Source organism: Ovis aries, chromosome 2 (assembly GCF_016772045.2).
Source record: "Ovis aries strain OAR_USU_Benz2616 breed Rambouillet chromosome 2, ARS-UI_Ramb_v3.0, whole genome shotgun sequence".
Taxonomy (NCBI): domain Eukaryota; kingdom Metazoa; phylum Chordata; class Mammalia; order Artiodactyla; family Bovidae; genus Ovis; species Ovis aries.
The window spans coordinates 118,561,527-118,683,422 of NC_056055.1; the positions used below are offsets into that span (position 1 = coordinate 118,561,527).

The 121,896-nt window shown below is 41.8% G+C and overlaps 1 protein-coding gene and 1 long non-coding RNA gene across 8 annotated transcripts; both read right to left on the bottom strand.

Annotated features, from left to right (window-relative positions):
• Nucleotides 1-20,456: 20,456 nt before the first annotated feature.
• LOC121818545 (uncharacterized) lies at nt 20,457-48,921 on the bottom strand. Its single transcript, XR_006058511.2, has 5 exons — nt 48,796-48,921; nt 47,867-48,067; nt 31,116-31,398; nt 29,318-30,746; nt 20,457-21,367 (listed from the first exon to the last, which is right to left on the bottom strand). It is a non-coding gene; the product is annotated as an uncharacterized LOC121818545 (long non-coding RNA).
• Nucleotides 48,922-63,002: 14,081 nt separating this feature from the next.
• On the bottom strand, nt 63,003-114,670 carry NAB1 (NGFI-A binding protein 1). 7 transcript variants are annotated; one of them, XM_060411082.1, is made up of 8 exons: nt 114,393-114,670; nt 101,038-101,875; nt 85,997-86,130; nt 83,389-83,440; nt 73,561-73,650; nt 71,746-71,905; nt 69,102-69,218; nt 63,003-67,545 (listed from the first exon to the last, which is right to left on the bottom strand). In XM_060411082.1, exons 2-8 carry the CDS (start codon nt 101,854-101,856, stop codon nt 67,457-67,459), a joined length of 1,461 nt encoding a protein of 486 aa, XP_060267065.1. In that variant the 5' UTR covers nt 101,857-101,875; nt 114,393-114,670; the 3' UTR covers nt 63,003-67,456. The 7 variants fall into 7 exon arrangements, with proteins under 7 accessions (XP_060267065.1, XP_014948805.1, XP_042099544.1 ...); XM_015093319.4 differs by having other exon boundaries at nt 71,746-71,908; XM_042243610.2 differs by lacking the exon at nt 114,393-114,670 and adding an exon at nt 113,672-114,272.
• Nucleotides 114,671-121,896: the final 7,226 nt, after the last annotated feature.

The following is a 121,896-nucleotide window of genomic DNA, read 5'->3' on the forward strand; positions in this document are numbered from 1 at the left end:
AACTCCACAAATTACCAGAATATAAAAAGGCCACCCCAAACGCAGCAATATAACCAAGATGAAGAGATAGAGGAATACACAGCAGGTAAAGGAACAGGAGAGTTGCCCACCAAACCAAACAAAAGAGGAAGAAGTAGGGAATCTACCAGAGAAGGAATTCCGAATGTTGATAGTGAAAATGATCCAAAATCTTGAAATCAAAATGGAATCACAGATAAATAGACTAGAGACAAAGATTGAGAAGATGCAAGAAAGGTTTAACAAGGACCTGGAAGAAATAAAAAAAGAGTCAAAATATAATGAATAATGCAATAAATGAGATCAGAAACACTCTGGAGGCAACAATTAGTAGAATAACGGAGGCAGAAGATAGGATTAGTGAAATAGAAGATAGAATGGTAGAAATAAATGAATCAGAGAGGAAACAAGAAAAACGAATTAAAAGAAATGAGGACAATCTCAGAGACCTCCAGGACAATATGAAACGCTCCAACATTCGAATTATAGGAGTCCCAGAAGAAGAAGACAGAAAGAAAGATCATGAGAAAATCCTTGAGGAAATAATAGTTGAAAACTTCCCTAAAATGGGGAAGGAAATAATCACCCAAGTCCAAGAAACACAGAGAGTCCCAAATAGGATTAACCCAAGGCGAAACACCCCAAGACACATATTAATCAAATTAACAAAGATCAAACACAAAGAACAAATATTAAAAGCAGCAAGAGAAAAACAACAAATAACACACAAGGGGATTCCCATAAGGATAACAGCTGATCTTTCAATAGAAACTCTTCAGGCCAGGAGGGAATGGCAAGACATACTTAAAGTGATGAAAGATAATAACCTACAGCCCAGATTACTGTACCCAGCAAGGATCTCATTCAAATACGAAGGAGAAATCAAAAGCTTTACAGACAAGCCAAAGCTGAGAGAATTCAGCACCACCAAACCAGCTCTCCAACAAATTCTAAAGGATATTCTCTAGAAAGGAAACACAAAAAGGGTGTATAAACCCGAACCCAAAACAATAAAGTAAATGGTAACGGGATCATACTTATCAATAATCACCTTAAACGTAAATGGGTTGAACGTCCCAACCAAAAGACAAAGACTGACCGAATGGATACAAAAACAAGACCCCTCTATATGCTGCTTACAAGAGACCCACCTCAAAACAAGGGACACATACAGACTGAAAGTGAAGGGCTGGAAAAAGATATACCACGCAAATAGAGACCAAAAGAAAGCAGGAGTGGCAATACTCATATCCGATAAAATAGACTTTAAAACAAAGGCTGTGAAAAGAGACAAAGAAGGCCACTACATAATGATCAAAGGAACAATCCAAGAGGAAGATATAACAATTATAAATATATATGCGCCCAATATAGGAGCACCGCAATATGTAAGACAAATGCTAACAAGTATGAAAGGGGAAATCAACAATAACACAATAATAGTGGGAGACTTTAATACCCCACTCACACCTATGGACAGATCAACTAAACAGAAAATTAACAAAGAAACGCAAACTTTAAATGATACATTAGATCAGTTAGACCTAATTGATATCTACAGGACATTTCACCCCAAAACAATGAATTTCACCTTTTTTCAAGTGCTCATGGAAACTTCTCCAGGATAGATCACATCCTGGGCCATAAATCTAAACTTGATAAATTCAAAAAAATCGAAATCATTCCAAGCATCTTTTCTGACCATAATGCATTAAGATTAGATCTCAATTGCAGGAGGAAAACTATTAAAAATTCCAACATATGGAGGTTGAACAACACACTTCTGAATAACCAACAAATCACAGAAGAAATCAAAAAAGAAATCAAAATATGCATAGAAAAGAATGAAAATGAAAACACAACAACCCAAAACCTGTGGGACACTATAAAAGCAGTGCTAAGAGGAAAATTCATAGCAATACAGGCATACCTCAAGAAACAAGAAAAAAGTCAAATAAACAACCTAACTCTACAACTAAAGCAACTAGAAAAGGAAGAGTTGGAGAACCCCAGAGTTAGTAGAAGGAAAGAAATCTTAAAAATTAGGGCAGAAATAAATGCAAAAGAAACAAAAGACACCACAGCAAAAATCAACAAAGCCAAAAGCTGGTTCTTTGAAAGGATAAATAAAATTGACAAACCACTAGCCAGACTCATCAAGAAGCAAAGAGAGAAAAATCAAATCAATAAAATTAGAAATGAAAATGGAGAGATCACAACAGACAACACAGAAATACAAAGGATCATAAGAGACTACTATCAGCAGTTGTATGCCAATAAAATGGACAACGTGGAAGAAATGGACAAATTCTTAGAAAAGTACAATTTTCCAAAACTGAACCAGGAAGAAATAGAAAATCTTAACAGACCTATCACAAGCACGGAAATTGAAACGGTAATCAGAAATCTTCCAGCAAACAAAAGCCCAGGTCCAGACGGCTTCACAGCTGAATTCTACCAAAAATTTCGAGAAGAGCTAACACCTATCCTCCTCAAACTCTTCCAGAAAATTGCAGAGGAAGGTAAACTTCCAAACTCATTCTATGAGGCCACCATCACCCTAATACCAAAACCTGACAAAGATGTCACAAAAAAGAAAACTACAGGCCAATATCACTGATGAACATAGATGCAAAAATCCTCAACAAAATTCTAGCAATCAGAATCCAACAACACATTAAAAAGATCATACACCATGACCAAGTGGGCTTTATCCCAGGGATGCAAGGATTCTTCAATATCCGCAAATCAATCAATGTAATTCACCACATTAACAAATTGAAAAATAAAAACCATATGATTATCTCAATAGATGCAGAGAAGGCCTTTGACAAAATTCAACATCCATTTATGATAAAAACTCTACAGAAAGCAGGAATAGAAGGAACATACCTCAACATAATAAAAGCTATATATGACAAACCCACAGCAAACATTATCCTCAATGGTGAAAAATTGAAAGCATTTCCCCTAAAGTCAGGAACAAGACAAGGGTGTCCACTTTCACCGCTACTATTCAACATAGTTCTGGAAGTTTTGGCCACAGCAATCAGAGCAGAAAAAGAAATAAAAGGAATCCAAATTGGAAAAGAAGAAGTAAAACTATCACTGTTTGCAGATGACATGATCCTCTACATGGAAAACCCTAAAGACTCCACCAGAAAATTACTAGAGCTAATCAATGAATATAGTAAAGTTGCAGGATATAAAATCAACACACAGAAATCCCTTGTATTCCTATACACGAATAATGAGAATGTAGAAAAAGAAATTAAGGAAACAATTCCATTTACCATTGCAACGAAAAGAATAAAATACTTAGGAATATATCTACCTAAAGAAACTAAAGACCTATACATAGAAAACTATAAAACACTGATGAAAGAAATCAAAGAGGACACTAATAGATGGAGAAATATACCCTGTTCATGGATCGGAAGAATCAATATAGTGAAAATGAGTATACTACCCAAAGCAATTTACAAATTCAATGCAATCCCTGTCAAGCTACCAGCCACATTTTTCACAGAACTAGAACAAATAATTTCAAGATTTGTATGGAAATACAAAAAACCTCGAATAGCCAAAGCAATCTTGAGAAAGAAGAATGGAACGGGAGGAATCAACTTGCCTGACTTCAGGCTCTACTACAAAGCCACAGTCATCAAGACAGTATGGTACTGGCACAAAGACAGACATATAGATCAATGGAACAAAATAGAAAGCCCAGAGATAAATCCACACACATATGGACACCTTATCTTTGACAAAGGAGGCAAGAATATACAATGGAGTAAAGACAATCTCTTTAACAAGTGGTGCTGGGAAAACTGGTCAACCACTTGTAAAAGAATGAAACTAGATCACTTTCTAACACCGTACACAAAAATAAACTCAAAATGGATTAAAGATCTAAATGTAAGATCAGAAACTATAAAACTCCTAGAGGAGAATATAGGCAAAACACTCTCAGACATAAATCACAGCAGGATCCTCTATGATCCACCTCCCAGAATTCTGGAAATAAAAGCAAAAATAAACAAATGGGATCTAATTAAAATTAAAAGCTTCTGCACAACAAAGGAAAATATAAGCAAGGTGAAAAGACAGCCTTCTGAATGGGAGAAAATAATAGCAAATGAAGCAACTGACAAACAACTAATCTCAAAAATATACAAGCAACTTATGCAGCTCAACTCCAGAAAAATAAACGACCCAATCAAAAAATGGGCCAAAGAACTAAATAGACATTTCTCCAAAGAAGACATACGGATGGCTAACAAACACATGAAAAGATGCTCAACATCACTCATTATTAGAGAAATGCAAATCAAAACCACAATGAGGTATCACTTCACACCAGTCAGAATGGCTGCGATCCAAAAATCTGCAAGCAATAAATGCTGGAGAGGGTGTGGAGAAAAGGGAACCCTCCTACACTGTTGGTGGGAATGCAAACTAGTACAGCCACTATGGAGAACAGTGTGGAGATTCCTTTAAAAATTGCAAATAGGACTACCTTATGACCCAGCAATCCCACTGCTGGGCATACACACCGAGGAAACCAGAATTGAAAGAGACACATGTACCCCAATGTTCATCGCAGCACTGTTTATAATAGCCAGGACATGGAAACAACCTAGATGTCCATCAGCAGATGAATGGATAAGAAAGCTGTGGTACATATACACAATGGAGTATTACTCAGCCGTTAAAAAGAATTCATTTGAATCAGTTCTGATGAGATGGATGAAACTGGAGCCGATTATACAGAGTGAAGTAAGCCAGAAAGAAAAACACCAATACAGTATACTAACACATATATATGGAATTTAGGAAGATGGCAATGACGACCCTGTATGCAAGACAGGAAAAAAGACACAGATGTGTATAATGGACTTTTGGACTCAGAGGGAGAGGGAGAGGGTGGGATGATTTGGGAGAATGGGAATTCTAACATGTATACTATCATGTAAGAATTGAATCGCCAGTCCATGTCTGACGTAGGGTGCAGCATGCTTGGGGCTGGTGCATGGGGATGACCCAGAGAGATGTTGTGGGGAGGGAGGTGGGGGGGGGGGTCATGTTTGGGAACGCATGTAAGAATTAAAGATTTTAAAATTTAAAAAAATAAATAAATAAATAAATTAAAAAAAAAAAAAAGACGCATCAGGATCACCTGGATAATCTCCATGTCTTAAGATCAACCATAGCATAGAGCAGAGCCTAATCACAGAGGGAAAGTGATATTCCCAGTTCCAGGTCAGGGCATCACTGGTAGGAAATCTGGGATGATATCTTGAATTCTGCCTACAGCGTACAGCTAAAAGATTTCTGTTTTATGGCTGCCCCTTTCCTGATCCTTTGGCTGAAAAGAGGATTTTCTTGGAGATTTTTTGTTCCTTCCCACTGGTATTTCCATGTTGCAAACTTCTCTCATACACAAACCTAGATATATACAGGGCAAGTAAAATCTCAGGAAAAGAAGAGAAGCTAAGGCAAAGGAGAAAAGCAAATGCATACCCTTTGGAATGCAGAGTTCCAAAGAATAGCAAGGAGAGATAAGAAAGTCTTCTTAAGTGATCAATGCAAAGAAACAGAGGCAAACAATAGACTGGGAAAGACTAGAGATCTCTTCAAGAAAATTAGAGATACCAAGTGAAAATTTCATGCAAAGTTGGGCTCAATAAAGGACAGAAACAGTATGGACTTGATAACCAGAAGATATTAAGAAGAGGTGGCAAGAATACATAGAAGAACTATACAAAAAAGATCTTCATGACCCAGATAACCGCAATGGTGTGATCCCTCACCTAGAGCCAGACATCCTGGAATGTGAAGTCAAGCGGGCCTTAGGAAGCATCACTACCAACAAAGCTAGTGGAGGTGATGGAATTCCAGCTGAGGTATTTCAAATACTAAGAGATGATGCTGTGAAAGTGCTGCACTCAATATGCCAGCAAATTTGGAAAACTCAGCAATGGCCACAGGACTGGAAAAGGTCAGTTTTCATTCCAAACCCAAAGAAAGGCAATGCCAAAGAATGGTCAAACTACCGCACAATTGCACTCATCTCACACACTAGTAAAGTAATGCTCAAAATTCTCTAAGCCAGGCTTGAACAGTATGTGAACTGTGAATTTCCACATGTTCAAGCTGGATTTAGAAAAAGCAGAGGAACCAGAGATCAAATTGCCAACATCCATTGGATCATAAGAAAGGCAAGAGAGTTCCAGAAAAACATCTACTTATGCTTTACTAACTACACCAAAGCCTTTGACTGTGTGGATCATGACAAACTGTGGAAAATTCTTCAAGAGCTTGAAATACTAGACCATTCTACCTGCCTCCTGAGAAGCCTGTATGCAGGTCAAGAAGCAACAGTTAAAACAGGACTTGGAACAATGAACGAACTGGTTCCAAATTGGGAAAGGAGTCCATCAAGGCTGTATATTGTCACCCTGCTTATTTAACTTCTATGCAGAGTACATCATGGGAAATGCCAGGCTGGATGAAGCACAAGCTGGAATCAGGATTGCTGGGAGAAATAACAATAACCTCAGATACGTAGATGACACCACCCTTATGTCAGAAAGTGAAAAACTAAAGAGGCTCTTGATGAAAGTGAAAGAGGAGAGTGAAAGAGTTGGCTTAAAACTCAACATTCAGAAAACGAAGATCATGGCATCTGGTCCCATCACTTCATGGCAAAGAAATGGGGAAACAATGGAAACAGTGAGAGACTTTATTTTGGGGGGCTCCAAAATCACTGCAGATGGTGACTGCAGCCATGAAATTAAAAGACGCTTGCTCCTTGGAAGAAAGCTATGACAAACCTAGATGGCATATTCAAAAGCAGAGACATTACTTTGCCAACAAAGGTCTGTCTAGTCAAAGATATGGCTTTTCCAGTAGTCCTGTATGGATGTGAGAGTTGAACCATAAAGAAAGCTGAGCACCAAAGAATTGACGCTTTTGAACTGTGGTGTTGGAGAAGATTCTTGAGACTCCCTTGGACTGCAAGGAGATCCAACCAGTCAATCCCAAAGGAAATTAGTCCTGAATATTCATTGGAAGGACTGATGCTAAAGCTGAAGCTCCAATGCTTCGGCCACCTGATGTGAAGAACTGACTCACTGGAAAAGACCCTGATCCTGGGAAAAATTGAAGGCAGGAGGAGAAAGGGACGACAGAGGATGAGATGGCTGGATGGCATCACCGACTCGATGGACATGAGTTTGAGCAAGCTCCCGGAGCTGGTGATGGACAGGGAAGCCTGGCGTGCTGCAGTCCATGAGGTCGCAAAGAGTCAGAAACGACTGAGCAACTGAACTGAACTGACTGAAAAAACGGAGGAAAGCTAATCCTCAGATCTTACATATTCTCACTAATTCATCTTTTTTTTTTTTTTTGCTTTTCAGATCTTCCGGTAGGTGTTTTGTTAAGGGTTTGTTTAATATTTCTTTGGTTGTTAAGTGTATTCAATTTACAATATCGCGTTAGTTTCAAGTGTACAGCAAAGTGATTCAGTTATGAACACACACACCCAGATTCTTTTCCAGATTCTTTCCCATTGTAGGTTACTACAAAACATTAAGTATATTCCTTGTGCTACACAGTAGGTCCTGGTTGTTAACCTATTTTACATATAGTAATGTGTATATGTTAATCCTAAGCTCCTAACTTATCTCTCCCCCCTTATTCAGGGTTTTTTTTTGCTATTATTGTTGTAGTTATTAGCAGGAGGTAGGCCCTTTTTCCATCTTGTCTGGAACAAAAGACTTCCTTTCACTTTAGTTCTGCTAGATATTAGAAAGATGAAAATCATTAATTTCCTCTTAAATTAAGAGGAAACACCTCTGAACTGAAGTCAGGAAACTTGAGTTCTGGTCCAGATTCTCCTATTGACTGGTACAGTGGTTTAATGCGTGTGTATGAGCCCCAGGAGAATGTGAGAAGTGAACATTAAAAATTTTATTTACGATCATTTTAGTTTATCCATTAGATTATTATAGTCTGATGTGTGTTTTGCGATCTGACATGCCAGTTCATATATATGTTGTTGGTGGTGGTGGTTTAGTTGCTAAGTCACGTCTGACTCTTGTGACCCCATGGACTGTAGCCTGCCAGGCTCCTCTGTCCGTGGGAATCTCCAGGCAAGAATACTGGAGTAGGCTGCCATTTCCTTCTCCAATATATGTATATTTATTTAACTATATACATGCACTTATATATGTTAGTATATACATATATAGATAAACACACATATATAGATGGTGCATGCTCTAATTGTCTTAAATATGCTTTGTTTGATTTAGGGTGAATCCCTTCAACACGGAACAGATTTTAACTATATTCATCAATTAAGAGTCTTTTATGTATCTTTAGTTGAAAATATAATTCTTAGCTCAAATAATGCTTCCTACATTCCTTAGAACCTTCATATGGAAAATGATCAAACGACTGTGAATTATACCTAGAAAATAATTCTTTGAGAATAACACCCAAGTTCATAAGAAGGTAATGTAAGATCATCAAGATGATGCTTTAAGGGACTTCCTTGGGTCCAGTGGTTAAGAGTTCCACCTTCCAATTCAGATTCGATCCCTGATTGAGAACTAAGATCCTGCTTGCTGTGGGGGAACTAAGCCTGTGCACCGTGACTACTGAGCCCAAGAGCCACAGCTAGAGAGAAACCTGAGCACCACAGCTAAAGGTCCCCCGTGGTGCAACACAGATCTGAAATTAATATCTGATGTTGCAGCTGCTGCTGCTGCTAAGTTGCTTCAGTCATGTCCGACTCTGTGCGACCCCATAGACGGCAGCCCACCAGGCTTACCCATCCCTGGGATTCTCCAGGCAAGAACACTGGAGTGGGTTGCCATTTCCTTCTCCAATGCATGACAGTGAGAAGTGAAAGTGAAGTCGCTCAGTCGTGTCTGACTCTTAGTGACCCCATGGACTGCAGCCCACCAGGCTCCTCCGTCCATGGGATTTTCCAGGCAAGAGTACTGGAGTGGGGTGCCATTGCCTTCTCCAAAGATCTGATGCAGCCTAAATAAATTAATGTTTGAAAAGAGAGTATTGTTTAAAAAGTAAATTAAAGATGGTGGTTCAAGATGGTGATATAGAAATATCCTGAACTCACCTCCTCCCATGAACACATCAATCTAAAGCTATATTTGGAACAACTTCCTCTGGAAAAAAAAGAAACAAACCCTAAAAACTAGCTGAGTGATTTCTCTCAGGCAAATGAGAGAAGACCTACATCTCAGTGGGGGTCACAATCTCACTTTAAGCCCCACCCTCAGCACAGCTATCCAGAGTATGGAGGGAACTCAAACCCAGAGCTTGAGAAGCAACTCTGAGAAGCAGAAAGTTTGTATCGCTCATCAACACCCCAACTTTTAAGATCTGTGTCCAAGAGACAGCCCCCAAACTTCTAGCTTTGAAAACCAACAGGGCTTGCATTCACGAGACCCACGGGCTATAGTGATCTGAAGAGTGGCTCTTAAAGGGCTCACTGGTTCCCATGACCCAGGGCAGCAGTCATCCACTTCATGTGGAAGAAGCTCATTAGCTTGTCCGGGAAAATTGACCTGGGGCTTCCCAGTTGGTGCTAGTGGTAAAGAACCCCCCTGCCAGTGCAGGAGACAAAAGAAGCGCAGGTTTGGTCCCTGGGTCGGGAAGATCCCCTGGAGGAGGGCAGGGCAACCCATTCCAATATTCTTGTGTGAAGAATCCCATGGACAGAGGAGTCTGGTGGGCTACGGTCCATAGGGTCACAGCGTCAGACATGACCAAAGTGACTTAGCACACACACACAAGCATTGACCTGAGGGGCAGGCATCTGATTTAACACAGGTCTGGGGCCTGCAGAGGTGCTCTCCAGGAAAGGAGCGTCATCTTTGCACTTACTCTTGGGCTTTCTCCACTCAGTGGATGCCATCTTTGGTGCTGTTTTATTTTTTAATTTAAGGTTTTCTCCCCTTTCCTTTAGCCAGTGGGTGCCATCTCTACCCTGCCTACCTCACTTGAGTGAGTGGGTGCCAACTTTGCAACCTCCCTTTGTTGGTATCTCCCAGAAGGGAGCTTTTATATACGTCTCGTGTCCTGGTTTTACATCAGTTTTTCCTTCTGCCTGGTGGCTCAGCGGGTGAAGAATCTGCCTGCAGTGCCGGAGGCCTGGGTTCGACCCCTGTTTGGGAAAAGCCCCTGGAGAAGGGAAAGGCTACCCACTCCAGTCTGGCCTGGAGAATCGCATGGATTGTACAGTCTACCTGCTTGCAAAGAGTCGGACCCAACCAAGCGACTTTCACTTCCACTTTACTTCTGCCACCAGGGGTTACCTCTACATAACTCGGCTCTGTTGGCTAGTGGGACTTACAATAATAGAAGGAGTTTTGCATGTTTTTTAAAGTTTTTTGGAAATCTTAATCCATTTAGTGTAATCACTGGATTACTTGATTTTTTTCACTGACACAGTCATTCAATTTACGTTCATTCTTACTTTTAAAAATCTTTCATTTTTAATTGGAAGGTGAAAGTTGCTCAGTCTTGTCCAACTCTTTGCCACCCTATGGGCTATATGGTCCATGGAATTCTCCAGGCCAGAATAGTTAAATAACTATAATAGATTACCGCCATAAACGTGTGTTTTGTATTTCAGAATCCCATTTCCTCTCCATCTTTCAGAAAACAGCTCCCACTTTTCATTTTGAGACTTACTTTTTCTCCCCCACTTTGGTCTATGTGCTTGACCAGGACTCCACCTTTGTCCTCACTCAGATGTAAAACAAACTTCTCAGGCCTCAGCCAATTAGTACATTACATCCTCAGCCACGGCGACTGGCTCAGGTATGAGCACAAGACTCAGGTGAGTGACTGAGCTCCTGAGGAAGCTGACCTCCTCTTGCTTTTTGGTCTTGAACTTGAGAGGATGGTAGATCCAGAGCACATCTGTGTGGAGCATGACACTGAAGTCATACAGGAGGCAGTAGGAGGCAAGCAACCAAGCACTTGCAAATCGTTTGGCTGAATCAGGCTATGCGTGAAGTGCGGAAGCTACATTTGGATCTTTCAGTTATCAGTTCAGTTCAGTCGCTCAACTTTGCGACCCCATGAATTGCAGTGCGCCAGGCCTCCCTGTCCATCACCAACTCCTGGAGTTCACTCAGACTCACGTCCATCGAGTCAGTGATGCCATCCAGCCATCTCATCCTCTGTCATCCCCTTCTCCTCCTGCCCCCAATCCCTCCCAGCATCAGAGTCTTTTCCAATGAGTCAACTCTTCGCATGAGGTGGCCAAAGTACTGGAGTTTCAGCTTTAGCATCAGTCCTTCAAATGAACACCCAGGGCTGATCTCCTTCAGAATGGATTGGTTGGATCTCCTTGCAGTCCAAGGGACTCCAGGAGTCTTCTCCAACACCACAGTTCAAACGCATCAATTCTTCGGCACTCAGCCTTCTTCACAGTCCAACTCTCACATCCATACACGACCACAAGAAAAATCATAACCTTGACTAGACGGACCTTTGTTGGCAAAGTAATGTCTCTGCTTTTGAATATGCTATCTAAGTTGGTCACAACTCTCCTTCCAAGGAGTAAGCGTCTTTTCATTTCATAGCTGCAATCACCATCTGCAGTGATTTTGGAGCCCCCAAAAATAAAGTCTGACACTGTTTCCACTGTTTCCCCATTTCTTTGCCGTGAAGTGATGGGACCAGATGCCATGATCTTCGTTTTCTGAATGTTGAGCTTTAAGCCAACTTTTTCACTCTCCTCTTTCACTTTCATCAAGAGGCTTTTTAGTCCCTCTTCATTTTCTGCCATAAGTGAAGAAGTGAAGTGAAGTGAAGTCGTTCAGTCGTGTCTGACTCTTTGCGACCCCATGGGATTCTTCCGTCCATGGGATTCTCCAGGCAAGAGTACTGGAGTAGGTTGCCGTTTCCTTCTCCAGGGGATCTTCCCAACCCAGGGACTGAACCTGGGTCTCCCACATTGCGGGCAGACGCTTTAACCTCTGAGCTACCAGGGAAGCCCAAAGAATACTGCAATGGGTTGCTATTCCCTTCTCCAATGGATCTTCCCGAGCCAGGGATAAAACCTGGTTCTCCTGCATTGCAGGCAGATTCTTTACCATCTGAGCCACCAGGGAGTGGGCTTCTGCCATAAGGGTGGTGTCATCTGCACATCTGAGGTAACTGATATTTCTCCCAGCAATCTTGATTCCAGCTTGTGCTTCTTCCAGGCCAGCATTTCTCATGATGTACTCTGCATATAAGTTAAATAAGCAGGGTGACAATATACAGCCTTGACGTACTCCTTGTCCTATTTGGAACCAGTCTGTTCCATGTCCAGTTCTAACTGTTGCTTCCTGACCTGCATACAGGTTTCTCAAGAGGCAGGTCAGGTGGTCTGGTATTCCCATCTCGTTCAGAATTTTCCACAGTTTATTGTGATCCACACAGTCAAAGGCTTTGGCATAGTCAATAAAGCAGAAATAGATGTTTTTCTGGGACTCTCTTCCTTTTTCCATGATACAGAGGATGTTGAAAGAGGAGTATTAGGAGACTTTAAGCTCCTTTCAGTTATAGCAGACAATAAACCTCCTTTTAAGCTAATCTGAGTCAGGTTTTCTGCCACCTGTAAGTGAAAGAAGTCCATTCATTCATAGAGTCTTAACCTGCCCTGAAGGTGAGCTATTTTTACTCATTAGTGGAGAAAATGTGCACCTTTCTCTTCTGTTTTTCATAATTTTATTGATTTTCAGAACCTTTAAGATTCTTGATAAATAAAAATTTGACCTGTAAAATTAAGGTGGTTTGTCTACAATAGTAATGCAGTCAATGGCCACCACTTTTAGAGAGACTTTAGAACATTCGTCTTCTTTGATAGTTTTGAATTTCCCACAGCTTGTGTATTTTTAGCAACAGCATTGTTGATTTTCCATATCTGTGTACTTTAAAATCTGGTGTTTGACCCAATTGTATCCTCCTAAACCTAAATGCAGTACAGAATCAGAGAAACTAAATGTTTCAAGGCAAAACCCCTAAAACATTAAATGTAGCCTTCCTCTACCAACTTAAAAAGATAAAACTATTTTCTTTAGAGATAACTGAACAGTGCTGTTTTAAACTCCTTTTTCAAGAAACTATCAATTCATTATATTTTTCAGATATATTGTTAACTGAATCACAATCTTCCCATCTGATCTCACAAATTTTGTCTGGAGGGGCTGGCTATATTTTCATTAATTCTACTGAAAATTAATTTTTCTGAAATAAAGTTTATTTCACCGCAAGCTATTTTCCAGAGGCTTTGTGTAATACACACATTTATTATGTGCTCGAGACGTTCGTTTCTCCTTCAGCTATCTCCCGTAGATGAGGAAGGTGGAACAAAAGTGTCAGAACCGTGTGTGAGGGGCGGATGAGAGCTGAGAGTGTAGGTGTGAACACAGGGGCGTGTATTCTAGACTGCATCGGTTGGTGTGTGGGAGCAAAGGTCAGAGAGCAAGGATACATGTTAGACTTCAGTGGCTCCTCAAAACTGTGCATACTGGTTTTATTTTTCATATCCATTTTTAAATTAAAACTCCACTGTTCTGGTTTTGAGTGTGTGAGTGTATGTGTGCAGCTATAGATCTCAAATTAACACAAAGCAGATTTCTAATAAAATCCATGAAATTTTATGACAGGGCTACATGGACCTTGATGTAGAGTGTCATCTGTCACCCTGAAAATATAACTGACGTTTTACAACTCTATATTACTGTTCTCTAATATGCTTATTTCCAAATTATTTATATCTTTTTCCCACATACTAGAACTAGAAAATATCCTTAATGCTATCATACACTCACCTCAAAAAACCTGTTCTTGTAGCGGTTTTTTTCTTAACCTGAATTTTGATGCTATAATTTTTGGAAAGACTGATTTTTACATACATAATGGAGTATATTTTTACTGTGATTTTTTTTTCAGACACAAAAAGCAATACATCAAGGGCATCTGTACAGAAATCAATGTTCTTGGATTCTACTTCAAGTACTGACACCAACATGGCACACAGTCCTGAGGTCCAGGACTCAGACGTCTCATCTAACCTAAGGTGGTTTAATTTCATAACCTCCAGGGTCCTTTCAAGGTCCATGACTTCCTAAAAGAGATGTAACTTATAAATTACAGACATTACCATGGTGATTTACAGGAAAGAATATGAAGTACTTTGGAAGACTCGTCCAATTATTTAATCTTAATTCTAGATAATAGATTCACACATTTATTTGGGAATAAAAATGTTTGAAGTTATCTATGAATCTTGCCCTTCTTGTCTTAATTTGAGACAGCCTTAGAGTAAAAAAGTATATTAAATAATTATGATGCATTGAGCTTTGCAAATGAAAGGACTTTATTGTAGTCACCGCTACCTCCCCAGTTCCCAGAACAATGCCTGGCACATGGAAGGACGTAAAACTTGCTAAATGAATAAACAAAAAAGTGCCAAGATGGAGGGACTTACCTAAAACACAGTGGGAAAAAAGAGTGAAGGCTTTGCAGGAAGAATGATCATTGAGTTAAGTCTATAGGGGTGAAATGGGCTTCCCTGATGGCTCAGAAGGTAAAGAATCTGCCTACAATGGCAGGAGATGCTGGTTCAATCCCTGGGTTTGGAAAATCCCCTGGAGGAGGAAAATGGCAACCCAATCCAGAATTCTTGCCTAAAAAATCCTGTGGACAGAAGAGCCTGGAGGGCTGCAGTCTAAAGGGTCGAAAAGAGTCAGACACAACTGAGCGATTAAGCAGGCACGGGGTGAATTAGAGCTTGACAAGCAGAGAAGTTCAGTTCATTTCAGTTCAGTTCAGTCGCTCAGTCATGTCCAACTCTCTGCGACCCCATGGACTGCGCACGCCAGGCTTCCCTATCTATTACCAACTCCCGGAGCCTACTCAAACTCATGTCCATCATATCGGTGATGTCATCCAACCATCTCATCCTATGTCATTTAGAAAGAGCCAAATGTGTGTGGTAGAAGGTGTGAATTGTCTTTAACATTCCTCCTCCTTCCTATCCCAGGAACAGAATTCCTATGCCTATGACCACTGGAATGAAGACTGTATTTCCCACCTCCCTGACTGGGTTTTAGCCCATGGGGTTAAAGCATCCCTTTGAGGTAGCCTTCTTAAATGGAGGAGGATGAGCTTTTCTTCCTTTCCTTCCTCCTTCTTACTGGCTGGACTGCAGACATGATGGATTATGGTGACGTAAGATGTGTCAACTTAACCAGCTTGAACTACTTTCCACAGAATTCCCTTTCCCATATGTTCCCATCTAAGGCAGGCCACAGGGAAACTTATGTGGGAGATCTAGAGAGCTTCCGGCATTTTACAGCTCTCACACCTTGTTGCTAATCTGCTGACTTACCGCCTTGCTCTAATGCAGCATTCCATCTTCCCCAGGATTCTCCTTCAGTGGCTAACTCTTGGGCCAGATATAAGCATTTATCTCGGTGACAATGAGCCTTGGCATCTGCAGGATTTTCACACCACCAGGGTTTAGAGGCAATAGTAATTGGCAGCAGTTTCAGTCTATCCTCATGAGGCTCAAACTTCATGCTTTTGGATTTGGCTAGCTCTTGATCTCAGTCATTCCTTCCAGACTGCCTGAGTGGTGAACCAGGCTTAAGAGACTTCTTAACTAGCTCACACAATTCAGGATGATCAAATTCCTGTGTGTGTGTGTGTGTGTGTGTGTGTGTGTGTGTGTGTGTGCATGAGTATATCTATCCTTCCCTGGTAGGATATCAGACTTCCCTGGGGGCTCAGATGGTAAAACGTTGCCTACAATGCAGGAGACCCGGGTTCAGTCCCTGGGTTGGGAAGATCTCCTGGAGAAGGAAATGGCAACCCACTCTAGTATTCTTGCCTGGAAGATCCCATGGATCCAGGAGCCTGGCAGGCTACAGGCCATGGGGTCACAAAGAGTCGGGCACGACTGAGCAACTTCACTCACTCATATCTGTCCTAGTGATTCTTCTTCGCTGGCTGAACCCTGTACTGAGTGGCAGGCTGCCGGCGTTGTTGTTTGGTCACTCAGTTGGGTCTGACTTGGCGACCCCATGGGCTACAGCACGCTGGGCTTCCCTGTCCTTCACCATCTCCCAGAGCTTGCTCAAACTCATGTCCATCGAGTTGGTGATGCCATCCAACCATCTCATCCTCTGTCGTCCCCTTCTCCTCCTGCCTTCAATCTTTCCTAGCATCAGGGTCTTTTCTGATGAGTCGGCTCTTTGCTTCAGGTGGGTAAAGTATTGGAGTTTCAGCTTCAGTATCAGTCCTTCCAATAAATATTCAGGGTTGATATCCTTTAGGATTGATTGGTTTGATCTTCTTGCTGTCCAAAGGACTCTCAAGAGTCTTCTCCAGCACCATAGTTCAAAAGCATCAGTTCTTCAGCACTCAGCCTTCTTTACGGTCCAGGTGTCACAGCCATACAGGACTACTGGAAAAGCCATAGCTTTGACTAGACAGACCTTTGTTGGCAAAGTAATGTCTCTGCTCTTTAATATCCTGTCTAGGTGGGTCATAGCTTTTCTTTCAAGAAGCAAATGTCTTTCAATTTCATGGCTGCAGTCACCATCTGCAGTGATTGTGGAGCCCAAGAAAATAAAGTCTGTCACTGTTTCCATTTTTTCTCCATCTATTTGCCATGAAGTTATGGGACCAGCTGCCATGATCTTAGTTTTTTTTGAATGGGAATAGCTTTGAAACCAAGCAGTAGGTGGAAGCTAGAAGGATTTTGAGAAGCACATTAGAGAAAATCTAAATTGCTTTGCATAGACTGTTAGTAGAAACCTGAACTTTGAGAATGCTGGTGGCAGGACTGAAAGGGAAATGAGGAACACTGGAGGAAGGGCGACCCTTGCTACACTGTGGCAGAAATCTTAGCAATGCTATCCTCTTCAGTTATGTGGAAAGTAGAGATATGCCTAAAGAACTTGATGATCTAGCTAAGAAGCTTTGTAAGTGTTGAAAAGTCAGCCTGCTTATAGTAAGATGTGAAAGGAAAGAGATAGTCGAGGGAAGGACTGTTAAACTGATGATTTTAAAAAATCCTTAGCCTCTTCAGACAGCAGTAGTTGATAAAATCAAGAAATGGTTTTGAGTAATGTTCAGATCCAAGGCACTGCTAGGAGAAAAAGTCTAAAGATAAAGCCAGAAGTATGACTGTAAAACCTTTCGTTAAGATTTTCAAAGATTGGGGCTCCCCTAGCGGTCCAGTGGCTGAGATTTCATGCTCCCAATGCAGGAGGCTCAGGTTCGATCCCTGCTCGGGGAACTAGATCCTGCATGCCACAAGCGGCAGGGCCAAATAAATGAAAATAAATATTAAAAAACTATATTTTCAAAGCTCTAAAGTGGATCCTCAGAGTACAACTCAGTGAACCTTCAAAAAGATGAGGGGCGTGCCTCAGAGAACCTCGTAATCAAACACCACAGTCTCCAAGAAGTTTAAGAACTTGTTCCTCAGCAGACTCTGCAGGACAAAAGTTAGAGAAGGGATTTTGTAGGTGCGGTTTTTGTCTAACTGATGAGCTGTAGTGAGATTCACAAGAGTCCCACAGAGTTTGTGAGATAATTTTATCTACTAACACACTGCCAGCTTGGACTTAAAGGGACAAAAACAGCACAAAATGATGTTATCTTTATAGTACAATATTGGATGGTATGCTACCCCAAGTATCGATAAGTAACGGTTATTTTCAAACTAGCTCATTAAAAAGGTCAAAACCTAACAAACAAAAGCCCACTTTAGTAGCTTCCTAATTTACTTTTAAAAATTAGTTTAATAAATTAACTTATTCAACTTAATTATTTTAAAAGAGGAATTGACAGTGGTTGCTATGGTAATTAAGTAAAAGCACTAGTCCAACATAAAACATTTCTATGCAAATAAGAGTCACTCAAGTCCCAAACTCCTCTAGCTGCCTCCTCTAGAATTCTCTAAAATGGTTCTTGGGAGCCTTGAACTGGGAGTCAGGAAACTTGGGTTCTAGGCCTAGAGACTTCATCTATCTGCCTTGTAACACTGGGCACATCACTGTACCTTTCTCATCAAATGATAGTTTTGTTCAGAAACCATCACCTACCTTGGCAATACAGCCTGAAATATAATTTCAGGATGAAAAATTATAAGGCTGCCTGTGGTGAGCTGCTTTATAAATATGTCCACACATTAACATTTTAGTGGCTAAGAAACAGTATTACTTCCTCACTGATGTTTTTCAATTCAGTGCATTGGGTTATGTAAGTTCTAAGGCTTTACATTTCTCTATGAAACCTAAAAGAAAAACCCAAAACTATTTTCAGCTTGGAAGGGGGAAAACTGAAACCTACAAACAGTCTTATAACGCCTTGATTCCAAGTAAAGTTTGCTCACCTCTGGCTTGGATGTTCTCTCTCAGTGATGTCTTTGAATTCTCACATTACGTGGCTCTATTCCAATTTTGGCCCAAGACTGGGTCATCTTTCCTCACAGTCTCAGGCCTCAGAAAGTATTCTTGTCGCACCTAAACAGTCACCTTGTGCTTAAACAACTTTCTGCACCTCCTACGTTTCCCCTCCATGTCAGCATGTACCTGAGCCATCTGGCTAATGGCTAAGTCAGGTTATCACAGCTGGACTAACCTGTCAAACTCGATGACTCTAAGCTGGTAGTTAAGAAGTTCAAGGTCGGATAGAAGCGATCCTTCTCCCCTCTTCTTACGTTTTATCACCCAGCACACATAAGCACATGTACTACATAAGATTCAAAAAACACCTTTAACTCATAAGCCCTCCATGCAAATTACCATTGGCCTTTGGGAATTTTCAACCCTTTTAAAGAAGCCTTTGATCATGTAGGTATACAATAGAAACCACTGGCTTTCTGATGTGGTGTCGGATAGATTAAGACAGATATGAATACAGAGTGGGTATGTGCATATTTAACTTATGCAACTTTAGGTACACACGAAAGAGAGAAAGAAATAAAGAACAGTTTACAGAGGAGAATAACTCTGTTCTCCGTTCTAAGCACATGCTTAGGACCAGAGTGATCATCATATAAGATATGGCTTTCATGCCGATCTTAAGATCCTCATCTTTGCCAGAGCTCTAGTCATCAAGTCTTCATACCTTCAACCAGGAACAGAGAGATAGGCAAAAAGAAAAATTCTGCCTACCAAGTGATTTTTCCCTCTCGCCGCTCCCAAACGGTCTCCTTGGTGTCCCTCCAGTCACTCTACTTATATGGGAGACCAAGGTGGGGGGAGGTGGCTGTTTCCTCCTACTTTTTCAAACGGGGACCATTGCTACTCCAGTAAAATCAGGATTCCTGGAGGGAAAATAATATGTCTATATATCGCAAGAGGCAATGAGTGAAAAGCAGTCTCTGCTGTGCACGGCCTTTGCTTAATCTCACAGAGAGCTGGCCACAGTTAGTCACTCCTACGTTTGCTTTCCACCCATGAGCAATAAGGGAAAAAGAACTACACATTCTCTTTCTCACTTTCATAATATATAAAAAAAATGAGTAGAATATAATAATAGAGCAGCTAAATAAACCATAGCCCATTTATATTATGAAATATTATGCAACCATAGAAATTTGGAGAAAAATGTTTATTGACATGTAAAATACTCATTCTATACTAAGCTGAAATAAATTAGATTCAAAAACAAAATGTAGTATGATCTTATTTTGAAGGAAAAGTGCTACAAATGGTTGCTTTGTGTGCTACAAAGGTGTTTTATACACACACATGTATACACTGACATTAGAAAAAAGTGACTGGAAATACACACCAAAATCTTGATAGTGATTATCTCTAGAATACGGTACAATAAAAAATTTTAAGAAAGCTGTGGTACATATACACAATGGAGTATTACTCAGCCGTTAAAAAGAATACATTTGAATCAGTTCTGATGAGATGGATGAAACTGGAGCCGATTATACAGAGTGAAGTAAGCCAGAAAGAAAAACCCCAATACAGTATACTAACACATATATATGGAATTTAGAAAGATGGCAATGATGACCCTCTGTATGCAAGACAGCAAAAAAGACACAGATGTGAATAGCGGACTTTTGGACTCAGAGGAGAGGGAGAGGGTGGGATGGTTTGGGAGAATGGCATTGAAACATGTATACTATCATGTAAGAATCGAATTGCCAGTCTATGTCTGATGCAGGATACAGCATGCTTGGGGCTGGTGCACAGGGATGACCCAGAGAGATGTTATAGGGAGGGAGGTGGGAGGGAGGGTTCATGTTTGGAAACACATGTACACCCGTGGTGGATTCATGTCAATGTATGGCAAAACCAATACAGTATTGTAAAGTAAAATAAAGTAAAAATAAAAATTAAAAGAAAAAAAAATTTTAATTTTCTTTTTTTGAACTCTTCCGTATTTTCCAGTGTCTTAATAATACAGTTATTACTTTTGTTTTGAGTAAGCAAATGCCTTAAACTATATTTTAAAATTATTAGCTCCTTTTCAATTTGAAAACATTCTGAGATAAAATCCAGCTATCTTTCTTGCAGCAAACCAATATGACATTTCTGTATATTTTTTAAGATTGTATTTGTTTGGTTATTCGTCACCAAATCTATAGCAAGGCATTTTAATTTATGAACTATCAAACACAATCCTGAGTCTTTGAAGGAAATAGAAGAATCATGAGATTCAGTAGGAGTTAGCGCTGTCTTCTTTCTCTCAAAAATGCCAGTTACCTCCTTATTTGTGCAGTTAGTGAGCTCCTGGCAGCTGTGAAAGACCATGAAATGCTTTCTGAGTTCCTCCTGCCCATGAAGCATGACTGACAGTGTGCTCAGGCACAGTCACGTTCAGCTCTTTGAAACGCCATGGACTGTATCCCACCAGGGTCCTCTGGCCATAGCACTCTTCAGGCAAGAATACTGGAGTGGGTTGCCATTTCCTACTCCAGGGTATCTTCCCGACCCAGGGACCTGGGTCTCCTGTATTGGCGGGTGGATTCTTTAATTAGTCATCTGTTGCTGAGGAACAAATTAGCTCAAAACTTAGCAAGTACATGGACCCCCGATGTTCATAGAAGCACTACTCACAGTAGCCAGGACATGGAAGCAGCCTAGATATCCATCTACAGATGACTGGATAAGGAAGATGCGGGTCATATATACAGCAGAATACTCAGCTCAGCTCAGCTCAGTCGCTCAGTCGTGTCCGACTCTCCGTGACCCCATGAATCACAGTGGAATATTACTCAGCCGTAAAAGGGACAAATTTGAGTCAGTTCCAGTGAGGCGGATGAACTTAGGACCTGTTATGCAGAGCGAAACAGTCAGAAAGAGAAAAACAAATATCATATATTAATGCATATATATGGGATATAGAAAAATGGTATTGATGAGCCTCCTGGCAGGGAGGGAATGGAGACACAGATGTAGAGAATGGACTGCGGACACATTTGGGGAAGAAGAGGGTGGGACACGCGGAGAAAGCAGCATCAACGTATGTACATTATCATGTGTAAAATCGATAGCTGGTGAGAAGCTGCCGTATAACAAGGGAGCCCAGCCTGGCCCTCTGGGACCCAGAGTGCTGGGAGGGGGGCAGGGAGGGAGGCTCAAGAAGGGAATATATGTATAATTATGGCAGTTTCGTGTTGTTGTACAGCAATAACCAGCACAGAATTGTAAAACAATTTTCCTTCAATTAAAAAATAAAGCAGCAAATATTTCACTGTTCCTCTTTTTAGGAATCTAGGTACAGCTTAGCTAATGTCCTTTGGCTCAGGGTTCCCCGCAATCAAGGTGTTGACTAGGGTTGCAATGTAATAAACGATAGTCATCTCAAGGTTCATCTGGGAAAGATCTGCTTCCAAACTCACACAAAACTGTTGGCAGGATTCAGTTCCTCCAGGCTGTGGACTGAGGACCTCAGATCTTCTCTGGCTACTGGCTGGAGACTCCTCAGTTTCTTGTCATGTTCAGCTCACTTTGATTGCCAGTTGTGTCCGACTCTTTGTGACCCCATGGACTGCAGCACACCAAGCTTCCCTGTCCACCACCAACTCCCAGAGTTTACTCAAACTCATGTCCATCAAGTCAGTGATGCCATCCAACCATCTCAGCCTCTGTCATCCCCTTCTCCCCCTGCCTTCAATCTTTCCCAGCATCAGGGTCTTTTCAAATGAGTCAGCTCTTCGCAGCAGGTGGCCAAAGTATTGGACTTTCAGCTTCAGCATCAGTCCTCCCAATGAATATTCAGGACTGATCTCCTTTAGGATGGACTGGTTGGATCTCCGTGCAGTCCAAGGGATTCTTCTCCAACACCACAGTTCAAAAGCATCAATTCTTCAGCGCTCAGCTTTCTTTATAGTCCAACTTTCACATCCATACATGACTACTGGGAAAACCATAGCTTTGACTAGACGGAACTTTATTGGCAAAGTGATGTCTCTGCTTTTGAATATGCCTTCTAGGCTGTTCTAACTCCTCCTTATAAGGCAGTTCATAACACGGCAGCGGGCTTCAGATAGGGTGAGCGAGCGAGAGACCTGAGAAGGTAGGCAAGATGCAAGCCTTTGTTGCCTAATCTTGGTGGTGACATTTTATCACTGGAATGTGTATTCCATTCATTAGAAGCAAATTACTAAGGCCACCCCACCCTCCTGGGCTTGAATACTGGGAGGAAGAGAGCCATCCCAGAGCTGTCAACCACTCTAACCAACACATGGTTTTCCAGCATTCTGATTTTTAAGTTGTATTCAAAGTTCTGCTATAAAGATATAGAAATCTGTTTGGCATCGTTGTCAACATATGTCTCTGTATACTGGGGATAGATGCAGGCTTTTACACATCAGGGAAACGAGTTCTGAGCAGAACTAAACTCAAGCTTTTGAAACCCACAGCATGAAGTTCTTCCTGGTCTTCAGGGCAGAGCTGCCCAGTTTGTGCGCCGCAAGCGGAGGCTACTGTGCTCTAGATCCTGATTCCCTAGCGGAGGCGGTTTGACAACGCGCCCCAAGACTCCTGCAGAGGATGAGCAGAGCAGTGCCCTTTCCTTCCACTCTGTCAAAACGCAAGAACTGCAGTCAAGGAGGTGCTTTACCACCTCCTTTAGCCACGTTAGAGCACAACGACAGAGACTCAGCATGAGTGACAAGGCTATGGTCCTGCTGGGGGAGTGAGTGCTCTGGATCCTAAATTACAGAGAGTGCGTGATTGGGAAGCTCGGATGGGGCCTTCTGGCCTGTGTAGCTCCTGACCCGATGCTAGCCCTAAATCTCTATTTCGACATTTATTCAGTGTTCTATTTGCGGCCAACATGGTTTTTAAAGGGGCATCTAGGCTAGCTGCACAGTAGCTGCAGCACAATGCATGCGTGAAAGTAACACTCTAAGCAGACTTGAAAACTTTTTAATAGACGTCAAAAAATAGACTTTATCACAAGAAATGTCAACATTACGTTTATCACTGAAAGGAAGACAGAGCTACTAGTCTTTAAATATATTTTCAACCGCCGTGAATTTTTGAATTGCTATTTTTAAAAGTTTTTACTTTTTCTCTCACCCATTTGTGAACAGTTTCTCATTAACAGTGACTATCAAGAATCAGAAGAGCTCTTCACTGAAGAGCACTGATAAGAAATACATGCAGCCTTTTCAAGCAAAAATCACAACATAAAATGGGTCACGTTTATGGAAACAAGATCAAAATTTTCACTACAATTTCAAAATATTTTTTGGCAATTTCAGACAAACTCAAGGTCTGCTATCTTCCCTGATACTTCGTATTATACTTCTTTACCATAATTGCAGTATAAATAAAATGTGATTGGTGGTTTTATCAAGTCCAACATAGAGGTCCCCAGATCTCAAGTTTATTCCAGTTTCAATATATGCTATGACTTTAGTAAAATGTTTGTTTCTCAGCTTTGTACTTAACCTTTTTAATCTGCTCTGTGTTGCTTCGATCTGGAGGTCTGTAAACTACATTTCTCAGGCTCTTCGCCAGTGGCTTCCTATTAGTATCTGCCAATGGCAGGCATTAGCAAAGATCAGAGGGTTGGAGGAAGGGAGAAATATCCTACTTCTAAATTCAGCAGCAGCAGCGACTATGGCAGCAGACGGGCAGCTCAGCTGCAGGCTCCAGCAGCCAGGCACCAGCAGAGGCTCTCTGTTGATCACAGCCTTAGCCATGGACAGTCGTGAGAACTCCAGTCCCAGAAGCGGCAGCATTCAGAGCTGTCCAGTGGCTGGAATAAGCTCATGAGGGTCAAACGGGAAGAATCGGGAGCTTTCAGTTCTCCGTATATCATCCCTTCCTCCTTTTGCTCCTTCAGATTCTCTGATTCTGTTGTTGTTCCATCGCTGAGTCATGTCTGACTCTTTGTGACGCCACGGACTGCCTTCCCCATCCTTCACTATCTCCTAGAGTTTGCTCAGATTCACGTCCGTGGAGTCAGTGATGCTATCTAACCATCTCATCCTCTGCTGCCTCCTTGTCCTTATGCCTTCAATCTTTCCCATCATCAGGGTCTTTTCAAATGAGTTGGCTCTTCTCATCATGTGGCCAAGCATTGGAGCTTCAGCGTCAGTCTTTCCAATGAATATTACGGTTGATTTCCTATAGGATTGACTGTTTGATCTCCTTGCTGTCCAAGGGACTCTCTAGAGTCTTCTCCCGCACCACAGTTTGAAGGCATCAATTCTTTGGTGCTCAGCTTTCTTTAGGGTCCAACTCTCACATCAGTACATGACTATTGGATAAATGATAGCTTTGACTATATGGACCTTTGTCAGCAAAGGGATGTCTCTGCCTTTTAGTATGCTGTCTAGGTTGGTCATAGCTTTTCTTCCAGGGATCAAGTGTCTTTTAATTTCATGGCCGCAGTCACCATTCACAGTGATTTTGGAGCCCAAGAAAAAGTCTGTCACTGTTTCCGCTTTCTCCCCTTTTATTTGCCATAAGGTAATGGGTCCAAATGCCATGATCTTAGTTTTTTGAATGTTGAGTTTTAAGCCAGCATTTTCCCTCTCCTCTTTCAGCTGCATCAAGGGGCTCTTTAGTTCCTTCTCCCTTTCTGCCATTAAAGTGGTATCATCTATGTGTCTGAGGTTGTTGATACTTCTCCTGGCAATCTTGATTCCAGTTTGTGCATCATCCAACCCAGCATTTTGCATGATGTACTCTGCATAGAATAAGCAGGGTGACAATATACAGTCTTGCTGTATTCCTTTCCAAATTTTGAACCAGTCGGTTGTTTCATGTCGAGTTCTAACTCTTGCTTCTTGACCAGCATACAGGTTTCTCAGGAGAACTTTCGACAGTTTGTTGTGATCCACACAGTCAAAACCTTTAGTGTAGTCAATGAAGCAAAAGTAGGTGTTTTTTTCTGGAATTCCCTCACTTTCTCTATGATCCATTAAATTATCCATATTTGAAATACCTGCTATGGTTTCTGTTTTCCTGACTGAAGAGGAATTACTTTTCCATCGTGAAAGGCCCTGACAGCTCCTGGGAAAGGAGACAAGAATTTTGGGTCCATTCTAGGACCACGGGGAGTGTTTGAAGACATGTCACTGCAGGCTGTCCCCTTTTTCCTAAAGCATGCCTTCTCTCAAGGCACTGAGGATAGACAGTGGGCAAAGAAAGAAGGAAAAGACAAGAGCAGCAAATGACCTACAGAGCTAATGAACGGGCCTGTAAAAGCCACTGGCAGGTCCTGATTGCCTCAGTGAGGACTCCAAAATGAACCTTGGTGTAAAAAAAAAAATTCCTGTATTGTTGATCTCTCCTAGGTACAATCTCACCTCTTAGTTACAATCTATACTTCTCTTCGGTGTTTTCTTACTTGATGTTACTAGCATCTTTGCATCCCATTAAAAAATTACTACCTCTAAAGAGCATGTTGAATCCATTTATCCAGACAGCCTGAATTACAAATATCAAATATTATTTTCCTAGAATCAGAGGAAAACTAGAACTTGAAGTGTCCCTTCTCTTGGCTAGTCAGCTATTGAATAAGTGAGGTGCTTTTGACATTCCTTATTTGGTCTAAGATCAAGAGAATAAAAGTTCTTAAAATACACACTATCATTCTATAGAGATATAAAAGTCACTTCTGTTTCAGACTCATTCTGTATCAACTGATTAGTTGCATTCCAAGATATCTGCAGCATTTCCAGAAATGTCAACCTGTTGGTTAAGATATCATGTAAATTATATCTTACTCTTAAATTCCTCAAATACTTGCAGAAAAGGCAAATATGCTTATATTAATTACCTGCACAACTTAATGTACATTGGCCTACATGCAAGCAAGCTTTGCTGCACAAGAATAGCACAATACAGCAGACTCAAACTGCAGCCTGCTGGCTCTGCTTCTGCTTCACAACGCCCTGGAGTGGCTGTTGGAGAATATCACAGCTTTTCTCCACTTCCTCATTGCCTCGGCCTCCCCTGGAGCCATGTGAGAATGGAACAGTGTTCAAGGCAAAGGCTCATTCCTGGAGAACCTGGGTAGGCATAGAATATACCAGCATGGCTGAGAAGAAGAAAGCGATTAATTATATATCTTTTCTGCCCTATTTGTTTTGACTTTCACTGAAATGAAATTTCCGCAGGGAAAAGCCCATTTTGCTTTAAACCCCAAACTGCCGATTCCTGGTAGTGGGCTGGTGATTGGATAGGAAACATTACACTCAGAGCTAGCTTGTGAACTGTAGCCCTTCTTTACCACTGTTGTGTGTGGTGTGTGGGATGTGTGTGAACTGGCAATGATGCTCAGCTTGCCTTTTGGAGTCACTGTGATATCTACATAGTTTTAATGACGTTTGATGTAGTGATTTCCAGTAAGGCTTGTTTGCAAAAGTAAAAAGAGAGTCCATTTTAAAATTCAAAGGTCTCAACTGATATTAATCTTAATGCAATCATATTAAATTTGTGCAGCTTAACTTTGCAGAATAGTAGCCCAAAGATTCCTTGCATAACAGCAGATCCCTGTCTTCCTGGGGTCTCTTTAACAATTCGAGTTCAAAGATCTTATTTAATCCAGAATTATATAAATGTCCTTTTGCAATATGTTTTCTTTCTGAGACTTGCTCTGTATCAGATTCTTAAGTTTATGCTTGATGCTAATGTGCATTTGACCATATTTCCCGAAAATCTTCGTATAGTTATTTTTATACCACCACCCACCACCTTCCTTTATGTATTTCTTGTACTTCTGTTTTTCCGCTTGGATTGCTCAAGAGTCTGTTGTGACAGCAGAAGTGAGCTGAGAACTTCACATACTCAAGGTCACTGCCACCAAAAGCTCTGCATTATCACACGGTATCTGTCATCACTAGGGGAAAGATATCACACTTCAACCTGCCTGCAGCCCAGCCCAACCCTGAAATGTCTTTCTAAACATGTAGGATGTCATGTGGTCTGTCTGTATAACCATCAGATAATAACAACAAAAGTCCTCAGGGCTTATGTGAATATGCTGCCTCCTTTAATAAAAAATAAGACTGACTCTCTTTGGAGAGTCTGGCAAAAGAGGCAGCTAAACTACCAGGACCTTGCCCTGCTCACCAAATTGACCTTTCCCTTGAGAAAGATGACGTCTTTGCATTTGGATCACAAAGAAGTTAGTATTTCCTAGTGCAACTGAAACAAAGTCTTTTGATTCAAGGTGGGCAGGTCACAAAGGGGAAACGAAGCACATAGTCCCAGGAACAGGAAGCAGGGTTCCCCAGAGAGGTGCTCACACAGCTCAGAATAAGGGGACTCACTGGGGCATAGGATGAAAATACTAGGATGCTCTCCATCTGGTTTTCACATCATCCTTTGAAACTTGATGTGTATGTTCTGTGATGTACAGAGACCGTGAGTGTGATGTACATGGGCTCCCCAAGGGTCTCCGTGGTAAGTAATCTGCCTGCCAGTGTAGGAGATACAGGAGACATGGGCTGGATCCCCGGGTAGGGAAGATTCCCCTGGAGAAGGAAATGGCAGCTCATTCCTGTATTCTTGCCTGGGAAATCCCATGGACAGAGAAGCCTGGTGGGCGCCATCCACAGGGTGGCAGAAGAGTTGGACATGACTCAGTGACCAAGCAACAACAGGGTTTGTGTGTGTAACATGTACACTGGTACACATAGAGTTGAAAATACATGTTCAAGTTTGTTTTGGGGTATGCAATCCAGAACATTTGGTAACCACTGGTTCAAGTGTTATATATATGTATACAGCTTATAAACGATGGATGGTTTTCTGTCTCATAAAAAATAAAAATTCTTGCTTAACAATTTGCTCTTGCTTAGTCAAATATTAAGGTCAAGGGATCAGGAGAGGAAGACTTGTTATTATTTTTAGAGACACACATCAAGGGAGGTGGAAGACACAGTAATCTATTTTTGCTGTAGAAGCTCAGAGGACAAAATGTCAATTCTGCCTTGAGACAGATTGGGAAGGGTTCATGAAAACAGATCTCAAACGAAATTTGGCATAAAAGATGGTAATAGAATCTCGACAAGAAAAGGTGGGTAAGGGACCTTCTGAGAGGGAATTGACAGCATAGACAAAGGAAAAAGAAGGCAAAAATATCAGGCTTCTTCAGCAAGCAGTGTGAGGTTCTATATGGCTGAAAGTGCAGGGCAAAAAGTGAGAGAGAATCGGACATGGTGGCTGAGGCCAGTCCATGGAGGCCTTGAATGCCTTGCTAAGCAGTTTAATACTATTCTGAAATCAATGAGAAAAAAACTGAAGTTGTCTTGATTTTAAAGCTAGACACTCATTTATTCCACAGTTTACATTAGGAAGATGAGCTTGGCAGCACTGGGTATCGGTGTGACTGGGGAAAGAACAATCAGAGGAACAGTTGTCAAGAGGAGAGCATGGTGGCCTAAATTAGAGATATGGCGGTGGTGAGAACGCAGAGCACATTCAGGAGGCATCATAGAGACACATTTGGAAGGACTATCCGGCCGCTGGATGGGAGTGTTGTGATTCCGAAGTGATCAGATTCGGGAACTGGAAGCATGGTGGTGCCATTGCCTGAAATCGAGCTTCAAGGAAGAGTAGGTCTTGGGTTAACAGTGAGGGGAGGGTGACTTCGGTCAGGTTTACTAAGATGATGGAAATTTGTATGCAGGAATTTGGGGGAGTTTGATAATTTTCTAGGAGGAATCCTAAGGGTTGGTATATGGTTGTACTCACAGATATAATTAATCACAGTAAAAGGATATAAAGAAAAATTAGCAAAAGGCAAAAGGTACCTGGGACAAAGCCAGGAGGAAATCGGGCACAGGCTTCCAAGCGTCTTCTTCCAGTGGAGTCACACACGACTTGTGAGGCAACACACATGCAGGGCGCCTACCAGGAGACTCAGTAGAGACTTAGTGCCCGGGGTTTTATTGGAAGCTGCTCATGCAGGTATTCTTGACTCCGCACACACCAGAATTCCAGACTCCCCGCAGGAAAATGGGTGTCTAGCACAGACCACATTGCTTCCGCAACCAGTTTGGGCACGGTGAGCTGCTCCTGCCAGTTCTGGGAATGGAATAAACCCAAGTTCCCAGATACCAGCCAAGGGCCATACTTCCAAACTGGTGCTTGGAGGATAGCCCCTCAGACCACTATGCCAGCTCTTTCCTGCACAGGGAGAAAAGCACCTGTGTAGAAGAAAGGGACGCAGAACTGGGAAGAGAGAAGAGGTAAACCGTGAAGCAGCTGCATGAAAGGCCTCAGTCAACCCCACAGAAAGCTCTGAAGCTGGATGGCCCTTCAAATCTATCTGAAATCCAGCCTTGGGGCCAGACTTTCCTGCCCCAACCATTGGGAGCTCCCTTCAGCTGAGAGAAGGAGTTCCTCAGGGAAGGAATGAAGGAAGGCAGGGACTAAAGGAGGGGGGAGGAAGGAGAACAGTCAAGCCCTCTGTAGGCAGCCCTCCAGAAAGCTGGATCAGGAAATGTTCTCTCCCATGGGCAGCACACCCCAGCATCCACCTCAGAGGGCACAATGAACTGAGTGCTGTTGCCGGGAACCATTCCTTCTTTGCTAATAAGATCCAACCACTTTGAAGATGTCAGAATTCTAAAGAAGAAATTTGAGTTCCAGGGGTCTAAATCCAAGCAATATAATGGTGCATAGATACACAAGCCACAAGGGTGTGTAGAACAGGTTTCTAAAGCATCTTGGCACCTGAGGGCCCTCAGAACAGCCTCGACTTTTCTCCAGAGAACTGTCTGAGCAGCTTTACCCATCGGGTACTGGCATATGCCTAAATCCTATCACCACCACCACCCCCATTCCCAGCGTTAGCCACTTAGAGGAATTCTACATTGAAATGCTTTGCCCAGGACAAAGGAATCTGCGGTGCTGGCAGACAGAAGCAGCATTCTATCTTTTAATTGACAAAACCCAATCTCCAAGTAATTATGCTCACAATGATAATCAGACATCATTTTACTTGATGTCTTGTTTCACGTCTCTTTCACAGATATTGGGCCTTCTCATCTTGTGTGGACTTTAGCAGGCAGTGCTACAGTTCTTACCACTGAGGAAATTGAGACTTAGGGGTTATGGGATGAGCCCACCTTTCCACCACCAGTACGTAGCAAATGCAGGCCTGAGATCTGATGAATCTGATCGCCAGCATTCTTTCCACTACCCCACACATCTCTGCCTTAGCATCAGATCTCCCTCCTAGAAGACAGAACCAGGGTACCGGATGTGCTTGTAAAGAAACAGGGAAATTATTTTATTTTAAAAAAATTAACATTAAAAATTCTACTTTGTTTTATTTGGACCCAAATTGCCAGAATTACTAGCAAATGAGAAACTAACAGACATAAACTTAATGAACAAAGAGGTTGGAGAGGTCTGCAAAGAGCAATTCCTGCTTTGGGAATTCAAATATTCTGCTATATGAGAGAGATTCTGTTCATTTTGGAAAGACCATGAATCATTTCCTGAAAGCAAATAATGGAAGCGTTTCAGTCCAAGTTTCCAAGAAATGTTGTCTAAAAGCAGAAGAGACTTGGGAACACCAAGTCACGTGTAGAGAGGCCTTACCTGTGTCCTGGTCAGGAGTGGACCCTTCCTCTTAAACCCTGGGCAAACAGTTGAGAAGCACCTGGTTACTGGCAGGGTCTTCTTCCTCCCATGTGATCATACGGTTAAGGGAGAAGATTCATTTCTTTCTGTTCTCACAGGTTACATTGGTGGGGAATACATTACTTGGATAGTCAGTGGCTGGTATCAGAGTCTGGAGATCCAATTTTCAAAATGTTGGTAAGGGTCTTTTTACCAGGGAATTTCCAGTGAAGTCAGCGTGTCTACTGTCTTCCTCATAACCCTACAAGAGACCCAGAAGTGCAAGATCTGTGTTTGCATCTGCGAGATTTAAGTGGAGTAGATGCTTGTCAGCATCAATAAATCAGAACACAGTCAGCATTTCCATTATAAGCCTCTCGTGTTCCCCTGTCTTTAGACATTTGTAAGTCAACCGTAAAAATTCACCGCATGCTGGAACTTGCGAGCTTTCTTTTTAGGCTGGAAATGTTTTTTTCTCAAATGTTAGAGTGGAGATGGCTCTGACATTTCCCAGTGAGCTCTGGGGAAGGAGAATGGCTGGGAGATGCCCAGCGCAATAAAGAGTTCTTTCTCCAAGACTGCACTTGGGTATGAATTGTGTCCTACAGGAATCATCTTTTTGAGTTTCACGCAGCAGATAGGGAAAATGATGGGGATTCTGTAGGTTCCAGAACAATCTTTTCCCCAGAAGCTCTGGAGCTGTGTTGACAAAGACAGTCTCTGATTTAGTCGTGGAGGACAGTCTCCAATTTCTATCACACTGCCTTTGCTGATGATCGAAATTAGCTTTCTCAGGTTGACTCAAATGATCTGTTTGTATTTCTGTGCTATTGTCTTACTGAGGAGAAGCAAAAACTCAAGCTATATTGATTACATTTGGCAAGTTAACTGAGTTTCTTAGACATTGTTGAGATCTTTGTTGCTTTTTTGAACAAAAGAATAGCGAGATGGAATAGCTGATCACATGACCATAGGGTCAGCTCAAACGTAAAAGCATAGAGGAAAGCATTCAGATGTGCTCTATGTAACCAGGTTCAGCTCTGTCTTTTTATACTGAAAGCTGTCTCCTGCACCTCACGAAGCAGGAAGGTGTCTAAGGAGAGGATGGGCGGGATTCGGGGAAGCCTCTCATGATTTCTATACCAAATATGCCTTTAGCAGCTGGTGAGGCTTTAAGAACCTTCTGGCTAACCTACTTGCCTGTATCCTCAAAGCTAGGTAGACCGTTTGTTTCTTAAGGGGATACATATATATCAGCTCGATCAGTGACCTGCAAACCAGTGAAGAGGACCTGTATGTTTTCATTGCACCAGGTTTGGGGGCATTAGAGTCAAAATAAACATTCTGTCCATGCATCACAAAACTGAAATGGTTAATTGAGCACGATTACAAAACTCACAGGCTTTGATCGTAACACTCTGGCCGTGTATTTGTGAAAGTTGAGTAAAACAGCAACTTATAACCAGGCAACCAGCTTTTGTATAACGACACTAAATTCATTCATTTCAAGAAAAGTTTGGTACTTAATAAATGATCTATTCTTAGAGTTGTAAGGAATCTCTTTAGCTTAAACATGTCGGAGGGTTCTTCAAACCCTAATGACTTACACCTCCTGTTCATTCCCGCCAGCGTAATCAGGGTGACCTTAGGCATCGTCCCATCACCTGGAAGTGCTCCAGCTCAGAAATGGAGTCCGAATCGCCCCGAAAACAGCCTTCAAACATTTCCGCTGGCCCACAGCTGCTTTCTCTGTGTGTGTGTGTGTTTTACCACTTGGCTCATGGCCTTCTGTGTTTTCTGCTGCCTTACTAGCACTCTCTGCCTTGCTCTTTGCGTTCCATGCTGACGTGCTATTCCCACCTTTCTGTCCTCCCAAAGCAACGCTGCGCCTTGACTAGGTGACTTGCTCACGTGGTCATTCAGCTACTCAACAGGTATTTGCTGAACTGCCTTTCTGTGAGAATCGCTTTGTTGACCGCTCTGTCTAGAATGTCAGCCTCCTCTCCCACACGGTGCTTCTTCCCTGTAATCCTTACACATCACATAAGAAACAGTCTTGGAGGCACACCCTGTAAGAAGCCTCTTTCGACTGTCCCTTCCATTCCGTTCTCCTCCTTCCATTACGCTAAGTCATGTGCCCCATAACAATCTGTGCATATCTGCATCAATGAATCAGTCTGGAATTGTTTGTTTCCACATCCCCCACTAGACCAGCATACTCACTTTTGGGGGTGAGTACAAGGCAGTGGTTAGAGTCAGACGACCTAATGTCACACACTATCTGTACTGCTTACTAGCTGTTAAGATCTTAAGCAATTTCTAAACCTCAGTTTCCCCATCGATAAACTTCCCAGGTGGAAGTGTCCACTGTGGGCTTCCCAGGTGGCGCCAGTGGTAAAGAATCCACCTGGCAATACAAGAGACACGAGGGATGTGGGTTTGATCCCTGGGTTGGGAAGATCCCCTGGAGTAGAAAATGACGCCCCACTCTAGTATTTCCACCTGGGAAATTCCATGGGCAGAAGAGCCTGGTGTGTTACAGTCCGTGGGGCTTCGAAGACTTGGACATGACTGAGTGAGCGCCATGGAGACTGTCTGTAGGGCGTTTAGCACAACGCTTGTATGCAGCAATGGGGATAAAGGCGTACTGAATGAATAAACATCACGGGAGCACCCAGAGAAGACTCCCTAAAAGGAGAACATTTATCCTTTAAGCAAAGGGCATTACAGTGACAAGGAGCTTGTTCCACTGCTGGGCAACTCTAATTACAGTGTAACTCAAACTATATGGCTTGACTCACACTAGTGTTATTGACATGGATTAGCCCCTCCCCCCTACAGTCCCCTGCTACGCCTAAGAATTTTGAGACTCTCTGAGGGTCTCCCCCGTCATGTGTTTCTGCAAACAGTCCCTTTAGTCCTCCCATTCTGGCTATATCACTGTCTCTGATATAACCGGCTATAGTGAGATGATCTTTCCTGGGTAAAGTCCTTAGCTGGTGCCCAAGGCTGGCCACTAGGGCCACGGCCCCAGAACAGGAGTCTCCCCGCTCCTTCATACCACTTTGCTCCAAGTGTAGTTGTGGACTTTTCTCCATAATTCTTCCCAGGACATCAGAAGTCAAAATAAATGAGGTGCTTATGAAATCTTAGGAAGTTCAAGGACAATGAATGGAAATGGGGAACACAGAGTCGATCCTGGGGTATAGGCTCCATCACCCCCGGAGGAAGCGTGTCATTCCTGGTGGCCCACGTGCTCCGGGGAGCACCTCAGGGCCTCAGGAGGTGCCCTTCCTGGGAGACGTCCTCAGGCTGACTCCAGATCCCAGACTTCTAATTTCCTGCCCCACTGCTGACCTCTTCTGAGGACAGCTGGCTGTGAGCAGTTCCAGTCCCTTCGGGGGAAACCCCACCCGCATCCTCACACGGTGACTCATCACCAGTGCATTTCCCCAAAGCTGCACCATTCAGTCTTGCCTCTTGCCACTGTGCTGGTAACGAAAATAGTAGCTACCGCATCTGGCGTATCAAGCAATCCTCGTTCACAGGGGAGTCAAATATGAAATGATTTTATTTTTCTACAGCCACTGCCTTCAGCCCTGCAACGTTCATAGACGCCTTGCTGTGCCATCCCCACCAGATCTTAGGGTTCCCGTCACTTTCAGAAAGAAAAAGCCCAGTCCAGTCTAATGGGATTGAAAACTTCAATCTTGCAATCTTACAATGACCGTATCCTTTTCCCCAGCCCTAGACAGTACCCCCGCCAGAGAAGCTTAGCACACAGAGGTGTTTACCAGCTCCTGGGCCTCCTCCTCTCTGTGAGGAGACAAGGAAGAGGGGCAGGAGAGACAAGTGTTTCTTGCTGCTGGCCGCCCTCTCTGTGGCAGACATCCAGATCTGACTCCCTTGCTGCTGCTTACATGAATTTTCCAGAGGCCTCACAGAAGGCCTCCCACTTCACCATCTTCACCATCTGCTCCTGCCCTTGGTGATTCACCCAGTGTTTCTTGTTACTGGGTCCACTTTCCTGGAAGCCAGTTCTCTTCGGTGGTACACTGGTGAGACAGCCTCAAACCTGGCTGCCTTCCACAGCATCCCTTCAGTCCACAATAAAATCCCATATTCACCACCAAATGCTAAGTGCTGGGCATGGAAGCTACTACCCTTTACCCCTTCTTGCTGCTCCACTTTCTCCCTCCAGTTCTCTGTTCCACTTACTAAACTGGGCAGAGGTAAGCCAGCCCATCTGTGGCATGAGCAGACAGCCGATTGGTGAATGAGCAGGGAGCAGGAAAAGCATCCCATCACTCCCCCCTACCCCCCACCCCTGCCGCAAGGACGCAGACACATCCTCCCAGAAGTCTCTCCTCCTGATTCCTGTCTGCTTACGTGGACTGGAAGCAGGTGGCAGTCTTCACTGGGAAAGCAAAGTTCACTACTTCTTGATAAACCCTGAAAAGGATGTCTGATCCCTAGTTATTTATTATTCATTTTTTGGTCCTTGATACTTTGCTCTCAGTTTTGAATTCCAGTTGTTAATTCTGGAGCAACAGGAAGCCTTTCCATGAACATTCTAGACATTGTATTAAGGCCTTTGTATGTACATATGATCTCATATGAGCCTCAAAACTCTACATTGTTAACTATATTTTATCAGTGAGGAAATAGTAATTTAGAGTTTAAGTACATTTTTCAAGCTCACACAGCTACTGGGGTAGATCCTGAACTTAGACCCAGTGGATCTGATTCTAAAGCCCTGGTTCTTCTTCCTTTAGGCCAGTGGCCCACAATCTTCTGGGAAGATTTCAAACTGAAACACCTGGGCTCACTCCCAGTGTATACTGATTTAATTTGTCTCTGTCCTCAGGCAGAGACGGGGTTGTATAAAGCTCCCCAGGAGAATCTAAGATGCACCCAGGGGAGAACCACTGCTGTGGTGAAGTTCAACTTCTTAGACTCGTCCTGCCCTTACCTGCTTTTGTAAATCACTACAGTGGATCTCAGGCATTCTCTGTTCCAGCCCCCTCTTGAACTGCCCACTATTTTCCAGTTGGAGAGAGATCCTTGTTCTCCATTAAGTTTTAGGGCGTTTGTGATTGGTTTACTCTGAGTGCATGGAATAATCAAGTTCTTCCTGACTTAGGCCACCAGCTTTGTTTACTCTCTCAGACTCGCTCTGGTGATCCTTTCAGGCAACTTTCCCCCACTGCCTCTGCTTCTCTGGAAGAATCTCTCTCAGCGTCCTCATTAGTAATGAAACTAACATGCCTCAAGCCCAGAAAAGGCCAGTCAGCAGTATTCGCACCTCCAGGCTTCCTTTCCACAATCATTCTAGACAGTGCTAATCAATCAGGCCATGGATTTCCCTAAGCACTTGCTCTGACATTCTCCTCATTGAAGCGCCACTCAGTGCAGTTCAGTTCAGCCAGTTCAGTCGCTCAGTCGTGCCCAACTCTTTGTGACCCCATGAACCGCAGCACGCCAGGCCTCCCTGTCCATCACCAACTCCTGGAGTTTACCCAGACCCATGTGCATTGAGTCAGTGATGCCATCCAACCATCTCATCCTCTGTCATCCCCTTCTCCTCCTGCCCTCAATCTTTCCCAGCATCAGGGTCTTTTCAAATGAGTCAACTCTTCACATCAGGGGGCCAAAATATTGGAGTTTCAGCTTCAGCATCAGTCCTTCCAATGAACACCCAGGACTGATCTCCTTTAGGATGGACTGGTTGGATCTCCTTGCAGTCCAAGGGACTCTCAAGCATCAATTCTTCGGCACTCAGCTTTCTTTATAGTCCAACTCTCTCATCCATACATTCAGTGCAGTTAGCCACTACTAAACAGTTGGAACTGCCATTGGAAACAAAGCTGACCAGCCTTAAACTCACAGTGAAAATGGCTCTAATAATATTCAGTGAGGGAAGATGAAGGGCATCATCCTGAAAGTTCAGAGCCTCTTTATTTTTATACCTTCTCTGTAAGGGTGCTCTCAGAACAGAGACGTAACATGTCTTGCGACAACTCAGGTTTAGATGTGATGCAAGCAGTGATAGTCTCCCATCACCCAGGTCATTCGCTAACCTCAATAACACTGATCCTCATAGGACTTGACTGAGGTTTTTGAATGTTGCTTATAGCATAATAGCGGGCTTTTGCTCAGTGTTAAAACTATGGTTTGCCTGTTGTTTTTGACTAAATGTTATGTCCCCCACCAAATTCATATGTTGAACCCCTAACATCCAAGCAATGGAATTTGGAAATGGGGTCTTTGAGAGGTCATTAGGTTTAGATGAGGCCATGAGGGTGAGGCATGCATGATGGGGTTCAGCTCAGTTCAGTTCAGTCACTCACTTGGGTCCAGTTCTTTGCGACCCCATGGACTGCAGCACGCCAGGCCTCCCTGTCCATCACCAACTCCTGGAGTTCACTCAGACTCACTCCCATCGAGTCAGTGATGCCATCCAGCCATCTCATCCTCAGTCGTCCCCTGCTCCTCCAGCCTTCACTCTTTCAGTGCCCTTAAAGGAAGAGAAGGATGGAGCTTGCCCTCTATGCACATGCGAAAGGCCTTGTGAGCACACAGGGAGACAGTTGGAGGTTTGCAACCCAGGAAGTAGGCTTTCAGTGGACACAGAATCTGCTGCCAGCATGATCTTGGGCTGCTAGCTTCTAGAACTGTGAGAAATAAATGTCTGCCCTTTAAGCCCCTCAGTCTGTGGTACTTTGTTATAGCTGCCCAAGCTAACTAAGATGTTTATGCCCAGTTACACAATACTTGAGCATGGGATAAGACCCAAAAGTAAAATTTAACAAATTAAAGGTTGAAGAAAGCTTTTATCCATCCTTTTTCTTCTTTCCATTTCTCCCCATCTTTTTCTAGTTTTATTTTCTTCAACAAAAGAATCAAGATTAAATTATCAATTCTCACTATATTAAGGTTAAGAGGTAAAAAGGGATAGTCTCTATTGAAAGTGAAAGTGAAGTCGCTCAGTCATGTCCGACTCTTTGCAACCCCGAGAACTGTAACCTACCAGGCTCCTCTGTCCATGGGATTCTCCAGGCAAGAATACTGGAGTGGGTTGCCATTTCCTTCTCCAGGGGATCTTCCCAACCCAGGGATTGTACTCGGGTCTCCCGCCTTGCAGGAAAACGCTTTAACCTCTGAGCCACCAGGGAAGCCCCAGTCTCTATTAATGATATATTAAGCTTTAAAAATAAGTGTAAGGAAAAAACTATGAAATTCAAAAGTCATGCCAACATGCAAGCAGTTTCCTTTTAGGCTGGTGGGGTTAGAATTGATTTCTTTCTTCTTTAGTTCCTACTTTTAAAAAATATAATATGGATCTATTATTTAATAATGAAAAAAAATTGATTCCTGTTTTGAAATATCAGAAGTTTAAATTGATAAAATTAGTTATCTTTTAAAAAGAACAAAAAGTGTATTTTTTTAATATGTTCTCTCTTTGCAGGGTTTAATACAAAATATGGCAACCCACTCCAGTACTCCTGCCTGGAAATTCCCATGGACAGAGGAGCCTGGTGGGCTACAGTCCATGGGGTCACGAAGAGTCAGACACGACCGAGTGACTTCACTTTCACTTTTCACTTTCGTGCACTGGAGAAGGAAATGGCAGTCCACTCCAGTGTTCTTTCCTGGAGAATCCCAGGGACAGGGGAGCCTGGTGGGCTGCCGTCTGTGGGGTCGCACAGAGTCGGGCACAACTGAAGTGACTTAGCAGCAGCAGCAGCAGCAGCAATCTCTGTGTGATAGTCAAACAACAGGAATATTGAATTTCAATTTACAAATGATGATTGGATTAGTTTACCAGGGTTTCATTTGAGGATCCTGAAGACACCTCCAAAGAGCTTAAAAAAATAAGTAAATAAAAAGATTTTCTTTTGAAATAGCATGAGTATGAAAGCTGAAGAAGCAACTGTTTCTCCCACAATTTTTTTCTTGACATTACATTAGCTCTGATCTGGTTTAAATCTTTGCTTGGCCAATAGCTGCTATATTTTACCATAGGAAGGTTATGCCTACTCTGGACTTCTATGTCTTCATGGCTAAAATAATCTTGCAAAACTATTGCACAGTGGGAAAATTATATATTTAAAATCTCATATAAAAACATGCCTGAATATAATTCATTACAGTTGAGATTCTGAGATCAAAATCTAAATTTCTTCCAATTTTCTAGCACTGTTCAGTTCACTGATGAAAAATCCTTTTTTAAAAAATTAATTTATTTATTTTAATTGGAGGATAATTATTTTACAATACTGTGGTAGGTTTTGCCATACATCCACACGAATCAGCCATGGGTGCATATGTGTCCCCCCCTCCTGAAATCCCCTCCCTCCTCCCTCCCCACCCCATCCCTCTGGGTCATGAAAAATCCTTTTAGCATGTATTATGCTCGTCTGCTGTATTTCCTCATCATGTTTTTAAGTCATCAGAACTATACTGACACATGTCTCAAAGGAATGTACAAAATTTAGGTTGCAAAAAACACATCATTGAAGGAAATGTCATTTTCACATGAAGTTGGTGAACATATTTTTTCTAGGAAAAAATAGCTCTAGTATGATTAAATCTTTGGTGTAGTAAAGATTGCCTTCTCTCTAGCACTGGATGAAACAAACAAGGAAGCTCATCCCCATTCTGACTCCACCTCTGAAATGCCCTGGAGAATCTCCTTGCCCAATTCTTACCCAATATTGGCAGTTCCTGCCCAAGCTCTCAGTGGCCCTGAGCATTCCCTTTACTCATGACTTACTATACTTCATACATTGGTTTCTCTTGGGCTGTTATTATTATTCTAAAGGTACCTAGGAGGACAGCTGAAGCCAGAAGATGTCTGGGTGGCTAAGACTTCTTGAGGAAAGTGTGGTTGATTGGATAGCTGGAGAGATGCGTGGGTCTCATCTAAGCTGGGTTATAAGTGCTTGGGGATGTGTTTTCCTACATACACTTCTTGTCATTTTCTGTATTTGAAAGGAATAGTATTACATTTAAAAAGCAAAGAAATGTAAAAAAAAATGTCTCTTCTGCCATACTGCAAAAATTATATCCCTATGGAAAGCTTGTGCTATCAAAAATGTTGTTATAAACTTAATTTCCATGTGAGATGGGGTTAGGATCTAGAGAATCTTATGCACAATTCTTATCGCTTTCATTGTTGTTACAAACAAGAAAAAATTGGTGTAAGAGATTAGCAAAAGAAAGAAAGTAGTTAAATGAGCAGCTAGCTACACAAAGCAGGCATGTATTCCTAGTGGTGTGAGCCACAGAATTTTCACTTTTCTTATTTTAGTGCCAGTTCTTGATTGCAATTGTTATAATCAAAGGAAATCTGTGTTACAGAAAACATGTTCCCTAATCAGTCCATTGTCTCTTAAGTAATTAGTGTTAAACAAAACTTGCTCTGAGGAAGAAGTATCTGTACTTAATATCTATGAATGGAAGTATTGTCTGTCCACCTCATTCCAATCTTTTAAAACAGCCAAGCCCATTCACTGAAGCCCTTCAGAATTCCTGTTTTTGACTCTTTGTCCTATTTTGGTTTCATGCCTTCATCCTAGCTTCCCTTCAGGCCCCAAGACTGGTATCCCAATTTTGGACTTAGCATGTCAGAAGCCTCTTCAGGACAGCATTCCCAGGTACCACCACCTGGTCGCAATCATCCTGACCATGGATAGGAAGAGACGCTCTGCTCCTGAGCATGCGAGATCTGCCAGGTTTTGTCCAGTTCTTACCTCCTATGGGGATGGATGCTGTATAGGGGTGATCAATAAGTAAGGTTCTTGAGAGTCCCTTGGACAGCAAGGAGATCAATCCAGTCGATCCTAAAAGAAATCACCCTGAATATTCACTGGAAGGACTGATGCTGAAGCTCCAATACTTTGGCCACCTGATGCAAAGAGTCAACTCATTGAAAAAGACCCTGATGCTGGGGAAATTGAGAGGAGGGGGAGAGAGGGGGCAACAGAGGATGAGATGGTTGGATGGCATCACTGACTCAGTGGACGTGAGTTTGAGCAAACTTCAGGAGATGGTGAAGGACAGGGAAGCCTGGAGTGCTGCAGTTCATGGGGTCACAAAGAGTCAGACACAACTTAGAGACTGAACAGCAGCAAGTGAGGAAAACACTAGCCTCCTCAATTCTTTTCCAGTCTGTTCTGTGGATACTCCCTGATAGGGATGAGCAGAGCAGGACAGGTTCTTATACCTCTGGCGGGTTTGATATAATCTAGTGTAGAAGAAAAGGTTTGCACTAGACCAGAATTTCTTCCCATCTGGTGATTCCATAACCTATTCTTATCAGTGCTTGCAACTACAGAACAGAGTTATTTTGAGCAAGGATTTGTAGTTTACAGCTCAATTCCTTCAGTGTGAACAAGCAGTGCTATTTATAGGGAACTCATTTTATTGCTTTAATTTATGTATCTGAAAGAATCTGCTCTAATTATGGGCAATTTTCAGTAGGAAATGTGCTCTCATGCACCTCAGGAGATTTGTTTGTGGCCTATGGTTTTAAATAGCCCATTTATTCCCCAGTGGGTAGAAAATCGATTTTATGGATCTTTAAACATACATAATAACCATCATGAATAATACAGTTACATATTAAAGTAGCATTAGCACATTATACATTTGCTTTAATGGATTTTCTTTTTTTAATCTACAAACAAGTTGCCTGTGTTTCTACTATGTATGTACTTCCAAGGGTACATACGGACAATTCATTTCCGAGTGTTAGACAAGAGCCCAGTTTTGGGCCCTGGAAGGGGTCCCCTTTCCTGCAACAAATGGCGACTCTGGTGGGGACTCTTCTTCCCTGAGACTGACATCCTGACCACTCGGGGTACTCAGGGGCCAGCTTTCCTGCCAATGGACCAGACTCAGTGGCCGCAACTGGGACCCTTTTGTCCCTGGTCTCCTCCTGATGTGGACAACTGGCCAGAGTGCCCCCCCCCCCCCCCCCGGTAAGGAACAAGAGACTTTATTGACCTCTCTCCCCTTCCCTCTCTTTCCTCTCCTTAATCCTTCCTATCCTTCCCTGTTTTTCTAGTCCCCCGGTCCTGGACGCAGGAATCTGGTCGAAGGGCCCTCAGCCTGAGCTGAGGATTGGAGACTGATCATCTCCTCTTGGCAGAGAACTCGAATTCTGGTTCTGATTTCTGGTAGGGCCGAGTTCCAGTTCTCCCTTCTCTGGAGGCCCAGGGAAAAGTCCCGTAACGCCTGGGTATCTGTAGGTGGTAGGAGACCTAGGTCTGTAAGGCCACCCCTTTTGCCCCCCTCTCCTGCCTCCTCCCCCTTCTTTTTCAACCTGGCTTCCTTTCCTTCCTTGAAATCTTTGATGTTAGTACTTGGATCTGAAGTTCTTTGTCTCTATAGGAGTTTTTCTGAGAGACTGTATTCTTGTATTTAAGGGCTTCCCTGGTGGTGCAGAGGTTAAAGCGTCTGCCTGCAATGTGGGAGGCCTGGGTTCGATCCCTGGGTCGGGAAGATCCCCTGGAGAAGGAAATGGCAACCCACTCCAGTATTCTTGCCTGGAGAATCCCAAGGATGGAGGAGCTTGGTGGGCTACAGTCCATGGGTCGCAAAGAGTCGGACACGACTTCACTTTCACGTTCACTTTCCAAGGGTATTTCTCATGTAACACGATACAAGAAAGAGCTTTGACTCACTCTATGGATTGCTACTGGCTTCCCTGGTGGTTCAGACGGTAAAGCGTCTGCCTACAATGCGGGAGACCCGGGTTCGATCCCTGGGCCGGGAAGATCCTCTGGAGAAGGAAATGGCAACCCACTCCAGCACTCTTGCCTGGAAAATCCCGTGGTCGGAGGAGACACAGGCCTCGAGCAACAGACAAGACCCTCTAAGGCATAAAAATGGCAGGAGTGAATTTCCTCCGACTGCAGATGACCTTACGGAAACACGATCTGTCTAAGCCAAGCTGGCCCTCCCTATCAAGTATTTGATATGTACCTTTCCAACCCAGCTTTCTCACTGACACAGAGTTATAAAAGTTGAATGAGAATAATCATCTCCTCAAACACTGGAAGTGCATTTTTGTTGCTAAGTTTGAGTCCCTAGCTGGCTTCTTTACCCGTCTGCTCCCCCAGCAATACCATATTCACTAACATTTTAGGCCTTGCTTATGTAATTTCCTCTGACTCTAAAGCCTTGTCCACCTGTCAAAACCCTGCTTCACATTGAAGGATATTAAATAACACCACCCCCAGGAAACTTTTTCTGATCAAAATCAACCCTCCTCAATTAAAATCAATACCCCTCCAACCTGTCAAAGCAGTTATTTCATGCTGCATATCATGACTAGTTGCTGACATATCACCTGTTAATTTCTACACTCCTGGACTTCAGACTGTCCCATTTATCTGTGCATGTCCCACAAATTCCACATGTATCCCCTACACAGAAGTTGTGAAGAAGAAGTTGTGGGATTGCTATGTGAGCACAATACTGAGTGGTGGGATAAATACCAAGTGGTGGGGATAAATAGAATATCCCCATCATTATCCCAGTCCTATCAAGGGGAAACTTGGAATCCAAAGAATCTGATCAAAGCTGAGACACCCCTCTTAGACAGATGGTATGTTGGCTCATGTCTTCAGGCCAACTGTTTCCCAGCACACACACAAAAAAACAGCAGGTTCCATTTTTTTTATTTTAAAAGGATAAGAAAATCATAGTAACAAGAGAATTATCCTTTCTTCAGTGTGAGTTTAGTCTATATTGTCTCAGACAAAAAACAATGCTTGCATTGGTGAGGTGTGATTACTTTCTGGCTGACCAGTGGGAAAGGTCAGCTTTTTATTTATTATAGTTTATTGTAGTTCTCATGGTCAGAGACTGACCTGGGATTAGAACAGCTACTTCCACCCTCATTTAGGGGTAGGCCTTTCCCTTCCCTCCAAAGCTGACTGAATCAACATTAGTACCACAAAAGAAAAAGCCTGATGGGGTCAGATTTTCAAGATTCAAAAAGGTTTCTCTGGACAGAGCTTCTCTTCCTCACTGGAAAGAATTTCCCCAGAGAAAGGATGAGGCTGGGGCCTTTAACGGTGGAGGGGAGGATGAAGGGAAGGAAACACAGAAGGACGGACAGAAGACAGTTTCCCTTTGAAGTCCATGCTGGGGAGAGTCTTTGCTCGCATAGGACAGAGGAATGCCTTGGATTCAGCCACAGCTGGTGCGTCTTTCACACTGCCCCCCACCCTGAGATCTGACGCACCATGGACAGCAGCAGCCACACGCTTCTCATGCTTGGACTGAGGCTCTCTCTGTTTGATCAGGCAGGCCAAGGGGTCAGGCGAAGACAGGGCTGGAAGGAATTTTGTCCCCGAGCGGATTGCTGAGAGTGGTTATACTTGAATAGCGGCAGTGATAAGGAGACCCGCTGTCTCCAGAAACAGAGAACATGAGACACAGAGATGGTCACACTGGACTTTTAGGTGACTGTATTGATATATCAGCAGTTCAGTTCACTTGCTCAGTCATGTCCGACTCTTTGCGAGCCCATGGACTGCAAAGCACGCCAGGCCTCCCTGTCCATCCCCAACTCCCGGAGTTCACTCAAACTCATGCCCATCGAGTTGGTGATGCCATCCAACCATCCCATCCTCTGTCGTCCCCTTCTCCTCTTGCCTTCAATCTTTCCCAGCATCAGGGTCTTTTCCAGTGAGTCGGCTCTTTGCATCAGGTGGCCAAAGCATCGGAGTTTAAGGGCATCATACAACCCAGCAGGTGATGAGTAATAGGGATTCTGATGAGGAAAGATTTCTCTTGGTTGGGGGCTTAGGATGGATGAATGGAGATTTAGGGAGCCCTTGGTGAACTCTGCTGAAATAAATCATTTGCATAGAGAGAGAAGGCAAAAACATCTATGTGGAGGCCATCCTTAAGAAAGCATTAAAGGCTATCTGACCTCCCTTTCCCAGCTGGTGAATGCCAGGGTTTTCCTATCCAGCTGAGTTGGATTTGTCAGAGGACCTCATTGGCTGCACCGTATGGAGCTAGATATGAGAGGTACCTTTTGGGAAAAAGTTCAATCCAAAGCCAAGCAGGTGTCCAAATTCACTATCAATCAGATCGAGCCAGGCAGTGAGAAATCTGGTGATGGGACATAGGACAGGTGTGAAGTGCCAGGTAGGAGGGTCCTCTGAGCCAGAGTACAGACTTGGCTTTTTTCTAGTGACCCAGGGGCACTGATACCTGGATAGCAAGGAAACTCCTGATAGTACCCACTGGCCCCTAGACCCCTGCAAATGCTTGCCTAGGGAATTTGGATTTTATGCTATTAGCAATAGAAAACCATGGGAATTGTTTGTAGTGCTGTGTCTTGCTTTTCTTTAGAAGGGCAATGAATGAAGAAAGTACTGTTGAGGGGAATTATTCTGGAAACAATATACAGAATGAGATGGAAGACAGAAAAAAAAAGTAGAGGTTGAAATGGCATGAAATGATAAGGGACTAAACTATAGGATGGCAATCAGACTAGAAAGAAATGAATGTATGTGTGAGAAGATACAAATGAAAAATCAACAGGACTTGGTATTTAGCCAAATATGAAGAACAGAGAAAGGTATGTTTCAGCGATGACAAGTTTTGAATCTAAGTGAAGATGAAAGTGTTGGCACCAATCAGGAGTAAGAATAATTAGCCTTTCCATTGTCTCCCCTCCAAGTTCTCCCTGAGCATATTTTGGTGGAAATAACTCATTTTAGGGAAGCCGATAAGCTAAAAATAATTGTATCAGGTAATTTGAGCAGAGAAAGAGAAAGCATGAAACTCTTTCCTGATTACAAAATTCTTCCAGCTAGATAGGAAGGTAATATAAGCAGAGTCCAATGAAAATATCATGCTGCTGCTAAGCTGCTTCAGTCGTGTCTGACTCTCTGCAACCCCATGCACTGCAGCCCACCAGGCTCCTCCGTCCATGGGATTTTGCAGGCAAGAGCACTGGAGTGGATTGCTATTGCCTTCTCTGAAGATATCATAAACTCAAGCTAATATTCTTTAAATATTGTTCTATAGGTGTTTAGTAGGAATGGGAACAAACTATTATTTATTAGCAAAAGCTGTGGGTTTTTTTATGTTAAAAGAATTGATTACATGACCTGAACGTAACATTTTCACATTTTATAGTTTTAAAATCATTCCTGCCAAATAACATCATTCAGATTTTATTTTGCTGAACCCATTGGAATTTGCTTTATTTATAAAAGCACAGTGTTCCAGTTTCAATCAGCTTTCAGTTATAGAATCTTTAGTCGTTATCTGACACAGGAGACATCCAACACTGTTTTATTTGATTTTTCCACATCATACTCAGAAAATGAAATGTATTCGGCACAAAAAAAATGTTTACATAAACAAGAGAAAGAAACATTCATTTAGGGATTTACTCCTGTAGCCAAAACCAAGCCTGAAACGTTTTGGCCAAAACAGTCCACATTTCTGTAGCTGTTTGTTTGTTTTGGGTCTCTCTCCCTTCAGTTTCCTTCTGCAGTATTTTGAAATAGCACATTTCTTGGGAGTCCTGTGAAGGTTTCAAAATTTAGACAATAAAGCAAACCACTTGTTCTCATAACAGCACCGTGCCGTGCAGTGTTAGGCGTCACAGTTTTAGCTGACTGAGACTTCAGGAGATCGTCAGCTGATCTCATGGTTGATATCCAGTTTATAATTGCATGGTGCAACATGCATTTATGTGTTGCAAGAGTCTCACCAGAGATTGCTGTTTGGTATTTCTACCCAAGAACACCAAAGGAGCAAGACAAGTTATATTTAACCTATTATTCAAGGAGCTACTTAATTAACCACCATGATATTCCCAATTAGGTCCAGTGTGTCCACGTGAATCCCTATTGACTGGAGTCCCAAGATGGTCAACAAGCTGCTGCTGCTGCTGCTAAGTTGCTTCAGTCGTGTCCGACTCTGTGCGACCCCATAGACGGCAGCCCGCCAGGCTCCCCCGTCCCTGGGATTCTCCAGGCAAGAACACTGGAGTGGGTTGCCATTTCCTTCCCCAATGCATGAAAGTGAAAAGTGAAAGTGAAGTCGCTCAGTCATGTCTGACTCTTAGTGACCCTACAGACGGCAGCCCACCAGGCTCCCCCGTCCCTGGGATTCTCCAGGAAAGAACACTGGAGTGGGGTGCCATTGCCTTCTCCAATGCATGAAAGTGAAAAGTGAAAGTGAAGTCGCTCAGTCATGTCCGACTCTTAGCGACCCCATGGACTGCAGCCCACCAGGCTCCTCTGTCCATGGGACTTTCCAGGCAAGGTCAACAAGCTAGCTACCTTTTAAACCAGCTCTGAGTTTCAAATAGTTTCTGTTGTGGGAAATTACATAGGAGTCAATCATTAAACAGTCAACTGGTTTGTTTCAGAGAACTCTGTTACAAAATCACTTAAAAATGTAGCCATTTTGCTACCTACAAGGCCATCAGTCAATGAAGCTGTAGCTTTCTTTCTATTCTATAGCAACGTGCTTAGCTTTACATGGATAATACTAATGTCTTCTCCCCATCTCTAAAAAGCCAGAGTTATCATTCCATGAATCTTTCAATCTGTGATATTAGAAAATCCATAGAATTCAGAGACTAAGAAATTTCCTTTGGAAACCAACGTTCTGGTATGTTAGTTTTCTGGTAACAAAGAACAGCAGACTCAGTGACTTAAAACAGAAATGTACTCACTCACAGTTTTAGAGGCTATTCGTCCCACAGGAGAGTATCAGCAGCGTTGGTTTCCTCTGAGGCTCGTGAGGGGGTGCTGGTGCAGGCCTCTCTCCTTGCCTTGTAGATGGGCATCCGCTCCTGCATCTTCACAGTTTCCTCTCTCCACTGTGTCTGGGTCTAAACTTCCTTTTCTTAGAAGGATAGCAGTCGTAGGAAGGCCCACCTATAAGACCTCACGTTAATTCAATTACCTCTTTCAAGACCCTGCTTTCCTGGTGGCTCAGATGGTAAAGAATCTGCCTGCAATGCAGGCGACCTGGGTTCGATCCCTGAGTCGGGAAGATCTCTGGAGAAGGAAACGGCCACCCACTGCAGTATTCTGGCCTGGAGAATCCCATGGACGGAGGAGACTTGGCAGGTTACAGTCCATGGGGTCGCCAAGGGACCCCGACTGAGGGACTAAGACTCACACTTTCAAGACCCCATCTCCAAATACGGTTACACTCTGAAGTACCAGGGTTGGGGGAGTGGTTAAGACTTCAACGTGTGACATTTTTAGGGAAGCACAATTCTAACACCTGGAGACAAGGTTTTACGGATCTTAACGACCGACAGCCCCTGTCTGAGTCAGTGTAGACACTGGCTCTCAGGCAGTGAGCCCCAAACGCGTCCCCAGATCGCACCAGTACTGCCTGACACGGGTCCCGGGCTTGCTTTCTCCTACTTTCTCCTCTCCTCACAGGGCTGCTGAGAGCGTTCTTCCTGTGGCCAGCCTGGGAGAGCTCCCGAGGCCTTGTACAGGGTGCAGGCTCTGCTCCCATGGCGGCCGGAGCAGCCACAGCTGTGCTCCCCACCACCATTGTCATCTGGGCTCCCGAAGCAGCTGGCCTGGACCCGAAGCCTCAGAGTCTTCTTGACTAACACATTCAGCTCTAGCCTCCAGCCGCTCACCACACAGAGGACCCGAGGGGTGCGGAAGAGACTCCGTTCCGCCCTCCGCAGCCTCCCGCTGCACCTCAGCCCATCAGTCCTACAAAGTGTCCTCTTAGTTTCAGAGCAGGGACTCTGAGGAAGGGAAGCAAGCAACCTCCGGCACAGGAATATATTTGGGGGGTGAGGGCGGGCAGTGCGGGTGGGTGGGTGTGGCATTGCTGTGCAGGCGGGGAGAAGGTGTGTGGTGTGCTTGTATGTATGGACAGTATTGATTATTTTAGCGCAGATGTTGATTTTTCAGTCCCAGCTCTCTGATCACCTGTCTACCAACATTTACAGATGTGTTAATGTTTACGTCTGTAAGGTTTCTTAAAACTCACCATTTAATATTCCATGATTCTCTTCATCTTAACACATTTGTAAATGTTGGTAGACAGGCCAATCATTCGGAGAACTGAAACTGAAAAATCGACTTCTGTGCTAAAGTAATCAATACCGTCTATACACACAAAAACACACACACTTCGGGCTTCCCAGGTGGCAGTGTGGTAAAGAATCTGCAGGAGACACAGGAGACTAGGGTTTGATCCCTGGGTCAGGAGGATACCCTGGAGTAGGAAATGGCAACTTACTCTGGTATTCTTGCCTGGAAAATTCCAAGTTCAGAGGAGCCTGTCGGGCTTACAGTCCAACGGGTCCCAAAGAGCTGGACATGACTAAGTGACCGAGCATGCGTGCACACACACGCACGCAGACACACACACACACACACACACACGCACGCAGACACACACACACATACGCACGCAGACACACACACACGCACGCAGACACACACACACACGCACGCAGACACACACACACATACGCATGCAGACACACACACATATGCACGCAGACACACACACATACGCACGCAGACACACACACACGCACGCACGCAGACACACACACACGCAGACACACACACACATACGCACGCAGACACACACACACATACGCACGCAGACACACACACACACACGCACGCAGACACACACACACACGCAGACACACACACATACGCACACAGACACACACACACACGCACGCAGACACACGCAGACACACACACATGCACGCAGACACACACACACTCAGACACACACACACACACGCACGCAGACACACACACATACGCACGCAGACACACACACACATACGCACTCAGACACACACACACATACGCACGCAGACACACACACAGATACGCACGCACGCAGACACACACACACATACGCACGCAGACACACACACACGCATGCAGACACACACACACACATACACATGCAGACACACACACACATACGCACACAGACACACACACATTATCTTTAGAGTTTATGTGAAAAAACTGGGAGGGAAAAAGAAACATTGTGTCCAAGCTTACATAATAGTTCACCACAGATTATATTTTATAAGTGAGTGCTGACATATTGTCTAATGGTCTCATACTATGAGTTATAACTGTGTAAAGAGTTTCATATGAAAACACTTTGGAGTATTTGCCTGGTATATGACATCCCGCTATAATATCCACCCCCCGCCCCCCACCTAAAGTGGACGAATCTCTACCCTCCTTTCCACAGTGAGTTGGACTGGAGTGGACAACTGACCCAGGCTATGCCAGTCAGAACTCCTTCCCTGGGAATCTGGAACTGAACTTGGCGACAGAAAGCAGCAGTCTGTGTGATCCTAGGCAGCGGTCGCACTCTCCACGGCCAGCACTGTCCAATCCCGTTCCTCCCCACCTCTGGGGTCAGGCCCACCCTCTGTGGGGAAAGACTTAGACATGTCCTGCTCCACTGAAATGGCTGGTCCACATGGCAGATCAGATAGATATCCTTAAATTCTTGAGTCCAGGAGGCCCCCTTCTGCGCCAAGGGGATGTGATGTACTAGCTGCGGTCAGCAGAAGGACCTCTACAGGCGGGAAAGCAGCGGAGGCCAGACCTTTGTGGTCCCTGAAACAAGGACAAGCGTGGGCTCACTCCAGCGGTTACCCATGATCTGCGGGCCTGGCTGGGATCTCCCACGTGGTTCCCAGCCCTGCTGACTAAGGTACTCAGAGCTTCTCCAGGCCAGCTCTGCCTTCATCTATGCGGATCCTGGAAGGTCCTGGTCCCTCGTCCCGGGCTTCACTGACCTGCCTGCCTTCTTCTGGGGGTAAGGGACAGCTACACTCAGGGTCTTATTCCTGCTTCTTTCTACTGTATTATTTTCAGGATATAAGCTCTATACCCTGCTTCCGTCAAGGTCTTTTCTTTCATTTCTCACAATCCCTTTTTTTTTTTCCAACAAAACCGACCGCATTCAAATTAAACCTTTGGCTTCTGTGCATGTCTTCGTGAAGACTCTGGCTTCTTTGCAAGACTTCTGTGAAATACTCAAGGGCAATCGTCTACTGTGGGCAGGTATTCGAGAAATTACCCTGCAGGTGAGGCGCTTTGGCGCCTGGCTGTGCTGACTCTTACGGTGGCCCCGCCGCCACTCTGGGAGCCTGTGGCTGGCCACCACGGATGCCCTCACCCCGTGCTGCTGTGCCAGGCCCGCTTGGTCCAGATCTCCACGCTGCCCACGGCGCCAAGGCCAAGCTCCCTCTGCCCTCTAGGCTCCTGCGGCACCAGAATGCACCGTGCTTCACCGTCAAGAGGCTCAATGCACTCTTCCGTATTTTCTTTCCCATTATCACGGTATGTTGAATACAGGATAGTGAGTTCCCTGTACAGTAGGACCCTGCTGTTCATCCATTCTATATACGTGTTAGTCGCTCAGTCTTGCCCGACTCTCTGTGATCCTGTGGACTATAACCCACCAGGCTCCTCTGTCCATGGGATTCTCCAGGCAGCACTGGAGTGGGTTGCCGTTTCCCCCTCCACTATCCTATATATGAAGGTGAAAGTGAAGTCGCTCAGTCGTGCCCCACTCTCTGCGACCCTGTGGACTGTAGCCCACCAGGCTCCTCTGTCCATGGGATTCTCCAGGCAAGAATACCGGAGTGGGTTGCCGTTCCCCCCTCCACTATCCTATATATGAAGGTGAAAGTGAAAGCGAAGTTGCTCAGTCGTGTCTGACTCTTTGCGACCCTGTGGACTGTAGCCCACCAGGCTCCTCCGTCCATGGGATTCTTCAGGCAAGAGTATTGGAGTGGGTTGCCGTTTCCCCCTCCACTATCCTACATATGAAGGTGAAAGTGAAGTCGCTCAGTCGTGTCCGACTCTTTGCGACCCTGTGGACTGTAGCCCACCAGGCTCCTCCGTCCATGGGATTCTTCAGGCAAGAGTGCTGGAGTGGATTGCCATTTCCTTCTCCAGGGGATCTTCCCGACCCAGGGATCGAACCCAGGTCTCCCGCATTGCGGGCAGATGCTTTACCCTCTGAGCCACCAGGGAAGCCCATTCTATATATTAAGAGCTTGCTAACACCAAGCTCCCAATCCACCTTCCTCCTATTCCCTCGCCCCCTTGGCAGCCATGAGCCTGTTCTCTTGTCAGTCAATACCCTCATTTGGTTGCAAAGCCTCCTCACCCAAACCTGCCTGAAGAAAAACTCCTTGGGGAAAGGGGGAGAAAGACAGGATGTACAGGAAACTTCTGCATCTTCCTCTCCATTTTCCTAAGAATCTTAAACTACAAAAAGAGTTTCAGCTTCCAGAGCTACTGTTTCTGACCAAAAAAAGCTTATTTTGTGGGCTGGGGGGTGGGGGGAAGCAAACAAGCATTGACTGTCTTTGCATACTGTCTGGAACTTTCTTAATTCTGTTTGAGGCAGCGTAGATGGCTCTGGAGGAGCAGAAGTACAAAACAGAAACACAAATTCATATTTCAATCACCTCCGAAGTGGGTAAACTCACTATTCTTGGAGGTCATATTCCACTTTGTGAATGAGGCAACAGGAAAAAGCCCATTGGCAGGGATGGTAAGAAAGCGTACTTACAAAGAGAAGCAGAGAGGACAGCTGAGGAAAGGAGTATGTGGGCTCCTGATATTCATCAGTTTCCCAGTTCCTGCCCAGTTAGAACTACCCTTTCACCCTCATATTCTTAAACATCACTGTATTTCTAAAATAAATTTCTAATTTTCCTTAAGCTAGCTCACATGAGCTTACATATTTAGCAACCAGAACAGTGATAACAAATACAGTTTTATAGTTTCCAAGTTAATCTACATTTTTCTGTCTTAAAATTTTTTTAAACACTAATAGGTAGTTAAATGGTCCTACAGTTTTTGTTAGGAGAGTCTGTATTATTTCTGCAACTCTAACATTTTCTTGATGAAGATTTCAGAATGTGGTTGTAACATAAAACCTCAAGTGTTGGTAGCCATCTGAAAACACATACAGACATACCAGACTAGCTCCCCGACGTTAACGGGTAGCTGCGGGCTCTGGGTGTCTTCTCCACATAAAGGCTCCCTCTGAGCGTGAGGGAGACTGGACCTTGGGAGCAAGTGACAGTGGTCCATCCGCAGTTGCTATCAAATGCTCCTGGTGTTGACCCCTTCGCCTTGATCTGAGGTCTGCCATAGGCTAGGCAGGCTTCCCCGATGGCTCAGGGGTAAAGAATGGCCTGCAGTGCAGGAGACAGGGATTCAACTCCGGGGTCAGGAAGATTCCCCTGTAGGAGGAAGTGGCAACCCGCTCCAGGATTCTTGTTTGGGAAACTCCATGGACAGAAGAACCTGGTGGGCTACAGTCCATGGGGTTTCGAAAGAGTTGGACACAACTTAGCAACTAAACAGGAACACCAAAAATGCTAGGTATAAAAGCCAATTCCTTTACCTACCATTTTCACTCTTCCTAACACCTTCTTTTTAGGGAAGCTTAAGGGAAATTTTGCTCTCATGACTGTCCTCCCTTAAGCTGCTAAGTCACTTCAGTTGTGTTCAACTCTGTGCCACCCCACAGACGGCCGCCCACCAGGCTCCCCCGTCCCTGGGATTCTCCAGGCAAGAACACTGGAGTGGGTTGCCATTTCCTTCTCCAATGCATGAAAGTGAAAAGCGAAAGTGAGGTTGATCAGTCGTGTCTGACTCTTAGCGACGCCATGGACTGCAGCCCACCAGGCTCTTCTGTCCAAGGGATTTTCTAGGCAAGAGTACTGGAGTGGGGTGCCATTGTCTTCTCCGCCTCCCTTAAGCTGGAGCAATCAAATCTCCCTGGGGGGAATTTGAGCATTCAAGACTCCATCAATCTTGATTGGGGTCTGGGTGGAAAGTCTTTGGTGCGGTTAGCTGGCTATGAGCATTCTGAAGCAGACACTGACAGTGGGACAGATAAAGTAGATGTGCAGAGGGAAGGGGAAACTAGGAAACATTTAGCTTCTCTGAGAGGCTGAAAACAAACAAATTCACTTCTGAACCCTCCGCTTCCTGGCCACTGGTCCCTCCTGAGCCGGCACTGATATCCTGTCCAGGATTCCTTGGGATATACTTGTATTCTTCAGAAAGCTTCCCTATGTGCTTACACTGATTTGAACGGGCTGTTCTGCAGTCAACCAAGAGCTTACTGTAGTCGTTACATAACTGATAGAGAAGGTGGTCTGTCACCCATTTACCTGATTCTCAGAACAGGTAATATATAAAAAAGAACACAATCCAAGTTTGTTTATTGCCTTTGCATGTATCTTTTCAAGCAAAGAGGAGCTCTCCAATTTCTTCAATTTCTTTTTAATATGAACAGATTTAAGAACTTGTTATATAAAGTGCCATTGTATTTTAGTTGCTGGCCTAGATGTGTGAGCCAAAAATGATCTTTGCTTAAGATATGGGATGACAGATTCAGGAGTTCCCATTTTAAATAATATTGAGGACTTCAGATCCTTTTCTTCACAAATTTCAACTACTTATGGAGTGGCGTTGTGCCAGAAATCTCCTACCATCTGTAGGATCCAGGCTGAACTCTAATGAATAAAAAAGCTAACTGAAAATGGAATGCTATCTTTGCCCAAAATAGACATTGACATCTTGGTCAGAGCTTTCCTAGACAATTAAATCTGGAAGAGACCAACGAGGTTAGGGATTCCTGACCTGGAGTCCGTTCTGTATTAGGGTTAGACCGTGTTGTTGTTCAGTCGCTCAGTCGTGTCCGACTCTTTGCCACTCCATAGACTGCAGCACGCCAGGCCTCCCTGTCCATCACCAACTCCCAGAGCTTGCTCAAACTCACGTCCGTCGAGTCGGTGATGCTATCCAGACATCTCATCCTCTGTCGTCCCCTTCTCCTCCTGCCCCCAATCCCTCCCAGCATCAGGGTCTTTTCCAATGAGTCAACTCTTCGCATCAGGTTGGCACAGTATTGGAGCTTCAGCTTCAGCATCAGTCCTTCCAAAGAACACCCAGGACTGATCTCCTTTAGGATGGACTGGTTGGATCTCCTTGCAGTCCAAGGGACTCTCAAGAGTCTTCTCCAACACCACAGTTCAAAAGCATCAATTCTTCAGTGCTCAGCTTTCTTTCATGGTCCAACTCTCACATCCATATATGACCACTGGAAAAACCATAGCTTTGACTAGATGGATCTTTGTTGGCAAAGTAACATCTCTGCTTTTAAATATGCTGTCTAGGTTTGTCTAAGCTTTGAGTCCACTGAAATTTATGCTAAAGTTAAGGCCTGGGTGCATTATGAGAAGAGGATCAATACACTTAATCATATTATCAGAAGGATATGTGGCACAAAGAATTAACAACCCATGGAAGCCCAACTCTCTTTTCACAGAAGAGGAAATCAGGGTACAGCAAAGGTGTTCTCCAAATGATCTGACAAGTCACACAGTAAGACATTAGCCGAGTCCAGGACTGGAGTCCAGCATCCCTAACCTTACTCAGTGTTCCCTTGCTTCGTGACAGACCCTCCCAGGAGTTAGAATAAAGGCCTTTTTAGTTGGCTTGCAACAAATAAGCAAAGAAGTATATTCTGTAAAGGAAAGAAAGTTTGCAGACACTAACAATTTTTTCCTCAGTAAATATTAGCAATAACTTAAAAACATCATCAGGATAGCTTCCTGGATTCTTGAGGACACTCATGGAATCACAGAAGGCAATGTCTGTACTGTATATAAGTCTGTGACTATTTTAGTGCTCTTCTGTGTCCTCTATATGCAATAATTCCACCGCAGCCCTGGGGTCTGGAGAGCATCTCATGATCCACTTCTTACAAGTGAGAAACTAAAGGTCAAAGGGCTTTAATGACTTGTTTGAATGTTTCGCTGCCTGAAGGTAAAACCATTTATAACAGAGACTCTCTGACCCTCAGTCCTTGTCTGTAGCGCTCGGCTTTGAAGTACCAAACTGTACTTCTCTGGCTGATGGAAATGCAGCTATAGACGTAGAGATATGAGTGACTCGGTGGCAAATAAATGCTAGATGAGTCAGAACTCAAATTCATGTTTCCTGAATTTTCTCTGGCCACTAACAGCACAAAGTTCTCTGTTTTGTTTGGGGAAGTACTAAAAATCTCACCTAGCGGAGAGGCAGGGTGTTGCAGGAGAGCATCAGACTAGGGAGACGGGCCCGGGGGCTCGCCGGGGCGGGTGGCTCCATCACCTGTTGCTTGTGAGTCCTTTGACAAGCCACCAACTGCTGGGCCCAGGTTCATCTGGGGAATAGAGCTGGAGATCTTAATATTCTACCCTTTTTCGTCACGGGTCCAGTCATTAGTAGTTTACAGTTAAAAGCTTGTTTTACTGAGATGCATAAAAAAACCAAAAAACCTAAATGTTTCTTTTACACCAAACTCTTCTGCTGTGAAGTTTGGTGTTCCTGATCAGGTGTTGTGGGACTCTACCTCAACCTTTCTTCTTTTTAATTAAAAAAAAAAAAAAGCAGCATTTAGCTGCATCGGGTCTCAGCTGTGGCGTGTGGGATCTTCGCTGCTTCCTCACTGTGGTGCAGGGACTCTCTCTAGTTGAGGTGCAGAGCTCAGTTGCTCCACAGCACGTGGTATCATAGTTCCCAGACCAGAGATCAGATCCACGCCCCCCGAAGTGCAGGGCCCATTCTTAATCACTGAACCACCGGGGAACCCCCTCTACTTCAGCCTTTTGAGATGCAGGCTGTGACGGGGTTGGGCTGAGCGTAAGTGATCTAGATACACTGATTTTTGGCTTGCACAGTGAGTGTGATTTCAAACAGCCCCAAGTAAAGCCGTCTAGCCTGTGATGAGGCAGGACTGCGGTGTCTATTCAAACCTTATGTTTGAACGAAAGATGCCATAAATCAAGGTCACTACTAATTTTCATACTCAATTATTTTGATCAGTATGTTGTTTTACTTTGGTGAATCGCACTGAACAGTTGCATCAATTCTCCCCCTCCCCCCAATTACCCTATTGGGTACCACTCTCAAAAGGTTAACAAAGTCCTATTTAACAATCAAATCCAACAGCCTGTTCTCATCCTACTTGACTCTCACCTACTTTGACATGACTGCTGACCTCCTCTGTAGCTTCCTGGATGAATTAATTCTGCCTCCGCTTCTCTAACTGCCCTTTCTTCCACATCTGGCAGCTCTTCTCCGTGTTTCTTCCCACCTGCTCCGTGTGAGTATTTCCCAGGACTCTAACTCTCTCCTATTTCCGTGCTCTCTCCCTCTGATAGCTTCAACCACCATTTATGAGACACCAGTTTAACGCCCAGATCCATGAACCCTGTCTTGATCGGAGCTTCAGACTTTCCTGATCCTGAGACTTTGTTTCCACCCAAAATAGCTCCACTAAGAAAAACGACCGAATGATCTCTGTTCGTCTCCAAGGCAAACCATTCAATATCACAGTTATCCAAGTCTATCCCCAACCAGTAACGCTGCAGAAGCTGAAGCTGAACGGGTCTATGAAGACCTGCAAGACCTTTTAGTACTAACACCCAAAAAAGATGTCCTTTTCATTATAGGGGACTGGAATGCAAAAGTAGGAAGTCAAGAAACACCTGGAGTAACAGGCAAATTTGGCCTTGGAATACTGAATGAAGCAGGGCAAAGACTAATAGAGTTCTGCCAAGAGAACGCACTGGTCATAGCAAACACCCTCTTCCAACAACACAAGAGAAGACTCTACACATGGACATCACCAGATGGTCAACACTGAAATCAGATTGATTATATTCTTTGCAGCCAAAGATGGAGAAGCTCTATTCAGTCAACAAAAATAAGAACAGGAGCTGACTGTGGCTCAGATCATGAACTTCTTATTACCAAATTCAGACTGAAATTGAAGAAAGTATGGAAAACCGCTAGACCACTCGGGTATGACCTAAATCAAATCCCTTATGATTATACAGTGGAAGTGAGAAATAGATTTAAGGGCCTAGATCTGATAGGTAGAGTGCCTGATGAACTATGGAATGAGGTTCGTGACACTGTACAGGAGACAGGAATCAAGATCATCCCCATGGAAAAGAAATGCAAAAAAGCAAAATGGCTGTCTGGGGAGGCCTTACAAATAGCTGTGAAAAGAAGAGAAGTGAAAAGCCAAGGGGAAAAGGAAAGATATAAGCATCTGAATGCAGAGTTCCAAAGAATAGCAAGAAGAGATAAGAGAGCCTTCTTCAGTGATCAATGCAAAGAAATAGAGGAAAATAACAGAATGGGAAAGACTAGAGATTTCTTCAAGAAAATCAGAGATACCAAGGGAACATTTCATGCAAAGATGCGCTAGATAAAGGACAGAAATGGTGTGGACCTAACAGAAGCAGAAGATATTAAGAAGAGGTGGCAAGAATACACAGAAGAACTGTACAAAAAAGATCTTCACGACCCGGATAATCACGATGGTGTGATCACTCATCTAGAGCCAGACATCCTGGAATGTGAAGTCAAGTGGGCCTTAGAAAGCATCACTATGAGCAAAGCTAGTGGAGGTGATGGAATTCTGGTAGAGCTATTTCAAATCCTGAAAGATGATGCTATGAAAGTGCTGCACTCAATATGCCAGCAAATTTGGAAAACTCAGCAGTGGCCACAGGACTAGAAAAGGTCAGTTTTCATTCCAATCCCAAAGAAAGGCAATGCCAAAGAATGCTCAAACTACTGCACAACTGCACTCAATCTCACACACTAGTAAAGTAATGCTCAAAATTCCCCAAGCCAGGCTTCAGCAATATGTGAACTGTGAACTTTCTGATGTTCAAGCTGGTTTTAGAAAAGGCAGAGGATCCAGGGATCAAATTGCCAACATTCCCTGGATCATGGGAAAAGCAAGAAAGTTCCAGAAAAACATCTATTTCTGCTTTATTGACTATGCCAAAGCCTTTGATTGTGTGGATCACAATAAACTGTGAAAAATTCTGAAAGAGATGGAATACCAGACCACCTAACCTGCCTCTTGAGAAATCTGTATGCAGGTCAGGAAACAACAGTTAGAACTGGACATGGAACAACAGACTGGTTCCAAATAGGAAAAGGAGTACGTCAAGGCTGTATATCGTCACCCTGCTTATTTAACTTATATGCAGAGTACATCATGAGAAACACTGGACTGGAAGAAACACAAGCTGGAATCAAGATTGCCAGGAGAAATATCAATAACCTCAGATATGCAGATGACACCACCCTTATGGCAGAAAGTGAAGAGGAACTAAGAAGCCTCTTGATGAAAGTGAAAGAGGAGAGTGAAAAAGTTGGCTTAAAGCTCAACATTCAGAAAACGAAGATCATGGCATCTGGTCCCATCACTCCATGGGAAATAGATGGAGAAACAGTAGAAACAGTGTCAGACTTTATTTTTTTGGGCTCCAAAATCACTGCAGATGGTGACTGCAGCCATGAAATTAAAAGACACTTACCCCTTGGAAGAAAAGTTATGACCAACCTAGATAGCATATTCAAAAGCCAAGACATTACTTTGCCGACTAAGGTCCATCTAGTCAAGGCTATGGTTTTTCCTGTGGTCATGTTTGGATGTGAGAGTTGGACTGTGAAGAAGACTGAGCACCGAAGAATTGATGCTTTTGAACTGTGGTGTTGGAGAAGACTCTTGAGAGTCCCTTGGCCTGCAAGGAGACCCAACCAGTCCATTCTGAAGGAGATCTGCCCTGGGATTTCTTTGGAAGGAATGATGCTAAAGCTGAAACTCCAGTATTTTGGCCACCTCATGAGAAGAGTTGACTCATTGGAAAAGACTCTGATGCTGGGAGGGATTGGGGGCAGGAGAAGGGGACGACAGAGGATGAGATGGCTGGATGGCATCACGGACTCGATGGACGTGAGTCTGAGTGAACTCCGGGAGTTGGTGATGGACAGAGAGGCCTGGCATGCTGCGATTCATAGGGTCGCAAAGAATCGGACATGACTGAGCGACTGAACTGAACTGAAGACAAAACTGAGGGCCTGTCAAACTCAGTGTGTCCGGCAGAGCTCATGGCCTGCCTCCCCACCCCGCCCCCGCCAGCAGTGTCCAAGATGGCTGGCACCCATACCATTCCTGGTACAGAAGCCCTGGAGTGAAGGCACAGGATGGGTCTGGATGTGAGCTGTTTGTAATTCTCTTGTTCTTTGAGTTTGTTCTGAATAATGTCATCTGTTTAGTAGTATAAATGTTTCAAGTTCAGGAGCCATACCTTAATTTGTTCTTATAGTCACCTTATTCTCAGACGCATGACTAAAAAATGTTCATGATAATTTTTGCCTTATTTAGAAAACCCTGGAGTTTTAAGAAAAAACAAAACACCACATGATTTCTCTGAAGACTGTCCATTTAAGAAACAAAGTACGTAACGGACTTTTGGACTCAGAGGGAGAGGGTGGAATGATTTGGGAGAATGGCATTGTAACATGTATACTACCATGTAAGAATCGAATCGCCAGTCTATGTCTGATGCAGGATGCAGCATGCTTGGGGCTGGTGCATGGGGATGACCCAGAGAGATGTTATGGGGAGGGGAGGTGGGAGGGGGGTTCATGTTTGGGAACGCATGTATACCCGTGATGGATTCATGTCAACGTATGGCAAAACCAATACAGTATTGTAAAGTAAAATAAAGTAAAAATAAAAATTAAAGAAAAAAAGAAAAGAAAAGAAACAAAGTACGGAGAAGGAAATGGCAACCCAGTCCAGTCTTCTTGCCTGGAGAATCCCATGGACGGAGGAGCCTGGTGGGCTACAGTCTATGGGGTCGCAAATTGTCAAGCATGACTGAGCACCTAAACAACAAGAGTAAACCTGGGTGCTGTCTGCGTTCTTTTAACTTGTGTGTGTTTTAGAATTTTCCATAATAAAACTTTAAAAAGAAAAACAACAGAAAATAACCAAGTAACAATCTTTATATTTGAGGTTGTCCGTTCCTTGCTGCTGCTTTTCTCAACCTTCTTTAATTGTCTCACCGGAGCCCTCACACTGGTCCACATAAAGGAGCTGGAGGCAACTCTGGGGTTTTAAATGCACAGAGCTTTCCTTTCATTAAGGACAGAAGCCAAAGGAGAAACAATTGTCCCCTGCAAATTAATTCCTTCTCAAGGTATCAATGAGCTTCCAAACCTCTCAGCCTAGTTTTTCTTTCATAAAAAGAGGAAATCAGTGCAACTGTGCTGGTTTGTGGAAAGGGATTAATTAGGTCACAACTGTGATGATAAAGATAGTGTGCAAGCTTTCAATAAAGGTGTTACTTCCAGAATTTTTCCACTCAGTCCAGGAAAGGAGAGTAAAATAGATTTCACTATATATATAGTGAATTGGAATCAAGCATCTGGTTTTATCTGTGATAGGTCTATCTCACCAGTCAAGCTGTCTTCTCACTGGTAACAATCAGAAAGATGTGCTCCAACTTGAGAATTAGCTGATGCACACAGAAGTTCCGTCAATTATTGTACCAGCATGTTCTGATAGAATGGCTGGCTGAATTCAGAAAGGAAGATGACCTTGTCCATTCTAAGTGCTGATGGAAAACATCCTCACATTATGCTGTCAGAGACTTAAGGGTATAAAGCGTGCGGTACCTCTTCTTTAGAATTGTAACTAAAATGACGAGATGTTGGAGGGCTTACAGTATAAGAACATGCCACCAAAAAAACATCACTTTGTCTTCTGGGAAGGCTACTAAATAACAGGGTATGGGACTAGACCACAGATGTCTGGTTTAACAGTTCACAGTTGAGGATGGTATGGAGTCTCAGAAAACTATAAAATCCTCAGCTGAGCCAGTTACCGGTAAGATTCCACCTACGTGCGCACTACTTAAATATCTTCCTACATACTTGAGCCTAAATGACCTGTCAGCAGAGGGTGTCTGTGACGGTTGCAAGAGAATGGCCTTACTTGCTTAGGATTGTGTGTGGGTGTTGAACATGGCACTTTTAAGCATAAATTTATGAGGTGCAAATTTTTAATGCAAAGATGACTCATAAAGTTTCAGAATGTGTAAATATGAAGCACAATCTAACTTATACCGTCACTGGTGCTCACCCACAGTAAAACTAGCCTTGGTAGATTACCAAATTGTTTGGACTACCAGGAAATTGACAAAAACCTGTCACTCTTCATAGGCTGATGAGAAAAATTCTTGGGTTGATTGTTAACACTTGTGTGGTGGTATCATCTTGAACCAGTGTTCCATGTACTTCATCTGCATTTTACAATATTATGTTTGATGGCAGCATTCAATTAACTCTATTTCTGATATTGTGAAGAAATTAATTCTTTTGAGAACCTACACTGGAAAACTTAAATAGACAGCAATTATATAGTAGAGTAGAAAAATTCGAGGTAACTTCTCACTTAAGTGTCTGGAATCAGGCAGTAAGAATAAAACAGAAAAAGGATAACTAAACATTTGATCTTAATGTTGCAGTGAAACTAAGATCAGTATTTTTTGTAATTCATCTGTGATGTTCCTTGAGAGTTGTATACAGTTGCTACAAAAATGTCATAAAAATTTCCCCTAATTAAGATGAATTGGTAAAAACTAGACCTTTGACCTTATTGGGAGTAATACTTGGAAGCAGATTATTTAGCTGTCAGAAAAGTAACCTTGGAAACTGTGATCAGACACAACCAGGAGACCTAGAATTCAACAGGGTATTGTTTTAATGATTCAAAATTGTGGCCCTCAGAAGACAGGAGGAGTATGAAAGAATAAAAATGTAAGGGATTTTTAAACCAATTTTGTAAACGGAACCAACGGATTATTCATAATTCCCTAAAAATTGTTAAACTTACAGACAGAAAAAATTTATAAGATAAACTTAAAAACTTAAAACACAGTAAGTTTTCAGATTCTAACTTTAATAAGTTTATAATGAATTTACAAAATAAATTTCTGATTAGCTTTTTCTGCACAAAAAATTTGAAACACCATAGAGGTGGTTTTTTCTTCTTAAAATTTTTTTCATAGGTCAGTAGAAACAGAGGCCAAAGAAGAGACTTTAAAGCTGTAACTGGTGCATACTCAAATAATTTAGCTCAAAATTTAGCTTTTGATTGTGTCAATGTAAAATAAGAATCATCTTGTAGAGCCAATAAGAAAATAATCAACAGTAAGGTTTTCTGAAATTAAACATATTTACAATAAAAAACAAATTTCTTGACACTGGATCATTCTTTTATTAAGTCTGGAGGCCCACTTAAGATTATCTCATTTATGAGAACACCCACAGATAGTAACAAATAAATAAGTCTGATTCCCTGAAACACCACCCATGCACACAGCTGGACCATAAGGTGGTTTTTAGTTAAACAGCAGCTACCATATTTGGTCTTATGCTTCAAGCTGTTACAAACACAAAAATGTTTGCTCAACTCTGACTTCAGCTATTTACTGATGAATTCACTTCCTATAAGAGATAGACCTCCTGAGAGTTTCACTAGGTTACTACCTCGGTTGATTTTCTTTTGAAGAGTCAGTGCAGTATTAGGTGAAGTCACAAGCACAATGGGTATTGTGTCAGTAATACTTAAACATTTGAGAAGCCAAGTGAGCAGACCATGTTAGGAAATTCTTTACATGCTTATTTAGGCTTCAGCTCTTAAACTGTAAAGGTTCACTAGGTGCTCATAATCACCAAATCCTAGAGCTTTTCCCCAGGTGGTTTTACTAATTAAGGACAGGAAAAAGCATAAGCCTTAATACTGAGGCCTAGTTACATTAACACTTTGCAAATATTAATAAGTTTGCAAAGTCTTAGATCCTGATGTTCCCCCCTTTTATTGATTTAGTTGGTTAGATACGGCGGGTAGTTTTCAAAATGTCTTTGTAACCTCATTAAGTGAGAACAATATAAACCAAAGTCTCTTTCTGACAGAAGGGTCAACTGAGTACGTGTCTGCCAAAAACCTCATGGAGATGCAGGCAGCTGACAGTAATATTTAGTCCTAACACATTAAGCCCCTGCCTTTTCACAAGTTCAGTGGGACTGTCAAAAGAATGATTATCCATGGCAAGCATTATTTTGAAGCTTTTAAAAAAGTGACCTCCAAGTGAAATGCACGCCCACTACAGCTTTATAGGCACGCCCCACATCTTTCCAGTCCTGGCTCATCGCCAGACTCACTCACTCAATGCGCTTTCTTTCACCTGTAAAGCATGTACTCCCATAACGCCTACTGAACACAGAATTCACTTAAATGTCAGTTCCTTATTTATCCCTCTGTAACACAGTGGAATCTAGATTTTATCTGAGTGACAAATAATTCCCATTCAACTAGGTATTGGGTTCCCAAAGGGCAAAGTTCACATCTTATATATTTTTTTTTCTGTGGCCTCCACTCTCACCCAAGCCACTGGCTCTGCGTTGAAGCTATTAATCTACCAAAGTCACCCATTACAATTTCACAGCAAGGCTTTTGCTAATTCTCTACCACAGGTTAGTTCAATTTCATATACAGCCCTTAATACTGAGGCCAAGTCACATTAACACTTTGCAAATATTAGTATGTTTGCAAAGTCTTAAGTCCTAATGATTCAGTTGGTTAGACACGGTGGGTAGTTCTCAAAATGTCTTTGTAACTTTCTTGTGAGAACAATATAAACCAAAGTCTCTGACAGCTGGTGTAAACCGAGTGGCTGCCTGCCGATAACCTTACAGAGAGGAAGGCGGCCGACAGTAACAGGCTTAAGGCAGAAGCCCCTGGCCCTGGCACTCAGTTCAGTTCAGTCGCTCAGTCGTGTCCGACTCTTTGCAAGCCCAGACCAGATGAGCGGGGAGACAGGCAGGCTCGTACTGCTGTGAGGAATGCTATGCAGAAAACTACAAACATAGATGTGTGAGGCACAGAAAGTCTTTATTGCCACAGGAAGCAAGTGCACTCATCCCACCTCACCAACAGCTTTTAGAGTCACGGAAACGAGGACTTCACGTAGTAAAATACAACACAAGACTTGGAGAGAAATGGTCCCTTGGACTATATTGGCTGTAATACTGAGGTAACCAATTGACCTTGTTCAGTGAAAATACCTCTAACACAATGAAAAAATCGACTAGTTATAACACCCAATTCATATATACAATTCAAATAAAAATATATATTATTTGCTTCAATGTATAGCAAGTTTAATACATTAGTGTTTACAAAATAAAAACTGTATTCTACTGAAATTTTTCTTGTGCTTCCCCCTTATCACTAAGCACGAACAAAACCAGAAAAGTATGATACTTAAGGAAACTTATTCATGGATTTAAAGATGCAGTTTGTGTGGTCGTGAAAGACAGACAAATATTAGTTGGACGATCACCACATCTTTAAAAATTGTTGCTTATTAAAATCTACAAACCTGAACTATAAGACACAATTAAAAAAAAAACCCACAAAATTTCTCAAAATAGATTAGAATACAGGAAACGTTTCATGAAACTACTGAGATACTAACCAGTTCTATGGCTAATATTAAAAACTGAACAATCTATGTAAATCATATTCATACTATTGCTACAGACAGGGAACAATACAACCACAATTATCAACCTCAAGCTAGCAACAAAGTTGCAAGGTCCATAAAAAGCTTCTTCAGTGGGCAAAACACTATGGTACAATTAAAACATTGAAGAAGGGAAAAAAGCCTTTTAATCGCATAAAAGTTGTTTACTGGTGTTTCTACTGTAAAGCTATTCTACAAATCAACACGGAAAAGGAATTATGTATGTGACAGTGATCAGAGGCCACAGTGCAGATATTTCATCTAACATCTGGCTGACGAATTTTAACATAACAGACTGTAACTTAATATTTTTATTCAGTTATGACTCAGAGCAGAACTGAAAACAAAAATACATACTCCAAGTCAATACACTCTCCTGGGCAATCTCTGGGTTTGAATCTGGAGGAAGGAGGTAAAGCTGTCAAACATCTTCTCCTCTTAAACCAACAGAAAAATATACCTTGGTAGAAATAGTATTTGTTTTCCACTATGGATTCCAATGGGAAATTTTGATAAGTATGCAAGTACGTTATTAACATTTAAGCACACTCTCATATATTTGTATATACCCCACTAACTAACTAGGAAGAATCAAAACAGATTTTCAAGTTAAAATGAGTTTTAAGAAAAAACTGCATTCATAAATCCGAAAAGTATACAAAAATGAAACTGTAAAATAAATAATGAATATAGGTGTCAACTAAACCTCCACAGAGATATGCCTGAAAGTGTGGGTGCACCGGTCGTCCACAGCTGTGAACAGTTTGGATGGGAATATGTCCCCAGGGAGAACCATCTAGCTTCTCTGACTCTGGTACGTAGAAAAGGATTTTCTACGAACAGGAATTTCTGGATATAAAACAGTGCTTACTCTACTATGTATATAGCCTTTGTTAACAGTCATCATTCTTATCACATTTAGGGTTAACTTACTAAGTCTTAATCTATATAACACATTCTGAAATAACAATGTTTAAGTCACGGCTTTTATGCATCAGTCCCATCTGTTTCAGGTTCTCTGTCCAAGGAGCAGCTTCCTATTTTTGTTATATTTTAAGTAGCTATCATAGTATGCAACCTGGATCAACCAGGTAGGAGAGATTTTTCTACTCTATTGCTCATCTTTTTAACTCTACTCCAGTATTTATTAACTATTGCCTAATTAAGCCAGTAAAAATGACATCTGACTGCTAAGAAATGAGACATTTCCTATTTAAACAAAATCAGTTTTATCAGATATTAAAACTACAACATTTTCCTTGGCTTAAACTGAGTATCTGCTTTCCATTTTTCCAAAGTCATTACAACCTTGCCAACAACTACATCACTTAAACTTTCTTTTTTATGACTGCAAAGATTCTAAACTCTGACGTACAATAATATTTACGTAAAACACTTAAAGCAGACAAAGAAATTTCAAGTAAAATAAACTTTATCCACACCTATTGGTCCAAACAGGTCTCAACATCTACATTTTACTTCTATAAATTACACAAATACATTGTACATTCTTAAATAATGAATGTTTACAGTATTAATTTGTAAGCCTTTCCACATAAAATGACTTCCACAGGAATGTGGATCAGTATTTCTGTTACAGCTTGCAACATTCTCTCAGTTTACTCCTTTGTGGCTGCAGTTTTGTCTTCCTGGTTTCCACAGACTACTGTATCAGTCCTTATGCTTTGGCTATGAAATCTGTTTGTGCTGAATGAGGCAACATTGGTTATTAAGGCTTATTTCTATGATGGAGCATTATCCTTAACTCTGATGCCATTTCCAGAGAACAGTGGAAGAACCACGGCTATCTTGAATCTTCAGGCTCTGTTTTGATGACCTTCTTTTCCAAAGTAAAAGCTGAGTGAGGATAGTCTTTTAAAATCCCAAGGCTCTCTGTTTAAAAATGGAAACAAAATATATTAATACTTTAAATCAAAGGTCACCAAAAAACAAAAAGGAAACCCCAAAATCAAACCCCAAAGCAAGCAGTATCAACTATTTGTAACTGCAATTCCGTACAAAATTTTTATGCTTATAATATTGTGGCTAAGATTTTGGATTCTGGATTTATACTCCATTTTTACCAATTACTAGCTGTATACATCTCTAGGCAAGTTACACATCTCTCTAAGCCTTAGTGGCTTCATCTATAAAATGTGGATTGGATCTATACACGGTAGTATGAGACCTAAATTAGAAAACGCATGTAAAGCACACAGCATATAGGACCTACTGATTTTTATTCCATGCTTCGTCCAAAGTGATAAATAAAATTTCTAAAATAAAACTGGCTGCTCACAGACAACAGAGTTACTGGCCAAAATATTTACTACCAATGAAGACAGAGGCAGAAAGTCATTTTTCATGTTTAAACATGGGGCTACTTTTAAGTTTCTCTAGCCACGAAACCTTAATGTGGGAGAAACAGGGATAAAAGAATGAAGATTCTATTTTTCATAAGGACTCATTCCTTAAGAGTTACATGAATAATTATTTGAACCTCAAATACATACTACAGAATGACAATAAAATGTAGTATTTATTTATGTGAGGTATTAATACTGGGGGATACACACATACTCATATACACTTTAAAAAGGATTCTAGAAAAGCAACAACATTAATAGCTTATCTGAGATTAGGAAGTTGACTCTATGAATTTCCCTCTCTGTACAGAAATTTAGCATACAAACAGTAATAGTAGCTACCATTTACTGAATTCTTATCAGCCAGGCAATTCATATAGGTTATCCTGTTTAATCCTCCTAACTACTCAATGAGGCAGATATTATGTTTTACAGACGAGACAACTGACTTCAAGTGGCTCCTAAAGTTACTTTAACTCAAAGCCTGAACAATACTGGATTCTTTCAAATGGTACTGGTCTCTAATGCCTTTAACTCTCACTCACTTTGCTTGGATAAAAACATGAAAACACCAGGCTATATGAGGGATAGCTTGCCCTTTTATGGAGTTCAGTTTACTTCTGAAATACAAGTATCACCCCCAAATGCAGCTGCATGAAAAGTTTAGATTTTAGAAAAACACAAGTGGTTTTCTTAACATGATAGCAAACATATAATCAACCAATTTCATATTATGAAAGGCTGGAACAGGGAATATAGTATCTAAAGCCAGTCATTTATTACCTGGTTTACAACCCTGCATAAAGCCACCATTCATGTCATAGGTAATCAAAATAATCTCAACCTTCAAGTGCTTTTCCTTCTCTATTTTTGGGAATATCATGTTTTCAAAAAACAATACAAAACTGGCTATTAATATGGCAATCTGTTATTTCCAAGGCGAGAAAACTGACTGGTAACAGTGTTAGCAATGACCCCTTTTTAAGGAGGGATAAACAGAAGTTAGGAGATTAAAATCAAAATACGTTTTATTTAAGTATTACTCCCTCTAATCACATCCTGAGGAGTGAGACGCATTTTCACCTGATGAGTGGGACTTTGCCTCACTGGAGTAATGTCTACTCAGCTCCCCATCCACCACAAAATGATGGGGTTGTCTGTTCTGTAAATTAGGCATTCGGAGATTCAAAGGTCTTTCTCCTAATGAAAAGAAAAAAAGCAATATGAATAATTAAAAAGGCGTTATGGCTTTCTTAAAAATAAGCTTCCATGAATCGCCTGAACACTCCTTAAGAAATCAGTACGGAAAGTCAACAGGCACTGAAGAAGGTAATGCTAGCTGGAGAAACCGTCAGGATAGTGATTAGGAAGAAAACAGCAATTCACGCTAGCCTCACAATTTACTGTTCTGTCAGGACATTTCGACAAGCTAATCACAAACGAAACAAAAGATTGAGATTTCCAGGCACTTTCTTATTAGTGCAACCATTTTACCAAGGTAGGTCATTAACCCCATAATAACAAATGCTACAGACACAGAAATCTCTTCCGTGGCTCAGATGGTGAAGAATCTGCCTTCAGTGCAGGAGACCTGGGTTCAGTCTCTGGGTCGGGAAGATCCCCTGGAGAAGGGAATGGCAACCCACTCCAGTATTCCTGCCTGGAGAAGCCCATGGACAGAGGAGCCTGGTGGGCCACAGTCCATGGGATTACAAAGAGTTGGACACTCTTTGCAACTAACACTTTCCCACACAGACACAGAGATGGCTTCAAGTCAGTTGCCAATTACTAGAACAACAGCAAAACCTATGGCAAAGCCAGGAAAAGATGTAATTAGCAGATATGGTAAAAAAATGTCTCATACACCAAATCATATTCCCTATCATAAACCTAAATCCATCACACTTAGCAAACTGCTGCCCTGCACTGGAATATTCTGGTGTCACAAATGAGAGTAACAAAGCTTTCATTAATGTCTTTGATTCTTAACTCTCAGGATTCCCTGGTGGCTCAGATGGTAAGGAATCAGCCTGGCAGGGCAGAAGACCTGGGCTCGATCCTTGCGTCAGGAAGATCCCTCAAGGGAATGGCTACCCACTTCAGTATTCCTGCTTGGAGAATTCTATGGACAGAGAAGCCAGGTGGAATAGAATCAGCCTGCAGGGCAGAAGACCTGGGCTCGTCAGGAAGATCCCTCAAGGGAATGGCTACCCACTCCAGTATTCCTGCCTGGAGAATTCTATGGACAGAGGAGCCAGGTGGAGTACAGTCCAGGGAGTTGAGAAGAGTTGGACACAAGTGAGTGACTAACATTTCTTAACTCTAATCTTAACTGTCAAGGATGACTGGAGAAGTTAAAAAAGACCTCCACTAAAGTTTCTGTAATATTTTAAAGGAAGAATGTCCCTCACCACTACTCTGATCTGCTAACATGTAATGTTTTACTCTATAGTTGAAGAAGGCTGGTTAGGATGGTATTGCTATTTAGAAATTTTGTTTTTTTGACTATAGTAACCACTCTCTAAAAAGTGTAACAGTAATACATAAAAAGGGTCCTATGAAGTTGCTTTTCTTTCAACACTATCACTATTTGAAACGAGAGGATCTACTCTGATACTTCGATGCTATCCATCTTTCTCCATTCAAGCATAAGCTGCAAGGAAGCAGGCTCTATCTGACTTACCGCTACATTTTCAGTATCTAGACGTGTGGCACACAGGAGATGTAAACAAATATTTGCTGAATGAGTGAATGACAGTCACTTGGGATTTTCTTCATGTGTGGATACAAATGAAGTAATTTTAAAAATGGTAAAAATACTCAAGAAGCAAAGCCTTTTACATCTGAAGAGTTTAAGAGAACAATTTCAAAGTATATGCCGCACAAAATATCTCCCGAGTCTATCGACCAACGTGGAGCCTGAGGGAAGATAACATTTCTGCAAGTCTCTCCCTTCTTATACTCTCTCCAAATCTCTATTTCTCATAGTATTTTAGACACAGTTACCACCTTCTCTGAGGAACCAAATGTTATAAATTTCAGACAAATCTGCTTATGCAGTCTTAAAAAAAATACAGTTCTAGTCTTTTAAAAAACGATCAACATCTCCCATGGAATTCACTTCTTGAGGAAAAATGATCTATGCTATTCACATCTCCCATTCCCATCCACCCTCTACGAAATACATGTCGGTTACATGGGGCAGCTCTTGTTTAGGGCTGTGGTGCTAGGGAAGCCTACTGAGAGTCCCTTGGACTGCAAGCAGATCACAACAGGCCACCCTAAAGGAAATCAACCCTGAATATTCACTGGAAGGACGAATGCTGAAGCTGATGCCCCAACACTTTGACCACCTGATGCAGAGAGCCGACTCACTGGAGAAGACCCTGATGCTGGGAAAGACTGAGGGCAGGGGGAGAAGGGGACGACAGAGGATGAGATGGTTGGATGGCATCACTGACTCGATGGACATGAGTCTGAGCAAGCTCCGGGAGATAGTGAAGGACAGGGAAGCCTGGCGCGCTGTAAGTCCATGTGGGTCTTAAAGAGTCAGACACAACTTAGCAACAACAAGGTTAAAAAAAACTACAAATCAAATTTGCAGGCAGAATTCTTTCCTCTTTAGAAAAGGGGACAGTTTAAAAATTTTGATAGAGAGCTATAATAGCATTTTGGGAAGTGCGCCGAGCAGCTGGCACTAGAGGTGTGGGCCCCTCTCAGGGTGTACCTTGTCCCTCAGCACTGTCTGGCGCCAAGCCGTTGGGGCTGTGCTCGTCTGAGCTCTGCCTGTACAGTCCTGCAGAGAGTCTTCTTTCAGCATGCTGCAGTCTGTCATAGCCAGCTTGGGTGCAGAGGAACTCCATCTGCTTTGCCATCACCTTTTCAGGCTGCTTGTAAGTAAAGCGAAAATAAAATAACTAAAACATCCTAGATTTTTTAATGGTTTAAAGATGCCAATTTCAGACTCCAGCAAATATATTTAGTATTCATTAAAATTAGTTCACACTTCATGTGGTATACACGTTCCATAAATATGCACTGATGTCTATAGCATCATGTTAAGACACAGAATGTTGTATTTTGTACAAAAAGAAAAAAAGCTTTCTGCTCAATCCTACAAAGAGAATTCCATTCTAGCTCAAAAGCAGAATAACCTTAGCTTTGTTTTCCAAGGTACCAAGTCCTTTTAAAGATTTTTCTTTTAAAAAGAACCTCAGAGCAATAGCACCATCTGCTATAAACTGCTTCTAACACAGGGTGAAATCTTGGCATTTTAATTTTAGGATTTGGCACTACACAAACTCCGAAATGATGACAGTATGTTTGGGGGAGAAAAGGTGTAAAACGGCTGTCTAGAAGAACAAGACAAACACACCTCCCACTAAAATTAAACAATGCAAATTATGCAGAAAAACCTCAGTGCCAAGGAGGATCTTCACCTTCATCATGGAATAAAACTGCAGTATTTTCCAACCACTCATCAAATGACATGTTTTAAAATACACAATTAGTTGGCTGACATATAAATTTATCTCTGCATGTGTTTTTTAAGCCCCTTCTCCATGCACTGTTCTAAATTACCTGTGTGAGATATTCAGAGCACCGTATTTGTGATATTTTGCCAAGGAGGTAATAGTCCAAAGGCACAGATATGAATCACTACCATGCTACACAGGAGATTCATACATAGGAGGCTCATACAAGGAATATGCTATATAAAATTAGTTACAATAATCCTGATTCACAATAGCAAAAATCAATAGGTGAAATATGCTAACACATAAAATTACTCATAAAATAGAATAAAAGCTTAGACTATTTTTCTGAATCAAATAAACCAGATTAAAAGGAATCATAACTTCTAATTCATTTATTACTAATTAATAAAATTTCAATAAGATTTCTGGAGGAGGAAAATTTATTTTTCATGCTCTTCACATGAAAACACAAAACTTGGCACCACCAAATCTGATCACAAGCAGATTCGTCATTAGAAGTGAGATCAATAAGAATAAAACTTACAGCACCTACTAAAAGGCAGAAATGACTTTTAAAAATGTTAATTTCTGTGTACACAATAAAATTACTTAGTAGCAAAAGCACGTGAAAGTACCTATTAGTTTTTCATGATACATGAATTGAAATGATTCAACAGGAGCAACAATTTACTATTGCTATTTTACTGAGAACTAGAATTGTTTTATTTCATAGCTGAAATACACACAGAGCCAACATGGCTGTTTTCCTGGTATCAAGTTGCTTCTTCTGAGTTTTCTTAAGTAGAGAATCTGTCTTACTTCCTACAAAACTAAAAAGAATACACAAGTAGCAGATACTGGGTTCTGCTCACAAAGCAGACCAAACCTAGCTGATACTGCTATCTTGCTGACACAACTGTGGATCAGATGACATTGTAAAAACCACCAGGAATAAATTTAGTCTTTGGATGAAACTGAATTTAAAACTGAAGCTAGCTGAAGGGGCCATTGAGTTTTTCACCCACCGAAGCTGTTATGAAGTGTTAATTCATGGCTGACGTTACCTGTGAGCTAAGAGCAGTGAGCTCCTCACTCTTAGCTTTAGCCTGCTGGAAGAGTGTCTGCACAGAGTCCTGGAAATCTGGAAACCCATCCTGTGAGTCAAAGAATATGTACTTTTTACTTCAAAATAACCATATTATCAAAAACTCAGAAGATGAAGCAAAGAAATCCATCTTTTAAATCCTGATACCTGAATAATCAAGATTAAGATTTTAACATACAATACTTCATTTCAGTCTTTCATGGTGCAATTAATTACCTATTGCCACAGCTGCAACCTCAATAAAACATAGATGTTAAAAGATAAAAAGGTTTATACATTCACAGTGGTTTACACTGAAACACAGATTTTATGATCACTGCTAATAATAATTATATAACATTTCATCTGGTGGTTTGACTGTTTATTCATCATCTTCATACTGGACATTTAGATTACCTGCCTTATTTTTGGTTTTATGAAAAATACTGCAAAAATACTTTCACGGAAATAACATTTTCTATAGTTCAGATTATCTAATACGACAGATCACCAGAAGGAGAATTGGTACAAGAGGATGAACACTTTTATGTCCATCACAGATGTTCCTCAAGGGCCTTCACTGCACCGTAAGCAAAGTATGACAGCTTTCCTCACCAGTACTGGGTGTTGTTTTCTTAATTTTTGCCAATTTATATTTTTGTTTTGATAAGTCAAAAAAATTTAACTTTACATATGGTAGCTATACTGAATATACACTTAGATTCTACTTTGTGATTTCTTCTATTACTATACAATTCAAAAGACATTCTCTTTCGGAGATGTGAGAGGTATTCAACTCTACCCTCTAGTTTTCTAAAGCTTTATTCTACTGTTTCTTTCGTTTTTAAAATGTTAACTCTCTAACCTATCTGGAATTTATTTTGTTTTACGTAATGTGGTAAAGATCCAAAGTAAACTTCCAACCCAGATTTCTGCGGAATTCTTCCAAGCTGACTTAATGTTTCTTTTACCATTTCACATGATGCACAATGAGGGGAGGAACCAGAAAGACCTCTACCTGTGTTCTGCCTCCACCACCACTTACTAGCTACACTCCACTGGATGAGTAACTTAGCCCTTCTGAACTTCAGTGTCTTCATATGGAGAATCAGGGTAAGAGAACCTATCTACCAGGGCTGTTGTGAGAGAAAGCAAACGAGATACTGCCTTAGCATACAATAACTACTGAATAAATATATCAGTCGGTATTCTTATATACACTTATTTATATCTATTCTTACATTAAGTAGAGTGTGCTTGGGCCACTCTACTCTTGGATAACACTTCAACTTATTTCCATTTTATACCATACATATATATATATACTATATATATGCAAATCCATTTACTAATTTTATCAAATTTCTTTGCCTGTTTAGTGCTCCATATAAAATTTATAACTACAAACATCATGATAACATGGTTTTACTAACTCTACTAAAAATTACTCAAGAGATCCTCAAAGATATTGTCATTAACATCCAAAACATTTTTCTCCTTGTTTGATAAAGCTTTATGTTTGTAGCAAAGGGTGAATAATGAAAAACTAAAATTGTTACATAATAACAGAGCAGAAAAAGATGTAATAATAACAGATTATTTATACTATTTTAAGTATGAAATACTGATTCATACTTTCCCCATCAGAGTCATTTCAAAAAACTATTTCTCTACTGTAAACCTCATGTTTTCAAATATTACATCTACTAAAATTCATTTCCTAATAATTATTAATAATTGCTCATTAAAAAAAAATTCAGAGACATGAAATAAAGTAATTTAGAGTCAAGAGAAAATAAATTTAACATCTTGAAATAGGCTTATGTAGCTCCATGGTGGGTTGATATACAATCAGTCTTTTTAAATTAAGAATAGCCACCTTTCTAGGCCTGTACAAGACCAAGGACCCTGGGCTTAAAGGAATGCATAGAATACAATCACTAACTGAACTAGAATGAATTTTATACAAGTGTATACAATTTAAATGAAAAGTACACTTTTCTTAGTCATTCCACTTTTCACCTGAGAATTTATTTAGACCTAAAACCCAGCTTTATCCTTGACAAATCCTCCTTTAAATTCGCAAGTTCAATGAGGTAAGCCAGCAGAAAATAACATCCGTAAGAGCAGCTATCATTTTTCAGGTGCCTACAATCAACTAGTTTCCTAACTATGTTTTGTGTTTCACTTGTATTGTCTCATTTTATCCCACAAACAACCCTAGAGTTCCCTCATTTTATAGCTACAGACACTGGCTTCAAAGCCTATGTCAGAACCATAAAATCCGTGGAGTTGCCACCTTTGTGAAACTAACAACAGTTACCAGAGGCATTTATTTCCTTTATTTTAGAAGACAGATACAAAAAAATAATATATTACTATGATTTATGTCAAAGAATGTCCTGCCTATGTTTTCCTCTTGGAGTTTTATAGCAGCTGGTCTTACATTGAGGTCTTTAATCCATTTTGAGCTTCCTGTTGTATATAATGTTAGAGAATATTCTAATTTCATTCTTCTACATGTAGGTATCCAGTTTTCCCAGCATGACTTATTAAAAAGACTGTCTTTTCTCCACCTTATAGTCTTGCCTCCTTCCTGCAGAATTGGCCATAGGCGTGTGGGTTTATTTCTGGGCTCCCTATCCTATTCCATTAATCTATTTGTCTATTTTTGTGTGCTAATACCATACTGTTTTGATTACTGTAGCTTTGTAGTATAGAACTACCACACGACCCAGCAATTCCACCCCTGTGTATATATCCCAAAGAAACAACACTCATTTGAAAAGATACATGCATCCCAATGTTCACAGCAACATTATTTACAACGGGCAAGACACAAGAAGCGACCTAAATGTCCATCAGCAGACGAATGCAAAGTTCACCTCACTGCTTCCAGTTTTCCCAGTTTTTAAAAGAAGATTAAAAAATAGCTTAATTTCTCAACGGAAATTTGTGGGGATTAAATAAAATAATGCAAATGGTAAAGGTCTGGAAAATGCACACTGGCGGCGGTGAGGAGACACCCCTCGTCCAAGGTAAGGAGCAGCGGCTGCGCTTTGCTGGAGCAGCCGTGAAGAGATACCCCACACCCAGGGTATGAGAAAACCCAATTAAGATGGTAGGTGTTGCAAGAGGGCATCAGAGGGCAGACACAATGAAACCATATTCACAGAAAACTAGTCAATCCAATCACACTAGGACCACCGCCTTGTCTAACTCAATGAAACTAAGCCATGCCCGCAGGGCAACCCAGGGCGGGCGGGTCATGGTGGAGAGGTCTGACAGAATGTGGTCCATTGGAGAAGGGAATGGCAAACCACTTCAGCATTCTTGTCTTGAGAACCCCATGAACAATATGAAAAGGCAAAATGATAGGATACTGAAAGAGGAACTCCCCAGGTCATTAGGTGCCCAATATGCTAGTGGAGATCAGTGGAGAAATAACTCCAGAAAGAATGAAGGGATGGAACCAAAGCCAGTACTTTGGCCACCTCATGCGAAGAGCTGACTCATTGGAAAAGACCCTGATGCTGGGAGGGATGGGGGCAGGAGGAGAAGGGGATGACCGAGGATGAGATGGCTGGATGGCATCACTGACTCGATGGACGTGAATCTGAGTGAACTCCGGGAGTTGGTGATGGACAGGGAGGCCTGGCGTGCTGCGATTCATGGGGTCACAAAGAGTCGGACACAACTGAGCGACTGAACTGAACTGACAGAAACATATGGCTGCACCACTGTCCGGATTATTAACCCTGAGGATTCTGAAAAGCTGGGAGAACCTCAAACTCGACATGGGAAAAGTTTTTACAAAATGGACACTGCTCCATCATTAATAAAGAGAAAGAAAAGCATGCGCTAAGCAGTAGATAACACAGGTCAGTGGTCTCTCTCAGCTGAAAGAAAAGCATGCGCTAAGCAGTAGATAACACAGGTCAGTGGTCTCTCTCAGCTGGGTTCCTTACTCATTCCAATTTTGTCCCAGTCTTTTGACTGGGCTGAGTGGCTTTCACTTCATGACATCTAAAGTAAGTTCAAGGTGCCCCAAAACGTACAACTGAGAAATAAGAGTGAGAACGTGCCCAAGGAAACGGCCTCTTCCAATCGTGTTTGGTACAGGGCTGTTCTTAGTGTGTTCTGAAGCTCTTCCCCAGGAACCAGCTGTGCCATGCTATGAGCAATTTGTCTTCCTGCCATTTTTGGCTACCGTCATTAATCACCGTGTTCCCTTACTGGAGAGACTCCGAGCCTGAGCACTGAGAAATTAAAAGATACAGGGTGGGGTGCTGCTCCTGACCTAACTACTCTCATCTCATTGCTCTCCACCCCCATTCCTCCTCATCCTTTCCCACCAGATACTAGCAACTCGCTTTAAAACCACTGCTTAGCTATCTTTAAAAAAGACTTGCTCCAACAGATGTTCTTGGTCTCACACGTGCATTTTCCCTTTTTCTACTCACACTTTCTGTATGAATAGCACATTGTAATGCTTCTGTTTTTCTGATCCAGAGGGGAAGAGTCTACATCAAATTAGATCAGCTTTCCTTTCAACAAGCTTAGTAACAGCGGAGGTGGATACTCTGACCCTCCTCCCCACTCCTTCCTCACTCTCCCACCCCCACCCCACTGGGACTGCAAGCAGATGTTTCCTCTAAGTGCTTCTTTTTCAAGCCCCAATTCTCTGACTTTCTGGTCTCTATTAACACAGTTCATTTCTTTCATCCAGTTATCTCTGATTGCTTTGCACTTCCAGCCCACAGAGGATCGAGAAGCCTGTCACCTCTCGTCTCTTTGCCTAGTCTCCAGCAATTTCAGGGCGCGAAGAAAGCTGGCAGGCGAGACTGGACAGCAGCAGTCCATCCAGTCAGCTGCCATCACCGGGCTGAGACTGGCGCTTTCACGCATCCTCTCTCTCTTCTACGACAGTACTTATTACACGGGAGGAAATGACAGGGTTTGCTCATAGGATATGCTCCTGATTTAAAAAAAAAGATATTGACTGAATCCACTCATAACTGATGTTGTAACTGAGAGGAAGGCAAGACAGGGACTGTGGCTCTTGATTTTTCATCTCCTTTAACTTGCAATCAAGCCTTCTTAAATACGTTCTGTCACAAAGTATAAAAAACTCAAACTAATTTTTCTTGATTTATTCTGCTAATCTTCCCAATGCACTGTTTTTTCTTCATTCTAAAACACGAGTATGTCAAATGGTGCTATCTTAAAAACACTTTGTAACTTACATTGTTAAATTTTCTACTCAAAATGCATGCCTTCCTTGAATTAGCTAATAACTGTCATTCTTCCCTCCTCTGCTGAGACTGCCGGTCGTGTGCACGTTCTGCCATTCTTACCGTGCTAGCAGGAGGAAAGCATTTCTCACACCTTGGGTGCTTTGTGAATGATCATGAGCACCCAGGAGAGTGGCGCTGCTTTGAAGTTTACAAGTCAGACCCAGATGCGAAGGCCAGGCTCTGGCTACTAGACAGCAATGTGAAAAGGCAGGTAAGTTTCTGAGCCTTTCTGGGTTTCTCCTCAGCGGTAAGTGGAACTCATAAAGCCTTCTTACAGAGTAGACAAGGTTTGTGATAATCAATTTCAAATGCCTAGCAGGGACAGGCATGTAACAGATTCAACAAAATCTGTTATTTCCACAAATGACCCAGAGCTAGCTTTGAGGTCTCTGATGAAAAAGAATAAATGTAATAATCCATTAGCATTTTAGCTGAAAGTGGATTCACAGAGGACGGTGATCTAGCCTCAACAAGAGAAATGTTCCCAAACCTCACTAACATATAGGACCAAAGAGGTTTTCCCCAGAGGCTGTATAAGAAGTGACAGGCTACCCTAACAAGGCCTCCGGAAGTCAGCAGGCTTTTTTCTCCGTGACTATCTCATATATTCTAGGACTTATAAAGTTCCAAACGTCCACGTTTTTCAATGTCTTATATCCCTATAGGAAGGAACACTATTCAAGAATAAGAGATTATCCTGAGTACTTCACAACATGTATACTGGCACTCAACACTGACAATCAATAAATAGTTAACTGTTAGGGGGAACAACCATATAGATGTATATGAATATATATTTTTATATAAAACATAATATATATAAAAAATATACTCTATAGAATAAGAGAAAAATCAGACAAGGATTTCAACATTTTGTTCCATTCAACCCTTCACCAACAGATCAGGAAGATATGCCAGCAACTACTGAGCCTGAATAAAGCACGAGTTTTCTTAGTGTATTCTCGTGCATTGAAAATGGCGCAAAAGAAAATGTTTCTCTTTCCTTCACATGTCTATTTTGAGTTACTTCTATTTCATCTATCAGATATTACATTTCTTTTTGTTCTCCAATGTTACAGATCTTAAAAATGACCTTTTAAGACTGAAAAAACTTAGCAACTTGGCATATATGCTCATTGGTTGCTGACAAAAATTTTAGAAAAATAAAGATGAAGAGAATCATTAACTTGAGCCTAGTAATTAGGAATCTTACACTACAATAAGGAAAGCTTATTTTTATAGAACTTTTTCTTAATGGAGAATTAATAGCTAAGAATCACAAAACAATACTCAAAATAAGACAAACAGTATACTCAAAGAATTCTAAAATCTTTCTCATTTACTTATGATGTCCTTTGTGTCAGCCACATATTCTGGAAAAGCTGGTCTGACTGTTCTCTAAACACACAGAGTATTTTCTTACCTCTGTGTCTTTGCCCACGCTAGTCTTTCTTTGCAATGCCCCTCTACCTTCCACCCCACATCCCTATCTTCTGAAATCCTACCCTTCTTTTAAAATCCAGCTCAGACGGTATCTCCTCATTAAGCCTCCCCTCATCTCTTCTCATGCCAGAAATTCTAGCCGCCCCCCTCCGCCCCAAGCAGCCACAGAGAAGGTAGGCATAAAGAAAACACTAACGCTTGGTGAAGCCTTCTTAGGGGAGTAGTGACCCTATACTGCCAATACTAACTACCTCAGTATCAGCTTCCGAAACCAAATGGACAGCTCCAGGACCTCAAATCTGACTTAGAGTACACAAGAGAATTTCAAATGCCTGGCTGGGACAGGAATATAACGCCATTTATGTCAGTACAGTATATTTTACAAAGCATCACACATCACACTATATACACGTGTAGGTATACACAGGCATAACACACATTTTGCATAAATCAATGCTCTGCAATACACAAGCTAAAAAAACTAAGCAGAAACAAGACAAAAAAATAAACCAACAAAAGTAAACAGCTGTCCTAAATTAAAAGCCAAAGTCCCTATTCATTTCTAAAGTCAAGAGTTTACTGTCTATAAGAACACTTGGGGTTTATTAGTCACTTGCCTGTTTAGGAAGGGTTAGAACAGTTATTCACAGAAAAAGGAAACAATGATTATATCTTAATTCTAAATCCACGACTGTGCAAATGGCTTTGGGAAGTCTAGTAAAGTAATTAACTAATCATATAGAACTGTAATTCAATCGGGGCTTCCCAGACGGCGCTAGTGGTAAAGAACCTGCCTGACAGTGCGCGTTCAATCCCTGGGTCGGGAGATCCCCTAGAGAAGGGCACGGCAACCCATTCCAGTATTTCTGCCTGGAGATTCCATAGACAGAGGAGCCTGGTGGGCTACAGTCCACAGGGCTGCAAAGAGTCAGACACAACCGAAGAGACTTAAAACGCACGCATAACTCAAATATCTCTAGTGAATATAAAGGACTGGAAGGGTTGCATCTAACTTCAACCTAACACCGTGAACTCCTAAAAAGAAATCCAAAACCCTGTAACTGGATATAGAAATAATGAGCTTACATTTCAGATCAGGGCTATCGAGAGGGTCAGAAAGACTTATCAGTACAGCCTAACAAGAAAACACTACAGCTCCAACAGTCCATGAGATTCATGATCTCAGACTTCAGTGTTCACCAGTGACCTCTGAAGCCAGACAAAAGGAAACCGTGGCTTGAAAATGCGAGAACAGCCTGAGTCACAATGGCGTGGAGGGTCAATGGTGAGAAAGAGAGGCAGACATATTCTCTAACAACCCCGCAGCTGACTGATTACCTTTCCCGGCCACAGAGCGGGTTCTGTACCTTCCTGCCTCTAAATCCTCCAATGGCACGTGACCTTTAGTAGTTTCTTTGTTTATCCAGTCTCCCTTCTAGAGGCAGAGTCGCTAAGAGATAAATCCACAGGGATCCTCTCTTATTCATTATTTTGAGATGCCACAGGAGAAAATATTTCACCAGTTAGCTCTTTCAATGGCCTTAGGGTCATTTCAGTGAGTTTTTTGAGTACTATACGTGAGGTTTAACCCATCTTAAATGTTACTTCAGAGTTAACACTGAAGTAGATTACAAACATAAGCAAAATTTTTTAAAAGGTGCTCATTTTGGACAACATTTTTCTTCTGTGAGAACCACTGTGTATGGCTAAAGCTTTTAGAACGTAAAGATATTTACTCATGGCCATTCATGATTTCATCGAATAGATTTTAAGTCCTACTAAGTACAAGGCACCATTCTAAACTAAGCAGAAGCAGTGGACAGGCAGATTAAGAGCTCTATTTGCACCTAATGGGGCAGACCAGTAACAAATTAGAAACACATACGTAACAGTTTCAGAAATGGGTAAGTGCTATGAAAACAAGCCACGCCAGGACAAAGAGCCTAGATGGGGCAACAGTGCCTCTTTAGAGAGGGAAGCAGGGAACTCCGAGGAAACTCTCAGCTACAAGCTGAAGCCACATTTTGAGAGACCCAGGGAGAGGCGACAGCCAGCCAGCGCTGAGGCATGAATGAGTCTGGCGTGTTCCAGGAATAGGAGGTGGGTCAGTGGGGCTGGGGCACAGTAAGGATGGGGAAGTGTGGGAGCAGATGAGGTTAGAGAGCCGGGTCAGAGTCAGCTCGTGCAGGGTCTTCGGTGCCTCAGGAAAAAGTGTAGATTTTATTCTAGGCACAGCAGACAGCCACTAGAAAGACTTAAGCAAGAAAAGGGATGCATGTTTTTAAAAGATTAACTCTGGCTTTGGTATAAATGAAAGATTATTGCAGGCAATCAGATGGTCAGCAAGAACAATCTGATTATGGAAATATAGGGTAAACACAGCTTGTTTTCCTTAACGAGAAATTAAATAATGAATGACCAAGAGTAATGACCCCTCTCCCTTGTCCAAGAGAAAAAGGAGCTGCCTGCTCTGCTTCAGACAGGCCTTTAGAAGAGTATCAATCCAAATTACGGAGTAGTCATTCTGAAACTAGTTCTGAGAGCTCTAAGAAAAACATATTTTTCTTACTCAACTCACCTTACTATTCACAGGTCTAAAATCAGAAAGACAGCCTCAGCAGTGATACCCTAAAAGAGGCTTTTAATTACAGTGAAGTTTTCATCATTTATAGCTACTAAAATATCACTTCTGTCAGATACTTAATATAAAGAAATTAAACTTTAGCTTCTTTGAGTCTACTTGATAAGATGACTAATGATGTAAATATAATTATAAAAGGAACTGTTTCACCAGTAAAGATTTTTAAATGTGTAAGAAACACCTATTTACAAATCAACCTTTGATAAACTGACTGGGCACCAAGCTCATCACTGTTGTTGCCTTCTAGGAATTTTCTGAGTATCCTAGTTCAAATTACTAAGGATATTTCAAAGTGACCAAATTCTGTATCATTTTTCAGATTACACAATTCACATTTTCTCCCTAGCTGGAGGGACCATTCTTTCTTTTTCAGTTGACCTAGTAAGCAAACACTATTAGCATAAGAAAAGATAACACATAATCATACCTCTACTTTAATTCTCTTCGGGGATAATTCATCTCTCTCTCCACATTTTGACCTGAGGGGAATGAGGGAGACAGAAAAATTTGAGAAGGTGATACATTTTTTCTAAAGGCATCTAAATCTATAAACTTCCACCAAAACAAATAACTCTGGAACCCTGCCACCAGAAATAAGACATTCATAATGAACATTAAGTAATGAAAAAGGGACTTTTCATCATTTCTAAGTTAACAATGGGGAAACAGACAAACACAAGTACATGATACACTTTAAAAGGCCACTACCTAAGAATGCCTGACACAGAAAGCACCCAGTATTAATGAGGACACAAAATGAAAGAGGGAAAAAACCGAGGGCCATGCTCTATGTGATCCTTCATGGACCAGTACAGCTTAGAATAAAATGACAGCGATGACCACTTAAGATGAATGCTTAAGGCCACTTGAGAGTGAAGCGCATTCTGTCTACCTATCGAAACAATACCTGCATCTTCCGCTGATCTTCAGGCGTCCCTCTGCTGGGAAGCCATCCCACAGAGGCACATACACAGACATCAGATAGAGCTGCCAATTCAACTATGGCAAGTCGCACGCTTTTAAGTTATACCTCAACACAAAAGATGGTAAAATGTGGAAAACACATCTCAGCAGCAACAAAATATGTATGAGGTTACTGTGGTATTACTTAGAATGACAAAGGACTAGACAACTCATGTGTCCATCAAGAGACCAGTTTAATGAATCACGGTAGAGCCACATACTGCAGTTTCCTGCAGCTGTTAAAAAACAAACAAAAACAGTGACAAAGATGTATCTGTACTAATACAGCAAGGCCTCTAACACATGGTAAACTGAGAATGAAATACAACATAATGGAGACACGTGCTACTTCTTGTTTTTTCCAAAATAAAGAGAAAAGAAAAGGGGTACGTGAGAAATACATGCACGCAGACAAACACTGGACGGATGAAAAAGACTAATAAAAACTACTAACAGTGAGAAGAGGAACAGAGTAACAAGACAGAAATGAGAGCGCAGCTTTTGGCATTAGCTGCTTACTTAGTTTCAACTTACAATGTCAAAGTCTTATGTATTTTAACTTAAAATACACAAATGTAAATAAATACTCTAAAAAATAAAAATTGTTGAAACCAGTGGCTTCTGGGTCTTAGTATTCAGAAGGAAGGGGGAGCAGGGTAACTGCTTGGTAAGAAGCCTTGTGTACTATAAGACTTCATATATCACGTACATGTACTACTTTGATTAAAGAAAATTATTTATGTAAATGTCAGAAAAAAATTTTTGTATAATACAGTGAAGAAAACATCACAAAAATCAGCTCTTGAACATTCAACTCAAAAAGAAAAAAATCTTGTAGATAATTCTCCAGTATTGCTGTATGTTCTTACCCTGATCGTTCATTCTGCATAATTTTACTTCTTGCTGATTTCTAAGTATGTGGGCTCTTGGCAGAACAGACGACAAAGCCACTATGAGTTAGGGAAAATAATGGTGATGAAAGCAAGTGCCTGTCTGGGTGGCTTTCAAGTTTGAACACGCACAAGAATCATAGCAGCTACTTGTGAAAGTTTGGACTCTAAGGTTCCATCCCCAGAGGATGTGATTTATTAGAGCCGGGAAGAGCGCTCAAGATATGGTCTTTTCAACATACACTCAGTCACGCCAATCCATCTCCTCACAGAGGCAGCGGCAAGCACAGCTGAGAGTGTACTGGAAATCAGGGTCCATATGAAGCCACGTGAACAAAATCAAAATGTTCCTCTATCTGCAGACAATGCTTAGCTTTTAAGTGAGAATAAGATGAAGAATATATTATGTGTATGTTTATGTTAAATTTTAAAATCACCACTGCTTTTCAACATGAGGTTTTTTATTTTAAACACATATTCCATACTTCACTTACTAGTAACCTAGTATTTTCCAATTTTCCTTTGCATACTGGGTAATGAAGTCTTTCTCTCTTTAGCTAATCTCATCAGATGGCAAAGTGAAGTTGCTCAGTTGTGTCCAACTCTTTGTGACCACATGGAACTGTAGCCTGCCAGGCTCCTCTGTCCATGGGATTTTCCAGGCAAGAATACTGGAGTGGGTTGGCCACTTCCTTCTCCAAGGGATCTTCCCAACTCAGCGATCCAACCCAGGTTCCCCACATTGCAGGCAGACTCTTTACCGTCTGAGCCACAAGGGAAGCCCCTCAGACTGGCAAACACTTTGCGAAAGAAAACACATTCCTTTCAAAAAGAGTTCAAAAAGTTCATGTAGTTTGTAGAGTATACAAATAAGTCTATAAACGCTGCTTAACTAAATCCTTTCATCACACTCAAAACCAAAGGATCTATGTGAGATAAGAATGTTGAGAACCAGTACCAGACCAAGGCTACAGTGCTAGGGAACTATCTTTCAAAAGACAATAAAAGAGGATTATACAAATTAACAAAAACCACTTCAGCAACAATGTTTTGAAAATTCACTTCACTGTTGATAGAATTATTTAATTACACTTCTACTTTTCTTAAATATACTCTATCAATGGATTGTGTTTCAAGCTCTACTTTATCAAACTGCAAAAATACTGTCAGTTAAACACTTACTTGGTGGTTCTGTAAGTATATTTATAGGTGACTTCTCGAGAAATCTGCCTGGCCAGGGCAAAAAGTTCATCTCTTCTTGTCAGCAGGGCATTATCCTTTACACAGAGCTGAGCAGCTGCTTCATTAACGGTGAGCTGCATTTCAAAAGTTTCAAAAGTTATAAGCATTTTTATTTTGTCAATATAGAAAATGTTTCACTTAAGTATACAAAAATGTCACATCATTATGTAGTTAAATCATAATTTATGAAAATCAGAATAGCCTTTATTCCTAATTACTCTTATTGCCTAATTTCAGAAGAAAATCAAGTCACCTACACCTCTCAGAACTCAAACTAATCAACAGTCATCTTGGTTTTATTTATTTATACGCTTTATTTTTAAGTATAAGAATTCATGGAAAATAAGCAAAATAAAGTTTAAAATGTTCTGCATCTTTTTTTGTTTATGAGGAACCAAGGGATCTGATTATATGATGATATTTCCTTAACTAAAACAGAATCTATCTCAAAAATATATAAGCAGTTCATGCAGCTGAACACCAGAAAAATAAACAACCCAATCAAAAAATGGGCGAAAGAACTAAACAGACATTTCTCCAAAGAAGATATACAGATGGCTAACAAACACATGAAAAGATGCTCAACATCATTCATTATCACAGAAATGCAAATCAAAACCACAGTGAGGTACCATCTCACACCAGTCAGAATGGCTGCTATCAAACAGTCTACAAACAACAAACGCTAGAGAGGGTGCAGAGAAAAGGGAACCCTCTTATACTGTCCGCGGAAATGCAAACTAGTACAGCCAACATGGAGAACAGGGAGATTCCTAAAAAACTGCAAATGGAACTGCCTTATGACCCAGCAATCCCACTGCTGGGCACACACACCGAGGAAACCAGAATTGAAAGAGACACGTGTACCCCAATGTTCATCGCAGCACTGTTTATAATAGCCAGGACACGGATGCAACCTAGATGTCCATCAGCAGATGAATGGATAAGAAAGCTGCGATACATATACGCAATGGAGTGTTACTCAGCCGTTAAAAAGAATGCATTCGAATCAGTTCTAATGAGGTGGATGAAACTGGAGCCTATTATACAGAGTGAAGTCAGAAATAAAGACACCAATACAGTATATTAATGTACATATATGGAATTTAGAAAAATGGTAACAATGACCCTATATGAGAGACAGCAAAAGAAACACCGATACAAAGAACAGACTTTTGGACTCTGAGGGAGAAGGCGAGGGTGGGATGATCTGAGAGAATAGCACTGAAACATATATATTACCATGTGTGAAACAGATCGCCAGTCCAGGTTCGATGCATGAAACAGGGCACTCAAAGCCGGTGCACTGGGATGACCCAGAGGGAAGGGATGGGCAGGGAGGTGGGAGGGGGGTTTGGGACGGCGGGACATATGTACACCTGCGGCTGATTCATGTCAATGTACGGCAAAAACCTCCACAATATTGTAAAGTAATTAGCCTCCCATTAAATTAATTTACAAAATTGAATATACATCGTCTGATAGATATTTTTAAATGTGAACTAACATGAAAATTCGTAGGAAGGAATAAAAGTTAAATGATATTCATTATTCATAACATCATTTAGTAAAAGATAATAAAGTACTATCACACATGAGGGCAAAAAGGGAAAACAAGGTCTCTAAGACTCACACTGCTCTTGTTCAGCTACTAAGCTGTGTCTGACTCTGCAACCCCATGATGGGCAGCACACCACGCTCCCTTGTCCTTCACCATCTCCTCGAGTTGGTTCAAACTCATGTCCACTGAGGTCAGTGATGCCATCCAACCATCTCATCCGCTGTCACCCCCTTCTCCGCTTGCCCTCAATCTTTCCCAGTATACGGGTCTTTTCCAACGAGTCGACTCTGCATAAGGTGGCCAAAGTGTTAGAGCTTCAGCATCAGTCCTTTCAGTGAATATTCAGGGTTGATTTCCTTCAGGATTGACTGGTTTGATCGCTTTGCTGTCTAAGGGACTCTGAAGAGTCTTCTCTAGCACCACAGTTCGAAAGCATCAATTCTTCTTTACGGTCCAGCTCTTACCTCCGTACATGACTACTGGAAAAACCATAGCTTTAACTATAGGGACCATTGTTGGCAAGGTGATGTCTCTGTTTTTTAATACACTGTATAGGTTTGTCATAGCTTTTCTTCCAAGGAGCAAATGTGTTTTAATTTCATGTAATTCCACTCTTTTATCTAAGTGTTAAATATTGCCAACATAGAGTTGCTCACTGACCAAACACCAGTTCTAAAAATTTAAATATCAAATGTTATCCTAAACTCCAAGTCTATAATTTGCTTAATAGCCTAGAAAATGTTTTTCATATAATTTTGTCGATTTAAATAGATGTAAGAAACTGCCAAGGGGTATATCAGACTTTTTTTAAAAAAAGCAAGAAACCCATTCCAGGCATGATTGACGGCAAATTGACGGGATTTGAAGGCAGAGAGGCGTAGGAGTTGTCTGCTCCATCACTTACCAGCTGTGTAATTCTGGACATGTGAAAACGTCTCAGAGCCTCAGTTTTCTCTGAGGCAAAACAGGATAATATCACTACCTCCAAGGACTCTAACAAGAAGTGAGAAGACACACTTGCCACAAAGTTGTCTTAGTATCAATTCTCATTTTCCTCTGATAAGGAATCAGGCACTCTTCCTCCCTACCCAGACATCCCACTTTATTCACAATAGTTTTTTTTAAGTTTTGAAAATACAGAGAAGCAAAAGAAAACAAATGTAACATGCATTCCATCCAGAATGACTATTAATATTTTTATGCATATTATTCCAGTATTCCTCTGTGTACATACATGTGAATATAGGTGTGTAACCTCCTTTCCTTCACTTAACATACGCTGTATTTTTTTTTTTTTTATATGTTAAGGCAGAGACTTGGCTTGTAAGTCTCTGGCATGGGTTGTGAGCTTAATAAATACTGACTGACTAATGAATGTATTTAAGTATTCTTCACATTTTAATTTTTACTACCTAGACACACAAATCACTGAAGTTGGTGACTGCAGCCATGAAATTAAAAGAGGCTTACTCCTTGGAAGGAAAGTTATAACCAATCTAGACAGCACATTAAAAAGCAGAGCTACTACTTTGCCAACAAAGGTTTGTATAGTTAAAGCTACGGTTTTTCCAGCAGTCATGTATGGATGTGACAGTTGGGCCATAAAGAAAGCTGAGCACCGAGGAATTGATGCTTTTGAACTGTGGTGTTGGAGAAGACTCCTGAGAGTCCCTTGGACTGCAAGGAGATCCAACCAGTTCATCCTTAAGGAAATCAGCCCAGAATATTCATTGGAAGGACTGATGCTGAAGCTGAAATTCCAATACTTTGGCCACCGGATGTGAAGAACTGACTCATTTGAAAAGACCCTGATGCTGGGAAAGACTGAAGGCAGGAGGAGAAGGGGATGACAGAGGATGAGATGGTTGGATGGTATCACCAACTCAATGGACATGAGTTTGAGTAAGCTCCTGGAGTTGACGATGGACAGGGAAGCCTGGTGTGCTGCAATCCATGGGGTCACAAGGAGTCAGACATGACTGAGTGACTGAACTGAACTGAATGCTTCTAATATGGCTTCTAGCAATTAAGGCCAGGTTTCTTATTTTAAACCCATGCTGAATATAAAAGCATAATAGGAAGAAATTATTTTCAGCCTTCTCCCTCCCCTCCTAAAGAATCATCAGTAGATCAATTTCTTCCCAAAGTGTTTTTGATAAGCACAATGTTACAGGAGCAAAAAGTAAAATATACTTCAAAGAATAATTTCCTAAAAAAATTAACTTCAATTGCAGCTTAGTGGTAGCTACAATGACTTTTAAATATCCTTTTAGAGTTGCTTGTTATGTAGCTGGTTCTTTTTTGTGCTCATAAACCTAAGTAAGTATGGAGAAATTCTGATTGTCGGTAAGATATTTTAATTGACAACATCTCAGAGGTACCAGCTCATGCACAACCATAGATAATAACTTTCCAACATAAATTTAAAACAGTGCTCTAGTATTCCTTCCATCATCCTACCAGAAACCAAGAAAAGCAAACAGAACGCAATCTCTGTAACTGAATTCAGGCTCTAACAGACCGAAAACCCATACTGAACTCCCCAGGCCCTCAGAGAGCCTTCTGGCAGAAAAACTGAGGCTAGAGAAATAACCATAATATGAAGCCAATTCATCAGGCTTTCCCCTCAAAAATGTATTTTCTGTAAGTATCTTCTAGATTTCATAATCCTAAGTCGCTAATAATTAAATCAGTAACAGTTATGATGTATTTTAAAAAGAAAAACTCTCCGAAACCAGTAGTTAGTCACCGCAGCACCAAGCTCGCTTTTTAAAAGTTCTGAGTTTCTACTTTTGTTAAAAGTATAAAATAAGATAGTCTCCCTCACTGGTTTCCTTACTTCCTCCACTTCCTCCTTTCATAGCTAAAAATACCAAAACTCCATTCACATCTCTGTGAAAAGATTTCTTAAAGTTAGCCTTCTATTATTTATAACTAGACTTTAAAACTGTCTTTGCTGGGAGTATTTAAAATGATAATCTTTAACAATCAAATGAGTGTGACTTTCAATTAAGCTTCACATAAGTGTTAGCACGGAACTGCAACATAAAGGCTATGTAACACGGAGGCTCAGAGGACAATCAAGACTTCCACTTCAAGCACAGGGAGGGCTATGTACGGTGCCTGGCCCTTCTCACACTTCTCACAGGAAAAATGTTGGCTAAAATTGAAAGAAAAAATATCTTTACATTAATAAGCCAGCAAGACAGTAAGAAGTCCTGAAGCCAAAATGAATGAAGACAGTATCTCAAAAGACTCAGTTGAGGACAGATGCTAAACCAGATGAACTTAAGCTTCAATCTTCACAGCTTGTTAGGCTGGTGAGTATGTGGAGAGAGTGAGAGAAAAACGCCAGAATCCATCAAAGGAGAGGTTGAAGAGTCAAAGACCTTTCCTCCATAAAGGTGAAAATAATACCAAAGCACTACAGCGAAATATAAGACAGAACAAGACAGATACCGGTTCACGGTCCCCTCTTGCCCACAGGGAAATGCCAGGAGAATTACCTGTCTTGAACCTTATTGCTAATTGGGAGAGAATTTCATAAACCCAAATCAGCTCTTCACATGGATTTTCAGCCCTAATTCACACTAACAGCCTGAGAATTTACTTTCATGGGGCTCCAGAGTTGTAGTGTGTGAAGTACAGATGCCTGGTAGAAGCAAAAACAAAACACCTCTAGGAGAGTCCATTTTCTTCCTAGCTCTCAAAACATTCCCAGTTTCAAGAAATATGAGCTCATAGATAGAAATCATTAAATAGTCAAAGAAAGAAGGAGTCAAAAGAAAAACCAGCAGAAACAGACCCTCAAGGACTTCATTTAAAGAGATAAAAGGAGTTGAAAATATGACTACAAGAGTAATTTAGTAAAAATGACCAAGAAAAATTGAGAAGTCAGAAGGAGAGAAGAATTACGGAGGAAGAAGAATTGGGGCATAGGAAAAAAAAGACTTCTAAAGCAGCCAATAGTCACCTAACCACTGGTTTCTAAACACAATGAAAGCCAAAAGGCCAGGGAATGATACTTTTGATTACGAACAGAAAGTAAATGACAATATAGAATTTGATACCCAAAATAAGTAGCAATTAAGAATGAAGGCAAAGCTAGTGGTGGAGGTGATGCAATTCCAAATCCTAGAAGATGATGCTGTTAAAGAGCTGCATTCAATATGCCAGCAAATTTGGAAAACTCAGCAGTGGCCACAGGACTGGTTAGTTTTCATTCCAATCCCAAAGAAAGGCAATGCCAAAGAAGTCAAACTACTGTACAACTGTGCTCATCTCACACGCTAGTAAGGTAATGCTCAAAATCCCTCAAGCCAGGCTTTAGCAGTATGTGAAAGGAAAACTTCCAGATGTACAAGCTGGATTTAGAAAAGGCAGCAGAACCACAGATCAAATTGGCAGCATCTGCTGGATCACAGAAAAAGCAAGGGAATTACAGGAAAACACCTCTGCTTCACTGACTATGCTTAAAGCCTTTGACTGTGTGGATCCCAACAAACTGGAATATTCTTGAAGAGACGTGAATACCAGACCACTTTATCTGTCTCCTGAGAAATCTGTATGCAGGTCAAGAAGCAACAGTTAGAATTGGACATGGAACAACAGACTGATTCAAAATTGGCAGAGGAGTGCATCAAGGCTGTATACTGTCACCCTGCTTATTTAACTTATGTGCAGAGTACATCATGAGAAATGCCCGGCGAGATGAAGCACAAGCTGGAATCAAGATTGCCGGGAGAAATATCAATAACCTCAGATATGCAGATGACACCACCCTTATGGCAGAAAGTGAAGAACTAAAGAGCCTCTTGATGAAACAGGAGTGTGAAAAAGCTGATATAAAACTCAACATTCAGAAAACTAAGATCATGGTATCCAGTCCCATCACTTCATGGCAAATAGATGGGGAAACAGTGGGAACAGTGACAGACTTTATTTCTTGGGCTCCAAAATCACTGCAGATGGTTAACTCCAGCCATGAAATTAAAAGACACTTCCTCCTTGGAAGGAAAACTATGACCATCCCAGACAGCATATTAAAAAGCAGAGATATTACTTTGCCAACAAAGGTCTGTTTAGTCAAAGCTATGGTTTTTCCAGTGGTCATGTACAGATGTGAGAGTTGGACTATAAAGAAAGCTGAGCACAGAAGAATTGATGGTTTTGAACTGTGGTGTTGGAGAACTCTTGAGAGTTCCTTGGACTGCAAGGAGATCCAACCAGTCCACCCTAAAGGAAATCAGTCTGGAATATTCATTGGAAGGACTGATGCTGAAGCTGAAACTCCCAATATTTTGGCCACCTGCTGCGAAGAACTGACTCATTGGAAAAGACCCTGATGCTGGGAAAGACTGAAGGCAGGAGGAGAAGGGGATGACACAGGATGAGATAGTTGGAGGGCATCACTGACTCTATGGACATGAGTTTGAGTAAGCTCCAGAAGGTGGTGATGGACAGGGAAGCCTGGCGTGCTGCAATGAATAAGGTAGCAAAGAGTTGGATGTGCCTGAGAGATTGAACTGAACTGAACTGAGAAAAGCTTTTGTATACATATATATAAATATGTACAACAAATGTATTTTAGAAAACTTACACATTTTTTTCCTAACTAAAAAATTATAACATTTTGGTTCCATTTGTTTGACTCAGTATGAATAGAATGCTAGATTTCTAATTAAAAAATAGATATGCAACAAAGGTCTACTGTATAGCATAGGGAACTACAGTCAGTATCTTGTAATAACTTACCATGGAAAAAATTTCAAAAATAATATATCTATATTTGTATAACCAAATCACCTTGCACTGTACCTGAATCACTGTAAGTCAACTATACTTTAATTTAAAAATATATATTTAAAAAATCAAGATGCACAGTCTGGAAATGGGGCGGATGATTTGTAATAAGAAAATACTCTTGAAAATATGCTGCCTCAGATGTATACCCATCAATATCTCAGTACTAATATAGCCAATATCCTCCTCTTCTACCCAAACTTACTGCCACATTTCAAGTGAGATTATCTGTTGTCAACCCAAGAAAATAAATTGCTTTACAATTAAAAAAAAACAAAACAAAACCGCTTTCTCCTTGGAAGGAAAGCTATGACAAACCTAGACAGTGCATTAAAAAGCCAAGAAATCACTTTGCTGACAAAGGTCTGTGTAGTCAAAGCTATAGCTTTTCCAGTGGTCATGTACAGATACGAGAGTTGGACCGTAAAGAAGGCTGAGCACCGAACAACTGATGTGTTCAAACTGTGGTGCTGGAGAAGACTCTTGAGAGTCTCTTGGACAGCAAGGAGATCAAACCAGTCAATCCTAATGGAAATCAACCCTGAATATTCATCGGAAGGACTGATACTAAAGCTGAAGCTCCAATAGTCTGGCCACCTGATGCAAAGAGCTGACTCACTGGAAAAGATTCTGATGCTGGGAAAGAATGAGGGAAGGAGGAGAACGGGCAACAGGGGATGAAGTGGCTGGAGGGAATCACTGATTCGGCGGATATGAGTTTGAGCGAATTCCAGGAGACAGTAATAGAAAGGGAAGCCTGGCATGCTGCAGTGCACAGGGTCGCAAAGAGCTGAACACAACTTAGCGGCAGAGCAACAGTAACAACGAGGGCAGAATGAAGCTATTTCCCAGTAGGGTGGGGAAGGAGACAGTTTGCCTACAGTAGGCCTTCATTAAGAAAATTCTAGATAATGCACTTCAAGTTAAAAGACACTAGTTCCAGATGGTAAATGGGAGATATGAAAAAGGGGAAGGGAAGAAATACAAAATAAAGGAAATAAATTCAAAACATCAGTCACTGTAGTAAATTTAAATGGACCAAATGTTTGCATTAAAAGACAAAGAACGCAAGACAGGATTTCTAAAAAACCCAACTATCAGTATTTACAAGAGATATATCGAAAACATAGATTCAGAAAAACCGAAAGGATGGAAAAAAGAAGTAACAAGCAATTAGTAACAGAAAGCACATGTATTAACATCAACACAAAAAATTTTTAAAAATGCATTATTAAAAAAATCAATAAGGCCACTACATAATTCAAAAAGAAATAGACAAATTCACAATCAAAGTAGGTGATTTTAACACACGACTCAGTTACTAATAGAGCAAGCTGACAAAATAATAAAAAATTCAGTCCACAGAAGGTCTGAATAAGAGACCTAAAAAGCTTGTTAAAACAAACACACACAGAACACTCTAACAACAACTGCAGAAGCACATTTAAAACACTGACCACATACTGGGCCATAACTAACATCTCTACATATTTTAAAGGGCGGCTGCTGCCGCTGCCAAGTCGCTTCAGTCGTGTCCGACTCTGTGCGACCCCACAGACAGCAGCCCACCAGGCTCCCCCGTCCCTGGGATTCTCCAGGCAAGAACACTGGAGTGGCTTGCCATTTCCTTCTCCAAGGCATGAAAGTGAAAAGTAAAAGTGAAGTCGCTCAGTCATGTCCGACTTTTTGCGAACCCATGGACTGCAGCCTAGCAGGCTCCTCTGTCCATGGGATATTCCAGGCAAGAGTACCGGAGTGGGCTGCCATATCATGCAAATCATGTTCTCTGATCACAATGTAATTCAGTTAGAAATCATTAGGAAAAAGAACTAAGGAAAAACCTCTCATATTAGGAAATGAAAAAAAAAAAAAACCTTAACAATTTGTGAACAGAAAGCATAAATAAAAAAGAAATAATCAGAATTGAAACCTTTGGGAATAATGCTAATTCAACACATAGTGAGAATTCATGGCTTTAATTGCTTACATTATAAAAGAACAGCTGAATATTAATGAACTCAGGATAAAATATAAGTTAGAACAATAAACTATACGAAAGCAGATGTAAACAAACACAACGTAACTACAAAGATCAATTAAGCCAAAAGTGCTTCCTAATAAAGAAGTGGGAAGCTTTTCTGTAAAAGGTCAGACAGTAATATTTTAGGCTTTACAGACCAGTCTGTGTTACAACAACCCAACCCTACACTGTAGCTCAAAAGCAGCCACAGATAATGCATAAACAGAAAGGCATGTCTGTATTCCAAAGAAAGTTTATCTTCAAAATTAGGAAGTGGGCAAAATTTTGCCCACAGGCTTCGGTCTGCAGATCCCTGAAAAGATTAATACAACTGACAAATCTCTGGCAAGACTGATCAGGGGGAAAGAGACAAAGGTACAAACAATATTAGGTTTTAAAAACTATAAACTATCCCAGTAAGTTTGAACACTTAGTTGAAATGGACAAATTCTCAGAAAAAAATGTGACTTATCTAAAGTGACTCGAGAAGTAACACTAACCTAATAGCCCTATAATCTACTTTTTAAATGATCAAAAGGAAATATCCAGCATTTCTTTCAAGTATGAGATGTTGAAATTGTTCCACTCAAGCTGAGAGTTCGGAACAAAGCATTATAACTACTAGTAGTATGTTCAGGCGGAGAAGGCAATGGCACCCCACTCCAGTACTCCTGCCTGGAAAATCCCATGGACGGAGGGGCTTGGCGGGCTCCTGCAGCCCGGCAGGCTCCTCCATCCATGGGATTGCTAAGAGTCAGACACGACTGTGCGACTTCACTTTTTCTTTTCACTTTCATGCACTGGAGAAGGAAATGGCAACCCACTCCAGTGTTCTTGCCTGGAGAATCCCAGGGATGGGGGAGCCTGGTGGGCTGCCGTCTATGGGGTCGCACAGAGTCAGACACGACTGAAGCAGCTTAGCAGCAGCAATATGTTCAGGTCTACCAGGTTCCCTGATTTGACGATCCCCCTCTCTCAAAAGTAAAACTGCTGGGCTTCTCTGACACCCTCAGCCTTGCTTCTCAACATTCCGGTGGCAGCTGACCTAAACCGGGCACCCCCATGTACTCCATGGGCCAGGCTCCTTGTTTCTGCAATCTGCTTAGCACTCCCGTTTCCATTACACCTACAACCTGCCCACTGACTCCACCTTCTGCTCTTTCCCTCCGTCCTGTCTGCGTGCCAGAGCTCTTCGGCGAGAAGTCGCTATGGGCTGACAGACATTCTCCGTAATGCCTACTTGTCTGTGTGCTTCTCTCTCTGAATATCACAAGCCCTTCCATTCTCCGCGGCCTTGCTATTCTCAACTTCGGTTTCCCTCTCTCTACCCATTTACTGCTTTGAAAGATTTGATGCACTCTGCTGACCTAGTTTACCACACACTCTACCAACACACCTGCGCAGAGGGAACTCTGCCTGCCTGGACCTCTTGGTAATCCTGCTCTTGGGTTTGTCCCTTAGCATCTGCCCCCACCAGTCACTAGCGTGGTTCTAGGCCTCAGCTTCTTGCATTATTGTGTTCACTGTCTGACTCCTCTCACCAGGCCACACCTAGCCATGTCCTAAGACCATCACTGATTCTCTAGCTTTAAAAAAAGTGACTATAACAACGATTCATTCTAAAATTTTCTACAGTAAAATGTAATGAATTATAAATTTTACAAGTATACTGGGAAACAAGTATAAAATGCATATAAAATGAGAATTTTATGTACTCGTGAGTTGAAAATTATTTTTCTGGTATAGATAACTTCCTGATGTTCATCTACTTGTGACCTACTTATATGTCTTCAAAGATTAAAAGCATAGTGTCCACAGAGTTTGTAATACTATACACAGGGTCAGAAATACCACCAAAAGTGGACTAAGAATAAGTCATATTTTTCCTTATTTAGAAATTGAGGACAAACTAGTAACCTTCTTTAGTCTTAGGAATTTAGAAAAACTCAAGTCTCTCTCTCATTTTAAACAGTCAAAAAAAAAAAGTGAAATTATCACAATACCTAAACGGTACACTTGATGGTAGCTTCTTTAATTCCCTCAGAATTTCATAATTTCTACCAAACTCTTGGATGGTTACTAGTTTGAAGAAAGTGCTCTGATGCACAAACTTCTATCCTAAAATATATTATCGGACCAGATTCACACACTTGACTTACAAATAATAAGTGGTCTAAGTTTCGTTTCAAAAACACAGGCCGCATTTTCCAAAGCTACACCCCCACATCTCCGCCTACTAGCGTTCATTTTGATCGTTTCCTTCTTTTGGGAAACCCACAACGGTCTCGTTACTTAAATACCACCTGCGCCTATTTATTCAAAGAAGCAAAGCGCCCCTTCGGAAAAGTGAAGTGTGAAATAATTCATTTTGGATTTTTTAAAAGCAGGTTAGGAATTTTTTGAGTGAGATTGATAGGGTTTATCAAAGTCATCTCTTTAACATACTTTTGCTTTAATAAAAATACCAGTCCTTGACTGTGTTTCATCTGCCATATTTAAAAACTGTATGAAAGCTAGATTAAAGCATGAACCCGAGACTGCCAACATGTCTCACCCTTTGTTCCCTATCATAGTAGCCTTCAGTAGACTCCTCTACATGGGGTCACAGGCAATGAGAGTGTCAAAGTGTAGCTGAATTATAACGCTGCTTGTATTTTCTCCATCTGTCCACAAGTTCTTGCGAATTCATTATTGTATGCCAACAATACACAATTACACAAGGACATGCCCAAAGGAGATCAAATCAGAGTCCCTGAGACTTAATTCTGCTAACCAATTCTTTCATATTAAGCATCAGCAGACATTCACATCTACAATAATTTAAAAATATCAGATGGTGAAACTGCTGAAAAGAAGATTAATATATAAAAATCGGCCAGTGATAGTAATTTAAAAAGGAAACAATTTCATTTACAAATATATCCCCTTCATAGCTTACATATTCATGTATCCATACAAGCAAAATAAATGTAAGTGTTTATAATACAAACATTTAATACACACACATATAATACACAGTATTTGACCCAACAAGAAATGTTCAAAACTCTGAATAAAGAACTAAAAAAGTACATTAGAACATAGAAGAGCTAACTAAATGCACATACTACGTTACTCTATGGGAGTTTTCATTATTGTAAATGTATCATTTTCCCCCCAATTAATCTATACCTTTAGGGCATTTCTAATCAAACACCAACAGAAATTTTGGGAAAATTTGACAAATACACTAAAAATTTCATTTGAGCAGGAGAAATGTGTAAGATTACCTAAAAAAAAGAAGCTACAAAAGAATCCTCTGAAGGGGCACTTGCCTTTCCATATATAAGATATACAGTAGCTGAAGTAACTTTATACCAGAGAAGGAACAGAGAATTAGATACGTGAAATGACACAGGACAAGATCAATGGCTATCACTATACAGAATTACATTTCCACATGGCAACCAGTCTAAAAGGTCAAAGGACAAGTGATAATCTGGAAAAATATTTACAGTCTAAGACAAAAAGTTAATATACTTACAATATAAGAAGTTTTTACCAATATTTCAAAGGTAAGACAACTCCAACATTAAAACAAAGGATATGACTATAAAATTGGATGTCTATTTACCATAAGAAAAGATGCTCTTCCTCAACAATGGAAGTTACTTTGAGCAATGAAAGTTTTTCTTAGACTGACGAAAATTAAAAATGACAAAAGCAATATTAGCAACAGTGTGGAAAAATGGACACTTGCATATAATGATGAAGAAAATATAAACTGTTCTAGCTTTTTTAGAAGGCAATTAAGCACTATCTACTAAAATATTAAACCTACATATTCTTTGGGCCCATAATTTTACATGTGGGAATCTATTCCATAGGAAAACATGTACAAATCTGTAAAGGTGTATGTGTAGCATATTCAAGTCTCACCACATATAAAATTTTTTAAAAATGAAAACACATTAAGTGACATCAAAAAGTGAATGGTTAAGATAACAGCACATTCACACTGTGAAATATAATTAACCCATAAACGAATACAGCAGTTCTATATGTAACTGCCTAAAAATATATCTAATGGTATGCTGTACTTTGAGTATATTATTAAGTTTTTTTAAAAAGAATTTGGATAAGAGTGTGCAAAATATGACCCCACATTTGAATATGTAAAGAAAAGTAGCTGGATGTTTACAGATTCAATTACTTCACATCTTTCTGTAGTAACTGAATACTTTTTCAGTGAGTATATACTATTTTTTGTGTTTAAGTACAAGTCTGTGGGGAATGATCTTATGTTTCTAACATGAAATACTGCATTCAATTGAACATTTTTTCCCAAGGAGAATTTCTCTCTTTCGTCTAATGGATAAATGGCTATAAATTTTAGCTATCAAACAGCTTTGGTTTAAAAAAGGTAATTTTTTTTTGCTATACAAGAATTTATTTTTTTAATTTTTTTTAATTTTTATTTTGACTTTATTTTACTTTACAATACTGTAAAAAAGGTAATTTTGAAATGCACTTATTTTTCAAGCATTTATTGAGTACATTAGATTCTGAAGATATAAAAATTAATGAGATATAATTTCTGCCTTGAAGAATCCCAAAGTATACTATGAGGGACAGACCAATATATTAAAAAGTACAATAAAGTGTTGAAGCTACTGTGAGAGAAGCATGTACAGGGATAAAAATGGAAAGGAAAGGTCATTCTCCTTAGGGGAAAACACGCTATAAAAGACAAGCTCATGCTTGAGTCTTAGATGACGTGCTGGCCAGACAGACAAGAAAAAGGGAGCAAATGTAAAAGAAATATACATACATGTATTCTTCTACTTAAGCAAAATATTTCTAGATAAAACGCTACAAAAATAAAATGAGGATTTTTAATATCAAACATCACACCAAAACAATATTCAAAGCTACAATAATTCTTCTAACATTCATCTAATATCATTTTGTTTCCTATGCTAGCTGAAAATCACTTTAAGTTCTGGTTATTTTTTACAACTTTTTTTCCTAAAAAGTCTACAACAATGATTTTTAAGTTAGATTTTAAATTTCATTTTTAATTCTTAATTAAAAGACAAACTGCCTTCTAAATGCAGACTTTATGCTTTCCCTGGGGCTTCTCTGGTGGCTCAGAGGGTAAAGCGTCTGCCTGCAATGCAGGGGACCTGGGTTCAGTCCCTGGGTCGGGAAGATATCCTGGAGAAGGAAATGGCAACCCACTCCAGTATTCTTGCCTGGAGAATCCCATGGACAGAGGAGCCTGGTGGGCTACAGTCCATGGGGTCGCAAAGAGTCGGACATGACCGAGCGACTTAAACTGATAATATGCTGATATTATTATGCTTTCACTACTTAAACTGATATTATTCTAAGAGTCACTCTACACTATAATTTTCAAGTTAAACATGTTTGAATTCAACACAGAAATACCTTAACACAATCAATATGGTCCATTTTCACCAAAGAGTTATATTTTGCTGAGCCTAAACGTCTTTAATCCAGGGAGTGTATTATCTCTGCTGTAAACTATTGCCAAGCTAATTTCTTTAAGAGACATGCACACCACATACACAGAAAGAAAAATGCGGGCTCTTTTACCTCGTGAAGTGTGAGGTGCTTCCCATCCTTCCTCTTCGAGTCAAATCTGCCATATATTGCACTGTATTTTCGGATTTCCTCTTCTTTGTGTGGATCGTCATCACTCATCTCAAAGATGTGGCCAATCATCTTGGCCAACTTCTTGTTGGTTTTCAGCAGCTCTTTCACTTCGTTCGAGTCACTTTTTGGCAGCGTGGGGGCCATCCGCTCCACACACTCGGCTACGGAGAGTGCAGCGGCAGCATCCAGCACCTCGCTGCTCTCTTTAGGGGAAGCCGGGGAGCCCAGGTCTGCTGGGGAGAGGCTGTGCTCGCTCTCGGTGCTGTGGTGGCCCTGCCAGAGCCGGGAGTCGCCGATAGCCTGCAGCGCTAAGCTCCCTGCCACGTCTGACTTCCCCGGCCCCAAGCTCTGCACACACGTGGTGGCAGCACACTTGGGGATTTTCAAATGAGGTTCTCGGGAACCGCTGTTCCTTTCATAGCTGCTGCAGGATATTCCCAGCCATGTTGGTGAGCCCTCTGGTAACTTATAGATGGGTATGCTACTGACAGGCAGAGACGTCAGTGGCTGATTGAAAAGGCCAGGGTTCGTAACCCAGTCTCTCAACGCCTTCTGCAGCCTTCTGACATGCAGGGGCTTGCTAGCCATGCCCACGAGCGCCATGATCTCCAAGAACTCCTCCTCTCCAGCTTCACAGAGTTGCTGGACGTCATCACCACCTTGCTGGATAAAGGCATCAAAATAAGAAAGCAGGTTGGCTTTTTGTAATATTCTATACAGCTGCAACTCCCCCAGGGTCCTGGGTAAGGCTGCGGCCATCACTGTGGATGGGCTTAACCTGCAAAAAGAAGAGAGGAAACGCTCACCACACTTGCTAAAAAACTTCTTAAGCCTCTTGGTCGGACACTACAGGGTTTAAGATTGCAGAATGGAAGAACAGAAAACAAGGAGCATTTGCACAGCAGCTGACTGTTAAGGAAGCACGCTCTCTATGCTGTGTGTGTGTGTGTGTGCGTGCGTGCGTGTGTGTGTGTGTGTGTGTGTAGCAACTGACTTAAGGAAGCGCGCTCTCTATGCTGTGTGTGCGTGTGTGTGTGTGTGTGTGCACTCAGGCGTGTCTGACTCTTGGCGACCCACGGACTGTAGCTGCCAGGCTCCTCTGTCCATGGGATTTTCCAGGCAAGAATACTGGAGTGGTTTGCCATTTCCTACTCCAGGGGATCTTTCTGACCCAGGGATCGAACCTGAGTCTCTTGTGTCTCCTGCATTGGCAGCTGAATTCTTTACCACTGATACCATCTGGGAAGCCTCTCTCTATCTTTAAGTTACCTTACTCTCCTAACAATCATAATGATCAACAGTCAGTAACAGTTTCCATTTTAAAGGAAAAAAATATAGAGGCTCAAAGATCAGTAACCTGCCTGAGATCTCACAGGTAGCTAAGCAGGTCTAGGGACTTAAGCCAAACATGGCTCACAGGGCTCTGAATGCTGTATTTTTGAGCTTTCGCTTTGCTGCTTCCATGGAGTGCACACAGAGGAGAAGCGAAGGGAAATAAACTTCTGAAGGAGGTAAGTACACTCTGCTACCACGCGTGCTCTGAACACTTGTCAGACAGTATGATAAACAGGCACTTAACATTATGTCTCCTCCTCACAACAGCCCTGTGAGATAGGTATAGTTAGTTCCTATCTTATAAAGAAGAAGTAGTAAGATCAGTCTGGCAGGCAGATGAGTGATTTCAGTATGAACTAGAATAAGTAAGATACAAGGTGGTATATTTAGGAGCAGAGAAAAAAGAGGCAGGAAAAATTCAGACAAATGAATGGCAAGACTTGGTGATCACTTAGGTCTAAGTGATGAAAGAGAGGAAACGGTTACCATCTTTTAGAAACACTTCTGGTGGTTCTAGACAGAGACTAATAGGTGACTATGGGATTACCTATGCCAGAGTCTAGAGCTGCAACAGGTATCAGGGATACAGAAAATTAGGGATGCTGGAGTTCTCTTTCAGACACACGGCACTTGAGAATGTGGGACAAGGCATAATGCTGAAGCAGAGCGGTCCTGCTTGCAAAATTACAGCATGGAACCCAAGTGTGTCTCAGGGTTCAAGAGAGAGGACGAAGCCAGTGGGTGTGGAAGAGCCCAAGACAGAGCCAAGGAAGTTATACTTCTAGAGCCTAAGGAAGGCAGAGAAGTCTCCCTTTCAAGAGACAGAACAAGACCCAGCAAAGCACTTCTTGACCTCTTAGCAGTTTTACTTAAAAGTCATTCACAGTTGCCTGGAGACCTCCCACATACATAGAGAAGCTGGCCAAGTACTTCCGTTTTAGAGAAACAAACTTGTAATCAACGCACCTTTAGGATTAAAAGGCTCCTCCAGCCCTCTACAGCAAAAATTATAGAAAGCCAGAAGAATACACACACTGGAAGAAGATACAAGCACACTCGCAACTCAGGAAAGCCAGGAGCGATTGTTAACTGGGAGATTCGGCAAGCTGTGGAACACTGGGAACGGCCCTGAAGGCCGGATCAACAGATCTGGGGCTTCTGCTTTACATCACGGGCCAGGCTGCTACACAAAACTCCAGTCCCAGTCATCCCATCCAAGGAGAATGCACTTCCCGACCACCTTAAGGACTGACTCCTGGGAAACCAACTCCTGGAACCCGTGTCATCCACAATCTGCTCTCATCAACTTCTGACCTCCGCAAATTTTATGGCTCTTTGTTAAGTCATGACCTGATGACTTCCCAAGGTATATATTAAAAAAAAAAAATTCAATTTGGGCCCACTAAACGTCTGCTGACAGCCAGAAGTCACTTGGGGGAGCTTCTGAAAAATGTAATTCCCTAGGCTTGCATCTCAGAAGACTCTTGTGATTTGGCAAACCTGGCAAACTACACTGGAAGATCCCCAGGTAGTGTACCCCTTGGGCACCACAGACTCTTACAGCTTTTGAGACCACCTTTGGGTTCATGTCACGTTAGTTCTCTGGATAAACACATTTCTGCACCTTCTGAATCATTCATAAGAGGATTTGTTTTGTCCTCCCACATAAAAGAGAGACTTCTGAGGGAGAGAATTTATCATCCAGCTGGACACTAACCCATAAAAACAAGCTCTGGGGAGTTACAGATGCAAGTTCAAGTCTATATTGAACAACATTATACCAAATAGAAGGGTTTCTAGAAAGCCTATGAGATAGAGGGAGGGGTCTCGCTCAGCCGTGTCCGACTCTTTGCGACTGCATGGGCTGTAGCCTACATGGACAGGCTCCTCTGTCCATGGGATTTTCCAGGCAACAGTCCTGGAGTGGGTTGCCATTTCCTTCTCCAGGGGATCTTCCCAACCCTGGGATCGAACCCAGGTCTCCCGCACCGTAGACAAACGCTTTACCGTCTGAGCCACCAGGGAAGTCATGAGATAGAGGGAAGGAAACCCATTTTCCCTTCTTACACTTAATGCAGTAATTCCACAAGCTTTCAACTCCAGAGTATACACGCACAACAATATTTATCAGTTCAGTCGCTTGGTCGTGTCTGACTCCTTGTAACCTCATGAAGTGCAGCATGCCAGGCCTCCCTGTCCACTACCAACTCCCAGAGTTCACCCAAACCCATGTCCATCGAGTCAGTGATGCCATCCAGCCATCTCATCCTCGGTCATCCCCTTCTCCTCCTGCCCCCAATCCCTCCCAGCATCAGAGTCTTTTCCAATGAGTCAACTCTTCGCATGAGGTGGCCAAAGTACTGGAGTTTCAGCTTTAGCATCTGTCCTTCCAATGAACACCCAGGACTGATCTCCTTCAGAATGGACTAGTTGGATCTCCTTGAAGTCCAAGGGACCCTCAAGAGTCTTCTCCAACACCACAATTAAAAAGCATCAGTTCTTTGGCGCTCAGCTTTCTTCACAGTCCACCTCTCACATCCATACATGACTACTGGAAAACCATAGCCTTGACTAGACAGAGCTTTGTTGGCAAAGTAATGTCTCTGCTTTTGAATATGCTATCTAGGTTGGTCATAACTTTCCTTCCAAGGAATAAGGGTCTTTTAATTTCATGGCTGCAATCACCATCTGCAGTGATTTTGGAGCCCAGAAAAATAAAGTGTAACACTATTTCCACTGTTTCCCCATCTATTTCTCATGAAGTGATGGGACCAGATACCATGATCGTAGTTTTCTGAATGTTGAGCTTTAAGCCATGTTGAGCTGGCTTCCCTGGTGGCTCAGACAGTAAAGCGTCTGCCTGCAATGCAGGAGACCTGGGTTTGATTCCTGGGTCAGGAAGACCCCCTGGAAAAGGAAATGGCAATCCACTCTAGCACTCTTGCCTGGAAAATCCCACGGACGGAGGAGCCTGATAGGCTACAGTCCATGGGGTCGCAAAGAGTCGGACACGACTGAGCAACTTCACTTTCACTTTAAGCCACACACACACATAAATATGTATGTATGCACATACACATGTGAAAAAAGCTTGTGAAAGCTTTTTTGTAAGAGGGCTGTAACCTTGCAAGATTCATGGTGTCATCAATGACCTCACCATCTATACTCCCCCAAATTATGGAGTGAACTAAAAATTACCTGAGAAAATCTAGAACAGAGTTTTTGAATCTTTTTAAGAGCGATTAAAAGAATATATCATGGACAAATATAAAAGAGAAATTTAAGAAAAAGAGAGCTCAAAACACAAACTTAGGCTTTATTCTTCTGAGATAGGCAATGGTTTTAGAAAATATTAATTTTCAATTTTTATCCTTTCTCATCTTTACCCAGAAAAAAAAAGGAACCCCCCCTCCCCTAGTTTCCTAAGAGAAAGCTCTTATGTTCCAGTAAGAAAGTAGTTACCATTATAACATCTCCACAAGGACTGACAAGACCAAGTGTACGTTTCCAAAGTCAAGACACCAGATGAAAGATAAACAAGCAAACTATTTAGAGTCCCAGGAGACTTGCTAAAGGCCCACACTCACTGCTGGGAAAGGAGTTTTCTCCCTAAGCTTTTCCCTTTAAGAGCGCGTTTCAGTTTCTCATAAAGCCTGTTGTGATCATTTAAACACCCACCACTTCATACATTAACTTAATCTGATTTAAAAGAAAATTTTTATAAGACAAGGTTTTCTGTTTTTACAAATTCTGTGTCTATTCACGCTTCAACATGAAGGTCAAATAAATCAAATGAAAGCTGCAGCTCTCCAATCGGAAGTGAATTCAGAAGGATTCTAATGCAATGCAACATAACATAGGCAGCTAACAGCATAGCAAGTCTACTCAGCTGAAAACCCCAGTTACCTGGCCTTTGCAAGAGATGCTGGAACAACCATGCTGGGTCTGACCTTTTTATGAATTCCACAATTAAGAGAAATCAGTTATCCATTTTTACTGCATTCAAAAGCTAAACCAAAGGCCTGCTGCCTATATACAGCAAACCTCCACTTGCACCAGCTTAAATGTTCTTCAGTCCAGTTAGTCTCAAAGGTAGAGGAATAAAACAGTGGATTCATTTAAGGCCATTTGTTGTTGTTTGCTATTCAGTGATCTATTTTAAATGGTAATAATTTGTTCCAGAACCTTTTAATGACAAGCTCACTTTGGCTCCTTCTGGGATAGGATCAGTCATCTGCCAAGATTTAAACTATGCTAAGTGAAGTAAGGAGCTGGTTTGGCTCCAAAAACTTTGCTGGTCAACTCCTGCTTTGTCCTTGAACCATAACACAGAACTTGGTATAAATATTGGAAACAAAATTTCTCTTTCTCCAAGCTGGGATGTGGGGATTTAGGGTAAGACAGAGGTCTTTAATGGTCACAAGGAAAAAAGAAAAACCATTCCTTCAAACCTGCCTCAATCTAGTCCAAGAAGCTTCAGCCTGCCTTCTGTCCCAGCTCCTCCACCAAAGCTCCCAAGTAACTAGTGAGTGATCGCCAGCTTTTCTCTTTAACCTCTCTGCAGTTTGACATCACTCTTTGAAACACCCTTCACCTGACTTTTTACCACGTTATGCTGCCTTCCCTTACTCTAACTGCAGGAATTCTCCGAATTTTTGTATTAGATCCCATTTCTACTCTCTTCCAATATTCTCTCCTGATGATCTCCGTCCACTCCTAGGCTTCAATGTTACCTATAGCAGAATGACCTCCAAACCTGTATCTGTAGCTTGGACCAGTGGTTCACGGAGTCACTGCCAATTGCTCTCAAATCCAAACGCACACCAAACACTGACTTACACATATACATCTACTGTGCAAAGTGAAAAAAAAAAAAAAACAACTTTGTGATTTAATAACATCTCACTCTCTTTTAATAGTGTGATTAAATTCAAGTTGTCATTGTAAGTATTCTCTATTGATAAAACACTAAAAGCAAAATTAATGAGTACTTGCTTTTTTTTTTTTTTTAATTTACGAAGTGGTCTTCAAACCTGAAGACTTTGAGAACCCAAACTGTCTTTCTGATAATTCAGCATTTCACATGGAGGCTGTCAAACTTCTCAGATCTGGTAAGCTCAAAAGCAAGTATGCGCTATCATTTTCCTCCCTTTGTCCAGATTCCCAAATCCTCTCTTCCCAACTCTCACTACTCTTTCAGTTTTCTGGATTAATAAAAGGATTTGATTTTTTAAAAAATTTTATTGTGATACAGTTAATGTATAATATTATACAAAAGATTCAGGTGTACAATGTAACGATTCACAATTTTTTAGAAATGATTCACAATTTTTAAAGGTCATTTCTTTTTTGGGCTTCCCTTGTGGCTCAGCTGATAAAGCATCTGCCCGCAATGCAGGAAGACCCCCTGGAGAAAGGATAGGCTACCCGCTCCAGTATTCATGGGCTTCCCTGGGGGCTCAGACAGTAAAGAATCTGCTGGCAATGCAGGAGACATGGGTTTGATCCCTTCCAGGGTTGGGAAGACCCCTGGAGGAGGGCATGGCAACCCACTCCAGTACTCTTGCCTGGAGAATCCCATGGACAGAGGAGCCTGGCGGGTTGCAGTCCACGGGGTGGCAAAGAGCTGGACACGACTAAGCACAGCAGGGCATTTCTTTCATAGTCACTATAAAATATCGGCTCTATCTCCTGTGCTGCACAACACATCCTTGCAGCTTCTTTATTTTATACACAGTAGTCTGCACCTCTTAATCCCTTACTCCTATCTTGCCCGTCCGTTTTTCCCTTTTCCAGGTGGTAACCACTAGTTTGTTCTATATTTGTGAGTCTCTTTCTTTTCTGTTATATTCACTAGATTTGTAAAACTCCACATGTAAGTGATATTATATAGTATTAGTCATTCTCTGCCTCAACACCATCCAGTTCTATCCATGTTGTTGCAAATGGCAGAATTTCCTTTTTATGGCCGAATAATATTCCAGTGTGTGTGTATCATCTTTACCCCCTCATGCTTTTGTTTTCCTCTTCCTTCTTCAAATCGACATGTCCTTAGGCCCCATCACCAACCTTTTTCTCTGCCTCAAAAGCACCTAATTCTGGTTTTCCCCTTGCTTTCTCACCCCAACTTTGAAAACAGCCTCCTCACCTTCAAAATATGCCATAATGAAATGTCGACTTCATCATCCTGAAGTACAGATGTGGCTCTTTACTCACTTATGCAAATTTCCTTACTGGATGGAGGAAAAAATCCAAACAACTTATACAGGTACCCTAGACCTATCCATCTGCCTCTGTAGTCCTTAACCTTCCCTGATGCTTGTGCCAAACACTGGACTTGGCTCCAGCGGTTCTTCACAGTTAAGAACCAGGAGACAGAGAAGTAAGCTCACACTCAAACACTATGCTAAATATTAAACATAGGGAGCCATGGAACAGAGAAGTGCACTTACATGGCTCTGTAGAACAGATTCCCTCAGGCTTTAAGCTCCCTGATGGCAGGAGAAGCTCATGGTTTAGCAGTAAGAACCCGCCTGCCAATCAACGCAGGAGAGGTGGGTTTGGTCCTTGGGTCAGGAAGATCCCCTGCAGGAGGGCATGACAACCCGCTCCAGTATTCTTGCCTTGGACAGAGGAGCCTGGAGGGCTAGTTCATAGGGTTGCAAAGTCTGACACGAATGAAGTAACTCAGCAAGCAAGATGTAGGGACTAGAGTCTCATTCAGCTTTTATCCCTCTCTAATCTAAGTATTCAAAGAGGAATAACATCTCTGTTAAAAGCTTCTGTGGAATGAAACCCAATATTTGAGTCAGACTCTTGATTGCAGCCTCCTTTTACGTATCAGGGCTTCCCCAGTAGCTCATCTGGTAAAGAATTTGCCTGCAATGCAGGAGACCCCGGTTTGATTCCTGGGTCTGGAAGATCCGCTGGAGGACGGATAGGCTCCCCACTCCAGTGTTCCTGGGCCTCCCTTGTGGCTCAGCTGGTAAAGAATCCGCCTATAATGCAGGAGACCTGGATTCGCCCCTGGGTTGGGAATATACCCTGGAGAAGGGAAAGGCTACCCACTCCAGTATTCTGGCCTGGACAATTCCATGGACTGTACAGTCCATGGGGTCGCAAAGAGTCGGACACGACTGAGGGACTTTCACTTTGTATTCCAAAAGGGATCCCCTCTGTGCTAACTGGTGTCCAATCTAGTAAGAGCCCATCCTGCTACTTCACCTACCATCTTTCTCGTTCCCTCATCCTCAGGACTTCCCCTTTCTTTAGTTACATGCTGGATCCCCATAAGATGGCCAGATGAGCTCCCTTTACTAGAATACATCATTAGCCGAGCCCCAACAGCAGCATTTTAAGAAATCAGTTTCAATTATGAGAGATCCTAGGTCTTTTCCCTCTTGATTTCTATGAATTAAAATGTCACCTCCAGATAACAAATATCAATCTTACTAATGATCATTAGATTCAAGTGGATTCACAAACACCCTCTTCATGATGCAGGAAACATACAAATGTATATACACACTTCTGTGAAGTCTACAGCATTCCAAAGAAGAGACTCTTCCAGTAGCGGGTAGAAACCAAGGGCAAAATTCTAGTAAAATCTGACTTATGCAGAGGACTATCAATTCCTGCCTCCCAACACAGCCTGAAAGTTTCACTGTGAAATTATCTAAGTTGTCACCAATCTCTTCCAGACTTCTAAAAAAAAAAAAAAGTGAAAATATTTGGGAAGAGTTAGCTCATGAGTCATTTACAGATTAAGGTGAATTAGTTCCACTTGATTGTTTTTCTCTAACACCTAGATGAGATCGGGTACACACTAAGGGAATGAAAGGTAGAGACAGGAAATGGCAAGGAAGGAAATAGGAAATCTGAAGCACGTGGCTATATTTAAAACCTCTCAGGTATAGCCAGCTTTGGGAGAATGTAGCCTGAAGGTACGGTTTCTGTGGTTGCTCGGATGCCAAACAATCTGCCTGCAATGCAGGAGACGAAGGTTTGATTTCTGGAAGACCCCCTGGAGAAGCGAATGGCTACCCACTCCAGTATTCTTGCCTGAAGAATTCCATGGACGGAGGAGCCTGGCGGGCTATAGTCCGCAGGGTCGCAAAGAGTTGGACATGACTGAGTGACTAACCACACACAGCCTGACGGTACAGGAGTCTGGGGAGAGGGTGCAATGGGTACTTTGCAGGTTGAGATTGAAAAGACAAGCCAGGATCTGGATGACCCTTAAGCCTAGAAGTGAATTATTCAAATTCTATTTTCCTAATCCCAGAACTCAACCTAAAATAATTAAGTGTGGCTTAGTTACATCATGGGTTATTTAAGATTGCAGGGTGGTCCAGGTACTAACTCCTATGTATGCATTTCAAGTATCAAAGGATTTAACCAGGCATATTTATTATTAAGCATTCAGGAACATATCTTAAGGCAAGATATTTTTGAGAAACCAACATAATACTGTAAAGCAATTATCCTCCAGTTAAAAATAAACATTTTTTTAAAAAGCCAAAAAAAAAAAGATATTTTTGGATCTTATTACTGTAATATCTATGAATTAAACATATATCTTCTAATACATTAGCAATAATTTAGCAAACTTAAAATGTTCTCGCCTGATTTTTTTTTTCTGAACTCTGAATGAAGCTGGAAAATATTTCGTATAAATCTCTTAAAATTTTAATTATCAAGGTGTAAGCTTAAATTTATCAGTATTAGGAAAATCAGATTTATTTTTTGCAATTAAATAATAAGTATGCCTTAACTGTGAGAACAACAGGTAAACACTAGTACTTCATACAATATGACTGGAAATTCTTCAATCAAGTAACAGTCAAGTTAGTCACCAAACATTAAGTGCCATCTGAGCATGCGGTGTGCACACAGTACATATAAAATTTTATTTATTTCAGAAATTCCTCTTTAAAAATTATTAAATTAACATACACTACAACTTAAGATGCAACTCTCTAAATACAATGTATTGATAAATGACAAACTATTTGAAAGCTTAATGATATATTTTAGGTGTGAGAATTCTGACAAGGATTACTATTTTTTCCCCAACATCAACTTCTCTAACATCAACTTCCCACTTGTTCCATTGTTCAGTTTAAGAGAGTATATTCTACTATTGTACTAGTTATTGAAAATGTCAGATCAAAAGGCAAATTTGCATTTAATATAATAACTGTACTATTCTTCATTCTACTAAAAGGAATGAACGAAACAGTTAAAACTAAATCCAAAGCACAGGGGCTAGGAACCTTATATTAAGCTTAGGTGGGCACCATTTATTCCTTATTGTTTTCAATAAATTTTACAAAATATGCATACAAAGACGATTATACGAACGAAGATCTTAACCTGTTCAAAAAGTATTATAAAATGGTCATTTCCGTGGAAGTAACATAAAATATATCATACTTCTGTGGTATCCAGAATACAGCTTCACATTTAAGGGTATATTTTACAAAGCTTTTATTCCCAATAATGTACATGCATAGCATCAACAAAAACAATTAGACTTATAATGGACCAGGCGAAGCCCAAGTATTAGGACAGAGTCTAGGCTAACAGACACAAAAGCCTGACATACTTCTGTTGCCATGCAACCATTTTTTACTTTAAATATTTAAAGTTCATGCAATAAATTCTTCAAAGGTCTCTGCCACTTTGTCATACACTATGATTTTTTTCTTTCAAAACAGCCATGGTACAAATCCCCAAAATCCTTCATAATAAGCCAATATGCTCTTAAAATGTGATTAAAAGAAAATACCTAATGCTTTAACTGATTCTCCAAATAACACGGAGAATGGAAATATATTCATTTTCTACAGGGAAATGGATGTTTCTAGTCAACAAAAAAGGAAAAATTTTCATTAATTTAACCGAGATTATTTAATTTTGTTAATTCTCAAACAAGGAAAGATATATTCACTGGATATAGCAAATTACTTATTAGCTATATAAGCTCACTAAATTTCCTTGTATCGGCTACAGTATTCCTAAGGATTTCCCTCACGTTCGCTACATCCATAATTAGCAGGAAGAATGAAATCAAAATCTACAATGCCTCAATGTTTTTATTATTATCACTGATTTACTCACACATAATAGGAAATCACCAGAGGCAAGGAAAACAAAATTTTCCTAATACCAGGCTGACATTTTAACTTTTGTGCAAGCTGCTAAAAATAATAAAATTAAAACGAGAAACCTTCCACTGGTTCTTTGGTATTTTCTTTCATGACCTGATTTCCCAATAACTTTAATACCCAAACAGAAATAAAGTAGGCTGACCTTGCAGATATATATAAACTCTCAAGGGAAGCCTGCTGCTCACTCAGTCGTGCCCAACCCTTTGTGACCCCATGGACTGTAGCCACCAGGATCCTCTGTCCGTGGGATTCTGGAGGCAAGAATACTGGAGTGGGTTGCCATTTCCTTCTCCAAAGAGAATCCTAACATGCACAATAATACCTACAAGGAGAACATAATTCTTAAAACTTAACGAAAAGATAGTATTAAATGTTTCAAGTACTGGAAAATGGAGGAAAAGGATACCCCTGAATCTAAGAGACACTTTCACTGGCCCTTAGGCTGGACTAGAAGCAGCTTTTTAAGGTCTTCTGGAAAACATCAGCTCCCATCCAAAACAGAGAAAGCAAATCCTATGCATCTTTTCTCCCACTATTCCTTCTTAAAACCCACACATAAATTCCGACATGTCATAATCTGGTATGGTTCACAGGGAAATTTTTCAAAAAAGTGAAAATCAAAGAAGGTATTTCATTATGCGCACACTTCTCCAACGAAACAGCCTAGCATTTCCTACGTGACTAATCTTTTTAAAATTCTGTTTCACTGTTCCTATGCAATCTAATATTATCTATTAAAACTGCCAAAATATTTTTAAACAAGATCTGAGGATTTCCCTCTCAGCTCTGATCTTTGCACTCCTTAAGTTTGCAGACATGTCACTGGCAAACCAATTGGTAGTGACAGGTTACTCCAAACCAACTCTTTCTGAAGGAAATTTCAAATTGACAGCTACCCCCAAATTTTCCCTGCCTCCCGAATCTCTCTGAGTGAGTGAGGAATTAAGTATATGCAAGTCAAGGATTTCTCCTAATCACCTGCTGCAAAACTTGGTCTGCAGAACCTATAGATGCATATTCCAATTCAATTACCCTTTCGCCCAAGATCTTACAAAATTTAGGCTCACTCGAAGTGTCTTTTCACATCTTGAGCCTTGTGAACCGCGAAGTTGCAGTCCCAAAGCATTTGACTGCACTCGCAACGTTTCTCCATAAATAAGGTCACAGACTTCTGCATCCAAGGCTTGTATGTCCCACATGTGTTGGCAAATTCCATACTCGGCCTTAGCGAGCACAAATGAGTCTCTCGCTTCCATCTCACCTCGGCGCCAAGTTTCTGTAAGCCACTTTCAAGCAAAACTCTCCTTCCGCCTTTAAAAAGAAAACGACTACATTCCGAAAGAGAGGATACTCAGGACGAAAATTAAGACTCTAAAGTAAACAAACCAACAAAAAGACTCTGCCTCTGCGGAAAGAGGCTGCAAAACTCCGGGGCCGGCGCGCGCTCCCACCGCGCGCAACCCACGAGCGCTGCGCTCCGCGCCGCGCGCGACGGCCCAAGCCGGGTCGGAAAAGTGGACGCCGCACCCCGGCTTTCTGGGAGCGGAACGCACAGGTCGGCCCCGCGGCCCGGCTCGCCCTCTTCTCGCTGCCCCTGCGCACCGATTCTCTCCGGGAATCGTCCACAAGAGCCCGAGGCCGCCCTCTCCTTCCGGCGGCGGCCGCGCCGGGCCCGCGGCCCTGGACGCCCGCCCCCCAAGTGCCGGCGCAGCCCGGAGACCCCGCCGCCCCAAGCTGGCCCGAGCACCGAGGCATCTGGCACTTGGCGGACAGCGAGTCGGTACGTACTCGGCCAGCTGCTGCAGCGGTCTTGGCGCGCTCTCCCCAGAGGACGCCTCAGCGCCAGCTCCGAAGTGGCGGCCCCCGGCTCGGTCTCCTCGGTCGGCTGCGGCGGCCGGGACGCCCCCGCTCCCATCGAGGGGGGGAAGGGAAGGTGGTGGGCGCGCTCTCCCTACTCCCCCCCTCCAGCTCGGGCCCGCGGCTCCTTCCCGCCCGCCAGCCCCGACGGCACTCGCTCGGCCGCGGCGGCGGCGGCGGCTCCTCCCGACTCGGGCGCGCGGGCGGCTGAGGCGGCGGCACCTCCCCCGCCGCGCCCTCCCCCCTGCTCCCCGCCCCGCCCCGCCCCTCGCGCGCGGCACCCCCTCCCCCGCCCGCCTCCGCCGCCTCCGCCCCCCGCGCGCTGTCACGCCGGGAGATTCCGCTCTTGCTACATGCGCCGCTCCGGCTCCCGCCCACGCGCGGCCGAGTGACGCAGATACCGGCGTGGGCCGCCGCGGGGCGGGGGCGGGGGCGGCGGCCGCCGGGGCCCGGGCTCGGCCTCTTCCCGCCGCCCCCGCCCCGCGGAACCCGGAGGGCGGCCCATTCACGCGGCAGCTGGGAGGAACCAAAAGGGCGCCTGGGAGGGGGCGGCTCCCGCGAGCCCGGCGGGGGGAAGGGGCGGGAAGGAAGAAGGCGGGGGCGGCGGGCAGGAGAGAGGGGAGGCTTGCCAGCTGCCGGGTGCACTGGGAAGGTTTGCAATTTAAAAAAAAATTGTTTAATGTGTGAGGTTCCCAATATAGTATTTCAAAGAGCACGCCCCGCCAAATCCAACATCCCCCGGGAGGCTGACTTTAGAAAAAATAGCACGCTTGCCCACTGATCTGGGCGCCTGGCTCGCCCCGCCTCCGCCGGCCCGAGGCCGGGGGCCAGGTGCCGCCTCCACCCCCACCTCCGGGTCGGCGGGCCCCCGGGTCCTGCGGGAAGTTGGCTGCGGCCGCGAAGCCGGGGGCGACGGGGGAGGGCTGGCAGGTGCGCGGGGCTGGAAGAGAAACTGGCAGTCCTTGTGAATCTCTGCTTCGCCCATCTTGCCCCCTCCCCACCACCGACCTGGCATAGGAAAGTGGGAAGGAATGGGAACGCACGGATCCGAAGTGCGGCTTTGACAACTGTCTGGCTTGCTGGGTAGCTTCATTCCAACCTTGTCAACCCTCCTGAAAACCTACGTGTTATTTCACTGGTTAATATTTTCTATTTCCATGGTGTAAAAATCTGACGGCGCTAGAACAGCCCTGGGATGTGTTAAAATTGAGCTCCCAGGGCACGCTGTAGAATTTTTTAATTTGGTTTGCGTGAACTTTTTCTAACCAAAGAAAAGTATTAAAACACCTCCAAAAATGTACTTAAACTGTTGCCAAAAAATTCGGAAATTTGTTTTAGAATCTATTTTTTCTTTCTTTGCAAAAATGGGAAAAGGGAAGAATTCCTCGAATTTTAAGATTGTGTTATTGAAGGCTAGAGAGCGTTTAGTAAATATAAAACTACTGTAAATACAGGTAAAATTACGTTTTCATGTTCATATACAAACTCGGTTTTATAGGAGGCCATTCCCACATCCTGGCTGGCCTCCCAGAGTGTGCCTACTTTGCTGACGGCTATACAAGGCATTCTTTGAGATGGGAAATTCTTCATACCACATCTTTATGTTGCAGCAATGGATGGGCTGATAACACTGAAAGAAAAAGACCTTATTAAAGTACTGAACCTTTTTCTTTTTGCAAAAGCTTGTTGGAGGAAGGAGTAATGTCACAATGGAATATATATATAATTAAATCTCCTGTATTAGTGGAAGGTTCTGTCAGGAATAGTTGTGTTACTGTATCATATGAATAAGCATGCTTCCTTGAATTTTTCTTCAATTGAAGAATCACTACTGGAAGTGTGTTTTAGCCTCATTGTCTCAGATTTGCAGTTTTGGACCCTGTTCTAAAGAGAAAATTAACATGGGTTGTAATAAAAACAACTTCTTGGAAAGATACAGGTAAAGATATAGGTTAAATTTGTTCAGTTTTCAAATGAACAAATGAAATCTGCATGATTATTTTCTTCCAGTTCCCCTCTGGAATCTTGGTGTTTTGCACACATTACTGGTTCTGAACAGCTAAGGAAAAATAATTTACGTACGTAAAGGTGTACAATCAGTGATTCATCAGTCATGAAATGAGTAGTCTTACCTGAACTGTTGAGCCTCCCAGTAGAATTGTTTCCAGAGTTGGAAGAAATGACATGAAATCCTCTTCCCAAACTTGTAACTCTGGCCAACACAGAATACAATGCTGAAAAGGAAATGTGTCAGGGCAGATGCATTTTCTTCTAACTTGTAACTGGTTATTTCTACAGTTAAACATGGAAGTCTCTCCTTGTTTGTTTTCTGAGCACATTTAGATAGTATGTTCTTCCCACATTAAGAATGGCATTTTTGGCCCACTTTGCATTGCTTTAAACACCCATGATGCTGAGGGAAATGGTGGGAGGAAGGAAAATGAAGAAAAGAAAATATTTTAAGCTTTTAGCATCCAATTCTGTATGTCTGTATGACAACACTGTAGTTAATATGGCTGTTCAAAAACAGAGTTGAGACATTCACCTGTATCTGAGACAGCTCAGATAAAGAAGCATTGATCTAAATAAATTCACCTCCTTACCATTTTCTTTGCTAGGGCCACCTTGACATCTCCCTCACAAAACACAGTCTCCTCCCATGCCCAGGCCCTGGTAGTTTGTTAAGGAAAAGCATTCCATCCCGTAAGGTAATAATTCTGGTTTCGTATTATTCTATATTCCATTCTATTCTGTAAGTATGTTTTACACATCTGTTGAATTCAGTAAATGTATGTTTAATAGGATCTTACAAAGTGATTATTAGGATGATGAATGCATTTGCAAAAATAAGGAATTTTTGGACAAAAAAAAATTTTCTGCATTGTGAAACTAAAGTTTTGGATAAAAAATGATGTAGAAAGTTGGTAGTGGTTCGGACATTAGAATGAAAACTTCCCTGGAAGAGCATTACTCAGTGACTTTTAGAAAGATTCCTTTAAAATGCTTCAGTGATTCAAAACAACAGAACAAATGATTTTAGATGTTCCTAGAGGAAAGAAGGAATAACATGGCTTATGACCAGTAAGGTCTGAGATTCTGTATAATTTCATCCTCTTTTTCTTCTGCGGTTGCCTGAGAACAATTACACTGTTGTTTAGTTGCTCAGTCATGTCCGACTCTTTTGCAACCACATGGACTGTAGCCCACCAGGCTCCTCTGTCCATGGGATTTCCCAGGCGGGAATACTGGAATGGGTTGCCATTTTCTTCTCCAGGGGATCTTCCTGACCCAGAGGTCAAACCCTCAACTCATGCACTGCAGGCAGATTCTTTACCTCTCAGCCCCCAGGGAAGCCCAGAACCATTTCATACCTAACTAATCTTCTACTCTATGTGGTGGTGGCCCTACAGTTAACTTGAGTTGTGTGTAATATTCATATTATCAGAAGTATAATTTAAATTTCCCTTATTTTGCAATGTGAAATTTAAAGTTTTGGATGTGTATGTTGATTAAATTGGTGTTTTTAGTGTGTAGAGGTTTGAATGTTTTAAGATATATGAAGATTATAAACAAGTTTTTTCAGTTCAGTTCAGTCGCTCAGTCGTGTCCGACTCTTTGTGACCCCATGAATCTCAGCACGTCAGGCCTCCCTGTCTGTCCATCACCAACTCCCGGAGTTCACTCAGACTCACGTCCATCGAGTCGGTGATGCCATCCAGACATCTCATCCTCTATCGTCCCCTTCTCTTCGTGCCCCCAATCCCTCCCAACATCAGGGTCTTTTCCAATGAGTCAACTCTTTGCATGAGGTGGCCAAAATACTGGCATTTCAGCTTTAGCATCATTCCTTCTAAAGAACACCCAGGGCTGATCTCCTTTAGAATGGACTGGTTGGATCTCCTTTTTAAAGGTATGCTAATACATAACTGATTATTTCAAGAGTCATGAGTTTAAAGACACTTGCTCTTCTTAAAAATAAATCTTCATTACAGGATTTTAAGATGTAAATAGAATTTACATTCTATAGAATGTAATATAGAATTTTAAGATGTAAAGGACTGTGAAGTTCACCTAGTTCAACCACCTTTGTACATTCAAAATATTTTCAAATAATTTTCAGAAATTCAACATACAAGTAGTTTAGTTTCTAATAAGTTGGTTATTTTGAACTCATATTGCAATTCTTGTTGGAAAAGAAAAGAAAATTGTAGATTCCCAGGATGGGCTCTAAGTCCTTATAGAATGCAAATGAAAACATCCAATTACAGACTTAGTGGGGAGCCAAGTAGGATCTTAGAAGTCATCTAATCCAATTGACTTCTACAGATAAAGGACATTTATGCTATACACTGCTGATATAAAGAGCAGAAAAATACTAATATATTAGGCAGTAGATACAACCAAATATGTAATTGAGTAATTCTGGTTTTATTAACTCTGCTCCAATATAAAAATTAAAAAAGAAAAAACTTGTATTCAGGGACAATAGTCCTCACATCTTACAAATAAAGAATTTTGGAATATGAGAGGGAAAAAGCATTAAATGTTAATAAAAGCTAAAAGTTTGTCTTTAAGACAGAGATAATGTAAATGGAAACTTTTGAAAAGCTATCTACTGAGAATCTACGGACATTTTATAGGGCTTAGTGCCCTGTTTTTCTTCCTCCTCCTTCCTCTCTGGTAGCATCCTCTCTTTTCTTCCCACCTTTTCCCCATTTTCCGGCTTCCCGGTGGCCTAGCTGGTAAAGAATCTGGCTGCAATGTGGGAGACTTGGGTTCAGTCCCTGGGTGGGGAGGATCCCCTGGAGAAGGAAATGGCTCCCCACTCCAGTATTCTTGCCTGGAGAGTTCCATGGACAGAGGAGCCTGGCAGACAGACTACAGTCCATGGGGTCGGAAAGAGATGGCCACAACTGAGCGACTAACACTTCTTCCCCCTTTTTCTGGCCTTCATTGTGTAGGCCCTGTATAGTTAACTGTTCCATGACGCTGTTTCAGGCCTCGTCACACTACCTACTGTCCACTCATTCCTGGCTGTTGCAGACTGAGTGTTTGTGTCCTTACCATATTCATGTATGGAAATGCCATCCTCCAGAGTGATGCTATTAGAAGGTGAGCCACGGGGAGATGACTAGGTCACAGGGGTGAGGCCCTCGTAAATGGGATTAGTGTTCTTATAAACAAGACTGCCGAGTGCTCTCTTGATCCTTCCATTATGTGAGGGCATAGTGAGAAGACAACCATATACGAACCAGGAAGTGGCCCAGTCACCACACACAGAGTCATCTGCCAGTGTCTTGATCCTGTATTTCCCAGATTCCAGACTGGAAGAAATAAATGTTTTTTAAGCCATCATATCTATGGTACTTGGTGGTGTAGCAGCCTGAATGGACTAAGGCACTGGCCGTTAATAACTCTCAGCTAACTACACAAGGCATAGTGGAGAGTAGGTAAAAAAAAATCCTCTGCTCAGCCTCTGAAATTGATTTAGACCATCTTCCATTTGCACACTTCATTCTTGCTCTTGTTCCTCACAGTCCCGTGTTTGGCTTTTACTCTTCTCCACCCAGTGTGCTGAGATCGACAGCAAGTCTGTGCCCACTGTCCCACCTTGTCTCTGCGCTCGTCCAGTCAGGTCTACGCCGTGCAGGTAAACGACCCGCCGTTCAAGTCCCCCTTTTAAAGCATCCGCCATGAGAGTGGATGGAAGATTTTGTTTGTTCCCTTAACAAAGGTGTATGGCTCGTGAACCAAGACGTGCAGTAAAGGAATAGGAAAAGAGCACGTAAAGAAAGAGAACTTTCTTGAAGCAAATGGGCAAGCGTTGAAAGAAAGTGGGAGGAGATGAGACAAAAAGAAGGTAAGTGCAATTGTGAGACGTTAACTAAAGGGGACATAACCCTTGGAAGAAGTGAAAAACCAAGGAAAAAGTACCCAAATCCATAACTCGCCTGAAGGCGAAAAAGAAGAGACGGAAAAGGAATCACCCCAACATAAATTCCTCTGCGCTCACCGCTAAGGTGTGCTCTCGACCTGGGATGGATGGCGGTGATGGATGGAGTACTGGGCATAGATCTGCAGGAAGACGGGGCAGAGAAAGAGCCGGTGTCCTGCTCTCTTGACTTGCAGGGTTCATCTCTGCAAGGTTCCTTCCCTTTAAGTTGGATTAGAAGAGGTGGTGAACGTATCAGACACAAGTGTGTATCAGGTAGAAGTGCATATCGGGAAAAGGAAAGAAAAGCAGAATGGGTTCCAAAAGCACCCTCTGCGCCAAGTGCTTTCACTACACTGTGGTTCAGATATGAGGAAATCGAGCGTGTTAATATTAATAAGTTGGGCTAATTGTCACAACAAATTACTCAACACTGCCTTCTAGGAGCAGACGCTTGGAAAGGACAACGCATGTATTGTACAATAAGAGACTTGGAACTATTGACAGAAAAGTAAATCATGTTCACATACAATTGCCAAGTTACAGTTTGAATTTTATTGTTATCTTACTGGGATTTATACATCATGACTCATCTGCCTGCCCAGGATTGGCAGTAGTATATGGGAGTCAAGAATGTTAAAGACCTTTACTTCTTAATAATAGAAACTAGCGCGGCTTTTGTTTTTTTCATCTTGTAACAACAGTCTCTACTAGCGACGGAGTGTGAGTTTTTTCTGACCATAAATATATTTCTTAAATAAAATTTTCCAAATACTTCTGGTATTGGTAAATTTAGGAGTTCTTATGTAAATTGCTGGTCAAAAGTTAAACCAACATTAGAAGAGGAACTTGGCAAATTGAGCCAAGAGTGTCAAAGTATTCATACAAGTAGACCCTACAGGTTCATTTCTAGGGTATTATCCAAGTTTATAAGCATTTAAGAAGATATTTATCACAACTTTATTTACAAAATTGAAAAACCAGGACACTGGAGATGATGAATTGATTATAGTACATCAATGTGATGGAATACATTTAATTAATATTTAATAACCTTGGGAAACGATCATGATACAATAGTAGCAGTCAAAATAGGACCAAACTGAATGAACTATCATCACTCTAGCTAAATATGAAAGGAAATTTACCAAATCTTAGCAGCAGTTATCTCTAGATGACGGTATTATAGACCATTTTTTATCCTTCTTTTAATCAAAACCTTCAACAATAAACATGCATTAACTTTAAGAATCAGAGGGAACATTGCAATGTTATTTATCTAAAAAGATCTTGCTTCGAAAGCAGTTTACAATGAAATAAAAATGAAAACAAAATTCTATGTGTATCTATTTGAAAAGAGCACAAAAATCAGGAACTTATTCAGTGAACATGTATGTATGGAACACTTCGTATGATATTAGTTATCGTGTGTGTGTGTGTGTGTGTGTGTGTGTGTGTATGGGTATGGTGGTTTAGTCGCTAAGCTGTGCCCAACTCTTGTGA

Excerpts from the sequence above, each read along its gene's own strand:
- NAB1 (XM_042243609.2), bottom strand. The coding sequence starts at position 113,820 with ATGGAATTTGCCAACACATGTGGGACATACAAGCCTTGGATGCAGAAG. Across the intron at positions 86,131-101,037 it reads AGCACCTCACACTTCACGAG|CTCACCGTTAATGAAGCAGC; the intron begins GTAAAAGAGCCC and ends TTTGAAATGCAG. Across the intron at positions 69,219-71,745 it reads AGACAGTGCTGAGGGACAAG|GAGAAAGACCTTTGAATCTC; the intron begins GTACACCCTGAG and ends TCTTTTCATTAG.